Source organism: Hippichthys cyanospilos, chromosome 20, assembly GCF_059441005.1.
Source record: "Hippichthys cyanospilos isolate Australia breed blue-spotted pipefish chromosome 20, RoL_Hcya_1.0, whole genome shotgun sequence".
NCBI lineage: Eukaryota > Metazoa > Chordata > Actinopteri > Syngnathiformes > Syngnathidae > Hippichthys > Hippichthys cyanospilos.
In genome coordinates, this window is record NC_142388.1 from 3,562,344 (window position 1) to 3,694,890 (window position 132,547).

At 39.7% G+C, this 132,547-nt stretch overlaps 1 protein-coding gene across 2 annotated transcripts; it reads right to left on the minus strand.

Annotated features, from left to right (window-relative positions):
* Positions 1-10,823: 10,823 nt before the first annotated feature.
* Positions 10,824-101,450, minus strand: LOC148406983 (glutamate receptor ionotropic, kainate 2-like). Of its 2 annotated transcripts, none has more exons than XM_088402792.1 (16): positions 100,891-101,450; positions 72,019-72,186; positions 71,676-71,933; positions 65,787-65,968; positions 62,721-62,774; positions 60,165-60,338; positions 38,622-38,765; positions 37,875-37,982; positions 36,378-36,491; positions 36,086-36,292; positions 34,479-34,702; positions 26,611-26,729; positions 24,751-24,968; positions 23,384-23,609; positions 14,553-14,803; positions 10,824-11,778 (listed from the first exon to the last, which is right to left on the minus strand). In XM_088402792.1, the coding sequence occupies exons 1-16, from the start codon at positions 101,012-101,014 to the stop codon at positions 11,614-11,616; spliced, it is 2,736 nt and encodes a 911-aa protein (XP_088258918.1). In that variant the 5' UTR covers positions 101,015-101,450; the 3' UTR covers positions 10,824-11,613. The 2 variants fall into 2 exon arrangements, with proteins under 2 accessions (XP_088258918.1, XP_088258917.1); XM_088402791.1 differs by having other exon boundaries at positions 71,670-71,933.
* Between the last annotated feature and the right edge of the window lie 31,097 nt (positions 101,451-132,547).

A 132,547-nucleotide genomic window follows, 5' to 3' on the forward strand; every position in this document is an offset into this window, starting at 1 on the left:
ACATGCTTCCCCTTGCAGACGTCACATGTCCAAATTGAGGACACAACCCAACCTATTTATTCGTGTCCACTCTTGTGTCCCTTTTGTCTCAGCGAGACAGCAAAGTCCACTGCAAACACATGATATGTCCTCTAATCATCACACCAGGACTTAGTGGGTTAGCTCCAATGAGTCCAAAGATACAGACCAAAAACTAACGTCCAACACAGTGGACGCAAATGATTAGACTGGGTCTCGGGGCTACACGGAAAAAAATGGGATTAAAATATAAATTTATACATGATAAAGTAGTTTAAGTATCCGTTGTACATTTATGCTTAATATACCCTTGAGACGCAGCCTTTCATTTGTGTCCACTTTTATGTCCATTTCGTCTCAGAAAGACAGCAGTCAGTTGCATTTCAGCCAAACGCGAGACATCAATGGAAAGGCCAGGATGTCCTCCACCGAGGACACTAGGACTTAGGTGGATAGCTCCAGCGAGTCCAAAATTGTCCATGACAATGGACACAAATAAATAGGCTGGGTCTCGGTAGTTTTTGACTTTGCAAATATTTCACCCTGCAAATTCTCTATGCGTACGTCTTTAGGGGTCTGGGGATTGAATCTCGGGTTCTAATTTTGTTGAAATGTGCAAAATCCATTTCAACATTGAATGTGTCGAGTCAAATTGTCACATGGCAAGCGATAGCATAATACATTTGAGGAAATATGCTAATTGTAACTCAGAGTTTGGCTTATTTTGTGTCAAAGTTATGATTTGTCAAAAGGGCTTCTTAACCTTGCTCATTGAGGATTTTTTTTTTTTTTTTAATGTGCACCTTTCCTCTTGGAATGTAAAGTATCAATCAATGACCAAACCACGCAAAGAACAACAGCCTGTGCTCACGTGGCCGCAGTCCACATCTTTTTCAGTTTTTTTTGTTTTTTTTCAACACAGTGTTCCTCCCTCAGGATGATGCAATGTTCTCAGGGATTTAACCAAAAAGAAGTTTTATTCTTTTGGGGATCATCCACTAAACAGATAGTAGAGACATTCTGAACCGTTCGTTTTGTGTACTGATAGCATTATCTACCTCTTGAGTTTTTTTTTTTTTTTTTTTTCTGCTGACCTGTTGGATACTATTATATCGTGCCGGGAGAGGTTTCCCAAGGTCTTCCTTCTATTTTTTTTTTTGGTTCTGTCTGATTAGTTTACAGAAAGATACCTACCTCATATCGTCCAACTTTTTGATTTTATTTTTTTATGATAACTTGTGAGCTCTTTCATCTACCTCCTCCTTACGTTTGAAACACAGTAGCTAGCTTCGGCGCGCATTTTGGGAAGACGCAGTTTTAGCGCCACCAGCGCCTGTCTTTGACCAAATACAGTGTTCCCTCGTTTTTCAGATGGATTTGGCCCCTAACGTACATAAATAGAGTGTTTAAAATGTGTTTAAAATAAAACTTTGCCTAAATTTCTTTCACATGTCCATTGATCTCCTAAGGAGGCTAAACAAACATGTGTCTGTCTTTGGGCACAAACTTATTTTATTTTACAACAAACAACATTCGGTGCGCCAGAGTATGGCGAGAGCGGCCGCTAACTCCCCCAGAGTCTCCGCAGCCAATGAAATGTTCTCATAAAGTGCCAGGCTTATATTTGTTTTTTTCTTCCTGTTTACTTCCACTGACTTTAGTCGGGAGACACACGGACTTTCTCGCTCTAGGAATGAAGTTGCTTTCGGGGTAGCGGCCGTCGCGCGTCCACTAAACTGGAGTCTGAAATCACATCGAGCTGTTGCGGGAATTGTAGATTTGGCCCCGAATATATACATAATGCTCTGTCAAATTATACAATGACGAGCAGCGGTTTAGTTTGAAGCGAAAGTGCCTTCATTTGCAGCTGAACAAGATCGAGTATTAACAGGCTGTTAAGTTCAGTGGCAAAAATTGAAATGATAAGTGGCGAGGGAACACTGTAGTTGCGCCGTCGTTTGTACCGGATGCTTTTTTTTGTTTGTTTTTGTTTTGTTTTCGAAACAGCCGAGGATAATCAGCCTTTTCGTGTGGCGATTTCTTTTTCTTTGTTTTTGTACTAATGTTGACATTTAAATAGGTGGGGTCGAACAACAACTAACCGAGATTAATGAAGTCAACGGACGCGTTTGTGAAGGTTTTTCCAATCAATGTAACTACTGATTGAAATTTTTAAGCACATTCTTAAAACCCTGGCGGTCAATGCAGCTGAGTAATTATTGCGTTCCTGTTTTAAAAGGCTATTAAGGATACAAATGAGTTTGGGGTTTTTTTTTTTCTCCAAATTTAATTCTGCAAAGTCTCAAAGACTTTGAATGAAATGCTTTTTTTCAACCAACAAAACACAAGTGAAATGAACTTCAACGAATATACGTTTTTTTTGCCGGATAATATGATGAAATGTGTTGCTAACAAATGGTTCTCAAACGTTTTCATTCTTATGGTCATGCTCGGTTTAATTTGCATTTGGGGGGGGGGGTCTCTGGACCTAAAATGTTTGTTCTGGACCAGTGGTTTTTCAATTTTGGGTTACATGTACCCATGTGCCACTTCAGGGTGCGATTTGAATAGTATAATTACGAGTAATCATTTTTCTTTTCAAATTGAGAGCAAATCAATTGGAACAAGAATCAAATCATTGCAATGTTTTGTTACAGTGATTGCTTTGCAAAACGTAACGTGTGCGTTGTCATTTATGAGGCAATTTTTCGGCAGACAAACAAGAAATATAACGGGTAATGTGGCATGATTTAGCTTCTAGAGGCACTACTATAATGTAGTTTCAAAGTTGAATACAAGAGATGTGTCAAGTCATTTTTTTTCACAGGGGGTACACCGCAAAAAGTTGAAAACCACTTTTCTGGACAAAACGGCATTTTGGGTCTCTATGAAGCGTTCAGAGTGCAAATCTTTCAAATCAATCCATCAAAGCAAACATTTTTTCTAAACCAACCAAAAAGTTGTGATTAAAAAAGCTCAACAGCCTTCAAAAACTGCTGTTTTTTTTTTTTTTTTATTTGAAGTCTATAGCTGGTTTTATTTTCAAGACTTGTGTGACACAAAGTCCCCAAATTGTACTGAAACGGAATGTGTGCAGCTGATTTTTTTTTTTTTAATCGTTATGACCTTATTATGTCCTCATATATGAAATAATCCTGAAAGCTGGGCAGTATCCACCTCCTCATGATGACAAATGACCTCGAATTTTTTTAATTTTTTTTTTTAACGTGATATTGTTGCCAGAGAGTGCGACGTGCGCTCTGCCTTTTGGAGGACGTGAAAGCACTGATGGAAATGCAGATCACTTCTTATTTCAACCCTTAATCTAAGTGTACTGCCTTTTTTTTTTATTATTTCTGTAAATCTTAGATTGGATTTTTAAATGTTTTTAAATGTCTGAAATGTTTGACTTGATTGCAAAATAAACCTATTATTTTGGCATTAAAGTATGTATAATTTCCTACTACTAAAGTGTTGACATTTTTTATGCTGTTCTTGGGAGTACAAAAAAAATGGTGGTGGCTGACCGCTAGAGGGTGCAAGAGGAGCAAAAAATGTTTTAAGTGTTTCCTGTGGCTTTGCTCTACAAAAAAAACTTGCAACATTATATTTGAAACGAACTCTAAGTTCATAAATGATATTTACAGAGGAAAACAAACAATTGGTCCTAGTTTTTATTTTATAATGATAGTTTTTATTCCATCATTTTAAATTAGTTTATACTCGGCCTATGAAGTCATAAATGATCAAATAAAAAACGATGAAAACGAGGTAATTTTAGTTAATTTTATAAACATGTAGTTTTTGGTTTTTAAATTCAGTTCTTTTCATTTTGGATTTTTTTCTTTGCTTTTTGTCAACTACCCGTCACTCCTAAATTTTACATTTTTTGTTTATTATAATTATTATTTTAGTATTCTTTGTTTTTCCCAATATATGTAGGATTTGTCAAACATTTTTAGGTATATGTATTGTGAAATAAGTATGTATAATTGAAATAATCATTACAAAAGTATTAAAATGAAATAATAAATACCTTTTAATTAATAATCAATTCAAATAAGTATTAAACAAAGAATAAGTCGTGAAAAAATATGTCACTTTGTCTTGCGTAATAAGCTAAAATTCTCTATCAACCGACTTCACTCCGTCTGTTCAGCAATATTAGACATTTTTCCTTGACTTAGGTTTTATAAACGAAAGTTTTTTTTTTAGAGGGCTGAGGATAACAAAACCCTGTCGTTGTTCACTTCCTACTGTCAGTTTCCAGTCTGTCCACAAGAGGGCAGCATTATGCCACTTTCCCTTGTTGAGTCCACTGTCTTGCCTCCATCTTTTTTGTTGGACGTTTCCCACTGCGATCTTTCATAGATTGACTTTCCCACCCTTCAATCCTCCACCAAGTCTCCCATTTTTATCATGACTTTTTTTCTAGCTCCCTTTCTTACCTCCCGATAGATTTTTTCTTTCTTTCAAAAAACACATCTGGAGATTTTTGTCAAGGTCAGATGTTTTGTGTTGTGTTTTGTGTTCCACTTTTCCACCTCTTCCTTCTCCTCATTCCTAAACTGCACGGTGACCTTTGTTGTGCCGCCTGCAGGCTGTATGCTTTAACCTTTTCCACGGAGGCTTTGGGAATACAGGGCACCCCCCCCCCCCCCCCCCCCAAAAAAAAAAAAAAAAAAAAAAGAAAAAATATAGAGGTAAACATGCACGTGGCTGGCTCTCCATCAAAAAGCCACCGTGCTTGCAGGACTATTCCATCCACTGTTGCGCCTGAATTATTCATCCCTCATTAAAATGCACTACGAGTAATGACAGGCAAGAGTGTTTTTTGGGGGCCTTTTTTTCCCCCGAGCTGAAACGCAGAGGTCATTATGAGTCATTTTGTAGTCAATTTGCTGTGATCAAGCGTGCTCCCGAGTAAGACAAAAACAGGCCCATTTAGGAGTTCATGTATGAGAACATCAAAAGCCGCTCTCCCTTCTCGTCCATTTGGCCGCGCTGTAAAGAGGAGGCGCAAAATCACTTGGATGGAACAAAAAATATGACTTGGATGGAAGAAAAAAGGCGTGACGAAGCCGAGATGAAACGCGAGGACTGCGAGGGGGGAAAAGTGCCAGGGCTGCTTGACAGTGGTCGCCAAGCATGTGTGGGGGACCGTGGAGGAAAAATTATTTTACAAAAATACAAGTAAGCCTTACTGTCGTTTTTTCGCAAAAAAACGTCCGTCTATAGTATGGCTTTTTTTTGGAAAAAAACGACAGTCTATAGTATGGCTTTTTTTGCCAAAAAACGACAGTCTATAGTAAGGCTTTTTTTTGCAAAAAAACAACAGTCTATAGTAAGGTTTTTTAGCCAAAAACGACAGTCTATAGTATGTTTTTTTTTGCGAAAAAACGACAGTCTGTAGTACAGTCTATAGTAAGGATTTTTATTCTCGCAAAAAAACGTCAGTCTATAGTATGGCTTTTTTTCACAAAAAAACCACAGTCTATAGTAAGGCTTTTTTCTCAAAAAAACGATAGTATATAGTATGTTTTTTTTTTTTGCAAAAAAACGACAGTCTATAGTAAGGCTTTTTTTGCCAAAAAACGACAGTCTTTAGTAAGGCTTTTTTTTGCAAAAAAACGACAGTCTATAGTATGTTTTTTTTTTTGCGAAAAAAACGACAGTCTGTAGTAAGTTTTTTTTGCAAAAAAACGACAGTCTATAGTAAGGATTTTTATTCTCGCAAAAAAACGTCAGTCTATAGTATGGCTTTTTTTCACAAAAAAACGACAGTCTATAGTAAGGCTTTTTTCTCAAAAAAACGATAGTCTATAGTATGTTTTTTCTTGGAAAAAAACGACAGTCTATAGTAAGGCTTTTTTTTGCAAAAAACGACAGTCTTTAGTAAGGCTTTTTTTTTTTGTGCAAAAAAACGACAGTCTACAGAATGGCTTTTTTTGCCAAAAAACGACAGTCTATAGTAAGGCTTTTTTTTACCAAAAAACGACAGTCTATAGTAAGGCTTTTTTTGCAAAAAAACGACAGTCTATATATAGTAAGGCTTTTTTTTTGCAAAAAAACGACAGTCTATAGTATGGCTTTTTTTGCCAAAAAAACGACAGTCTATAGTAAGGCTTTTTTTTGCAAAAAAACGACAGTCTATAGTAAGGCTTTTTTTTTGCCAAAAAACGACAGTCTTTAGTAAGGCTTTTTTTTTTTGCAAAAAAACGACAGTCTATAGTATGGCTTTTACTGCCAAAAAACGACAGTCTATATATAGTAAGGCTTTTTTTTTTTGCAAAAAAACGACAGTCTATAGTATGGCTTTTTTTGCCAAAAAATGACAGTCTATAGTAAGGCTTTTTTTGCAAAAAACGACAGTCTATAGTAAGTCTTTTTTTGCCAAAAAACGACAGTCTATAGTAAGGCTTTTTTTGCCAAAAAACGACAGTCTTTAGTAAGGCTTTTTTTTTTTGCAAAAAAACGACAGTCTATAGTAAGGCTTTTTTTGCCAAAAAACGACAGTCTTTAGTAAGGCTTTTTTTTTTGCTAAAAAACGTCAGTCTATAGTATGGCTTTTTTTCACAAAAAAACTACAGTCTATAGTAAGACTTTTTTCTCAAAAAAACGAGTCTATAGTGTGTTTTTTTTTGCGAAAAAAACGACAGTCTGTAGTAAGGATTTTTATTCTCGCAAAAAAAACGTCAGTCTATAGTATGGCTTTTTTTCACAAAAAAACCACAGTCTATAGTAAGGCTTTTTTCTCAAAAAAACGATAGTCTATAGTATGTTTTTTCTTGCAAAAAAACGACAGTCTATAGTAAGGCTTTTTTTTGCAAAAAACGACAGTCTTTAGTAAGGCTTTTTTTTTTGTAAAAAAACGACAGTCTATAGTATGGCTTTTTTTGCCAAAAAACGACAGTCTATAGTAAGGCTTTTTTTGCAAAAAAACGACAGTCTATAGTAAGGCTTTTTTTGCAAAAAAACGACAGTCTATATATAGTAAGGCTTTTTTTTTTGCAAAAAAACGACAGTCTATAGTAAGGCTTTTTTTGCCAAAAAACGACAGTCTTTAGTAAGGCTTTTTTTTGCAAAAAAACGACAGTCTATAGTAAGGCTTTTTTTTGCAAAAAACGACAGTCTTTAGTAAGGCTTTTTTTGCAAAAAAACGACAGTCTATATATAGTAAGGCTTTTTTTTTGCAAAAAAACGACAGTCTATAGTATGGCTTTTTTTGCCAAAAAAACGACAGTCTATAGTAAGGCTTTTTTTTGCAAAAAAACGACAGTCTATAGTAAGGCTTTTTTTTTGCCAAAAAACGACAGTCTTTAGTAAGGCTTTTTTTTTTTGCAAAAAAACTATAGTATGGCTTTTATTGCCAAAAAACGACAGTCTATATATAGTAAGGCTTTTTTTTTTGCAACAAAACGACAGTCTATAGTATGGCTTTTTTTGCCAAAAAATGACAGTCTATAGTAAGGCTTTTTTTGCCAAAAAATGACAGTCTATAGTAAGGCTTTTTTTGCAAAAAACGACAGTCTATAGTAAGGCTTTTTTTGCCAAAAAACGACAGTCTATAGTAAGGCTTTTTTTGCCAAAAAACGACAGTCTTTAGTAAGGCTTTTTTTTTTTTTGCAAAAAAACGACAGTCTATAGTAAGGCTTTTTTTTGCCAAAAAACGACAGTCTTTAGTAAGGCTTTTTTTTTTTGCAAAAAAACGACAGTCTATAGTATGGCTTTTATTGCCAAAAAACGACAGTCTATATATAGTAAGGCTTTTTTTTTTTGCAAAAAAACGACAGTCTATAGTATGGCTTTTTTTGCCAAAAAATGACAGTCTATAGTAAGGCTTTTTTTGCAAAAAACGACAGTCTATAGTAAGGCTTTTTTGCCAAAAAACGACAGTCTATAGTAAGGCTTTTTTTGCCAAAAAACGACAGTCTTTAGTAAGGCTTTTTTTTTGCTAAAAAACGTCAGTCTATAGTATGGCTTTTTTTCACAAAAAAACTACAGTCTATAGTAAGACTTTTTTCTCAAAAAAACGAGTCTATAGTGTGGTTTTTTTTGCGAAAAAAACGACAGTCTGTAGTAAGTTTTTTTTGCAAAAAAACGACAGTCTATAGTAAGGATTTTTATTCTCGCAAAAAAAACGTCAGTCTATAGTATGGCTTTTTTTCACAAAAAAAACACAGTCTATAGTAAGGCTTTTTTCTCAAAAAAACGATAGTCTATAGTATGTTTTTTCTTGCAAAAAAACGACAGTCTTTAGTAAGGCTTTTTTTTTTTTTTTTGCAAAAAAACGACAGTCTATAGTATGGCTTTTTTTGCCAAAAAACGACAGTCTATAGTAAGGCTTTTTTTTGCAAAAAAACGACAGTCTATAGTATGGCTTTTTTTCACAAAAAAACGACAGTCTGTAGTAAGGCTTTTTTCTCAAAAAAACGATAGTCTATAGTATGTTTTTTTTGCAAAAAAACGACAGTCTATAGTATGTTTTTTTTTGCAAAAAAACGACAGTCTATAGTAAGGCTTTTTTTGCCAAAAAACGAGAGTCTTTAGTAAGGCTTTTTTTTGCAAAAAAACGACAGTCTATAGTATGTTTTTTTTTTGCGAAAAAAACGACAGTCTGTAGTAAGTTTTTTTTGCAAAAAAAAACGACAGTCTATAATAAGGATTTTTATTCTCGCAAAAAAACGTCAGTTTATAGTATGGCTTTTTTTCACAAAAAAAACAGTCTATAGTAAGGATTTTTTCTCAAAAAAACGATAGTCTATAGTATGGTTTTTTTTGCAAAAAAACGACAGTCTTTAGTAAGGCTTTTTTTTGCAAAAAAAACGACAGTCTATAGTATGTTTTTTTTTGCGAAAAAACGACAGTCTTTAGTAAGGCTTTTTTTTGCAAAAAAAACGACAGTCTATAGTATGTTTTTTTTTTGCGAAAAAACGACAGTCTGTAGTAATTTTTTTTTGCAAAAAAAACGACAGTCTATAGTAAGGATTTTTATTCTCGCAAAAAAACATCAGTTTATAGTATGGCTTTTTTCACAAAAAAACGACAGTCTATAGTAAGGATTTTTATTCTCGCAAAAAAAGGCTTTTCATCACAAAAAACGACAGTCTATAGTAAGGCTATTTTTTGGTAAAAAAAACGACAGTCAATAGTTATACTATAGACTATAGTAATATAGTAATATACTATAGACTGTCATTTTTTTGCGAAAAAAAAGCCTGTCGTTTTTTTGCGACAAAAAGCCTTGCTATAGACTGTCGTTTTTGTTGTGAAAAAAAAGCCTTACTACAGACTGTAGTTTTTATGCGAAACAAAGCCTTACTATAGACTTGTTTTTTTGCGAAAAAAAGCCTTACTACAGACTGTCGTGTTTTGCAAAAAAGCCTTACTATAGACTGTCGTTTTTTTTGCGATAAAAAGCCTTACTGTCGTATTTTTGTGAAAAAAGCCTTACTGTAGACTGACATTTTTTTGCAAAAAAAGCCTTACTCTATATAGACTGTCGTTTTTTTGCGAAAAAAAGCCTTACTCTAGACTGTCTTGTAAAAATCTCCCGTCAGGTTTGTGCGCCCAAAAATGTTTTTGCACGACAAAGCAAAGTCACATTCCCCAATTCATTTTTGCCCACACTAATTGCCTAATGAAGACGGCGCCATCCAAGGAGAGCGTTCCGAGAAGCACTTAAGGAAAAGCAGGAAGAGGACTTAATATGATGGAAATAAGTGTGACACGCTTAACGATCGGCTTGGGCCTGCTTTGACCTTTCGTGTCAACGTGGAGGGCGTCCATTACTGTGCTGCCAGCGCCTCTCATCGTGACCGCCCAAAACCTCGTCGCGGAAAGGCGGAGGCGTCTGGCCGCCTGTGAGGAGGGAGGGAGGGAGAGGGGGGGAATAAAAAAAACAAAACAAAATACACAAACCGGAACAGTGGCGAGCAACATTGATATTGTAGCTGAAAACCCTACTTTGAAACCGTAACCTGGGTTCGAAACTCAAATTTGAAAACCTGTGGTTTAAAACTCTACTTTTAAAGTCTAACTACTTTAAAAACCTCATTTGAAACCCGCATTTTTGTATAAAACCCTAATTTGAAACTTCACTAAAAGTTTGAAACCATAATTTTAAAAAACAACATATTTTTGTAGTGTAGGCTGGTTCTCATGAGGAATATTTACTTTAAGAAATTAGATCAAGATGAATATCTCAATTTATGAACAAATAACGGCGTGAGAACATTAAAATGATCGAAATAATGGTTTGCAAAAGTGTGCACACCCTCTTTTAACTTGATGTGGCTGTTTATTAGCGTTAGCATTAGCTTTGGGATTTCAAGCACCCAGATTGTTCTTAAAACCATTAGAGGAAAAAAGTCTTGAATTTGGTTTACTGTGCAAAAAAAATAAATAAATAAAAAGTTTTCTATGACAAATACAATTCTGAACCTAGTGGCAATTTGTATTTGTTTTAAAAATGACAAGTTGCCTTTATTGATTTTTTTTTGTCAGTTTTTGTAGCGTAAGCTGGGCGTCAAGAGGATACTGTAAGAAATTAGCTTTTTTTTTTTGCTTAAAACATGACAACTTACCTTTTTTTTTTGAACAATTATTTCTTGTGTTTTTGTCCGGCACTTTTTATAGCGTAGGTTGTGTCTCAGGAGGACACTGTAAGAAACGCGATCAAGATAAACATCAAAATGAAGAAAAACATTCGAGTGAGAGAGCGTAAAACGACCGACATAACGGTTTGCAAAAGTGTGCACACCCTCTGGTAACGACGCGCCATCCATCTTAAAAACCAAGCCCTCTGCGACTTCAAGCATAGCTTTATTACATAGCCATATTTTTCTCCAGACACGCAAACACACAAAGAATGAAAAGAGCGAAAGCGGCATAAAGCGAGCGGGATGAATCCTACAGAGCCAACGGGGGCTTCCTTTTACGTCCGCTACATGTCGTGTCCTCGGGAGGGGCTACCATGATACAAAGTCCTATAAAATGTCTTGATCTTGTACAAAAACAAACATTATTATAGATAGATTTTTTTGTAGAAATCCTGCATTAAAACAACAATTTTAGACATTAGAAGCGTGTTACATTGAGGCTTTTGAACCAAAAGCTTTGGCACGAGGAAAAAGACGGTACGATGACTCGGCAAAGATGATTCCCAAATATACACACCAGTTCATAGTAAAAGTGATTGGTGATGTCTACTCATCATCTTCTTCTGGATTTTTTTTTTTATTTTAACTCTTCAAATAATCCTAAAGAAACTAAGGGGAAAGGGGGTTTATTGTGGGGGGTCACACAGAGGTCGGACTCGAACGGAAAAACTACATCCTGTGTCACTACGTGCGCGTTGATCCGCCTTCAGCATTTCCAGTCCGCTTCGTGTCCAGCTGCCTTTCGCAAAGTGAGGTGACGCTCAGCTAGCTTGATTTCCACAGGAAACATCGCTCCACATTTACAAATCGACGGTCCGGAAAAAAAAAACAAGAAAAGACCGCCGACTTCAGACGGCGGCGATGTCATCTAGCTCCGCCCATTTGTCCCCGAAACACACCGAAGAGTTTTTTTTGTTTTGTTTTTGTTTTTTTTTCACGCCATGGTTTCCTTTCCCGGGAGTCTCCTGTCGTTGAAGGTGTGCATGTTGATGACTTCCTCGGTTTTAACCATGACGGGCGGCTGCGGCTTCTGCTTGAGACGACGCTGGCACTTGAGAGACACCCGGAGCTCGTCCATCATGGCGCTGCAGAAGGATCTCTGCGCGAGAGTGGGGGACGGGGAGCGGAAGAGTGTTTATGCCGCACCGCTCGCAACATTGATGAGGACGCTCGCGGGACGGCGCATTAGGCCGCCGGAGGACCGGACCCGATTCAAACTAAAAGGCCATGAGAGATCTGAGAGACGAGAGACTTTAGGGGACGTTCGTCAATGGCAGTGAATGACTTGTAAATGATTTGAAAATGGACGTCAAAACCCGTCAGCGGTAGTGAATGTGTAAAATAAGGGTGTCCAATCTATGGCATTTGAGGCCCGCCATCCATTTTTTTGTGCTTCAAAACATATGCTAACTAAATACCATTTGACGCAGCTCAGAATTTGATTTTTGTTGTCACAGTAACTTAAGACTTGCATGAAACTAAGTTTAAAACTTCATTCATTTATGATTTTTAACATACAGTGTATGTAAACACAGTTTTTTCGACCTAATCATTTAGTAGTTATTTAGTAGTTAATCACTAAACAATAATAATAATAAGTAAATAACTGGTAGGGGGTAAAATTATTTTGTACAATAAATACGTTTTTTAAAAAACCCTAACCCATATATATATATGTGTATATATATATATATATATATATATACGATATTGGCTGCCACGAAAAATTAATCTGATCCTCTGCGATATTAACCTTTAAGAAGCCTGTACATGCCAAATTAAGCACTTTGTCATCCTGCCACCAGGGGGCAATGTTTCCCCATGTTTGCATATCAAAAGCTTCTGCTTTTCTCGCCTTGATATATTATTTACCAGTGTGAAATGGCATTGAGTTTGTACCTGATTCCTAATATATATGGTGCTAGCTATCGATTGAGGCCCATTTTGAAAAATGAACGATGATTATTATTTGTAAGTATCAAGCCTTGAAGCCTTGTTTATATACTGCTTATTTAAAAATTATATGTATTTACATATAATTAAAAATCTATATATCTGGCGATGAAAATGAACATCTATTGATTTGACTTTTGACATGAAACAGCCCAAGCATCTTGCTTGAGTAATTGTTTTTTTATTCCGACGAGGAGCAAGTTTTAAAATGGAGACAACAGTCCGACATCCGAGCTCAGCCACGTCGACCGTCACGTTTTCATATCTGTCGGTTTGATTTCCCCGGCAAAGCAAACAAACATCGGCGAGCTTGAATATCTTCAAAATGGATGACACAGGTTATTTCATGCGCAAGACATGAAATCCCCCACATAACAACGTTATTATGTCCGCCGGGTCCGAATGCCTTGGAAATCACTTTTCAGATGATGCTGAATCCAATTTAGGTTGTGGGAGTGTGACACGTGGGCGGCTTGGACAACAGGCCATTTTCTTTCACTTATACGCACAATTTGAATGACATTTTGCGCCTTCCCCGAGCGGGGTGATTACCGAAGAAGAAAAGCAAACGGAAGTGTGTGGAGCAAAGAGGAAAGACGAGGCGGATTTAGGAAAAAAAAAAGAAAAAAAATCAGCGAAAAGCCATTGGTTTCGTGTGACAGGTAGAGCGAATAGAGCAGGTGGGAGGGAGGCGAGTAAATGAACAACAAAACCTCGCCAGCGTGGATGTTGTGGCATTTGAAATGATTCAAACACCCCGAGCCGGTATCTTGATTAATGATCGCTGAGATGTGCTCAGAACGTACGCGGCCGGCAACAAAAACACAAACTAATCAGCGGTGAGGTGGCAGGTGGGGAAAAACAAATGCATCCAGGCCGTTTTGAAAGGAACGCCGCACAAAGCCTGCCATGAAAACATCGCGGCGACCTCGATGGAGTCCCTAAAAAGTCAAATCAATGTCAACGCTGCCATGCCAAATTAGAATGTTTGAAAATGAGAACGGCGCTAACGAGGTTAAACTCGAGTGTTTGTTTGTCCGCTTTTTTTTTCCCCCATTTTGGGCCGTGGGCAACTCTTTTCATTAATTATTTTCTTCAATGATGTGCTGCTCATTTGGCTCATTTTTGGATCACGCATTGTATCATTTTGTTCCACATCATTCTGGCTGTACTTTAGCCGAGCGATGGCAGACACCTGGTTGTGTGATAACTAAATGTTCATGTTTTTTTGCACATTGACATGTTGTTATCATCTGGGTGAAATTTCAGCTCCCTAGTGTCTTTTTTCATTGTTTTCCCTCTGTGCAAACATCAGATGAATGGCCAAAATACTGTACAAGCATACACACACACACACACATATATATATATATATATATATATATATATATATATATATATATATATATATATATATATATATATATATATATATATGAACCTATAAAATACATATAATGTACATAAAACAAAACATACAATATAATATAATATAATACAATATAATAAAACTATAAAATACATATAATACAATATAATATAAAATAAAGTAATATAATAATAATATAATATAATAAACCTATAAAATACATCTAATGTACATAAAACAAAACATAATACAACATAATATAAAATAATATAAAATAATAAAATAATATAATTTAAAATAAAATAATATAATATAATATAATATAATATAATATAATATAATATAATATAATATAATATAATAAACCTATAAAATACATATAATGTACATAAAACAAAACATATAATACAATATAATACAAAATAATATAATATAATATAATATAATATAATATAATTTAAAATAAAATAAAATAAAATAAAATAAAATAAAATAAAATAAAATAATAAACCTATAAAAATCTATAAAATAGATATACGCAGGCACGGTACCTTCTCGAGTTGGGCATTCTGCTTGGATTTGTAGAGCACCTCCCCGACGGCCACAAATACAGACAGCACCAGTCCGGCGGCCAGCACGATGAAAATCCCGCCGATGTTCTGCACCCCCAGAGCGCTGGCCTCTTTGCTCTCTTCCTCGGGACAGCCGTTCCCCCTCCACCATTTCTCTTTCATCATGTGCAGCTTGCCCTCCTCCTGCAGCTGCAGAATTGCAATGGTGATCTTGTCCCTGTACGGAGAGCCTGCGGGAGACCACCACCGTGTCAGCGGCTGCTTTTGTCAGTCGGGAAAAACTACAGAGGTCCGTTAAAAAAAAAATCCCACTCAATCATGACTGTAAATGGGGTGCACACTATTTACATAATATGTTGTCGAAAGCACTTTACCAAGCTGTCAGTTTGAATTTTTGGACACAAATTTGTAGTGCTAGCATAGACACATCAACGGAACGGTTTCGATTTTTAATTCAAAATGACTTACTTTAAACCTCAGGACCACTCGCCGTGCTTTTAATAAAGTTTCAAATGAATCCGTGTCGACCGTGTTGTGCTACCGTGCTGTATCACCAGTGCTGTGCTAGCTAGGTGCTTTTTCGCTTTTAGTCAAGATTTAGATCAAACCGTGTCACCCATGTTGTGTTAGCTAGTAGCTTTTAGCTTTTAGTAAAGTTTTAAGCAAATCAGTATCACCAATGCTGTGCTAGCTAGGTGCTTTTTCACTTTTAGTCAAGTTTTAGATCAAACCGTGTCACCCATGTTGTGTTAGCTAGTAGCTTTTAGCTTTTAGTAATGTTTTCAGCAAATCAGTATTGCCAATGTTGTGCTCGCTAGGTGTTTTTTGGCTTTTAGTAAAGTTTTAAATCAGTCCGTGTTGCAAATTTTGTGATAGGTAGGTGCTTTTTCATTTTTTGTAAAGTCATAAATCAATTTGTGTCGCCCATGTTGTGCTCGCTAGGTGTTTTTTGGCTTTTAAGTTTTAAATTAATCTGTGTCACCCATTTTGCGCTAGCTAGGTAGGCTTTCGCTTTTAGTAAAGTCATTAATCAATTTGTGTCACCCATGTTGTGCTAGCTAGGTGGTTTTTGGCTTTTAAGTTTTAAATCAAATTGTGTCACCCATTTTGTGCTAGCTAGGTAGGCTTTTAGTAAAGATGTAAATCAATTTGTGTCTCCCGTGTTGTGCTAGCTAGTGCTAACCTAACAAATGAAGGTTTCTCCGGAACTACGTATGAATTTGCAAACTCTCTTTGTGCTAGCAAGGTGAGATTTGTTATTTCTGATTATGATTATTTATTAATATTTTATTAAATACATAAATTACTATTATTACTTATTTTGAGTTATTTCACCCATATGGAATAAAACGGAATTTTACGCTGCGAAAATGTGTTTCCAGTTGATATCAGAATGGGGCGTCCTAGCAAAAATTTTTAGTAAAAAAATTAAACAAGATTTCAACTTTGTGTTTTCTGCACATTGTTTCTTTATGTATCACACACAAAAAGCAGCGTAAAATATCAAAAATTCCATTCTAGTGGTTCCATTCTAAGAATGCATGCATGCAAAAAAAATGTTGTTTTTTTTGGAGTTGGCACCTGTTCCTGAGCTGTACAATTAACGCACCCCTGAGCGGGAAGGAGCCAATTTATGCCCGTGTCATCATATAAGCTAACACGTTACATATGGCTGCACACTGGGGGTCCTCCCTGAGCTCCCACTAATCCTGACATTCACGGAGCGACTCCATTCACACTCCACATTCCCATTACGGCGCAGGAAGTTGGCAACAAAGTATCAAACCAGCCGCTGTTTGCACACGCGCCTCAAAAGGCTACGCACACCCGGTAAACAGCGGCCCAGCTGGGTGGATATTACGGCGGCAGGATTATGTGTGTATATTGGGGATGGGGGTTTCATTACTTGTGCGCGCTCGAATAGCGGGATGCGCATGTGTGTGTACGGGGGTGGGGGGTGGGGTATTAGTGACGCAGTCGGAGCTACTGGGGTGATCAAAAGAAGAGTTATCATTGCAGAGGAGCGGAGCGGGGTTTCGTTTACACCGCTTCCACACATACACAGATGGAAATGCACCCATGCACGTGTTTTTTTTTTTTTAAATATCATAGTGGGGACATCCCATTGACATAATGCATTTCCTAGCCCCTAACCTTAATCATCACAACCTAACCCTCACTTGAACATCAACTAAAATCCAATTCGATCGTGTAGTCTAAATTTATGGCGTCCAAAATGGTCCTCACAGGTAAAAGAGTAGTCAGAATTTTGTCTCCACTATGCAGCAAAAACCAGGGGGGTGCGTACACACACACACATTCATTCATTCCCCCCACACACACGCAAGGGAGGTTTTCTCTCATAGTGGGGACATCCTGTTGACATAATGCATTTCCTAGCGCAAATGTTAACCATCACAGATTGCCAATTTGTAACCCTATTCCTAATCCTAACCCTAACATCAACTAAAACCCAATTCGGTCCTATACTCTAAAATCTGGTTCTGACTCTCAAAAAAAAGGTCTAAACTTGCGGGGTCCAAAATGGTCCCCACAAGTACAAGAGGTCCCCACAAAGATAGTAAAACTTGGAGTTAGGTTCCCACCATGTGATAAAAAAAAACACACACACACACACACACACACTTCCCAGGGTGAGATTAACGGAAGCTTGTTTCATTCATTAATCAACCATGTGATAAGCATGTTAAATCTATTTCTATTTCTGACATTAAAAAAAAAAGAAATCCTATCAATTTATGAAACGCATAGCGCACAAAAGCACCCTTTTTGAACTCATTTCCATTTAGATGCAATTTAAAAAATCACGCGCGTGGATCGCTGAAGCGGAAAATACCTGAAGTACAATTAAAAAAGTATATCGATCATTTGGCTGTAATGTAGCTAATAAATTCAAGTTGGAAGTTTTGGCAAAGCGTCGTAGTTATGTTTAATAGTCTCCCATCTGTTGTGGACTCACGACTGCAGGATCAGGTCTTTTTTATTTTGCGGTTTATTCTCAGTGTCATCCATCATCTTCTCTTATCATCCATCATCCTTTCATCGCGCAGACTCCATTTATTTGGACACACAAAGGGCAGAGCCAGACAATTACCTCGACATTTTTTTAGGAGCCTACACCAGGGTCTACAATTATAGAACACGAGTTTTTTTTTTTTTCGTAAAACGACGGTAGTTTTGTTTAGTAAATAAAAATAATTGATTCTCAACCCAACTTTATTCACGTGGCGCTTTTACAACCACATTTGCACACTAATTAATATCAATAATTGCGGATGTCAGATTGACAGATTGTGATCAAAGCGAGTTAGTTCAAGCGTTACTATTTTAAATCGTGTTAATCTCATTTTTTAATCTCTAACTTTATGCCTTTTGTGCAATGATTTGATCATTTTTGATCAGTTTTTGTGCATTTGGAAAAGGGAGGAAAACAAACATTGGCATATGGCAATTTCAGGACAGAAGGAAGACATGACCATGGACGAGCATGTGAGAGTTGTTGGTATGATAAATAGTAAATTTAACTAATTAAAACCCCTATAGCACCTTTGGTAAAGATAAAATGATATGCATTATTTAAATGAAAGCGTTTGCTTACCAATGAAGCAGCTCAAGTTTAGCTTACTACATCAATGCAAAGTATCCAAACTAAACTCAAAAACACAGTATGACAGGATGGATGATTTTTTATTTTTATGTTAATTTCCAACTAATTATTAAATAGCACTGTCGTGGATATGTGTTGCTATTCTATTCTATTCTATTCTATTCTATTCTATTCTATTCTTATAGGATGAACAACTAGATCCAATAGACCACAGTACCATTAGCAAGTGCCAATATTGGTATTGCTTTTCACTTGAGTCTGTGAGCTTTTCAAAGTTAAAGCATTCACTGCCATTGACGAGTATAGACGTCAAAGATCCATTTTTACTGGGCCGGCAGTGAATGAGTTAAATTAATTGCTCAAATGTATCTATTTTGAAGACACTTTTATTGAAAAAGCCTTTAAAGAAACTTGAGATGTATTTATGTTTGCAGACAAATATCAGAAACAGGAAAAACATGTTTTTATTATTATTCTGATTTATTTTTATTTATTTTCTTTATATAATTCATTATGTAGCCTAAAAAATCTATGGTTAAAACCCTAATATTAAACTCAATCCAACAAACCCAGTAAAAAACAAAAATGACGTCAATAGCCGTCATTGGTAGTGAATGAGAAAAAAAAAAATCACTCCATACTTAACTTATTCTCTACTGTTTCCGCCGTGAACTATTTTTAAATGAACTCATTCACTGCCATTGACAATATTTGCCATATAAGTCCAAATCCATTTCAACTAGGCTGGCAGGAAATGAGTTAATAACTCCAAGATTATCATTCACAACTGTAACGTCAGATCAGCCTTATGAGACGTTGAAGCTCGTACGCCGATATAAGAGATCACTAAAGGCAATCTGCGGTCGCCATGGCAATAAAAGCCTCGCTTTTCTCCTCGGTACGAGCCGGTTTGCAACCTCATTTTTAAGCAGTAGCTTGAATATAAAATGGAACGGAGCTCTAATATACGCCTTACGGCTTATATGAGCATTAAAGCATGTTTTAGTGCAGTACATATAAAGGTCTATAAAGAAGACGTTTAATGGCGCCCGGTGTACTATTAGCATGATGTTTAAGATGTTGTTTTAAGGCGGGGACGGAAGATAATATTGAATTAAAGTATTACGTGAGGACGCGCGCTAAAGTGCATATATGTGATGTCTCGTTTGCATGTGTTCAAGCATATGCTTCATTTGAAGACGGGAGATCTTTCAAGTATCACACACTCTTGATTGCCCCCCCCCCCCCAACACGAAGCCTTCCATCATATTTCAAATGATAAACGATGGCCTAACAAAGGAAGCCTTGGATAAATGCTAATAGGATGAGTCCTCAGAGACAAGCATAGAGAGGCGGCAAATGGAAAAGTGCGACGCTTGACGCCGCGTGCATCCCTAACTACCTTACAGATGTTAAAAAGCGGAAGGCATCCATCACTCCCACCAGCGCCGGCTACGCTAACGCCTTTGAGTCGATAGCTCTGCTTTTGGGGAAGGGGATTTTGCTTTTGTGGGGTGGGGGAAAACACTTAGAGACGAAACTGCTTTTCACGCCTATAGGTGTTTTTTTGTTTGTTTGTTTTTTTCTGATAGGTGTTTTTACACTTGGTTTGTTTCCCCTCCGGGGTTAACGAATTTTTTCATACGGTTAAAAGAAAAAATGCAAGAGAGGCATAATGCATCACCGCTAACTACCTGAGATCTTTTATTGATCAAAAAAATGTAAACAGGAAGAAGAAAACAAGATAACGTGGCGCAAAATTGCTACTAATATATAGGCGGCACGGTGGGGGAGTGGTTAGCAGGTCCGCCTCACAGTTCAGAGTGCTGAGTTCAATTCCCGCTCGTTTCTGTGTGGAGTTTGCATGTTCTCCCCGTGCCTGCAGGAATTCTCTCTGGCTTTCTTCCACATTCCAAAAACAAGCATGGTAGGTGTATTGGACTCTGTAAATTGTCCTCAGGTGTGATTGGGTGCATGAATGGTTGTTCCTCCCTCTGTGCCCTGTGATTGGCTGGCAACCAGTTCCGGGTTTACCCTGCCTACAGCCTACAGGCCGCTAAAATAGGCACCAGCAATCGAAAGCTATCGAAAATGAATGGCTAGAAAAATTTTAACACACAATATTTTTTTTAATCCCAGTATCTATCATAGTTATTGATTAGGGTATTGTTTAAATTCTGTGTTCAAAGGTTGATTAATTATGACTTGAAGCAATTGCTCAACCAATAGGGGCGTTGTGACAGACAACACAGTAGCTTTTAAGAGAACAGTTTCTATTTTTTTCAGCCAAGTACCCCCTCACGAGCAAAAAAAGGCTTACACTGCTTTGCAAAGGAGTCACTATAACACAAATTAGCAATAAATTGCTTCATGTTCCAATTAATTTGCCCTTAACTTGAAAATAATCTGTTGCTTTCATGGCATTAAAAGACATTGAATTAGATTTTGCTGATGCCTGCAGAAAATCTGGCAACGTCTTGCATAACGGCTAAAGTGCCTTGGCATGGCACTGAAAGAGTTAACAAAAGTATTCGTCCGGTCAGATGTATTTGATTATATATTGAAATGACTCTTACAACAACATAAAATTAGATGAACAATTTTAAAAGCAATGATAGTTCCTCTATCTTTCATGATATTAACAAGTAATTTCCTCAAATTCTGGGGGCCGGATTAAACAATTTAAGGGTCAGCATATGGCCCCCGGGCCGTAGTTTGCAGATGGCTAGAGAGGCAAATGATGAAGTAAAACGCCGGTTTATGATTGGTGCACGCAAATGCGAATCCACAGCGTTTAGCCGATCTCCACTTTCGCCGGAGTTTGAGACTTTTGGTTTTAATTAAAAAAAAAAAAAAACGCTGGGCACGAATAGCAGATAGCGCAAACCGGAGACATCTACCGCCCATTTGCAAGCAGCCCATACACGCGTAGACTATGTCTTAACGTCAAGGACGTCCAAAGTCGTAAAAAAAAAAAAAAAACTATTCTTTTGGGGGGCGGCCGCATTTAGTGATTAAAGGAGACATTTTCTATCACAGAAGGAAACATTTGAGGAGCGTAATCAGCTTTATTCTGAAACAGTGAGTCATGAACACTCTCGACGTGAGAGCGAAATGAATTAGTGGGAAGTAATAACTCTTGCGGCAGACGTCCTAATCAGTCGTTTTTACGCATTTATCAGTATAGCACTTATCAGGGAAATGAAGGATTTGAAATATAGCCGGTTACGTTTGATACGGGGAGACGTCGCGCCCGTGAAAAGGAAGCGGGAAGGTCTGATGTCCGTCTCAAGGACGTCCGTGTAAAGTCGGCGCCGCAGCGGGGCGATACATCACGGCGCCGCCTCGGCTTTGTTACAGCAGCGGCAATCATCGCATCTCTGCAGATCTATAACCGCGCCGCGCTCATCAGTACGAGGCAGCTCCAGATGTGGATGGCCGGAATTAATCATCCGTATTTTGATGGCCTTCATATCGCCCGTGATGGATGCCGCCATTAGCCCCCTCCCCTCCCCCCGCCCCTACCCGACGATTCGGTCGCAGTGCTCCCGTCGGCCTCGTGGCGACCACTTTAACCTTTACGGGCAACCGGGACAGAAATCGTCGGCGGCTTTTCGCTCGGGCGCCCCCGGGATACATTTATCCAGCCTGCCGGCCGGCCGCTTTGCGTACGGCGCGACGCGACGCCGCGCGGCGTGAGTGATGAGCGTCATATAAAAAGTTGGATACTTTTGAGAGCGTCTCGTTCTTTTTTTGACAGCCGCAAACGCAGATTAGAAAAAGGGACCGGACGGATTGTCGTCGGATTGTTTGCCGCAGAAGTGTTTCGTTGAGGCGCTTTAACGCTCGGCTGCGATTTGCGCGGCGGCGGGCGGGCGAGCGAGACGCGGGTTTGGAGGAGGGGTCGCGGTAAATTCACGTTTGAGATGCTTTGCACATTTCTTCCACTCGCGGTCGTCGCTCTTTGTGACATGAAAAATAAGATCACGCCATTAGGAGATAATCGCTAACATCAAGCCTTTGCTTCCCTACAATTGAGTAAATATGGAATGACATCTGTAGAAGACAATATTTCAGAGCCTGTCTGCATTTAACTTTGTACTTCCAATTTTTATATTTGACCCAGGAACACAATGTTTGAGTAATGTCAGGTAGATGTGTAAACTATTTTTTCTGGAGCGGATTATCTGGCACGACAACTGAGCTATAGGATAGCGAAAATCCAGTTGAAAATACTGACCTAGCGGGAGCTGCACACACCTCTCACGGAATCAGCAGGAAATCAGTTAAGCAGTAGATCAATGTTAAATAAAATTGCACGCAGGTGATTAACACATGTCATAGCTATAAGGTTTGATAAAAAAAAAAAGAATTTGTCAGGAAAATCCAGCATGAATCCTCTTAATTGCTAGCATGCTAGCATTCTGTTTGCAAATCTTGTACTAACCTAGTGGGAGCTGCACACACCTCTCACTTTTTTTTTTTAATCAAAAATGCTCATCCTTTATTCTCTAATTGTGTGTATATTTTCTTTTTCCTTCATGAAATTATAGTCAAATCATAACAGCAACAACATGACCCTAAAAAATATTTACTGCCTGCCTTACCCTCTACTTAAACTACCGTATTTTCCACACCATAAGGCGCACCCGATTATAAGGCGCACCTTCAATTAATGACTTATTTTAAAACCCTTTTCCATATATAGGGCGTACTGGATTATAAGGCGCACCCTCAATTAATGACATATTTCAAAACTTTTTCAATCACAATATAGTAATACTCAAAGTAATAACATAAATAACTCAAATAATAACTCTAAACTCTCAATAGCATAATAACTCAATGTCAATATGACCAATCTTGTTCAACTGTAAACACACAAAAGAAACAGGTAAAGCTTCCTTTATCACTTCATTTACCATCTACGAATCTCAGTATTGATCCATACATAAGGCGCACCTGATTATAAGGCGCACCAGCAGCGTATAAAAAAATTAAGGCTTTTAGGTGCAGTCGATAACAACCTTAAAGGTCGAACGAAAGGCTCGGTCGTCCGGGGAAGGGCTTCCAGTCGAGCCAGATGATGGGCCATCGCAAACCAATTGAATGGCCTCACCAAAGCTTACCTCATTCACTACCATTGACGGCTAAACGGCGAACGAGTGCAAGAGAAGCTCACCCATCGGCGTTCCCACTCCGTAGGCTTTGGAGTCGATGAGGCCTCCGATCTGCGTGAGGTTGCAGTTGCGCTGAGTGACAAACTCGATGGTGGTGGACTCCATGAGGAAAGCGTACTCGGAGGTGAGGGCGCGCTGGATGCCCTCCTCCACGTTTTTCACCATCACGGACTGCCTCCTGCTGTTCATGAACTCCCACATCTTGTCATAGGTGGAGATCTTGGTCTTCTGCGGGGGGGGGGGGGGGGGGGGGGGGGGGGGGCAGATTGAAAAGCAAATTAAGCAATCATTTCTGGCGTTATTTGACGGAAAAAAAAAATTGGGCTGCGATATAATTAAAGATAATAACATAATTACATACTCTATTTGATTGCTTAGTCCATTTTTAACCTTGACATGCGGAGGTTAGATCCAAAAGTGAGTGCCTGCTCCGTTTGCGTTCAAATTTGTGTTCTTTAAAGTGCCGTAACATCCAAATAGGTGCTAGTTTTTAGCGTATCTACTGTACGGTGTTGTTCATGATGTGTTAGCATAAGCTAGTGGAAGTAAAGGTGAAATTATGTGGCGGTTTTAAATCGTTTGTCATTTTCTTAAGTGCATGACCAAACTAGTACTATGGGAGCAGCATTAAACGGATTGCTAAATTACAGTTAGCATGCAGTTAGCAGGTCTTTAATGAAGGCCCTAAATGATTTCCTGAGTTTATTTGTCGTAGTTGGGTTTTATTTCCTTTTGACTTTTATTTCAAAATTCAGTTCGTGTAAATTGTTGAGCAGGTTTCATTTCATTCGAGTTGGTTTCATCTAATGTTTGGTAAATCCTTTGTTCTACTTCATTTTGAGTTTAGCTTTAGTATCAATTTTTGTTTTCTCATGTGCATATATATATATATATATATATATATATATATATATATATATATATATATATATATATATATATATATATATATATATATATATATGTGTGTGTGTGTGTGTGTGTGTGTGTGTGTGTAGTGTACAAATGAAAAAAATATGTATATATAATGTATAAAGTAGCCTACAAGTCACAAATGAATGTTTGACCTTTCTTCTTCTGTCTTCCAGTACAATAATAATAACAGTAATAACAACAACAACAACAATCATAATAATAATAATAAAAAGAAATAAAACATAAAATAAACTCCAAATGTGAAAAAAAATCATTTGAAAACAAAAATGACATTTCACTAAAATTGTAATGACCTTTTTTCAAAGTATTCTTTCATTTTGTTTGGGTCGCAAACGTATTGTTTTTAAGTTCAGTTATTTTTATGTTAAAAAAAACCCCAAAACGTATTGAATCTTTGCGAGACTTTGATTACAAACCGTGTCTATTTTTCTACCTTGAAAAAGGTCATGGTGGCCCCATCCTCTACCACGCCGTAGAGGATCTTGGTTTGCTTGGCCAGGTCGTCGGCCGAGTCGATGGGCGACTCCATCCTCTCCACGGTGAGGAAAGCGGCCAGGTTGGCAGTGTAGGAGGAAATGATGATCAGGGTGAAGAACCACCAGATGCCTCCCACGATTCGCGTCGACAGCGCCTTGGGCATGAGCTCGGAGCCTGAGGTGAGGGAGGCGGCGGGAGTTAAGCTGCCAAATATATTCATCCCCGCAGCCACTCATCTGGCATTCACTCTCCGAGCTCCATTTGCACCACGTAACAACACACAACAAGATAACGCCGCTTGCTCTAAAAACAGTCAAACAGTCAAGAACTCTCTTGGGCTCTTTCTTTTTTTTTCCCCTTCCCCTTCTTTCTATTCAGCCCGAGCGGATGCGCCGCTCTCTTCGAGATGAAATCGCTTGAAAAAAAAAAGCTCTCAGAAAAGATAATTGTTGGATTTCAAACACCCCTCTCCCAATAGCTGACACAAGTGAGCGCTTTTGAATAATGCAGGAGGGGGTAGCGCATGTCCCGCGGACAGGTTGGGTTCATGCGTCGAATGCGTTGGTGGAGAAGTGATGGGTGGGATGTTTGGACCAGAGAGTCATGTACCCAAGGTAACCTCACGTCCTGACTCCACACCTCACTGGTCTCTGGGTGCTGACGGGCCAAGCGCAGACAGAGAGAGGACACCGGCCGGCGTGGAACTCATGATACCGGGGCTGGATTGGTCGTCTGGCACACCGGGCGCTTGCCCGCCGGGCTATTCCCCCATCGAGCCGCAATTTAGAGGAAGTGGCCTATTGGGCTATTCGGAATATAGACAGTAGGAATGGGTAGGTAAAGCAGTAAAAATAACCGGTGTCAAACTCAAGGCTCGGGGGCCAGATCCGGCCCGCTGCATCATTTTATTTTATTTTAAAATACCAAACTTGCCAGTTGTCCTCAACTTTTAAATGTTTTTGAGAAAAAAACAAAACAATTTTTGTTCCTAATCTCTCTTTTGAACTGTTTTTACTGACCTCTGATTTCAAAACCAGTTAAGTGTGCGACAAACTCCAAATTTATTTGACTTTACAGTTATTAGTTTTGACAAGATGGCTCTCAAAACGTGATGTAAGTGCTCTTTTAGTGCTCTTTTAGGTGTTACAGGTGTTTACATTCAAAGTTATTTAGAAAATATGTCATCAATATTTTAGAGCAGGGGTGTCAAACGCCATTTTCAAGCTATAACTTTCCTCATTTGGCCGATATGAGAAGGAAACTAATCATCTTATAGTATTATTACCGTACACAACAAATTGATTGCTAAGAAGTTTTGAAATCAGAAGTAAAGCATAACAGTTTGTTGATTTATTGTTGATGTCATTAACAAAAAACAAACAAAATAATGCAAACTTTATTAAAATATTATACATGACGGTTAGTGATACGCTATCACTAGCGCTTGCAGAGTTGATTCAATAAGCTGCCTATAAAAATAATTACATGGCAATAAAAAAACAGTTTGTTTTTAATGAAATAAAAAGAAGAGTTGTATATTCAATACCGTGATACCGTGACATATTTTTTTGCTCAAGTTTATCATACCCTCAGAATCTGATATCAGCCCAGACAGTAAAAACTACGAGGTAGCTAGCAGAGGATTTTTTTTTTTTGTGCCAGTCCAGCCCGATACATGGGAATTTTTTTTTTTTGTTTTCTGGGGGGGAAAGAATGCCAGATGTCTATTTTCTGTCGCCGCCGGCTTGGATACAAATCAAAGCCCAACCCTGAGAGACAGTGGGATATCGAGAGTTCCACAGGCTGAGGCAACTACCTTGCTGCATGAGAGCCCCAACTCCAAACCAGAAACTATTGAGCAGCGTAAAATTGTTTTCCACCACATCCGAGTCGGGGTTGCATGGATGCGGGTTGTACCACTCGTACGGGCTAAATCTGGAAAGGACAGAGGACAGAAAAACACGTTAGGGCAATAGTTTAAAAAAAGAAAAACCTCACAGCTATAGTCACACAATATCAGAAATAAATCATAACAATAACCGGAGGATAAGGTTTTATGAGGAAAAAGTCTGAATTTTATGAGGATTAAGTCATAATTTTTCATGAGGAAAAGTCCAAACGTTATGGGAATAAAGTCCAAATTTAACAAGAACAGAGTGACTTTATGAAGGGAGAAAAGAGACGTGATGTTACAAGCACATAAAAGAAATATCAGATAAACATAGTTAAGACTATAGTTAAGAGGCACGTTTAAGAAAAAATTAAACGTAGCTGCTGGATGTATATTTACTTATTGAACATGGCCGGTGTATTACCAATCGAGTAATTAATGAATCAGGTACTTAAGTAATAGATTACTTCGGAAACTAAAAGTCCCGAATTAATCTATTACAGTGGACCCCCGGTTTACGACGTCCCTGCCTTATGTTTTTTTCGCATTACGACGTGGACCTCAACATTTTTTTTTGTCCCCTCTTTACACCATTTTTTTTCACCTTACGACACCTCAAACATGGCAGCTAGTGAGCGTGCATTAGTGAGCGTGCGTGACTCTGAACGTCACTCCCTGCTCATGTGTCTATACACGCGTCACTGCTTACGTCCCTAATATGCTGGTCTGCTATTGCTCGGCGTCACGGTCAAAAGTCTAAACACTGGCTCTCGTCTGAGTGCTTAAAATAATGTATTTATTGTGCATTTTAATGCTTAATTCAAAGATGAATGGGTTAGCCATGGCCCCCAAGTTTGCTACTGATGTTAAAGAGAAAAGTAAGAAGATTCTTAGTATGGTAACAAAGCTCTAGATAATCAAGAAATACAAACAAGGCTAAGCTAGCCTAGCCTAGGCTAGGCTACCCTCACTAAGGAATATGTCCATACTTTCTATACTTTTTTATTTAAGATGTTATTTAATTGTATACATGTATATTATACATAAGTAGCACTCACTATACTGTTTTGATACCAATTATTAATATGTGTATACAATTTTGATGTTTTTACTTGGGGTTTTGTATGCATTAGCAACTAACATAGGTTTGGATTGCCCACCATACGGCAAATTCGCCTTACGATCGCAACGGCGGAACGGATTAATAAATAAGATACAGTGAATCACCATTCCATAATGACTTTTTCTCATAAATTTACAATTCACATCTGATTACGTTGCAGCTTTCTTTACAGTGCGGACCTAGCACTCCTTTATAATTAACATATGTTTGTAGTGTGTGTGTGCGCCGCATGCAGCGTGCAGCCTGCGGGTCAGAACTTGCGGCGAGAGCAAATCATTCAGGCTTTCACCGAGATCAACTTATTGGCATTCTCAAATGCCTTCGCTTTATTGTGAGAATGGATCGATAATGTGGAATAACACTGTCACTGGTGATAATGTCCTGGTGCGTGATGATCTGAGGAGCTCATTTGGATTCCCTGACTCAGGAGCTGTTGCCTTCTCGACAGCCAGTCCGCTGGCTATTACTCACACACACACACACACTCGCGCGAGCACGAAATTTGACTTGCGCAGGGCTGCTGCGGCTGAGTGTCGTGTCTCGGGGTGAGCCCGAGACATCTCTTATTAATTAGCTTCAGTGAAAACGGCGTGGCATTAGTGGGAGGTGAATGGGTTAGGGTTAATCATCAAGGAGCTGATGGAGTTTGTGCTGAAGTGCTTGATACGCGGCTCATGCAAGGTTGACCAGCCCTTCAGGTGTTTCTCACCAACACAAAGTGAAGCACGCCATCCAACTGGCAACATTTTACTTGCGCTTAAAAGCTTCCTACTTAAATAGCATTCAAAGTTTTGGAAAATATGGCATCGCTATTTTGTATATGTATAAAAATATATATGTATGCATGCTGCGTATATATACAATTGTACCTCCACTTACGAACGACTCTCGTTATAAAAAATTCAGGTTACGATATGCCTCAGCAAAAATATATTGTCTCTATTCACAAGAGAAAATACAAAAGGTGACAGTTGGCCTACGAGACTTGAGATATCATCGCTTGCTCCAACAAGATTGTAATGTAATACGTTATCATAACCCGCAATGTCTACTGTATTTGTTGTAGTTTACGATGCTTTTTAAAAAATAATTTATTAATATGCTCTTGAGATTAGCTACAGCTGACATTGCACAGATTCAGATAAAAACACATATGTAACATCCTATGTCCGACGTTAGCATCGGTAGCACATCGTTAGCACTTTAGCAATGACATAACAAGGAAGCACTTCGCATGAACCCAAACTAATCTTATGTAAACATACATTCTCAAATTAATCCAAAAATAAATGGACTTCTGTGGACTTCTAAATGATTCCTAGATCACTGGAAATGTAAGATAAAAATGTAGAAATTAAATCTCTTACTCTGACTCTCTGCACTCATCACCAACACACCAGCACCATCTCAAGGCAAACAAGTGAACTGCATTTATTGTCAACGGCTACATTTAATATGATTCATTTAAAGGGTTTAGGTGCATTTAAAGTTTTGGCTCGATTATCTTTCAACAGTGCACAATATTCCTAATTTCCAAACACTTCGATTACATTTTTGTCTGGGAAATTAAAGTCGAGACCTTAAAGATGTGATTATTGTAGAAATCTCAAAATCGACATAAAAATGGCATTTTGTTATGAACTCAAAACTAATATATATGTATTTTCAGACTTCTAGTGGCCATGGTCACTGACACATAACAGACACACAATTTTTTAAAAAATTTCCATTTGGAATAGTCCTACAAACTCTACCCAACTACAATCTAAGACAAAGATGTCCGATTTATAGCCCGGGAGACATTGGCCCTCACTTATCCGTCAAGGTCGTCTCATTCTGGCTTCACAAGGTCTGGCTTATGTTAAGTGAAACGGTCATTGTTCAAACAAAACCAGCTGATCGGTGATCCACAAAATATTACACTAATACACCTTGGAAAAACTTGCTACGCGTGACGCGAACGTCCACTTGCGCCACCAACAGGAACGGAGTGGAGGCGTTTCATCGGCACACGATTCAGATGGACATGTTTAGTACGGTTCCGCCTTGACGAGATTGCTCCACGGTTGCGCAATTTCCTTCATGGTCCCCTTGAAAACAGCTCGGCGCTATTATTCTTCCTGTCACCGCCATCACAGCTGCTGATTTGCTCGAATGTCAATGAGCGCTGTCTCCTTGGAGGCGCACTTAGGGGAAACTACAAAATGGCGTACCGGCGTTAGACCGTACCGACTGCACGTACGTTTTGTCTTGTGCTAGAATCAACTAAATTCACCGCCGGGTGAATTGTCCTGTTTGCGGATCTGCGCGTAGACGTTATACTACGCAACGCCTGCAGCTTTCTCTAGATGAACACGTGAGCAAGCGGCTGCGCTTTGAGCCGCACGCAAGGTAGTGGGTGTAAATCTGCGCAACACGCGCTTGATTGGATCGGGTCGGTCCCGCTCGCTCGCTCGGCGTCTGTATGTAAGTGTCGGGCTCCACCGAATGACCTTTGCCTGAAGCGGGTCTATATTCCCGCAGGCTGCGTTGGCCAGGAAGAAACGGATGAGGAACACGCGGACATTAGGTCACCTCCACGCGGCGAGCACATGTCAAATTGCGAGCGGAATGCTAAAAGGATTCTCTCTCCCGCCTCCTCGGTTGTGCTCCCACAATAACACGGCGACGCTACTTTTAACTGTCCCCTGGATTCAATTACTCGGCCTGGCTTTATAGATCTGTTGACTCGCACTCAGGCCAAGTGAGGACTTAATGTTCAGGGCGTTAAATCGCCACTCAGTGGACATCAAAGCCGCACTAGTTGCAACTAAAGATGCCATTTAAATCATCCGCTCTCCTGGGCGGGATGACATTTTCTACCTTGAAAGGGACTTGTGATGTGAGAAAATATCATTTGTTGCTGTTAATAAAGAGAGAAATACGTTCAGGCGCAGACAGCTCCGGAAGGATCCGCTGGGAGAAGTGTGTTTGTCTCTCGCTTCAGATGGGATAACGCATTCAGGCAAGGAAAGAAAAAAAAATGATGTGTGTTTGTGTGTGTGGGAAGTGCTTCAAAGATGTGAATCCCCAGCAGGAGACTGAAGTGTTCTGTGTTTTATTGTGCGAGACCACAATTTCATGAACTCCAAACAGTTTATTTGCAAAGAACGAAAGGAGGGCCGAGGCCGCGCGGAGAAAGAAATGTTTGTAAGAATAAAGCCGTAGCGTTACGAGGGAAGAGTCGAAAGGTTTACCGGAATAAAGTCGTAAATTTGCAAGACAAAAGTCCAAAGTTCATCAGAAGTAAGTCAGGGAATATGTTGGCAAATCATCAGAATAAAGTCTGATCACAAGCTGTTAGGGTTGATAACATTATAGAGAAATTATGAACAGTACTACTAAAATAAAAAATGTAACCCCCCAAAAAAAATCAAGTCATAACGTTACCAGAATCCAAGCAAAATATTACCAGAATAAAGTCGTACATTTACAAAAAAAAAGTCTAAAGTTCACCAGAAGTAAGTCAGATTGCTAAAATAAAACAGTGGACCCCCGGGTTACGATGTCTCTGGCTTACGTTTTTTTCACGTTTTTCACGTCGGAATACGAATTTTGTTTTGTCCCCTCTTTACAGCATTTTCCCCTCTTTACGGCATCAACAACATTTACAAAATTCAAACTTAGCGGTTAGTGTGTTGTGCGGATCACTCTGCAAGTCGCACTTGCTAATTGCATCACTGTATGTCACTAAAAAACTGGTCTGCTATTGGTCGGCGTCACAGCATCACTAAGATGCCGGTTTGCTATTGGTCGGCGTCACTAAGATGCCAACATGCTAAAAGACTTGATCTCGTGTGAGCGCTTACAATATCATTTTTATTGTGCATTTTAGTGCTCAATTCTAGGTACTATGAAACAATGCCACCAACCGAAAGTCAAAATATTACGAAAAAGTAATGACTAAAGTTGAAAAAAGTAAAAAGAAAAAAAAATCCTATGTGTGCTAAAATACACATATGAAATTACAAAAAAATCTTTTAGTGACTGTGGTGGCCATTATAGTGAAAAGAAAAAAAACACAATAATACATGAAATTACTGTATTCATTCATTATTTGGTAAAGTTCTAAAATGACAAAGAAAGAAGTTGTGGGGTAACTTGATTAAAGTCACAATGTTATGAGAAAATGTTGTAATGTTCGAAGAATAAAAAGTCATAAAGTCATACTGGCATAAGAAAAAGTAATAACATGAGGCCAATAGTATAGTATAGTGTGTAAAATATAATAGAATAATTAATTGAAAAAAGCCAAATGAAGTCCTCAAAAGTCTGTTTTAGTAGATTTATATTTCAAAATATTATTTTCTTGTAAAAAATAAATTGAGTAGTTACATTATTATTTTTGTAAAATTCAGACTTTTTTTTCCCTCTCATAACATGATTACTCCAGCTTTTTCCTCACAAAATCAGATCTTTAATCTTGCTGCATATTTTTTTTCTTCATTTAAAAAAATCTCTTTACTGGTGAAATGGTTTTTTTAAAAAAAAAAAAAGTGTGTTCCTTTGGTGAGGTTGGGATACAACTATGAATTATCATTCCATTATACGAGCATTTATAAATTCAAAACATTGTACAAGTAAGAGTTCCATTTGATATTTTTTACCGCTGCTGTATGCAATTAAAATCCCGATGCATACACAATGAGATCACAGTAATTTCATGAGTGGAATATCAATATAATGACATGCTTGGCACTTACCCAGCAACCAATGCTACAAGTCTAATTTGCATATTCTGAACTAACTTAGGTGACAGTTGCTGCTTTTCCTCTTGTGTGATCATTTTGCCAGTAACATTTGGCAAAATGTGCGTCAAACCCCGATGCTCCATCCGGGGATTAACACGCATTTCTTTGCGTAAAGGTAAAGTTTGGGTGGGGGTAAAGGGGGGAGGTATTTTTTTTTTTTTTTTTGCAAGGATAACTTTGTTTTTCGGTACAATGTCAGCAATTTGTTTAGCGCCTTTCCAAATGCTTATGAAGTATTTTGCCTTGTTTTCACCCATTTGCTGCAGTGTGATCAGAGTCATCAGTTATTCATCTTGATTTTTACCTTCAAAGCGTCCCTGGCTCACCATTAAAATTGTGCTTACATCGGGACTTCTAACTTGTTCGCCGCCTGATGTTTTTGGAGCCGATATACGGATCTGTTTGTGTATTTGAAGGATTACACAAAAACTGCATTTTTTTTTTAATTACAGAAATGGTGGTGTTGAGGGTTAGAAAGGAAAAACTATTATATTGGCTTTGATCATCCAAGACAACACCTGAAACCATAACATTAGTGAGACGAGAGAATATTGAGACCGAGATAAGACCAAGAGTTTTGGGATCAAAACAAATCCAAGACTTTTGGAGGGCAAGGACCAGGAAAGACCAAGACTTTTGAAATCAAAGGCCGACAGAAGACGAAGACTTATGAAGGTTGAATCCAAGGCAAGACGAAGATTTTATGGAGGTTGAGATTAAGATAAGATTAAGACATTTTGGAGGTCAAGTCAAAGACTAGACCAAGACGTTTGAAGGTTGAGACAGTGACAAGACCAAAACATTTGGCGACGGAGACCATTCCAAAACCTGTGGTGCCAAGATTGAGGCAAGTCAAAGATTTTGTAAGTCAAGGCCAAAACAAGACAAAGACTTTTGAAAGTCAAGATCGAGACAAGACCAAGACATTTGGAGCCTGAGTCATAAACTGGACCTAGATTTTTTGAGGTCGAGACCAAGACATGACCAAGACCTTTGGAGATCAAGATCGAGACGAGACAAAAAGCTTTGGAGAATGAGGCCGAGACAATTCCGAAACTTTTGTAGCTCAAGATTGAGGCAAGACAAAGATTTTGTGGGTCAAGACAAGACGAGGACTTTTGGAAATCAAGACTGAGGCAAGAAGAAGACTTTTGGAGGTCGAGATTGACGCAAAACCAAAGACTTTTGGAGGTGGAGACCACGAGGAGACCAAGACTTTTGAAAGTCGAGATTGAGGCATATAAGTATTGGCTGAATCTGAGACTGGACCTAGACTTTTTGAGGTATAGGCCAAGACAAGCAAGACTTTTGGAGGTCGAGATCAAGATAAGACCTAGACTGTTGAAGGTCGACATTCAGGCAAAACCAAAGACTTTTTGTTAAGAGACCGAGACAAGATCAGGACTTTTCAAAGATGAAACCAAGACAAGACCAATACTTTTGGAAGTCCAGACCAAGATAAGACCAAAACTTAAGACCAAGCCACTTAGAGATTGAGACGGACATAAAGTTCTCATAAAATGCCAAATATCAGCCAATCACAATCAAGCCCATCAGATCTGTGTAGTCTATTGACCAACAAAAACACACAAAATTTGTTCAATCATTATTAAGCGGAAATGTTTTCAGTCTTCTGTATTTCTAATCGTTTTTCACCTCGCCAAAAAATGGAATTCTCCTTAGATTTTCCGAAAACAAAAACTCCTCGATAACTCAGCCCCGATACTATTATTTGCTAAATCGCTGTTTCATAATGACTATTGTGAAGAACTGAGCGCCGTTCACGTTTGAGGAACTGATGTAAAACAGTATCTGAAAAATCATTTGCAGGACGAAGGAAGCAGAGCGAGGTGAGAGGGACGGGAACGGTGTCATGTTACCTGGCTATGACAAACAGCACACAACTGACACCCAAGCAAGCCAGCAGAATATACATCCAGATATCAGGCGAGAGCGGGTTTAGGAAGGAGAAGACCCCTGGGTTGGTGCCGTTGGGCTTGCGGTACAGGATACTTATCCCCAGCGTCATGAAGGGCTTGGAGAAGTCGATGACCTTCTCTCGAACGTAGGTGATGGCCAGAGGAGCGATCGCCAAGTCGACTTTCTGCAGCGACACCACAAGAGCAAAGTGGATGAGGCCGCTTTGGTAGAGGGAAAAAAAAAAAACAGCAAAAAAAAAAACAGCAGAGTAGACAAATCAAATTAGCATTTGATTTCTGTCGACAGCCGGCAGGGGTCAACGTGTACGGGCGGAGGAGCCGGGACGGAAGAGGAAAAATAATCGGGGTCTTTAGTTCAGTTAGATTACCAAGGCTTCTATTTATTTTTAATGGAAATTACATCTACCGGTTGGTGTTTGAACTTTCCTAAATGGTGTCGAAGGTGAGTCAGAAAGGCAACAATCTTGGGATTAGATTTACCTGGCAGGAAGGAGAGCTTCTTCCACAGTGTGAGGAGATTAGAAAAAAAACCTAATTACACCAAGTCAGCCTTGATTGCGGAGTTAGCATTTCATTCTTCTAGACCAGGGGTGCCCAAGCCCGCTGCCGGAGAGCCCCTATCCAGCCCCTTTTCCATATAACCCTCATACGGTACACCCCATTCAAGCAACCACGATTGTCATCAGACTTTTGCAAAGCTTGCTTATTAGCTGAACAATCACCGGTACTTGAATCAGGTGTACCGCATGAGGGTTGTATAGAAAACAGGTTGGATAGGGGTTCTAGAGGACAGGACTTGGGCACCCCTGTTCGAGACTGATTAAATGAGTTCATATTTAAAAAAAATATTTTACTGTTTGACCGTATTTTCCTTACCATACTATGCACCGTATTGTCGTCGGAGTCTCGATTATGGAGCCTATTTCCGTACTTAACCCATATACAGAGCACATCGTATTAAAAGGTGCACGCTCAGATAGATAGATATACCCGTAGATAGATCTAACAGCCTGTTAATGCTCGATCTTGATAGATAGATAGATAGATAGATAGATAGATAGATAGATAGATAGATAGATAGATAGATAGATAGATAGATAGATAGATAGATAGATAGATAGATAGATAGATAGATAGATCTAACAGCCTGTTAATGCTCGATCTTGTGTTAATGCTCTATCTATCTAGCTAGCTAGCTAGATAGCTATAGCTAGCTAGCTAGCTAGCTAGCTAGATAGATAGATAGATAGATAGATAGATAGATAGATAGATAGATAGATAGATAGATAGATAGATAGATAGATAGATGGATCTAACAGCCTGTTAATGCTCGATCTTGTGTTAATGCTCTATCTAGCTAGCTAGCTAGCTAGATAGAGCATTAACACTAGATAGATAGATAGATAGATAGATAGATAGATAGATAGATAGATAGATAGATAGATAGATAGATAGATAGATAGATAGATAGATAGATAGATAGATAGATAGATAGATAGATAGATAGATAAAGCAAGAAAAAAAGAGGAAAGAAAGAGGAGACTCACGTGGTCCATGAGTTCGCGCACCATGCCATTCCACTGGCCCGTGCTCTCATCCAGGGCACCGTACTTGCCATCTTCAACCAGCCGGACTTCGTACTGGAAGCCCAAGATCCCAGAGAGCTCCCTCAGCAAGTCGATGCAGTAACCCTCGAAGCGGTCGTTCCCGTACAGAGGCTTGTCCGACTTTTTAAACATGACATATGGCTCCTCCTGTCCAGGGCGGGAATGCGAAGAAAAGGTCAGCTTGTGAAATTTTGTATGACTCTCACTGTTATTTATAGCCGGCTTTGTCTACCAGTATGGTAGATACGCGCAGAGATTTGTTCGCCAGTGAGTCAGTGATGTTGGACGTCTTGCTTTTGTGAGTCTCAGACATATTCAGACCGCTCGGAGGATCCCACGTTCCGATCTGCGGAGACAGCTCAGAATCACACTTTGTCTCTTCCAGTCAATGTACCCTCACAAAAATGCAGCGCTACAAAATGTTTGGACATCATAACGTCATGTGAGCATCACTGCGTTTGTGGGAAAATTGCATAACTGCAAAACAACATTGGACAAACGTCACCAGTCTAAAACCCCAAACATAAGCCCGACTCTAACCCGGTATTGTTCAAATTTCCACTTCAAAATAGTCCTGAAAACTTCAGTGCGCCCAATGCGGAAGCACGACACCAACTAAAAACAGCAACAGTAAGTGTAAGGAGACGCGTTTGATCCTAGAGGAGACGAGAACAAGAGAAAATGTGGAGACGCTGGAGCATGACTCTGCAGTGTTCAGAGCTAAGGCGCATTTATTTTCTCAATTCTAGCAATATATTCCTAAAGTTACAATATGGCTGCGACATTGAATCTGCTCGACCACCGACATCGGTTTACATCTGCCGTATGGATTCAAGGTCGGTACGGCGCGCTCGGAACGAGAGTTGGGTCATTAAGCAGAATTTAAATCATGAGTATGAATTTAGCTTATCGTCATTATGAAACATTATGATAATATTAATCAAAATAAATCAATGTGCTTTAAGTTCCAAGGTTATGAAAGTGATTGTAAAACTAAACACAAATAACTACACGCATTTTAAGAATACAGAACGATTGTGACTTTGAAAACATTACCAGTGCTAACACTGTCAAGTCAATGTAAAATACAATTGACTGGCTATTACAAAATTTAAGTTAAGTGATATTTTTTTAAATAGCACACAATCCTCCAAAATAATAATCACAAAAGCTGAAGCAACAATTAAAAACAGGATATGTTCTAATACGCATATATTCTTGGAAATGCGTTAAAAATCTCACAACTTTCCTCTTCTACTAAAACCAAGGCTGTATGCATGCACCACAGTGCCCCTAGAGGTCAAGTACAGTATTTAATTGACCTTGGTTTTCTTTGTTTATTATTTTAATGTTATTGTTATACTTAGTTTCTCATTTATTTTAGAGATGTTCTTTCAATCTTTAAATAACACTGAGTTTTTGAAGTCAAGGAATACTTGTGTTTGTAAACTCATTCACTGGCCTTCCGTTGGATCTTTGACGTTTATATCCGTCAACGGCAGTGAATGAGTTAATCAAGATTTAAATATGAAAATATTTGCATTATTTTTTTTCCATGATTGAACCTCTCCTGACCAGGCATAGTCCTTGATGTCTGTAGCTAATAGCTACCATGTTTTGCAACATCAGTCCCGGAACCTTTCTGACATACGTCATATAACGTGCACAAAGCTTCTACTTGGGTCTTTTGGGAAGAGTCGTTCTAGGGAGTCAAAGCGCATTAACGCACCTTTTCCAGGCCTTCCTCCTTGAGGCTGATGACATCCAGGTCGAAATCCGTCCTTAGTCCGTTGGTCTTGTTGAAGAGAACGCGGCCGGTCAGGCCGTCCCAGTGAGCCTATAAACATAATGTTGATAATGATAATGAAAATCCTCAGCCTCTGAGCGCAGCCGCTCCATCAAGCCCAACCGCCGTCGTTCCCCACAATATCAATCTAACCTCTAACCACCTCATTTTATTTCCGAATCATGCACTGCGCCCGGCTCTCCCCTCTCGCTGTCTGCCGCAGTAATTTAGCGCTAGACGGCCAAGCTGCTAAAAGGGAGGAAACAGTGACGAGTTCATCATGCGTGCGTGCCGCAACTTCCACTTTGAAGCAACCGACGGGCGCGGAGAGCCGCACGAGTACGGCGAGAGGATCGGTGCAGCGGGGGGGGGGGGGGGGTCTGCCGGTATTACTAACGGCGCATTGATGATCATGAAAATTACCTGCAATGATAACATCCCCGGAATGAAAGCGCAGAAAGAACAAAGCGAGCAATCTGCTGACCCGCACGGGAACCAAGACGCTTTGATATCGACATACGCATTGAAGAAAGAAAGGCTATAATGGAGATGTTTAAGAGGTATTCAACGGTTGTTTTAGGGAGAAAATGAGGGTTGAGAGAATCAGTGATTCCGCACGCTAGCCCGCGCTCATCAAAGTAACACGGCTCAGCGGCTAGCGGGTCAAAGGTGGATGAGGTGCTCTGGTACCTCTTTGATGAGGCCGATGAAGCGGCCCCCGAAGCGCCATGGCTTGTGGCGATTGCACTGCAGGGAGCTGACGGTGATCTGCTGCGACTGCTGGACTGCCACCGCCACCACGTGCACCGCATCGTACATTAGGGCCGCGTCCGTCTGTCGGAAAAAGGAGAAAATGTCTGGGGGCTGTGGCCAAATTAGCTCACAGAGTTTTTTTTTAACCAATCCAACTCGTGTTTTGAGCATTTTGGGTCATTTTCTTCCACATCATTCCCACGGTTATTTAGCCAAGGAATGGCGCACTCCTGGTAGTGTGGTCACAAAGTCGTCGTGTCATGTTGAACCTTGACATCTTGTCCCCACCTGAGTAAAATTTCAGCTCCCTATTGTCTTTTTTCAATGCTTTTGCTTCCGTGAAAAATGCCTTTGATTTATTGATCAAATAATTGAAAAAATACTGCACAACATGAGCTAATTCAGGTACAGTGCCTGTTTACATGTTATTACAAATCCTGAATATTGACATATTGATATGTTTACAAGGGAAGAGTTTTTGTATTAATTGAAAAACAATGTATGTGCATGTTTGTGTGGCGTTTTAGATTTAAAAAAAAATCACCCCTATAAGGCAGGTACTGCTAAAAACAAACTGTATAACACCCTATAATACGGTTTATAATACGGTTATCCAATTTTTTGATACCTTTTGCACTGTATGCTCTTTTTCTCATTTTAGTAAGCCATTATGTCATCAGAACAAGATCGTCGGTTCAGAAAATCCTGAGTTTTCCCCCGAATTTCCGATGGCCACCACATCCCTGTAAACGTGTATCGCATTTTGTGGGTAAATCAGTATGACTATGTTGCTATCTCTACTATGTGAGCCGAAAAATTATGTGTCACAAAAATTGTGCCGGGCAAGGACCAAGAAAATGAAGAAAAGTACTTAGACGTAAAATTAAATACCGTATGTATTTGTAATAATAAATCACATTATAGCTACTGAAAGCGAATTGGGTTCCTATTTGAAAACACAAATGGCTGCAACCTGAATTCTTTGCCTTTTTGGTAGACGCAGCTGAGGAATTGTGCAAAAAAGAAAAAAGTCATCTCAGTGTCTTATCATCTCAGTATAATTTCCAAACGACTGTTTGCGGCAACGAGAAAGCTGCAGCAGGCAGTCTGTGGCCTGTCGCCGTGGAAACTAATGACTCCTGATGGGTGTTCCCGTCCCCCAGAGAGACGGCAATGCGAGGCAGGCAACCGGTCCAGACGGAAGGGCTCTGGGTGGCAGAATCCATGCCACGTGCAAAGTACAGTTGCTTGCGTTACAGAGGCGGAAAAGCACTATTGATTACCATCCATAATACACCCTCAAACTACTTTGTCCATACACAAATAGCAAAACAAATAGAAAAAGAACACTTTATACTACCCTAATATTTCAATAAATACATACTTGCTCAGACGCCCAGTCATTTAGTTATTGGCTTTTCCGACAAAGGCATGCAACCGGGCATCAAACTCGGCGCTCGATATAATTGCGCTCATCGATCCGGCGCATCTATTACGGGACTGAGGATTCATTCAAAAATAGCACGGTACAAATGATGTAATTATAGCACTTCCAGGACACTTGATTAGGTACACTCGGCGCAATACAAAAGCTATATCCAGAAATCGGTCTCTATAAAGGGGCTACGGCATTAATGTAGCCCCTATTTTGACCAAATGTTAACTGAGTATCACAAGAATAGACGTAAAGGAACGCACACACACATGTTTATGGAAGATATAAACATAAAAAAACGTGTTGTGCAATCTGACTGAAGTAAAAAACAAAAGCATCCAACATTGGAAAATAGAAAGAAATTGCCAAATCTACAATAAGCATCAATTTCTTGAATAACGTCTTGCACTTTGCTTCATCCATCTTTCATCTTTATTACTTTTATCCTGTCTTCAAGTGTTTAAGCTTGACGACGTCCACAACTTCCGCGCGGCTCCACGCGTCAAAATGACAATTTCGCCAAGCACGCCACTCAGAGTCCAAGCGGGCCAGATTCTCTGCAGTGGAAAACATGGCGGACGAATGATTACTTATGAAAGTTCGCCGGTCCTAACACCTTTATGATTTTGACTGAAAAGGACTACCGTGACCTAAATACCATAAACAACTCCTGGCAAGCACAGCGTTGGAGTGATATGAGGAAGAATTTACATCATTGAATCTAGGATTCTCTACCTCTGTTGTATAGTAGTGTTGTTTATATGCTGCAGACTCCATTACTGCCACCTAGAGTATGGGAGAATATTGTTTGACTGCTAGACTTTTCCTGTAGGCTTGTTTTCGCCATAGTGAATTTCAGTGCAAGCAAATGGAGAACATTTTTTTCGTATCATGCAGCAGGGGAATTTTTTTCTTGTATGAGGAAGTAAAACAAGGAAAGGCTCCAATGCTTGGATTTTTTTTCCACCGGGGGGGAATTTTTGCACATGCAGGTTTCGTTGCAGAGGAAATTTACACTAAATATATACTGTATATATATATATATATATATATATATATATATATATATATATATATATATATATATATATATATAATCTTTCAAAAAAGTTGTAGAAATGTTCCCATTTGCGTGCGTTCTTTATACGCCACGTTTCTATAGAGGCACGGTTTGATTGGCAGACGCACACAAGTGCTGAAAGATGCGGCTCATTAAAGCAAATGCCTCAAAGGGACAAAAGGCAGGAATGTGTTCATCAGTCTTACTGCTCCCTGGCGACTCTTAGGCCATTGTCAATTATTTAAATCATCCCCCCGCTCGCCGGCGGACGCGAATTGCGGAATCTTGGCTCATTTTGAGAGAATACATATTTGTCATATTCCTGCCATTTTTCCTACACTTCACGCTCTTTGGAGAAGAGCAATTGCTCGACGCGTCGGCTCGCGATGGAAACGAGAGGCCCGTGGCAGCGAGCGAAAGAGGGACGGATCAAGGGAGCAAACATGTGAAATGATGGCTTACATCTCTGGCAGATTGCCTTCCATTTCAAAACAATCCAAGTGTGATCTGGATATTTGTTTCAGCGCCAAGCGAGGCTGCTGAGGGCTGTTTTAAGTGCTTTAAGTGAAAGCAATCTCCAGCCAATGGGGACACTCGGGCGCTCAGGGGAAAGGTTTCAAACAAGATGGCAGACTCTTCAGCTGGCTCACATATGTAATCAGAGGCTCCATCAAACTTAGTTGAAGTATTAGACGGGTTGTAAATTCAAATATTAACTCCATGGAGGAATAATCTTAAATAAGCTTGTAATAATGTGTTCTATGTGGAGTTAGGTGGCAAAATTCATTTTTAGTCATTTTGCTACTTCCTGTCGACTAAAAGAAAAAGACGTACGGCTCAAGTACCAAGCAATCAGGGTCATCGCATGACCAAATCGGTGAAGGGAAAGTGTTTGAAGAAGGGAGCTGAAATTTCACCCAGATGGTGACAACATAAAGAACTTGAGATGTCTAGAGGTGAAAAAAACGTAGAAATATGTCTATGAATGAATGAGTAAATGATCTTTGTAGCACTATATTTTAATCTTTTTTATAAACATAGCAACACCTTCTCAATTACGTAACATAATTATTCCATAAATTAGCACCTCTTACTAAAACACGTTTGGTTGATGTTTGTGTTTATGTTTTAAATCATAAATACATAAATAAATAAACCTCTGACGGAAGAATCCAAAATTGCAGATTTTTTCCTGGACTTGTATGTTTTCAAATTTGGGCAGTCTCAATTCTGCCTAGCAACAAGCCGTCAGGCAAATGCGACTCGCTGCATCGACCGGACGGTTAACACTTTATTCCCGTTATCAAGTTTTACCCATCCCGGATGATTTTGTTGAGCTGGTGAGTTCGAAAGTCCTTTTTAAACGGTAAACCGCAGCACTGTGGTTTCCCAGTCCTTAAGTGGCTCATCATTTTTCCTCTGAAAACACCAGCACATATGTGAGAAGCAAAACAAATCGTCGCCACATAAGAGGTGTGAATGCCTCATGCACACACATAGACTCAGCCACAAAATCCAAGTCCCTGGAGAGCCGCCTCATTTACCCAAGGTGCATCCGGCTCCCTCATTTGGAACAGGAGTGAAAATGCCGCTGTGTGAACATTTATACAAATATATTCCTTCCCTGCTGTATCAGTATTCACGCCACCCATCCACCTGTGCATAATTCCATAATTCCTCTGATAATGTAGCACTCTGAAAAATGACATCCCTCTTTCTCGTTTCACCTGCACGTACACAAAAACGTACACAAACACACACACACACACTGGCAGTCCGGTGATGGACGGCAAGTGCAGCTGCGGTAGTTTCTACATATCATATACATCTGATTAGCCTTAACGAGATTAAGCCTGACCTGTTATTCGCTATGCATCAGCGCTCTGCAGCTGCCAGGCACATAGCAACACACACACACACACATACATGTATGTGTACTCACTTTTGCAAAATGTCCTCACAGTGTTGGTAGAAAATGGTTCTCACAAGAATAGACATACAGGAACACACACACATACATATATCCTTGTGTATGTGCGTTCCTGTACGGCTATACTTGTGAGGACATCCATTGACACAATGCATTTTCTAGTCCCTAAACATACCAATCACAACAGATTGCCTAACCCTAACCCTTCTCTTAACTTCAAACCTAAACCAATTTAAACTTTATACTCCAAATGCATGTCTTCACCCTGAGAAAATGATCTGAAGTTATGTGGTCCGACCAAATTGTCCCCACGAGTGCAATCTAGCGCAGAATGCATCAGAAATGACTGCCCAACCCTAACGTGTACTCTAAAAGCAAATCTTGACCTCAAAAAGAGGTCTGAACAAGAGAGGACCGACCTAAATGTCCTCACTTCTCCAAAATGTCCCCACAATTCCAGTAGAAACTCAAAACAGTTCTCACAGGTATAGCTGTACAGGAACACACACACACACAAGGATTTTGCTACCATAGTGGTGACATCCCATTGACATAATGCATTTCTAGACCCTAACCATAACATCACTATCCCTAACCTCAACTGTAACCCAATTCAAACCTTTTATAATATAAAAGCAATTCTTGATCCTCAAAAAATGATCTGAACTTGTGGGGTCCACCCAAATGGTCCCCGTAAATGCTACAAGGACAAACACGCACACCTATACAGTACACAAGGGGTTTTTCCTATCATAGTGGGGCCATCCCATGAACGTAACACTTTTTATGTCCCTAACCATTCCCATTAAAACACATAAGCCGACGTTTACAAAAACCTCAAACCTAACCCAATCCAAACCTATGCTCTAAAAGCAACTCTTGACCCTCTGAACTTGCAGGGTCCACCATAAGTGCAAGAGGTCCCCCAAAGGTCAATAAACTCTGGGATTTGGTCCCTACCATGTAGCAAAAACCAAGGGCACAAGCACACACACACACACACAGAAACGGCAAGCATCAGCGTCACAGTCTGTCACCGAGAAGTAAGCTGGCTGTTTTCTCCGCGCCGCAGCCACTCTCGCTCCACAGACGGCCCCGTGGGACTCCATGATTTACTAGACGAGTGGGCTAATTATTCATTTCATTACCGAGTTCATATGCATGTGCGTCGCTCCACTAAGCACTGGATGCAGGCTTTTAATTCACAAACGCCGCTGCTGTCGTTTTTTTTTTTTTCAAAAGTATGACTTACAAGCGGCGTTTGTCAAGCCGAGTTTTCGGTGCGAAAAAGCGCAATGATTTATGCAGGAAAGTGTTAAGCAAGCTTTTGGACTTGTGGTTGCGTTGTTTACACGCTGGGAGATGTCTGCGCACAATTACAATTTGGCAAGAAGACTGACTCCTGCAGAGGAGCTAATCAGACTCCTGCACATGTGCTAAAGCGACTCCTTAGCAAATTTAATGACAGAATTAACAGGAGATTTAAATGTGCAAAATATCATACATTATTGCTTTTATTATTATTGCTATGAATGTTTTATACTGTGTTTTGGTCTAATTGAATGCACAATTATTTAACTACATTGGCTTATTTTCACTTTGTCTTAAACTTCCTGTTATGTTGAGGGTCAAAATGACCCATGTGAACGTGAAAGTAAAAACTTGCATTTTAGTACCTCTGCTTTGTTCACTTATAACCAACATAGGCATCAAAAATTGCATGTAATTTTGTTTCAATGCTTTTAGACTTTCTTTTCAAAAAAAAAAGCAAAACCCGGGTCAAAATGACCCGAGAATGTTGCGTTATTTTTCTGAGGGGGGAACAAAAGGAATCACAAGATTAGACACAAAACGTTTCGGAAGCTTTTGGATAGTTACGCATTACTCCGGGTCAAACTGACCCAGTGTTCCAGAGAAACATTCATCAAATCATACATTTCTTTTTACCAGTCTGTTCTGTTCTAAGCTAAGTTCCGATAAGTTTCAATTCGTTAGGATAATGAACTAATATCCACCACGCTAAGCTAAAATTTGGCTAGCCGCTTGTCAGGCTGTGTTTAAAAAAGACACTCAAAAATATTTGCAGTTGCGTAAACACAATTTCCAAGATCAAATGAACTTATGAAGCTAACTACTAGCATGTTTTATCAAGCTAGGTCTCAAAATAATCTTCTATACGTGTATATTTAATATTATTTCAACACCTTGTCTCAATCATTTTTTTTAACTTACTGTTCTCTTCGAAGCTAAGTTGCGATAAGTTTCGATTCGTTAGGATAGTGAACTAATATCCACCACGCTAAGCTAAAATTTGGTTAGCCGCTTATCAAGCTGTGTTTAAAAAAGACACTCAAAAATATTTGCAGTTGCGTAAACACAATTTCCAAGATCAAATGAACTTATGAAGCTAACTACTAGCATGTTTTGTCAAGCTAGGTCTCAAAATAATCTTCTATACGTGTATATTTAATATTATTTCTACACCTTGTCTCAATCATTTTTTTTTAATTTACTGTTCTTTTCGAAGCTAAGTTGCGATAAGTTTCGATTCGTTAAGATAATGAACTAATATCCACCACGCTAAGCTAAATTTTGGCTAGCCGCTTGTCAGGTTGTGCTTAAAAAAGACGCTCAGAAATATTAGCATTTGCCTAAACACAATTTCCAAGCCAAAATGAACTTACATCAGCGCAGATAAGCTAACCACTAGCCTGTATTTTGTCAAGCTTTGTAAAAAAAAACCCAAAAAACAACAACAAAAAATCTCTATGGTTTGTAGTTGTGTTAACATTATTTCTAACACCCAGTCTCATTGTTTGTTGTTTTTTGGCCGGGTTCCATTATCGATGTAGCCATTCAGCCATTGAGCCTGCTACTGCGTGACTCACATTCGCCTATAAAAGTGAGTTGCTGCATTGCAAGCTGTGCAAAGCAGTGATAGAATGCGTCGAAAAAGCTGAAATGTGAGAAAGAGAAGTGATTTATAAAGCATATTGTGCCTGTTTCAGGTTTCTAAGCGGGCACTTGTCAGATGATTAAGGTGAGTAATGCAGCATCATGCAGTTCCATCTCGCCTTTCCTCTTCTTTTCCGTCTCTCTGTCAATATCTTCTTTTATCCTCTTTATTTTCTCTTTAACGTTCTCCCATCCATCCTTCTCGCTCGCGCTTTCATTACATTATCAAAGTGAGGGGCGTTGCTATTATCGCCGCTGACATTTTGTCTTCCTTTGTGGCTTTTGTCTGCCGCTATCGCGTGTTGGAATTCCACGTTTTGCATTCAAAGCAGCCCGGCAGTCTTTTTATTTATTTATGCGTGTTGTTGTATTTTTTTGTCACGGGAAAATAAAACTTTTGCCACGGAGGAGCGCTGGGTAATAGATCTACTGATGGTGGTGAATTTATGTGAGAGCACATTCCCGCTTGCACTCGAGATGTAAGCACACTTGAAAGTGTTTAAAGTAGTGCGGAGTACTGCCGAGTTCTTGGTGCAAAGAGAGCCTCATGTGGTGGTAGGGCGACGAAAATATGGTTATTTTGTCGACATGCAATACACAAGTTGCTTCCTGACACTCTGACTTGCAATTTTTTGAAAATGGATTTTCACATCGTTTCGTAAACTTTGTGGCTTTCCTCGCTCCTACCCCATTCAATACCAAATACGTATTTTCACGTAGCTTTCAAGCGTTTCGGACGTTCGATTTCGGCAACCGTATTTTCCGCACTGCAAGGCGCAGCTAAAAGGCTTCAATTTTTTTCCAAAAGCTGACTGTGCGCCTTATAATCTGGTGTGCCTTTTATAATGTGTAAACTGCATGAACCTCTTTTACACAAAAAAAAAAAAAGAAACATAAATTAGTAACTTGCATTGAATGTCTGGTAGCAAAGACGTTTAAATACGTCTTCGGGATTGAATGAGGTAGACCTCTGAGTAACTTTTCTAAAATATCCCGTAACTCTCAAATTTGCTTTAGTCGTGAAAGTCCGCGGCGTTATGCTCGAAGATTATTCAAGTGACAGCTGGCTGCCCACTTTTCGCCAATTAGCAGCATGCCACCGCCTGGTATGTCTTATCAAAACACGATTTTAACACAAGGACCTTTTCTGTCAGCTTGCCTCCGGGCCGCTTTAGCTCGAAGGCAACTGAGATTCGAGGCTACCCTTGAAAACAAGCCAATTTGGTTATTTATGTTTTATGTGTTTCACTGTAGGTTGGAAGGAGATCAGGAGAAAACAAAAGACGACAAACGGTTCGCCGTAAAGCACCGTATACTTTATAATTGCCGACTTATTGCATTGCACTGGAGACAGTAGACTAAGTGGGTGGATCTAAATAAAATTTGTATAAGTCATAACTTCCAAGACCATAACGTTTAAAGTGCCTGCCTCATGCTAGGTAAATTTTTCACTTGCACAAGAGTAAATACAGGCCAACTATCCACATCTTTAGTTTCAGACGAGGAGGAGAAATTTTGCACCGAGTCGGCCAAATAAACACCAACATCTTACAACATTAACATGATGGCACCCACCGTGGCTGCCGTCTTCTGTCTAGTGAGGTGAACAGAGTGAGAATTTCACTGTCTGGTTTCATGCTATACATGTGACATTATTCTCTACAATCTAAAATCGCTAATGATTAGTTACAACTAGTTACGAGCTACAGCCAAGATGATGGATGGATGTTTTTGTTGCCAGAATTGAACGACGTCATGAAGGGGGCAAGGCAGCCACATGGTGAGAAGTACAGCTTCAGTAAACAAGACGTTTCACTTCCTGGTTCGAAATAGCGGTCCCATAAAACTTGACTTATATTAAAAGTTAATATATATATATATATATATATATATATATATATATATATATATATATATATATATATATATATATATTTTTTTTTTTTTTTTTTTTTTTTTTTTTTTTTCCTTATTCCAATTATTCAAGTTTCTTCCCAGAAATTGAACATTTTTCACCCCAAAATTGACCATTCAATCCCAATGAGGCAATTTTCTGTACAGGTTGTGAGTTATTCATTCCAATGACATTTTCTGCATTCCACATTTATATGAGTCCTACTTGAAATGTTAATTTTTCAGCTCATTAAGTTTACCTTGAGAACAATTTCCCATTTGCCCAAATTTCTAACCAACCGGAAATTCTATATTTTTAATCTTACATTAACAGAAACAACAACAAAAAAACCTCCACACATTCCTAGACATATTAGGAAAAAAAAAACAGGACGGATGACAGTTGAACCTTTAAAGTTTTTTCCCAACATCTGAGGCAGACACAGCAATTGGTTTCCTCCACTTGCTACAGTATCTCGTCCTTCCTTGTTCTTTGTGTGTGATGTTGGTGTTTTTATGTTTTCTTGTGATAATACTCCACATTGGGCACAGTATGACGTGTGTGCTTGTCTTTATGAGTTGGTGGGTGGGAGGGCCGGCTCCACCAGAGATGATGGCTTGTCACGACCACCCCCTCCTCCCCCAAGGCCAGGCAATATTCCTGAGCACTAGTGTGACCGTGACACGCATGCCCCCCTGCTGTCTCAACTCATGATGGCTGTGCAGCCTTCTAAGGTCCTCCCGTTTCGCAGCGCCGCTGCGGAACATCACTAACAACTTACGTCATATGTGGCCAGTATATTGCGCAACATCACTGTTGCATGAATGCAAATTTTTAACATCTCGAGAGATTATTTTTTTAAATGGAAGACGATCAGAAAAGAAATATGCAAGTGTGTCATTCTTATATGGCTGTTGTAGTGCCACGACTGACCTGTGAGAGGCAGTGTGGTGCCACAGGACGACCACGCAGCCAGAAAATAAGAAAGATTAGTAAGTAGAAAATGAAATCAAAGAAGCCTTCTTTCAGGCGCTGACTTTTTGGGTCATTCTCAGAGACACGCCATAACAAGCTTTCTAATTGTTGTTTACCGACACATGCTGATTTTTGTAAGGTTTAACACTAATAAGTAGCAACCCGATAACACAGAAGACACCTCACTATATTCACACAGATTTTTTAAGTGACATCACATCAAGCCTATTAGCAAGGAAAAGTAAAAATTAAACTTTCGTTTCAAATTACGTGAGATTATGCGTATGAGTGTATTCCTTAAATCTAGCGATTGAAAAACTGGTTTACCTTTTAAATATGATTAATTTAGAGTGGCAGTTCCAGGTGTGATTATGTTGGGGGGTATATAAAAGTGTTTTATGGGGTTTGCCATATTTTCACCGCATTTGTAATATCATATGCATGCATAATCGGAGCAGTAAAGTTTGCTTTTCAAATTAGGAGCAAATGAATTGGAACATGGTGACATTTTCATAATGTCTACCCTTATTGATCCAAGGCATATTTTATGGTAGAAAAAGGGCACAAAACAAAACAAAAATGACAAAATGTACTGTATACTGGTAATCAAATTTACCTGTATTACTATTCTGTGTGAACCATGGACCAATTTATGAATGACAACCTATATTTATATACATATATCAGGTTAACTGTACCTTCCGCAAGACCAATTAATTGTTCTGTCTGAGTCCAAGCCAAGACAAAAAAAATATATATTTATTTCCACAACCACAAAAGTTTGATGCCTGTTTGTTGGTTGTCAAAACCAAATTTTATAACTCTGCTGTTGGGTTAGGCTTACCGATGAGATAGCTATTCTGAACATTTTTGTTTGAATTCTGTTTTGAAGAAGGACGTACACAAAAAAGTTGCTAAACATATTTTGCGAAACCAATATCCGAGTTAGAAACAAGTTCGAGTCAAATCCGGAGTCTGAGTCAAGACCGAAGAGAACGAGTCATGTTGCGTACCACAGTCCTGTCTGTCATAACGTCATAAACACAATATTTGTATTAAAATCATTTTTTTTTGCAGCAAAACTTTTTTCTCATGATTTGAGCCCTGTGGCTGCAGTTTTTTTTTTTTTTGTCTAACTATCTTGGGATGAATTCCGTGAATTCTACTGAATCGAATCGAAACCAAAACGCACGCCGTCGCTAGCTTGCGATGCTAGTACGGCATCACGAGTTAGCACATGCAGCTAAGCGATTCTCTCGCTGCCCAAGAAGATTCCGTTCCATATCGCGGCTTTCAGATCCCGCCTATTATATAAGAGACGGGGACGCAAGGCGAAGATTGTGGACTGCGTCTTCCTGCCTCTTCTCCCCCACAAAAAGGCTTCTATTGGCCAAGGGAGCATTGGCGCTAATGATGTTGATGCTGTGCCAAGCCCAGCTGGTGGCGCCCGGCACAGGGCAGCGAGTGTCTGCGCTCCACAGTCGTGGTCTTTAAAAAGCTTCTCTCTCGCCTTGGCCCACTGGGAACAAAGTCCTGAACCGACCTTAACCTCCCAAAATTGAAGCTGCGCCGTTTTCTGTGCGGCTGCATAAAAAGACACTTTACAAACAGGAGTCTAACGGTAAATAAATATGAGCGGGATGTGTATTTACAGCTTTCCTTTTTTATTTATTTATTTATTTATTTATTTATTTTTTTGCAGAATGAGGCTTGCCATGCGGGGCAAAATGTGAGGAGCAAAAAGCAAGAAGAAACAATAAAAAAAATTTGACAAAAGCATAAAAACCTGCTAATGGGATAAGAATATTTTCAAGATGTATTTTTGAATGGTTTTATGAGGGAAAAATCAAGTCAGAAATTTTTAATTTAGGTAAATTGTAAATCAAACTCAAGAAAACAGTTCTCAATGTCAGGTTAATTTAAAAAAATATCTCAATTTTTTAAAATAAGTATTTTTTTGCCTCATTGAACCTATATATAAGCAACTGGTCCAAATATACTATAAAATGTAAGAATCTGTTTATTATTCATTTAAAAATTCAGGCCAGTTTTGGTAGACTCAAGCAAACTTTTCCTAGATGCTTTTCCTGAAATTTATCATAAATGAGAACATTTTCTTTAAATTATACCTATGCAAGTCTATAATTTTGCCCAAAAATGATGATTTTACGCATTAAAACAATGACTAGATTACAGTACATTCAAGTTAACAGACATTTTAATTAGTAATTTCTGTACGTCCGTCATTATAATATCATATATATATATATATATATATATATATATATATATATATATATATATATATATATATATATATATATGTAACATTACTAACACGATAAATAAATTAATAAAACAGTTACACTGTCTATATTGTGTAGCTACCTAAAACATATGTCAAAGCTCTCTTTTTAACATTCATAAAGCAAATTAGGATTTTTTTTCACTCTTAAAGCTGCCTATCATCATTTTATTTTTTAAATGGCATTGCTGGCCATGTCAAAAATGTTATTTTTAGTATATGGTGTCGGTCGCTAAAATGCGGCTGGCGGGCCACAAATGGCCCGCGGGCCGTACTTTGGACTGTCTTAAGATGAAAATCATTTCAACTGATCTTTTTTTTTGTGTTGTGAAAAAAATATAATCATAAAGAGCGAATAAATCTTAATAAGCAAACGCTATATCCAACATTCGGAAAAATGCATTCTTTTCTTCCTTTTCGGAGAAAAATAATACATTTCCTATTCTAAGCCTTTCTTACTTCTTAAAACTTAATTTTTGCTGCGCGCGACGTGTGCCGACTCGCTGACAGGGTGCAATATATGATAAGCTCATACGCAGAGTGATAACAGTGCTGAGCTGTCAGTCAAGCCAGGCCTCTTAATGGCAGGCGAACGATATTAGGTGCGGATGCTTCACGCAAGCATACCCAGCGCTGTGTAAAACTTAATTTAGGCCGCAAAGCTTTGAGCAAATAAAATAAATCCTCCCCAAATGCTCAATCTAATATCCAGTAAATCCTATTTGTGTATTGATTTATTTCAGGCAAAATTGCAGAATATGTCTTCTGACCGCGGGGGGGCGGAGGAGAAAGGGCTAACCGCCCACAGATGACCGTGATTCGCCGCAAACGTCGCGCGAATGGAGCCGCGGGGGAGTACGCGGTGTCGTTGTCGGATCCGAGCGGCGGCGCCACAAAATGGAATCAGACTTTGGAGCGAAAACAAAAACAAGGGGAGAATAGCGCTCAATTGGGCGCGGAGCTCGGCGCTTTCCTCCATCATCGGCGTGACAAGAACGAGGCGGCGCGCGGCAACAAATGTCTTCTGCTATGAACACAAAGCAACAGACAGGGGCTTGCTAAGAGCCAGTCCTTGGCGGGACATCAAATGGGGGGAGGGGTATCATTCTTATCCGGATATGCTTCAACACTAAATCTTTTGAAAATAAGTTACATTTTTTTTTTTATTTATTGTTTTTGGACAGTCGTTTTTCAATTCGTAAATGAATGAATGTTCAATTCAATTTCTATTCTGGGTGCACTTAACCTCCAAAACAGTCACAGTAAAATTTAAATAAATGCATATGGCTACTGTTACTACTAATAATAATAATAACAACAATAAAAATAAATGAATGAATGGCCAATAACAACTACTAATGCTAACAATGCTAGTATTACAATAATAACAATAACAATACAGTTACAATTAATTACATTTTGGACCAAACCAGTACCTAAATCATAACTTTTTTTTTTTTGCACATTTATTCTTAATTCATGTCCTGTTTTACATAGAAATGAAAATGAAAAATTGCCTAATTTATCGCCTGGTCAACAAAATAATTGACAGATTATTTGATTGTTAAAATAATCTGCAGCCCTAATTTCGAATAATATATTTTTATTTACCAGATAATTTCATCAATAATATGTCATAATTTTGAGTTCAAGTTTTAATCCACAATTTAGGACATTTTCAGATAATAAAAACACTGAAATGGAGGATGTTTTTTCCTATCAGTATTGTTTACGCTAGAAGAGTGGTGTCCAAACTCTATTTGCAGCCCATCGTCCTTTTGTAAGTGGCCCAAGGCATATTCTAAAAATAAAATGTGTTACGAACAAATTTGTTTTGTTACTTGTGAGGCACACGCTATAGATGTCAAATTTTGCCCATGTCTGGCTCGTTTACTGCCATTCAAATTTGGAAATATTGTCAATTTTGGACATATTGAAAACTCAATGTTTCATCATGCATTTTCCCCGATTTTTGCATTAATCATTTCAATGGCAACTCACAAACGGGACGCAATAGAAATTTTTGTGTCGACACCCCAAAACCACTGGGTGGCGCTAGCTGCTAAGTTACGACATTTGCAAGCCTTTCAATGACTTCATGATTGGCTTATCCTGGACTCCCATAATGCAATTGTGACTGCATAAATATTATTATTTCAATTTTACAAACCTATAAATGTATAGCGTAGTTACTTTTGTTATCACATTTTCGCAATTTTTGTACATAAAAGTATATCTGTATGGATAGTGCTGATACCACTGAACATTTTGAGGAATTGAAAGTAAATATATATTTATATTTGACAAAATCCCCCAATAAACACTGAGCCTGTTCCTAAACATCTAAATAACTTCTATGGCTAAAAAACAAAACAAAGCACAACAGCCACTGAGCCAAGACTCGTCATAAAGTCGACTTCATCCGCAGTTGTCACTCACATTATGCAAAAACGCATGCATCATAGCATAACATCTAGGGGCCTATTCTGACAAATTATTTTGCAAATAGTGATTACACGTGAAATGCAAACCATAGCGGTTTCAAGTCTTCAAAAAAAAAAAAAAAAATCATCTCCCTGCTAATTCCACATAAATCTGCATGCATCTCAAGCACGAGAGAAGCGAGTCTCCAATCGGGGGGGGGGAGGAAAAAAAAGAACGTATGTTGCAGACTTGGTGCAATGGGACATGACGAGCGCATGCATCATTTCCCCAGGATCCCTTGTAAGCAGGAAGCAATTTGTTTCCTATGGAGGCTGCACACGCAGCCTTTAACAACGGTGGAGGGAGGCAGTTGCATGACTACAAGAAGTGTGTTTACGCAAATCCTCTTGGCTGTAAACTGCCTGATTCGCTTGTATTACGTGCAAGCCGTGAGTGAAACTGCCGGATTTTGCATGTTTAGATATTTGACACTTTTAGCCTTGCCTATTATTGTGCATGAACTGGAAAAGTGTGGATTGATGCCACTTTTTTCCAGTACAGTATTCATTATACACAGTACCGATTGCTCTATTACCGTTTTTTTTGTTTTGTTTTATTGCCTACTTTATTATTTGCTCGATTGTGGAACGAAGTCTGCCCGGGGAAGGGAACAGAATAAGAATTTTATTGTGTGGTATTACTATGCATATGTCAATAAAACTCTTGAATATCTTGAAAGCTGCACAGCATCCGACTCATATACACTATATATAATAATGTGTGTCTGTATAATGTGTAAAAAAAAAAGAGTCAAACCTGTTTTTATCATTCATGAGGCAGACTAGCATAGCATTTCATCATATTTGTTGCTATTTTTTTAAATAGCATTGCAGGCCATGTCAAAAAATGTATTTTTACAAAATGGTGCAGGCCGTTAAAATGTGGATGGCGGGCTGCAAATGGCCCACAAGCCATACTTTAGACATCCCTGCTTAAAAGTCTACATATTTACTCATTTTCTGCACTGTAGGACTGAAATTATTTTTATTTTTTTCTGCAACTAATTTGATAAAAAAAAAATATCATGAGCAATTCTTACTTGTGAGAACACATTTTGCCAGCCATAAAAAGTGGTCAAGACACTGAACGCCCTCTTATAAAAAATGAATAAAATCGAAATTGAAAAATATCAGAAAAAAAAATATGATTGGACATGCAACGGATCCCTGCACTGTAAGTTAATTCGTAAAAAAAATAGTGCTTTTGCGTCTATAGCCGCCAATGGCAACGAATGAGTTAAAAATGGCTGCACGGAATGACATTGCGTTTGCTATTCTGTTTTATTTTGCTGATCCCATCCAGGGAGTCAAATCCGTAAAAACTCTAATATTTACAGCTGAAAATACCTGCCATAAAAAATGTTCTTATCGCATGCACTAGCGTTGCCGTTTCGGCGCTAATTTAGCAAGCGTGTTAAGGATCGGCACGATCAATCTACCAGCGTTCTAGTTTAACAGCGTCCCATAGGAAAAAGCCCCATCATGTCATATTTATTATTCAAATAACTGATCTCAATTAATGAGCCAGTCATTATAACGAGCTATTACACCAGAATTTCCTATTGTGCGGATGACACCGGAGAACGCCGAGCCCGACGGGTAATTATAGCTCAATGAAACCGACATAAGTGCAATGATGCAGATGAAGAAAATGGTCGGGCTTTAATCCTTGGCGAGGCGCACATCTGGGAATCTGGTTTTTTTTTCCCCCCAACTCTCTCCTTCAATTAAATTCAAGTACGTTCGGAGCTGAGTGAAAAGGGATTTAGAAGGATCCAAAAAGAATACCAATCTTATTAGCTACAGGCAACAATTATAAACGGGCGAGAAAATAATTATCAAGATAGAGCCATCGATATATATATATATATATATATATATATATATATATATATATATATATATATATATATATATATATGACACATGTTGACACATGACACACTCAATTGATACATAATCTTTTGTATTTTTCAAATACTATATTTTTAAAACTTCTTTCTTTCAATCTTTCTTTCAAGTTCCATAAAATGATCCAATATATATATATATATATATATATATATATATATATATATATATATATATATATATATATATATATATATATATATATATATATATATATGAGCCATATGAATTTGGATCACTTTATGGAACTTGAAAGAAAGATTGAAAGAAAGAAGTTTTAAAAATATAGTATTTGAAAAATACAAAAGATTATGTATCAATTCAGTGTGTCATGTGTCAACATGTGTCATATATACACACATGTATGTGTGTATAGATGCATATTATGTATGTATGTATGTATGTATGTATGTATGTATGTATGTATGTACTGTATGTATATGCATCAGTGTGTGTGTATATATATATATATATATATATATATATATATATATATATATATATATATATATATATATATATATATATATATATATATATATATATATATGCGCACACACACATTCGACAGTATATCAGTATATATGACTTATTTTGAGTTTATCTTCATTCTGACATCTAATGAGAGGAGCAAGACTCTTATTGTTTTTGTGATATCTATATATCAATATCTATATTAAAAAAACATGAGTAAACACAATACAAGGACTAGGCTTACATACATTTTATACTTATTCCTGCTTCCTTTTGAACATATAAACAGAACTGCAATATTTACTGACCATTTCTTTCATTTGCTTACTTCTTTTCTTCCTCTCAAATTTCATACAGAATATATATATATATATATATATATATATATATATATATATATATATATATATATATATATATATATATATATATATATATATATATATATATATATATATATATATATGTGTGTGTGTGTGTTTAATTCACCTTGTCTGACTTGGGGATACGCCTAAATAGAAATCCACAAATGAAGTGGACTAATCAGTATCTTAAGTCCAAAGCGACTTTAGCAGCATAGCTTGTTCATGGCCGCAGGGGTAAAGAAGGGCTTCTCATTATGCGCCCTTCCCTGAGACAACACTCGGCCTCACCCAAGGCGGAGAGCGTCACTGAGATTATACACCTCTCTGCATTAATGTCAGCGTAGTGGTGGGGGAGGAAAAAAAACAAACAAACAAAAAAAAAAATCACACTCCACGTGCCTCGCAACTCCCCCCTCTCAGTCAATCAATCCTGAAAAAAATTCACAAGGTGACACGACAGCGGTTGCCCCGGCAACCGCTGCTATACAACTGTTGCCGCCTCCCGCAGCCCGGCAAGGCTTTTTTTTTTTTTTTTTTTCCAACCGAGCAGAGAATAAAAACAAGGTGCGAGTGAGGAAATAAAAGGCAGGGCGGTAGGGGGTGGGGGGGTGGGAGGGACAAAGGTGAAAGGTTATACCGCCTCCCCATGGCTTTTAATTGAACAATCGCCTCCAAGCAGGCTTCCAGGCTCACAGCGCCGCAGGATACATGTAACAAATAAGAATACAAATCCACTAAATAAAAACGAAAAAAAAAACAGAATTATTACATGCCCCCCCCCTCCAAACTCACCCAGCCTCTGCATTTATTATACCATTAAAAGTAGCTTTTTATATTCAAGCTCTTATCTCTGTAGTCACTCATTATAAAGGGTGGAACACAAGAGTAAAATACATGAGAGCCAGGATTTAAAAATAGTCCGCGCTAATGAAATACTCCATCGTGAGCCTCTGGACTTATGATTATTTAAAAGAGCCCCACTGAGCCCATAGTCTTCAGAGATATGCCAATATGATTCAAGCAAATGCTAATTTTTCAGCTCAACACTCTCCGCTTACTCGTATAGACATTTCTTTCAAGGGGAATTATAAAATGTTCATGTCGTGTATATGCATATGAGTCCTGCTGCAACTGCGCCTACAGATTAGCAAAAACGTTCAAATGGCAAAAACAATGTGTCGAAATGAACTTTTTCCACTGCCGGTCCTGTTAAAATGGATTTTTGAAAACCATCCATAGAAATGAATGTGTGAAGAAGTACGACAGAAATTAATAATGTACGGGACGCGTATGAAAAATCAGGTTCGATCAGGTTTTTTTTTTTTTCTTTTCTAATCCAACACCTGATGCGGGGAAAGCAACTCGTGATGGTTGGTGGGCAAATTGTTCCAACACTCGGAATTACAATTGGAACGCTTCGTCGCCATGGCGACAAGTGCATGTTAATGTGACAGATTTCATGTTTATTGCTAATTAAATTCAACATTCTGGCATACGACAGTCATTTTCTTCAAAAGATTATAAAATGTTCGGTGTATTGTGTTTTATTGTATTATAATATTAAGCGATGATACTTTTTTCACAATAAGGCGCATTGGATCATTGACTAAGATGACTGTCAATTTTAATCAAATGAAAGCATTTTAAGTTCGCTTTTTAGTCCTGAATTTTGCCTACAAATTAGCATGAATATACAATTGCTGACAGAAGTATTTTGACAATTTTTGCATCAATTTCTCTCAAATAATTCTCGTAGTATCTTAGTGGTAGAGTGATAACTAATTGTTTGTGTCGTGTGAACTTTGACATCTTGTCACCATCTGGGTGAAATTTCAGCTCCCGGGTGTTTTCTTTCAATGCTCTCCCTTTAGTGTAAAATTCCTTGGATGTAAAGATCAAATGATTGGACAAAATAGGGGTTAAACAAAGGTTCGCAGATGATGAGGAATTTATAAGAATTGTTTTTAAATTTGTTAATTCTTTTTTCAGTTGACTTCCTGAAACATGAAGCAGCTTATTTGATGAAAAGATTCATATTACGAAATTACTTCGGGAATGAATGAATTTTCTAAGTAGAGGTACCCTTTGTATTTGAGAAGGGCTGAGATAAGGTAAGGTAAGATATTAGTCTTATATTAGTCCATCAGGGCGGGAAATGTTTCTCTTCTTATTGCTTTTGGACAGTTAAGGATACAGAAATGCTACGTCAATATTGCCCTCATAATTAATGCAGGTTTCATGAAGGGATGGATCCGTTCAATTCCCATTGCTGTTCCAGGGCCAAAAAAAAAAAACACATTTTGAAATCAGAGGTTTGACCTTTAAGGTTCCCTTTGGTTCAATCTCCAACGCCATGTAATTGCCGTATCTGCGATAGCGGATCTTAAATATGCCAAGATGAAGGCCGGACCTGTTGAAAGATGTGTTACGCTTTGAAGGCCCGGCCGAGTAAATCGACTGTTTCCAACAACAAACACCAAGAGGACCTTGATTGTTCCCCGCCAGCTCCGGATGGTCTTTCTCACTTTCAAATCACCTTATCCCGCACCCTCTTGGACGGCGTCCCAAAAAAACAAGGGCGTGATTTACATCCGATCCTCTACCCCGCTCGGTGCTAAAAGCCATCCCTTTTTCCACGCCACTCTCTCGCTCTTTGTGTCTCCGCATGAACATTGACAGATTGTCATATTTTGGCCACGCTCCCAGAGGAGAGATGAGAGAAGCAGGAGGGCAGATAAACGCCTATTACCATTCACACCGGCTCATTACTGAGCATTTAAAAGCCACGAGCACCAACACAAAGCTCCCTGCAGAGCGCCGCCATGCTTTCACCTCGACAACATAAACCGCAGATCCGAACATCAAACTTTGCAAAAATAGAAGCCGCAAACTTTTCAGAGATACGCTAATGAGTGTAAAAACCCAGGTAAAAACATCGACATATGTATACATATCAAAAAACACTAACAAAATAGTATAGTAAGTGCTACTTTTGTATAATATAGGAAAAATAAAGGAAAAATGAAATTTTATTTAGCTTTGGAATGCCATGACTTTAGCTACTGACGGCTATATTCGCTAGCAGATTAGCCTAGCATAGCATAGCTTAGAATTCTTCATATTTCTTGATTATCTCCAGCTTCGTTTCCATACTAATCATCGTCTTACTTCTCCTTTTAACATCACTAGCAATTTTGGGACCCATGGCTAACCAATTCAAGTTTGAATTAAGCACTAAAATGGACAATAAATACACGATATCGTAAGCGCTCACACGAGGATCAAATCTTTAGCATATCGGCATCTTAATGACACCACGACACCGACCAATAGCAGACTAGCATCATAATGACGCAATGCAGTGCAGGAAGTTTGACGCCACCAGTAAATATGGGCAATTACCTAGAAATGCCTGAAGAGGGAGGCAAAACAACATAAACACAGCCAAGCACAAAAAGTCAGGACAGTTGCTGATGTTGTAAAGCGGGAAAAACTTAGTATTCCACTTCCAAACTTGGAAAAAACGTAAGCCAGGGAAGCCGTAACCAGGGGTGGGGGTGGGGGGGGGGGGGGGGGGGTCCACTGTACCTTGATATGAAAAGCTCTCAATGTTTCTAACACACATCCCCCAGGCCTCATGTTATAAGCAGACTTTTCATGATCTGGATTTTTGGAGCTAGTTTTTGTTCCTACCGTCATGAATCCATCCAGTAGGCCTGAGTCCGGTTTGGGCGGAGCTTGTAGCCGTTCCATAGACCACTTTTCGATAATGGATGACACCTGAGAGTTTTCAGTGTTGAGGATGCGAAAACCCGTCATGTTCACTCCACTGAAACGGTAGGGCTCCATATCCAGGGCGAAAAGGTCCTGGAAGAGCAAAACTTTCATCAAATCTTTAAACATTTATGCCATAACGGCAAAAGTAAAGAACATGAAAGTACTGTTGAAGGTTTTTCTGTTATTACGTTACCTCTCATAGAGGCAGCGTTTTTTCTTTTTTGTTAATATTCTTTCAAGGTTACAGGTAGGCGTTTGGTGCGTCGCCATTTATCACACAACCGTAGAAGGACAACCCAATTGTCCTGCGTTCTGGCACTCCCGAGCGCTGTTGACAGAGCGTCCGGAAATGGAGTGCCACCGTCACTGTTTGCTGCCTGAACCTGAACGCAGCGTGCTAATTTGGCGGGCTCCCAACATACAGCAGTGTTTGGCCTTCAATCTGTGTGCCTGACGATAAAGTCACATGACAAGCAGCTTGCGGCTCAAGTCCAAGTACTGTACACATAACTTTCAGAAAGAAGAAAAAAGTATTGGGACGCTTAGGCCCCCACTTGGTACCCATATGGATTTTTTAACTCATTCAATCCCAAAGACGTATTTGTACGTCTTTATTGGGATTGGTCGCATTCTATTACTGTATTTAGCACCCATCTGGAATTGTTTAACTTATTCAATCCCAAAGACGTATTTATACGTCTTTACCGAGTCCAAATATAATAATCCCTCAAGCTAAGACCACAGGCATGCCAGCGTCACACGAGTCATGTGACGCCTTTAGCTTGTTGGCATCTTTGTGACGGCGTGATGCCGACCAATAGCAGAAATGCTGTGAAGAGGGGACAAAAATATGTAGTATTCCACTTTGTAACGTGGAAAAAAATACGTAAGCCAGGGACACTGAAACCACTGTATATGAAAACGGTTTTAAAATTGCCGTGGGGACGTAATGTGAAAAAAAAACCCTGTGTAAAACCCCATGTAAAAACATCAAAGTTGTCTATACATATTAAAAATTGTTATCAAAATAGTAGTGTAAGTGCTACTTATATATAATTTACATGTATACAATTAAATAACATCATAAAAAAAATATATATATAAAGGATTTATTTACCTTTGAGTGACGTTACGAGCTTGTTATGGCCCTAGTGAGCTACGCTAGGCTATCTCAGCCTTCAGCTTCGTTATCATACTAATAATCTTCTTACTTACTCTCTTTAACATCACGAGCAATCTTGGCACCCATGGCTAACCCATGCAAGTTTTAATTAAGCATTAAAATGCAAAAAAAATATGATATTGTAATCACTCACACGAGAAAAAGCTTTAAATTTCCGCCATTTTGAAATGAGTGACGCCGACCAATACCAGACCAGCATTGTAGTGACGTAAGCGGTGAAGCGCGTATGGACATATGAGCCCGGAGTGACTCGCAGAGTCACGCGCGCACATTGACCGCCATGTTTGAGGTGTCGTAAGGTGAAAAAAACGGTGTAAAAAGGGGACAAAAATCCGTGGGCCACATCGTGAGGTCAAAACAACGTAAGGCAGGGACGTCGTAAACCGGGGGTCCGCTGTAATCCGGTGCGCCTTATAGCGTGGAAAATACGGCTATGTGTTTTTACTATATTATGTTTTTGGAGCTTTAAATTAAAGACCAAAAAAAAAAAAAATCAACTGCGATAAACGGACAAAAACGAATCTGCTGGATGATATGGCGCGTGTCCCAAAACCTTCGTCCATTTAGTCCGGCGCTCTAATGAGCGATCACCTTCTCATACTAACGGTCGCGCTCCGTCACATGTCATTTGCAGGTCAGTCTTGTTCAACCTTGGTCTTTTAGTGCCCAGGTAACAGAGTGTCACATGTTTATTAGGGCCATAATGGAGCTAATAGCTGACAGAAGCATCTCGTCAGGGCTATTAGCCCAGCTCCGAGACCTCTCCTCCTCGCTCGGGTTCAGCCGAGATGCGCCCCGTTTCATCCCGGCCTCTCTTTGTAGAGACTTGATCAAACAGCGACGCTGTCAGAAGCGCGCGGAAATATTTCCAAACCCGCTTTTGTTTCCGCCTCTCGAGATTCTGGATGGCGAATTCGGGGTGCAAAAAGGTTAGCCGGGGATTGAGGAGGAGAAAAGAAAAAGGAAAAAAAAAAATCAATTGAAGTCGAATGCGCTGAAAATTCAAAAAAGGGTGTATTTATAGTCGCCGCCCGCGATGGGAAAAAGTTCAACCTTGTCAATCACAACAAAGTCAGGTGATGGTTTAAATAATGGGGGGGGCGGGGGGGGGGGGGGGGGGTGTTTTTGAACCGGCGCCGGGATGAGTTATTCTCAGAGACCAAAGACGCGGCAGGTAAACAGATGGAAATTGGACAAGCAATTCGACTAATGGAGCGCTGCAAAAATAACAACAACATTGAAGCATTGCAATTAAAAAAACAAAAAAAAAACGGGGGCAGTTGACTTACCAGAGTGGTAAAAATATAGTGGTAGTACTCCGTCATCATCCCCATGGCCAAAGCCTGCAAGTCAAAAAAAAAACAGGACAAATATTAATATCCTAATTCACAATGTGGATACATTTCATTCCGCAATTAAACTTATTCATACTTAAGAATAACATCACGTCTAACTCGCCGTTATTTCTCTATTTATTCATCCAAATTGACTTTTTATTCCTATGATATGACATTCAGAGTGAAGAAATGAAAAACAGATTCATACGAGAGAACGTAGACGATTTAATATTATAATTTTGTTTACTTCAGCCGCAGCACCTTTTGGGTTGACTATTTTTCAAACTGACATTTTCTTTCGGCTCATAAACATGTCTGACTTTTTCCATATTTTCATCAATCAAATTCTTTGGGTATGCCATCAAGGGGAAAATAAAGTCATGGTGAATTTCAGTACCTCAAGGCGCGATCTTAAGTACACTATCGTTGAAATTTCTGGTAATGGTGAATTACCAAACTTTTTTCAATGAAGATTTGCAACAGTAATTAAGTACAGATATGAGGCATTGTTTTTTTTTTTTTTCTTTTTACTTGCAAGCGTCAATTACAAATTAAAATGTTTCCATTTGTTTAAGATGTAAAAATTGAAGTGTGTATATGATCTGAAAACTAATTTATTAACATAAAAACATTAACATACAAAACTCAAATGACCCCCAAAATTTTCATGCCAAGAGGCAATTGGAAGTACCAAATCCTGTACATGCATTTGAAGATTAAAACCACACTTTTTTTTTTATGAGAAATGCAATCAATAAAGTAAAAAAAAAAAAAAAAAACAATTTAAAAATGAGATACATAAGATCAACATTTAACATAAAGGCATAAAACGTTTTGCAAAAGAGTTACTATAACAATTTGCAATAAAGTGCTTTGTGTTCTAATTAATTTACTCTCAATTTGAAAGGAAATCTGTACTGTTTCTGTAACTGCATTAAAAAGCACTAGATATGATGACATCCAACGTTTTGCAAAAGCTTCACTAAAACACATTTGACGATAATTAGCAAAAAGTTTCTTCATGTTACAATTATTTTGCTCTTAATCTGAAGGGAAAAGGGAAATATGTACTGTTCCAGTTGTGAAAAAAAACATTAAATTGAATTAAAACTTAAAAAAAAAGTCTTGCAAAGGAATCACTGTGAATTAGCGACACCTTTCTTCACGTTTCAATTAATTTGCTCTTAATTAGAAAAGAAAAAAGTAATTTTCCTGTCATGGCATTTAAAAGCATCAAAAGCATTCAAATAGATTAAAATTTAAAATAAGATGATACGGCATTTTGCAGAGGAGTCACCATGAATTTGCTGTAGGTTCCTTCATGTTCCAATTATTTTGCTCTTAATTTGACAAGAAAAAGGATCGCTCCCGTCACGGTCTCTTTTGAGTTACCGATACGATTTCTTTCCTCATTCTCTGACTTTTAACCAAATTAAAAATGTCTGCTAAGGCTTTCCTAACTGTCTTCAACCTCCGTCAACAGAAATCCGTTTTCTCCCGTCAATCGTCGTTTGCCACCCGATATCATCATTCGCAACTGTTGGGGGAGCCCCGGTGCAAAAATGCCTCGAACCGCTGCTTTAATTCTTCGATAAATAATCATTCTTGTTGTTTCCCGCCGAGACGCAGCTGTAAAGGCAATTCAGCCGACAATATGCTGCCGGGACGACGTCCATTCATTACCAAGCCCCGCGGTTCTCATAAAGAATGTGCCCCTATTAAACAAATTTAGCATGCATGTGAGTGAGATTAGATATTCTAATTAAAAGCCTCTATTGTGCAATGAAGACGGGTGGGTTCGCCGCTAAGATCTAATATTTTATAAAGCGATTACCAATGCATGGGGCAAGACGCTACGTTTTTTTTTTCAAGAGTCGTAACCGGAACTCGCAGGCCGATTCGGGATACGTATGCGTGATAATGAATTGATTAAAATGGGAAACTTGCCTCGCTGAGTTCTCTTTGTGATCGACAGCTAGACAATTCCACCAAAAAAAAAAAAAAACTGAAGTCTGTCGACTGTTGTGTTCAAATTAGGCTTTGCACTGATCGGATTGGCTAGACTGGATCCATTTTCTTTGCCAATACATTTCAGTAGCTGTCAATTATACAGAAAAGTTGGCTTGACATTTTGCAAAGAAGTCAGTTAATTTTCCAGTTCATTTGCTCTCAGTTTGAAATGAGAATAAGTCACTATATCACAAATTAACAATTGGTTGTTGCGTGTTCAAATTAATTTGCTCGTAATTTGAAAGGAAACCTGTACTGTTGCTGTCATACCAATAAAAAACATTAAATTACATTAAAACTTAAAATAAAGGCATACATTGAAAGGAGTCATAAGCAGTAGGTTGTTTCATGTTCCAATTAATTTGCTATAAATTTGAAGTTAAATGTTCTGTTTCTGTCGTAAATTAAAAAAACATTAGATTAAATTTTAAGGTTTGCATGAGTCAGTATAACACAAATGACATTGTATTCCAATGAATCTGCTCATAGTTTACAAAGAAAATGTTTGGTTCTTGTTGTGGCATTACAATTCATTTAATTAGATAAAAACTTTAATGAGATAAAAACTTAAAATTAAGGCAAACAATGAAGGGAGTCACAATAGCATAAATTAGGTGGTTTCATGTTCCAATCAATGTTGTCTTAATTTGAAAGGAAAAATGTTTGGTACCTATCAGGGCATTAAAAAATGTTAAATTAGATTCAAACTCAATTCAATGTTTTGCATAAGAGTCATCGCAACACAATTTAGCAATTGGTTGTTTCATGTTCCAATTAATTTGATCTTGATTTGAAAAGAAAAATGCACCGTTCCTGTCGGGAAACCAGCGATCATTCACACTGACATCACCACCCATGAAAAGCAGTTCTGACAAAAGAAAACAGATGACGACGACGTTCTATTTGGAGACATTATGTAAATTGCACGTTTAATGGGATTCAGAAATCAGCTGGATAAAATGGCTGCTTCTTCCCTACGGCTGGCGAATGTTAATGAAGCACTCATACCTGTTTTAATATCCAGGCAGCCATCTCGTGTCCGCAATCGAAGATGACGTGAAACTCTTTCGCTTTCTTCATCTCTTTGAGAAGCGGCTTGGCGTCCTTGGTCTCAGTGGGCAGCTGTCGGATCTTCAAACGAATGTTATATCGTGACGGCGCCTTGATCAGCTCCTGCAGTCGAATGAGTCCTGGAGACAAAGGAGACGCGACGACGCGGGAGCGCTTAAAAGATGCGTGCCAATTGTTTGATGTGCCGCCATTTTTGAAGTGATTGTGAAGATGCTGTAAAACAAAGAGGTTCTTGGGGCTCACGCCAACAATTCCTTAATCCGCGCGTTATTGATGCTCCCACTCGTACGTGGGGAGAAAAGATACCAATATGGCGCTATCAAGGAAATTTCATAAAGAGACGGTATGTTGCACAAGAGTCACAACAAAGACAGAAAAGTGTACCTTTGATTACTGTATTATGCAAAATGAGCCATAACTTTTTTCTCATGATTTGAGCCCTGCGGCTTATGGTCCAGTGCGGCTTAACTGTCTTTTTTTTTTTCCTTCCATCCACCAGCAGACAATCCACCGGTAAAGCAAACGTGTGCATCTGTTTAATGTGCCAATTTATGGATGAACTATGAAACTGAACTGAAACGATCAATGGCTGTGAGCAAAAAGGGTTTCAAAAATATATTATTAAAAATATAACAATGATTTATAAAATGAATAACAGCTTGTACAAAAGTTCTTAAGTAAGTAGCAAGTAACAAGAAAGTACCTTATTTTTCAGATTACACACTTCAACTTTTTTCTCATGATTTGAGCCCTGCGGCTTATCTACTTTTTTTTTGCCAGCCACCAGGAGACAATCGATTTCTGGAAGTCGGTCATTTTATGGAACAACTATGAAATAAAACTGAAAAGATATGAGGCTGACGTCACGACCTGCTTAGGCTTTGCTGCTGCGGCTTATAGTCCGAAAAAAAAGTGGTAGTCAGGTTTGTCCAGCTGTGCACCTTTGTCATCCGCACCTTTTCCAGTGTGGACCACACACTTGGCTGGAAAGCTCTCTGTGATGAGATCACAATGACCCCCCCCCCCCCCCGGTGAGAAGAACTCTAGAGTTCAGTGATGAAAGCGGCCGAATTGATGGGAGAGATGATTACTTGTCATGGTTATAAAAATGGATGGAGGGCCGAGGGTATTTTGAGAACTGGAGAAAGATAGGATTTTCTTCTTTTTTTTTTCTTTTTTATAGAACCACTTTAAGATAGCTGAGCCTATTTCTTATGTTGAAATGAACTGCTGTGTGAGCACTTTAATGGGGTCCCCGGGAGTGAGACTGGATCTCTGGATGGGGTGTGAAATGGGAACATGGATGTCTTGTTGTGAAAAATAAAAACCACCGTGAGGAAGGATGGTGAAACTCTCAAAAGCTCTCCCAGGGGAACTCTAATAAACGTCCATATGTTAGCGTAAGTCTTCCTTTTTGCACTGATTTCTTCCTGAGTGTTGAACACATTCCATCTTCTTGACTTCTCCTCTTATTGACAGTGAAAGGCCACACATTTCTGCAAAAACCTCCACATTTGTCTCGGCCTCAATGTCTTCAATGAGCGTTCCTGTACTTTTGATGGAGATGATCCCAGGGAAACTCCAACTCCACGAAGGAAGGCCATGCATCAGATTTGATAACCAAACCTGAGAAACTGAGAAGCTAGTGGCTTTTTTGATGTCGTAAGGCAGTTGTTGTCAACCTTTTTTCACTGATGTACCCCCTGGGAAATATGTTTTCAGGCAAGTACCCCTTAAGCAGTGGGGAAATAAAAAAATTAAAACATGCCATCAGTGTCTGATTTATTAAACTTTAGAACCTTTCAAACTTCATTTGTATCGGTCCACAAAAAAATAACCGCCATAAAATGGCCTCTTTTAATTATTAATAAATATTTATCCACAGAAAAATATGATCATAACACATTTTCTTTTGGGATTACAGTAGAGATCTGTTCACAAAACTAAATCATTAATTTAAATGTGAACAAATATTCGTCCACAAAAATAATCAACATAAAGTGTTATACATGTTCTCAAAAAGAAATAATGATGAATAAATAGTAATCATAATAATCTTAGCAGAGATGACAGGTAACGAGCAGTCGCACATGACAAGTTGGGTCAAACCATTCTAGTATGGGAGGGCAAGCTGGCTCTGACATTTAATAACCTAGCGACTGAAAAAATACATATTTTCCTGAAACATTTTAATAGTGCAAGAGTTTTGTGTTAGCTGAGGTTGTTACAGCATTATTTTCGATAAAAGAAGCGAGCAGACAGAACCAAGGTCCCAATCCATCCTTGTTCTCACAGAGGAATACTACTAAAACGGAGAGGATCGTGTAAAAGTTAAGATGTCTCCACCTGATTCAATTCAAGAGTGCACAGGTTGACTTTATTAATTGAGTCTATCGGCATATACACAAACAATCATAAACTTGATGGAAGACGAACGGTGCGCAACTTTGGGTATTTATGGCAAAATGAATTTAAGCAGCATTCGACGAGGCATTTGCTGACCGCTCACAATGTGGGAAATCTGACACACACTTAACCTGCAACAAATATATACTTTAAGGATATGAACACAAAAAGAACTGCTGAATTTACGAAGATGAGATTAATTCTGTTTTGCTGTAGTTTTTACATTGTCACCAAATTGTGTCCGAAAATTAAGGCGCGTTCTATATTTTGGGAATTATGATATTTGCACTCTGTGGGATAGCGGCTAGCGGATAGCAGATATGGCGGCTAAACGGTCAGAAAACAACTTTTGCGGATTACCCTGTATGGTTAAAATCTATACGGACAAAACCGCCGTATTGTTCATACTGTCACTCTGGGAGGTGTTAAAAAAAAAAAAAAAGTCTGTCAAGGGAGCCGAACGTTTGCGAAACACTGTCAGTGTAGATATTTGTGGGTTGTAGCTAATGCCTTCAGACATTCCCCCTGGATCTTCTAACGGCTGTGTGTGAATATTTTATCCCCTTCGATAGTCTTTCCCGCCAGCCGTCAGATAGGCTCCAAATCAGTAGCTAAGGGCCCCGGAGCATGAAGCTGTGTGATTTGTGAGCCCGGGGCCAGGTGGAGGTGCCGGTGGCGGCAGGGGTGTGGGGGAGGACAGCTGTCGCACTTTTCAGGGCGTCAGGTGCGTTCCGCGCAGGCCTAAATCCCCCCTTTGGAGGGGGTCTTAAACTGGGATGGCGGGAGCGAAATGTCACCTTTCAGCATCACACCGCGGCGATTTGCTGGAGACCACGCTGGGCTTCCAGGCAGGACGTGCGAGGAGGTCAAGGGGACTATCTAGATGAATGTGGCCATTGGGAGGGGATATCATCCGAGGTTAACCTGCAAAGGGCTGGCGTGCTGCGATGTGACATACAATCACCATGAGTTATCTCGTGTGAGCCGCTAATAAGTCATGTGACCGATACTGTATCCTGCCTCATCTGGAGGCAACTCCGATGGCGGTTTCATCTTTTTGCATTTAATAAGACGAAAATAAGCATCAATTCCGAACAAAAGCGGATTTTAATTATAAGCCTCCGTTTGCTTGCTGGGTTAGCGGGCTTCTTCCTGGTTCAATATTTGGGAATGGAGAGAAAGAGCATGCTGGGAAGGAAGGCTTCCATCCTCAAACGGAAATAAGAGAAAATAGGACCTCGTATGGCACCCCAGCATTTTGGAAATAGCTTTTTTTTTTTTGCAATTCTGCAGAGACTCGTTGATCAAAACCATACGTCTCACCATGGTGGAGGTATCTAGAGCGGCTCTCATTAGAAAACCCACTGGCAAGGCTGAGCAGTCCCAGACATCTCCATCTGACTTTGATTGGAAAATTCCGATATGCATCCTGATATTTTCCTCTCCCAACCCTGTGGACACTACTTTAACAGTAATTAAATGCCAACTACACTGTTATAGCCTAGATTATATATATATATATATATATATATATATATATATATATATATATATATATATATATATATATATATATATATATATATATATATATATATATATATTTTATATTTTTTTTATTTTTTTTTAAATCCTAATTTTCATAATTAAACAAAAATTAAACAAAATATAATTAAATATAATTAAACAAAATATTTTAAGTTATGATGTTTCGATCCAGCTTTGGCTTTTTGGTATGTCGCAATATTTAAATAATGTTTCACATTCGTCCCATGTATTGTGAACCAAGTAAGCGATTTCCATTTTGAATTTTTTCCCATGACGAAATGGAGTATTAATGTGCATGCATATACCCCAGAAATGATGTAACGATATTGTAGACATAATAGTAGCGCTTTATCATGCCATGACATTTACTTCTTGGAAATACAGTCGTAGTGTACCAACAACAGCTAACACGCTAACGTAGCTATGTGAAAGACTTTCATTTTGAATTTAAAATCACTTCCTGGCCAACGAAAAAGATCTGGGTGGTTTTTCACTTTTAATAAGTTTTAAATCCATCCTTGTGATACTTCAGAAGCTAGCTAACAGCACAGTTTGCGAACTCACTGTGTTAGCATGGCGTAAAGCGAAGCATGGACAAAGGTTTTGCTAGCCTACTGAGACCACCTCCACCGAGCGATTACTTAAGTTTAATTTTGTCGGCTTAATGGTGCATTAACATTTCATTCCTCTTGACAAGGTGCTATGCTATTTGACTCCAGAGGAAAAAAATCAGATTCAGCGTCACTTTCGACACTCCATTTCGTTACTTAAAATGATCCAGCACGGTATTACTTTCAAATATACATGAAAATACTCTACATTGGCAGTACCATGCGTCCATAAGTGGCGCTTTTAGAAATGAGAAAAAAAAAATACGGAGGAATCGAGTCTCGTATTAAACAGCATTCCATATTTTGTGAAATGGGTACGGGCCAATAGAATGGGACCACTTGGTGAAACTTTTGTTTTGTTTTTGTTTGTTGTCGATTTCACAGAAAACCTGAGGTCAAATTCCTGTTTTGGGGAAGGATATTCAGTTTTTTTTCTCTATTTCACATGTTAACATTGTGAAATTTGTAGCAAATAGCACGGAAAATAAACTGAAACTTCTTGGTGTGACCCGTGGCTCTGACCTTTTCTCACTCTGCTATAAAACCTACGGTGCCCACCTATCGTCCCATCCGCAAGCGGTGAAAATTGACAGGGCCCGAAAAAAAAAGGTGATTGTGTCATTTGTCAGTATTTCAAAGCTACTCATAACTTGCTCTATTTTCCTTGCATTAAGCTGCCATCTCCCCCAAAAGCTCGTAAATTGTGTACTATTTGAATGCCGTTACCTTCGGCGGGGCAATTACCTTTTCGCTCATAAAGACATCAAGCGGCTAAAATACAACTGCTCTCTTAAAAGGCACATTATGAGGCCCTTCAACAAAGCGTACGGAGAGACAAAATGGCTCATAGCCCCCCCTTAGAGATCAAGTGTCTGTGTGTTATTAATGGCGGCTGTCAGCGCAGACACGGCGCGGCGCGGCGCGGCGTTGCATTAATCCGAAGAGACGCTGGGTCATTCTGGGTAATGTGGTCCTCTGTGTTCTTTTTTTAAGCTTTTTGCTGCGCCGCCTTTCCAGGAAGACTGACACCAGCTGCACCTGGAGGACCCAGCCAGAACAGTAAGCTATTGATTTTTGAATTAGCTCGACAGCTTGCAAAGCACTGGCCCGACTCCGAGCGTCTCTTTCCTAGATTCCATCTGGTGCCTCTCGCGACCGAAGGCGAAAAGATTAGCGCTTTTAACCATCGTAAACAACAACCTCCTGCGGAAAGGGCTTTCGGGCTTAAGGAAGAAAACGGAGCGGCAGCCGTTACCTGTACCTGTGCTGTCGTCGTAGACCACGGTGACGGTTCTCCACTTGAAGAAGTGCACCAGGTCCAGGATGGCTCGGCTGAGGGAGGAGAAGTCCGGGTACAGGCTGACGTAGTAGGAATCCCTGTTGTCCGACACCTGATGCTTCCACTTGGTCTGGACGTGGGGCACTCCCAGCGCGTTGCAGATGGACTGGACCGCGTTGGCCGACGAGCTGTGCGACGGGCCGAAAATGGCGGCCACCCCGAGGGACAGCTGGTCGCATGCTGGGGACGGGGGACGGGAGAAAGCGGGACGTTCGAGACCGGCGCGTTCCGACGAGATCCGGCGGCCCGGACGCCGCCTACTGACCTTTGCGCGAGGCCTCGAAGCTGTCGAAGATGTTTATTCTCTGGATGTCATAGGTCAGCGTGGTGTTGGGGAGCAGCGTGCGGTTCCTGTTGATTGTGTTCAAGGCAAATTTGAAGGCGAGTTCCTCCGCTCCTGAGGGGCCGCTCTCGATGGACTCGAATATTCCGCCTGCGGGCGGGAAAACACATATGACCGGACTTATAAAAGTATACTAAAATCGCAAGTGAAACTCTAATCATTTGTCTCTCCTTCCTTGTCGACGCATAACCGGGACTATTTAAACTCGGATAATTCTCCCCTTTTATTTCTCAATTCACCCCGTTTATTTAAATAAAATCCGCATAGCTTGGTTTTACTCATTTACAAGCATGCCAAGCCACTAGATGGCAGTAGTTTCTGCGTCTGTCTGCGTCTTGGGCGGGAAATACAGTGATGACGAAAAACTTTAGTTTATGATTGCTACACCTCGCAAACGCGAGTCGGAAAAATTAGGCAAGTTTTACGGACGGGTTACACCCTTTCACGACCGTTTCTTTTATATTTTTCAAAAAAAAAAAAAAACTCATGGCATCTATTACCTGTTTATGAGTCTAGGATTCTTGGAAAATGTGTTTTAAAATTCCCACTTCCACATACTAGGCCTATAGTAGCATATTATGAATATACACAAAAACACCATTGGAACTGTATAGAATAGAATTTGATACTTGTCCAAAAAAAGTGTCATAGAAGTGGAAATTACTTTGTTGCCAAACACGAACAATCGCAGGTATAGGACTGTATATCCCATAGACCACCATACTTGTACAAAAAACATGCCAAAAAAGTGACAATTATCATCAAACGTCTACAATACCTTGTAATCATTTTAATCTATGGTAACACCCATTTATTGCACATATTATCAATCTTTCCATGTAAAATAATTTTTTTTTTAAATCACATTTTGCCCCTTGCTTTAAAACGGCCCCAGGACTCAGGGCTGATGCAACAACCAATCACAGTTCACCTTGCGATCGACACGTGACCAAACCTGAGCCTTAATGTGATGTCATTTTCAGTTGACAGTAAGCGGAAAAAATGTCCATTTTTGAAAGGTATCCATTGCACATGAAAAATAATTCAGTTACCAAATAATTAAGAACAAAATCATGACTTTTTACTGGTGAAAATTGATATATTCCATTATTTTAAGCCCATATTTTCCCATGTATATCCGTCAGTAAAATTGCACAGTACATACATATGATTCACTGATTTGTAGAACAGCAGGAGCCCCTTTTTATACAGTATTTATGGACCTTGAAACATGCGTTCAATATTCTTATAAAATTTTTATTGGATTACAAAGCCTGCTAAGTTTTCCAAATGGATTTCTATTACCCGAACTGATTCTCAAGTGACTGGAAAACGCCATGCTGCATAATTTAAAGCCTGCCTCAGATTTCAATGAATTTCTGCTTTTGCATGGTGGGTACGGGAAAGAAAGGTGTCCAAAAAACTTTATTGATCAAGTAAAATGAGGTCAGAAAAAAAATCTTAATGATGAATTTACACTGCAACCTGAATCAGATCCGGATTACGTTTGCATATTTTAGCTATCGCACACGACTCACGTTTTAAGATTCGAGAAACATTTGCAAGCATGTTTTTATGATTTTGGATTTCCATGATGTGTTTACATTGGTGTCATAAACACAATCTGGATTCAATCCGGATAGAACATCGATTGCAATTACAGCTTTTAACACCGCGCACAAGCTTTACTCCAGAAAACTTGCTAAGCTAGGTGGTCAGAGTTGGACTGGGGAAAAATTGATTTCAATCAATCAGCAAACCAGAAAAAGAAAAACAAAAAAAGCATGGGTATCAAGGAGGTAAACTTAGCATGCGATTTTAATACGAGCATCAATTGTCACTACGCGTTGACGTTCAGTTTCCCTCATTTGACGTCTAATCGCGGACGATGTAATGAGCGTTAATCGACAAAATGAGAACCCGGCACGACTATAAACAACGACCGATACACAGTGTTTTCGACTAAATGATCACCGCCGAGGTGAAGTTAATTTTAAAACGACTCCCCTCGGACGTGTTTATTATTTTGAGCTGAACCGAAGCCATAAAGCCCCAAACAGTCCCCTCAGTGCTGTTCGCATTGTTAAATAAAGGAAAGAAATGCCTGCATTGATTTTTCTCCGTTTTCTTTCGCTTTTTTTTTTTTTAAGAAGCATCAAATATCAACAAATAAATCAATTAAACTTTTAGTGCTTAATAACTTGGGGAAAAAAAACAAGAATATATGAAATGATATCTACTCTTATTTCAAGGTATTGATACTCTTGCGGTCATTTAACAATCTGCAACTAAAAATTAGAAATGAGAAAAATGGCCATTATTTTTGCGGTCTTTTAAGGAAAGATGTTATATTACGATTAACGGTGCTGTCTTCAAAATTATTTGAAATTTTTGGAGGAAATTTTATTTATCAAAACCACGCGTGGTATCAGTACTTGGTATCAGCGAATACCCGTACTATATCATGGCAAAAAAACAGTGCAATGGAGCAACTAATAACAACCGTTTCTATTTAATCACATACCACAAACAGCAAATTCATTCATAAAATAATCAACAACTATATTGAACAAGTACATATAATATATAGAGGTGCAACTAAATAAAGTCGCTGCTTTTTTCGCATGTTTTAAACCCTGCAATCTATATTCCAGTGTGGCTTATTTGCAGTGTTTTTACTATCCACTAGGAACACTCTCACAGTAAATGATCAGGAGTGATTTTTGAACTATGGATGAAATGAGAAGCCTACGTGACTGGACTAATAGCCACGGCTAATTAAGGTTAAATAACCGGTGGAGGGTTAGTCCAAATATGGTTAGATTCGCCGTCCTGTGATGTCTCGTCAATATAATGGTTTTGATCCATGTTGTCATGAAACCGAAAGGGTAATCTCCAATTGTAAACACAACGAGGCGTGTTACTGTTGTGTTGGTGCGGTATTCTATCCATTCATGTTGGAAATATGTTGGTGCTGCTCTTATTTCTTCACGTGAAGGCACGCTCAGTCTGGGTTGAAAAGTTTCGAACGAAAGTTGTCAATAAAACAGGTTTTGAATTGAAAAACAAAACTATCTTTCCGCGTAAATATTTTATGTTACCACCTGCACCTTATAGTTTATCGGCTTATATGTGATCGCAATAATTTTTCTGTTGTATTTTTGTTGGTGCAGCTCATACTCCAAATATTCACAAAGATTTTAAAACATGAGACAGGAAACAATTTCTCTCGGTGTAAAGCAACACTTTTAAACAAGCCCCCAAAAAAGTCTACATATCTTGTTTGATAAATACCAAGTCGGAATAATCAAAGAGAACGTGATTATTTCCACAAAGACCCGATTTCCTCACGAGACGGCGCACTTAATGTAAGTAATGAGGTTTCGTGGAGCTATTACTTTACATTACCTGTACATTTTCCCCTTAAGGGCAACTAGGAAGCCAAACGGGTTTAAACTAAGTGGAAATAGATGAAACGTGACAGAGTAGGAATTTGAACACATCACGTCACTAAAGAACAGCCTTTTTGTTATGCTGTCATGGAGTCAGCTGCTCTAATGGATTTTTTTTTTATCCGTCTTATTACACGTTCGTTTTAAGAAAAGGAAAAAAAACGGGCTGAAAGTTGCAATGCAAGATGATTGGAATCACGTCAATCCCGGCTAATAGACAATGATTACGCTTCTTGCCTCATGGCCTCTCGGGAGAAGATAGAGCTGGGCTCGCTTGCTGGATTCAAGCGGACTTCAAATGAGCGTTAGGGGTGACACGCTACCTACTTTTCCACATCCTGCGTGGCCTGGACATGGAAGGAGGATTGAAAATGGCTGGAAAATGAACAGCAAATCTTTGGGTTCACTTGGGCAAGTTTAGAATTTTTATTTTAATATTTAATATATATTTTTTTTAATTCTGATTACCCACTTTTACTGTGTATCGCTTATCCTCTTCAAGGTTGTGGGGAGTTGGAGTATTTCAACTGACTCAGGACTTTGTGGAACATACCTTGGTTGGACACGTCGCCAGTTGGACTTTCATTATATATATATATATATATATATATATATATATATATATATATATATATATATATATATATATATATATATATATATATATATAGGCAATATTTGGGCAATAAACATAAAAGAAACAACTGAAAAGCTAAAAATCTTTGTATCAATTGATGTTATTAATTTAAGCTTTGTGTGCTTTTATTTTTGTGTAAATCTAACCAATAAGGCCAAAACATTTATGTTTAATACGGTAAATATGACAATTTTTTTATTGTTTCTCAGCGAAGACTCACATTTGAGTGGATCTTGCTTGGCAGATTTTGTGGGGCATGATTATGTTGTGGGTTAAAAACCGGTGAAAGGACCAGTATATTTTTCTTTTCCAATTGATAGCAAATTATTTGGAACATGAAGCAACGTTGTAAATGGTTATTTTACTAAGCTTTATCCAGATGTGCATTCTCATTAGAGACACATTTTTCTAAAATAACATTTTGAAATGAAACAAATATTAAATAAAATATAAATAAAATACACCTACAAATGCAGTTCGGCTTGCACAGCACTGTTTTTTTTCCCCTTTTTTTTATTTAATCAATCCAAATGGTTCACTTTTCAATTTTCAAATTGAAAAAAGGTTGAGAACCACTGAGCTAAATAATAGAAAAAAGATACAAACTCACCAAACGGCTCACACTAAGACTATTAGGGTTCTAATTAAGAATAGCAATTTTGTTTAGAAGACTGAACCAGTACTATTTAAGAGAAAGACTCTCGGAGTGTGGAACAGCCTAATGCAAAATCGTTTACGCAAAATTCATTTAGGCATGTCCTGAGAGTCGAAAATTAAATTACCTGGCAAAATGATCAGATAATAACTTTCTAATTCAATTCGGAAAAAGAAAAAAAAAACCTCCTACATGTCGTGCGGCACCTTTCAAATAAACTGAAGCAGAATTGTTTTAATCTTATTCATTTATTTAGCGGAACCTTTATTTTATTTTGGGGCGTTTTTATTTTTTTGGGGGGGGTTCGGAAATGCATTATGTCAAATGGATGTCCTCACAAGTACAGCCGTACAGGAACACACATACACAAAACACCCTTACTGTATGTACTTGTGTGTGCGTTCATGTACGGCTATACTTGTGGGAACCGCTCTGAATTTTCTGCTGACATACTGAGGACATTTAGGCTCTTTTTGGGGTACAAGACTTGCCATTAGAGTATAGGTTTGAATTGGGTTAGGATAAGGGTTAGGCTAAAGTTAAAGTGAGGGACCAAGAAACGCATTATGTCAATATGGATGTCCTCACAAGTATGTGTGCACAAACGTGTTTATAAATGATCGAGCCACCATCAGAGGGACGGGTGTGAATTATGGTGCAAATGAAAGCCCGGCGTGAGTTATATGCGAGATAATCACCCTTGCGAGAAAACAGGCCTGCCGATTCGAGCGCCTCGCCGTGCGTGCGTATGAGCGCGCCCGTTTTCGAGAGCGAGTGCGCGCGCGCGCCTAAGAGTGAGAGGCGAGTGGAAATGAAAGTGCGGCGTGGGAGGGTGTTTTCATATGTGCGCTTTATTATGCGCAAACTGAGTGCCTTGATGTGTGGCGGAGGACAGTGTCTTTGTTTTTTTTTTTTTTTTGGGGGGGGGGGGGGGTTAACGCACAATTGTCTTAGTGAAGTTACGTATATTACTTTTGAATTGGACGACTATTGCGATGCGTGGACGGCGAGGGAAAGGTTACCCGGTACACAATGCATGAAAGTACAATTAGCTTTCTTTACTCAAGGATGCTGACGGAGATTGAGTCAGATATGTTGCCATGGCGACTGGCGCATCTACGCCACGGCTGAGAGGCAGCGGCAGTTTGCCAGCGCGAGCGGCTGATTGGTAGAGGAAGGACGTTAAGATAGTGCGGATGGCCTGTCTCCGCCTGCCTGTGTGACTAATGACCGGCGGTGGAGCTGCAGCATGGCGGCTCGGCCCGCGCTGCCATGGCAACCGGCGAGCTAAAGCGTCGTTAGGATAAGTGGCCCAGGTAAACGCGTGCAGACTCGCAGCCGGCCGTAAAAGCCCCTCGACCGACGCTTATTTCCATTCCGGCGGGGTCACCATCGGCGATGGGACCCCGGACGCGTAAATTCCCGGCGGGAACGCTCGCCGTATGTTTGGCGATAAATGCGAGGCGATGCATGAAAGCCACTCCCGCTCGTTAATCTGACGCTCCCATTGCGATGGGCTGACCTTCATACGCGACGCCGCAAGGGCCCGTTTCGCTTCCCGGAACGCCACCTGCGAGTGCGACCGGGGGACACCGCTTGCGTCGGCCAGTTCGGATTGCGGCCAGGGTTATGATGTCATACGTGTTTGAATGAATTTCCATTGGACAAGCCTTAATATTTCAAATCATTCAAAATCAAATCAAAAGTGATTTATGAGGCTTTGTTTTCCCATCACTTGTAAAAACTACAGCGTGATTTTGTGAAAATGCATCACAAATAATGTAACGGTAATGGTGTAATGGTAAAGTGAAGGTATAAAAAAAAACAAAAAAACAATGGAAACAAGTTTTCGTAAAGGTATCACGATGTAGAGTAAAAAAAAAAAATCTTGGAAAAAAGTAACAGTGGCACAAGCAATAAACTGCATTATAGAATTGCATTACAACAAGAGCACAACATAAAATAGTACCATAAAAGTCAAAGTATGTCCTAGAAAAAGGAAAATAAAAGAATTGGTCAAGTTACCACTGTAGACACCGATCAGTAATACACCAATCTGAATTGCATCCCACCCAAACACATGATACATCATTGCAAAAGTCAAGATGTCCACTACAGAGGTCACTAGGACTTAGTAGGGTAAATCCAGTGAGTCAAAAGATGTGGACCAAAAACGAATAGGCTGTTATAGACCCAACTCTGCAAAACAAAAGACATGGAAACAACAGTTCAGAACATTCAGATTATGTTCAAACTCAAATTTTCAGGGCAGATCAATTGCATTCCTATTATCGGCATCACAACAAAGTGCTAAAATATTCCTTTCAAGGCTTCGGTCCGGCGTTCTTATAAGTGAGCAGAACGGTTTGCGCGAGCGAGCGCGCGCGCAATCCCTCCTGTCAGTCGCGAGCGTTTTGACACCGAGCTCAACTGTCCCCTGACACTCGGGGCCGCTAAGCCTCCAGCTGACTCACACACTTGAAGTGACGCATGCGAGCACACACAATCACGCACGGGCGCCGTTGAGCCTAAACCGAGCTGTCAGCCACAAAACAAGTCCGTCTGGGGAAAAGGGGAGCGTTTCAAGCCCACACCTGTGGCGCTCCATTCAACTTACGCTAAGTTGAGTCTCCAAACGGCGCTTTGTAGTGTAGAAGGATCTAGATCATGATATCTTCACATCCCTTAGTTAAATACATGCACATAAACTACATTTGGCACATTGGAGATTTTTGATTTTGAATTCAACCACATTTTTTTTGTGGTACCGATATTTTGAACCAGGAAGTGAAACGTCTCGTTTACTGAAGCTGCACCTCTCAAAGTGTGGCAGCCGAGCCCTCATTAGGATGTCATTCAATAACACCAGTTTTTTTTCAATAAACAAATGTGTGGGTTTAAATAACCTTATTTTGTTCGATATTGAAATCACGGTTATTCATCATTTTTATATTATATATTATATTTTTATATTTATTGGCCTTCTTTTAAACAAGCAGTACTTTGCAAGGCTTCAAGGCTTGATACTTACAAATAATAAATAATAAACTAAAATATATCAAAAAGTAAACGTTAATTCACCCAAAAACTTACTTCTAAAACTCAATTGTTGCGTGCAAACTATTGACAAAAATTTGAACCCTGCTTACAACCAAGCACATTATTTATTTTAATGCAAATTTTAATCAATTAGCCATCAAAATGTCTTTTTCGGTCATTTGAAACCGAATGTATTCCAATTTTGGGTCTCCATTGACAGCTAGCACTGTATATATGAGGAATCCGGTGAGAAATTCAACACCACTTCACACTGGTAAATAATAAATTAGGGTGAGAAAAGCAGAGGCTTTGTCATGTGGGAAACATTGCCCCCTGGTGGTAGAATAACAAAGTGCTTGATTTGACATGTATAGCCACCTTTTTAAATGTTAATATCAGCACAACTCATAGTGGGAGACATTATCGTGATGAAAATTCGATTAATTTTGCAGCCCTATCAGCATGTACTTTGGGAAAAACCACTTTGGAGGTGTTTAGGGTGAGAAATCAACAATTTAGCACGGTTAAAAGCTCCAAAAAGTTGACTTTTGGTGACTGAGCTCCTTTAAGATAAATGGACTTTCATCCTTTCAGGTAGTCTCTTGCCTGGATTCTAACCCGGGGGGGTCGATATAACAAGTCAACTTGTTTTTTGCCAAACGACCCATCTCATCAATTTCCTATTAGGACTGTGTGCACACTTCAATTAGAAAAGCGCTGCCAAGCTGACCCGATTCCAAACGAGAGGCATCAGCCATCGTATAACATGTATTCAAGGGGAGCGCCGGCAACAGATGTGCTCATTTGCGCGCGTTCGCCCCGCTCTCAATAATGTGCCAGCTAACTCCGCTAAATACGTGCTAATTTGCAAGACCTCGCTGTGGCTGAGCTAAACTACCAGCTGACATTTTGTGTGCTAATTTGTCAAGGAGGGAGCCCTTTTGGTGCTAATTGTGCCAAATTGTGAGTACACTTCTATGGGCCCCCGAGTGCCAGGCTCTCAAATGACTTCTTGTCCGCATGCGAGCTTTTCTCTGCACTCAGATTACCAATGTCGCCGAATAATAAAACGGCAAAGACGACGAGGACGCACACGCGCGTGAATGCACAAATTTACACACACCTGCTCTTTACAGCTGAAAAACTCATTAGAAAAAAAAAACTACAAACACCGTTTATTTGTATCCGTTGGAGTACTTTATGTATCCACCTTCTCATTAAATTTAAAAATGCGCTGACGCTACAAAACATCTAGGTAGTAGCCATGATAAAAATAAAATACTAAAGTAATCCAGGTACAAACGTATTAAAGTTTATGCTTTACTCATGACATTTATTGACTTCTGTTTCAGAAGTTAGCACTTTAGTAACTGATGGCTTTCGTCCTTAATTCATTGAGTACCAACCATGTTTAGTCCCTCCTTTAGCCAAACACTTGAAAAATAAAATTGAGCAAAAAAATAAATAGGTACCATGAAATCCCTGGACTCCTAAAAACAAAAAAACAAACAAATAAATAAACAAACAAATAATCAGTCCATCTGTCTGTCTTATTGCTTATTCTTTTAGGTTTTGTTTTATTGCCTACCTTATTATTTGCTCGATTATGGAATGTAGTCTGCTCGAGGAAATGAACAGAATAAAAATTTCACTGTGTGGTATTACTATGCATATGTGTGGTATTACTATGCATGTGACTATGTGTAATCGTCATAATGCTGACAATATTCATTCTCACTATAGCATACAATAAATACTACTCTACATTACACTATACTATACGTACTGTGTCTGTTCGTATGCCTATCATAGTTTAATATAGTATAGTATACTACAGTACAGTGTAGTATAGTGTATGTGGTGTAGTGTAGTATTTATTGTATGCTATAGTAAATATATTTTGTGAGCAATATACAGCACCTATTACAGCAAGGGTATAATAATCAAAGCAACTTGGTTAAAGGCCTGTAAAACTATATCCAGAATTTTTTTTGTAAATTTGCCTTATTCCATGGAAGCTCAAGCTCAGAATATAAAAAAGAAGTCAAAATAAAACCCAAATCAAGGGCAGGACCCCATCGCCAAGGAAAGAAGGCAAAAGTGCAGTGGCGATTGAATATGGAGCAGGTGAGTGGACTTTGCAAAATTCGGCGTGAGAACGAGAAGGACCTGGGAGAGCTGAGCCGCATTGTGGAGTAGAACAGTCCATGTTTAAAAATGAGAAGTGCCAAAATTGTAGCCTCCAGGTTGTAAAGTTTAAGTACATATCCACATACAAATGCCAATGCGGGACATGACTAGAAGCTCCGAAACGCAGCTGTAGAGAAATAGAAAGCGACGTTAGCGTAACGTTCACACTTTTCCATTTCTTTAAAAGCCTGGAGTATGTCTTATCAAACGGTTGCATATGGTGGAAACGCACATGAAATATACACGCGTTGCGCCCCTGCGAATAGAGTATGTTTCCTGACGGCCTCTGCAGGTGACAGATGGCGACCTCACAGCACGGCTCGCGTTAAACTCGCTTTTAATCAAGAGCGATATGCTAATTATCCGCTGCATGCCGAGCGAGCAGGGAGTCAGTCCATCCTTGACAACATTGTTTTTATTTCTTTTTTAATGTCTATTTCGGTGGAGTTTATGATCGCTGTCCCAGCCGTTATGATGCCATCGGGGTACTGTGAAGTATTTATGGTGATGCGAGATGAGCTTCAGCATTCGGCGGATATAAACCTCAAACAACATCATACGTACAGATGGCGTGGTTGACTTGCAGCTAAGCTTCATGTTTGAAAACAAACCGAAAGTTAGGCAGCTGGATAACTGGATTTGGTGGGGATTGCCATGTTTTGCAGCAAGAAAGTGACCAGCATGAAAGTCTTTTGTGATGTATGTGGAAAAGTTTTGATGTGATTTGTGACTGATCTGCCCCATCTTGTTTGTCTTAACTCATTCCCCGAAAAGGATTGAGCTACGTGAAGGCAGTATAGAAAATGTGCAGGACAACGACAGTTTTGAATTCCACGGGCAAATAGCAATCATGAGGAGTCTGCTGGGTGAGGTATCAATAATAGCCAGCAGAACCCTGCTTGAATTACTCCCTTGCTACAAGAAAGCTCCTTACAATAAATAGAGAGTTCAACCCCGCGTCAAGCATCGTGAGGTTGTACACAAAGTGGTAAGAGGGACAGTGAGCATGGAGCACACAACAGGCCTCCAAACGACACCAAGATCTGGCTCACAGGGATGACCAGTTTAGTGGATACCTCAGACAACTGAGGCCCAGTAAGGAGAAGGAGCCAGATGGACAGTCATGCAAAGACAAGCCTCTCAGAAGAGAAAAAAAAAAAAGTCTACCACTTCAAACAGGATCTTAGGCATAGGCAGTACAAATAAACCCCCGAGATGTATATCACAGCAGGGTGTAAGATGCTGGCAGGCAAGGGGTACATGGACAAACATATAGCGTATATATACTAATGTATGTGTGTCTTTCTATATGCCTAGATTTTGAACCTTCCTTGACAATGTAGAAGAGGGTTAAAATATCCATTCATGCCACAATTAAGTGACCCTCTTATCATCTCTCGCTTCTTTCCTTTATTCTAATTCTCAATGTTCCCCTGCTCATCAAACCGTCCATGTTCCGCTCTCCTCCGCATTGTAAAACGAACAAAATGGCTGTAAAATTACACTTTCTTTCTTGTCGAGAGGCAGATGTTATCTACCAGCAGAGCCAAGAGGTCACAAATTAATTCAGAAGGAAGCTCTTTAATGCTCACAGCTGGTTTGGGCAAAAAGGGAGGGTGGAAATAATGTATATTTTACACTTCCTCCTTATGCTTAAATCACCTTATTAAAATATGGATAGTAATATCTATGGAGATACACTTTTACAAGGAACAGCTCTGATTGACACTCTCCCGTGACAAATTTCTCAATATTTTGCTGAGTCGTTTATTTGAAGCAAAACAAGGTATGGGAAACAACCGTCAGTCTGATCCGGCGCTACCAATTGCACACTAAGGGACACAAAGTAATGGCAGCGAGTACAAAGACGTGGAGCCGAGACAAAGAAGGCAAACAGACAAAGGACAGTGAAGGACAAAGACGAAAAAAAACAAAACAATGGAGATGCAGCTAAGACCTTGGCGGAAAGATAACAGACAAGTACAGTATATTGCAGGAAGTTATCTTGTAACGCTTTAAAGTGAAAGAACGGAGGAATGGAAAAACATCAATAGATGGACTTCAGGGGCGCATACAGTATTGACTTTCAATGTGAGGAAAGTAAACTTGCAAGTTTGCAAACAATGAAGACAATCTCGGATTGCAAAAACGCTACGGGGAGCTCATATCTCAAGGTATAACTGTATTTGCCAATTCCAAGATTCAAAACTGTGGCGCAGACATGCAAAGACACTAGGGAGCTGAAATTTCACCCGGATGGTGCCAATATGTCATAGTTCAGCATGGCACAACCACTAAGTTATCATACTAGCAGGAGGATGCCATACCTTGGCCAAAATATAATGAGAGTGATGTGGAAGAAGAAAATGATGAAAAAATGTTCAAAATACTGCACAAACGTTAGCATGTGCGTGCCCAGTGTTATACGGGAAAAGAACACCGAACAAACATAATATTAAAGCCATAAAAATGACTACTGAACAATGTTTACTTAATTTTTGAGTGTATTTGTATCATATCGGTCAAATGTTTATTCATTTTACTTCCTTATTTTTTAGCATTTAGTCTACAAGCATGTTTGAACATTTGCAAGTATGTTCAAATTTGAACATATTTGTCATGATGTTACATTTAGCAAATACGTCCCAAAATATTTGAATGCGTTCATGCTTTGCATGATTTATTCAAGCGTGATATAACATGTGATTATTTTTTTTAAAGTTCTCTTTCCATATGTGCAACATTAGCATGTGGTACTATGGAAAACAAAAAGGTTGAATTTAGCATTTAGCATAAGAGTACATTCAAAAGTATTTGCAAGTACATTTGAAAGTATTTACAAGTATGTTGCAAACAGCAAATATGTGCAAACAAATTTAACCTTTGCGTGTTATTTTGTCCAATCCTTTGATATTTTCTTCAAAGGCACATTAGATTAAAGAAAAAACATTGATGCTAGGGAGCTGAAATTTCACCCAGCTGGTGATAACATATCAACGTTCAACATGTCGCGACTACTTCTCATGTTTATTTATTTTATTGCTAAGTCAAAGCTGATTAAAATTGTAATGGTCTTGATTAGAATGACTGTTTTTTTTTTTTTTTAGGCCTAGGCCTAACTTCAAATGTACTCTGATTTAACTTGAACTTCTTTTCCATAAACTTTCAAGCCATTCACTATTAGATCTCTAACCCCCTCTCTAAATAACCTCACATACAAAAAAGCTTTTGATACCCCAAAGTTTCAACACGCCTGTCCAAAGTGTTGCGATTTCAGGGAAAAAAAAAAAAAAAAAACGTGCTTTCTTTGTGTCAACAGTTTGACAGCCAAAGTATGTGTATGCTGTCAGAAGAAATAACCAGCAACCCCCCCCCCGACAAAAAAGGAAAAAAACAGTTCAACGGAGAGGCAGAAGCAAGAAAATAAACGGATGAGATAGCTTGTTAAAAAAAACGCAACTATAGACACAAATGGGTCACGGAGGTCAGATTAAAGACAATTAAAAGATCGACCGGAGTTGAACAAACACCGACACTCATGCGCACATACACACAGTCGCACACTCCTTCCTACTTCTTTCAGCCCGAGGGCAGGAAATTGTGAGTTCCTTCTCGCCGTGGTTATCAGGCCACACGCTAGAGCCGACAAACTCAACTCCAGGTACAAGTCGATAAGCCGCACTTTGCTGCAAAGGTGTGTCCATTTCTCATTCTTCGCAGCAACAAAAGGCCAATTGCGGCAATCTGCGGCAGCGAGGCCCAACACAAATGAAAGCGTCACAGGCGCTGATTTAATAGAGGGAAATAAGCCAGAGGCGAAGGGATCCGAAAAGGAAAAGGAAGATAAACCAAAACGGTGAAATTGCTGGAAAATTAAAGATTTTTTAAGCTCGCGTGTCTCACGTCGGTTATCACCCCGCTGAGTGGGGAAATGTAGAGTTTTTTTGTCTTTAAAAAAAAAAGAGAAGAAGAAAGGAGTTGACGGTTCAGCCGTTTGGGTTGCTTAAATTCTTCGTGTTCTCTCAGGGTTCCAAAACAGATCACGCAAGACGGGAAAATCAAATCAAGAGCGCGCCTGACATGAAACTGCATGCGTGCTGATGGGGGGATGACATTAGCATACTGAATTAAAAAAAAAAAAAAAAAAAACGTTTTGAGGAAATTTTCCAGCATCAGACAGTAGAAAATTTTATGTATGTTAGGAAAACCTTTATATATATATATATATATATATATATATATATATATATATATATATATATATATATATATATATATATATATATGAAGGAGGGTCTGAAAACTGGCTGGTGAATTAAAAAGAATTAAATAATTAATTTGGTACAAAAGTAATCTATTATTGTAGCAGTTTAAAGTACTAAATTATTGGATTCATGTTGGTGCTGACGTACTGCAGTAATGAATTCCATCGGATTACTTCCATGTACAAACTAATTGATTACTTGATTAATTGATTGATTTTAGACACTACTTTTGCCAGACACTTGCAAAAAATAAAATAAAATAAAAAAACAGTATGAATAAGTACTGGAGGAGCAATAGTGGAATAGCAATAATGGAATAGTGACTATTGGTCCTTCTGCTAAAATCGCATTGAACGTCTCCTCCTCCCCATTTTGTCCAGGTTGTTTGGAAACACTGTTAATCGGCAATCGATTTCACTCAAAAGAAGAAATTCATCACAATTACTACGTATATTAAACCGCTACGTCAAAGAACAGCCCAAGAGAACGGACATCCTACTTGACATTGAATTGCGAATGTTGGACAAAAGGCAGCGAGCGATATTGATTGAATGAAGATGACGTAAGTGAATCCGTCTGAATGCTTGCTCCTCCCGTGTCCTTGCTTCGCTATTCAAACAGGTAGCGCAGTCAAATTCGCATTTCCTTCCTTCATTCTGATGCTGGCAAAAGAATGAAGGTGAAACGTGCTCTTAGCTAGCGTCATAGCAACAGAGCGCGCGAGCGGGCTTTTTAGCCAATCAGTTGACCTCCGCGGCTTCCGCGCTTTCATTTATGAGACCTTTTGTTGTTTTCTTGACAGCCACATAATGGCCTCCGTGTGCGGGGGCCGTACGGGGGGCGTGCTGCGGCGGCGCCTATGAGAGTCAATCAATGTCACTTCTTAGGTGCATTCATCAAAAAGCAAGAGCGAGGCAAACATTTAGCCTGGTGGCCAATTAGCGCTATTGGCGCTGTTCACAATGAACCGTTGTTAAGTCATGTTTGTTTTCCCGTCCTCGAGCAGTCGCCGTATACGTTTAATTGCCGCGGAGGAGCTGCGAGTCTTTGTGTGAAAATCACACCCATGAAAAAAAGGAACAATGGTGAGCGTTAGCTGGCTATCAGAAACACTGACGTTCCAATGTCTTTTCCATAAAATTGTTTTTATTCACTCCCGTCAGCTTCTTTTTTTTTACTCTTAGCTGCATAAATATTAGCTTTAATATATGACGTTACTTGGTAAATATCGATTCAGAAAAGCTTCAGACGATGTACTTGAGAAGATTGTGTGTCGTTATATTAAATATTTGTAAAGCATTGATATCGTTAGGCAAGCTAGCTACTTAGAAAATGTTGAGAGCGAAGCTACGCGCAAATCCGGATTCATACGTAGCAAGCTAAGTCAAGGTAACATGACAAAAGTAGCTAAATTACATCACATCTACTAGTTTAAGTTAGAATTAAAAAACGGTCATTGTATAAGTTTAATTACCGCGGAGGAGCTACATGTCTCGTGTGGAAACCGCAGCCATGAAAACCTAACGGCGTTCTTCTTCTCTGGCTATCACAAACACTGAACTACACTTACAACCAAAGTTCCAATATTTTTTCCATAAATGTTTTTATTTACTTCCAATGAGTCACTTTTTTTCTCTTAGCTGTACATAAATATTAGCTTGGTACAATTGTGTGTTGTTACATGACATAATTGTAAATTATTGATAGCGATAGCCAAGCTAGCAACTGAGGAAATGTAGCGAGCTAAGCTACGCGCTTGCCCACATTTAAACGTAATACAAAAGTAGCTAAATTACATCACATCTACTATTTTAAGTTCTACTTATTGCATAAGTTAGTATACGTAGCTAAATTACATCGCATGTAAATCAAATCAAGTTTATTTGTATAGCCCTGAATCAACAGTCTCAAAGGGCTTCACTTCTACTAGTTTAAGTTCTACTTAGAAAACAGTTCTTGTATAAGTTTAATTACATCGGAGGGGGAGAGTCCCTTGTGTTCGCTCCTCAAATCACAGCCATGAAATCTAACAGTGGTGGGCGTTCTTCTCGACAGGCAATCAGAAATGCTTAGCTGCATTTACAACCGAAATTCAATTAAATATTGATTCACAACAACTTCAGATGATATACTTGTCACAAGTGCGTGTGCTGTCATAATATTTATTTTTATAAAAGGGCAATTTGGCAAGTTCTGGGAACAATAATCGTTACAGGTGACCTGAGTATGTGGAGGTGTATGGGGAGTGGGGGTTGGATTGTATGCCGGTGTACGGAGAGAAATGGTGTGCATGTGTTTAAGCGCCATGTAAAATAAAACTAAAAAATATGAACTCTGCCTCCTTCAAGTCCCGCCCCCCGGCTATAAGCTCCACTTTGGTGGACATGAGATGGCCGCTACCCCGAGTGCAACTTAATATCTGGAGGGAGAAACCCCTGTCTCCCGAATAAAGTCGGAAATTATGTACTAACAAAGTCCGTCTGGGGGCAAATCCTACTTTGTGGAATTGGCTTATTGCGAGGGTTGTAACGATGAAAAACAAGGGACCGCTATATTAGCCGTGATGCCTTGTAAATATAATCTGCTTAAGGTTTATAATTTTGTCATTTTAATAGATAAATATTGATTCACAACAACTTCAGATGATGTATTTGGCACAAGTATGCGCTCGTATATGATTTATTTGTAAAGTATTGACATTGTTCTGCATGCTAGCAACTTGAAAAACGTTGAGCTAAACTACAAGTTAGTCCACATTGAAACACTAAGCCATTGTAAAATGTTAAAAGTAGCTAACTAATGGCAGAGGTGCTAGTTTATGTGGTACTTACAAAGCAATCATTATGTATGCATTGACATTGTTATGGAGGCAAGCTACACGCAAAATGTTACGAGCCAAGCTACAAGCTAGTTCGCATTTAAACATAAAATGACAAAAATAACCAAACTACATTACCGCTACTAGTTGAAGTTCTCATTACAAATAAAATTGCTTAAATGCCAAATTCTTTCATATTAATTTGCATGGACATTATAATTAAAAAGTATTTACAGCGTATTACCTTCCTGTCAAATTTCCCTCAGTTCCCTGTTAATTGACATAAATAACATTTATGCTTCACTTGTCATGGAAAATTACTGCAATATTTTGATCCCTATACAATCCTAGTATTGATGGTTACCAAAATGGTGAGCGTGGCAATATTAAAAGGTGGATTAAATCCCGAGTGAAGGCCCACATACCAAGCGCAGGGTATAAACGGTGCAAACGCACCTGATATCAAATTAGTAATAATTACTTGGTCCAAATGAATTTTGGGGCTCCTTCATAGAACCATGATGTCAAATCAGAACCCAAAGTTGCTGCCGCTCGCGGCAAGCTACTAAACCCGCTCAGTTTTTAATTCAATCCCTCACGCGTACGCCTTCTTCAACGCGTTTGCGTTTTCACAGATGGTAACCTGTGATAGATGCACACAAGCGGCGCCATCCGGGACTTGGCGCCGTTAACTCGCCGCGGCTGCCAGTTTTTTTTTCCCCATTAATTCCTCTTAGCAATACAAACATTGATTTTTTTTTTTCTTCTTCCGATTCCTAATGTCTCACAGTTGAGTGGAAGTGGAGACAGCCAAAAGTGCCATGATTCAATATAGAGAAGCATGTGGGAGGATGAAAAAATAAAAATGTGGGATTTAGCGAGTTTAGTCGCTTGTGTTTTGTTTTTTTTCCCCGAGTATTTCCTTCCCTTATACACTCTAAAAACAGTTGGGTTAAAAACAGGGTCAAAAATGACTGACCCAATATTTGCATAAATTTGACCCAACCTTCTGGTTTGTTTTACCCAAAATAAATCCTCAAAACGGGTTGTTTGGTACAACACAACTTATGAACTTTCACTTATATTTCGCTTTTCTACCTTAGGTACTCAAAGCGCTTTACACTAAGTAGTCATTTACCAACTGATGTTGCAGCATCAAGAGCAATTGGGGGTTCAGTGTCTTGCTCAAGGACACTTAGACATGGTCTTGATGGTCGGGGGGAATCGAACCCACGGCCTTTCGGCTGAGGGACGACCACTCGACCACCGAGCCGTGTCTTCCACTGAGCAAAGTCGTACTTAGTTGGGTAGCTTCAACGAATCGAAAGAAATAGACCAAAAACAAATGTCCATTACCGTGGACACAAATTAATCGGCTTGGTCGCATTTAGTAAACGGACTGTCTGCCGCGTTATTTTTTTTTCATGGTCATTATTATCCAGCACCCGGTTCTGCACTTTGGTTGTATTTTTCCGTCTCATAACACAGCAAATCCCCCTTCGCTTTCTTCTTTCTTTTTTCGAATCTGCTCCCACTGACTACGCTCTCATCTGGCTTCCTTTTTCCTTTCAGCCCAGCGTGACATCAAATTTGCCTCCTCATCCTCATCTTCCCCGGCTAGGACGGGGGAGCCGCCGGACAGATCCACGTGTCCTCCCTTTCCTTCCATGTGAGCGATCCGGGCTTTGACCTTCAGTGGTGGGCTAGCCGGACGGGCGAGGGAGCGAGAAATGCGAGCGGGGGCGCCTCTCCAGGGGCGCTCTCTCCGAACAATCACACACATAACCCCTCGCCCCGCCGTTATCCGGGGAAACGCTTGAGTCGCGACCACCTCCGGCGAAAGGTTGGGAAAAACCAAGGTCTTTGGGGGCCCTTCCGATTGGATTAGAACGTTGAAAGTCAGCCCCCGACGTCGACGGCGAATATAAAAATACCCCTCGTAACGATTCCCATTTGGAAGTCCGTACCACGAATCTGTCATCAATGCACCTTTTCAGGCAAGACCTTCAAAGACGGTAAACACATTTTCGAAATCCATCCAGATAATATCCGCCGCTTCAGGTCCATGTGTGCTGCTGCATGCTAATGTCAGCGCAATCTCCTCTTTGTTCTTGAAACCCACATAGATATTTTTAAACCGTGCAAATCATTTGCCAGCAGAGACGAGATGGTTTCATATTTCTATAAGCTACGCCACGCAGGGCCAAGTGACACATGAATATTCTAAGCAGCTTTGTGCCTCTTTAAATGTATTTGCGCTGAATGTGCTGGCAGTGGGCCGGGGCCGAGGCCGGGGCGCCGGGTGTTATCTCTAATTCTTGCAATCCTAAACTAAACTCCGCCGTGGTGATAATTCAGCGTGGCGCGGAGGGGGGGAAAAAAAAGCGGAGTTAATTAACTACAAATACTCCCCTCGCATTTGCTTCTTCTTGGCTTTGCGTGTCCTCGGAACACACTTGATTTCACACGGAGGCCCCCTTTTCAACCGGACGCGGTTGTGTTTGTGGTGAACGCGTTTACACTGCCCCAAAACAGACAAAGCTAGCATGGGGTAGAAAGTTATGTTTTTATTTCTGTCATTTTTTGGGCTGTCCCCATTCGGAATGAACATAAAAAAACACATGAATTAATAAATGAAACATTCGCCGTAAATTTTCGTCTATAAGTTGTAACTTTTTTCTCATGGTTTGAGCCCTGCGGCTTATGGTCCAGCATGGCTTATCTGAAGTTTTTTTTTTTTTTTTTTTTTAACAGGCCTCCATGGGACAATCCATCAGTAAAGCAGATGTGTGTATCTGTTCAAGGTTTTAATTTGTGGAACAACTATGAAATAGAACTGAAAATATATGAATCAATGGGTGACCTCAAAAAGAGTTTGAAAAACATAGTATTAAAAACATAAAAATTATGTATAAATTGAAAAAGATCTTGCCGTATTCTGTCGGTGTAGTGCTAAACAAGAAAAACAATAAACCTCCGTACATCATCTTTCTGTGTAATATATGATGTTACAAGCTGCGGCTTATCCGTGAGAAAATTTTTGCGGTTGGGAATTTACGGTAATTCTTATTTCACAACCACAGTAATAATAAGATGTCATATTTAGACCAGGGGAGAACATAGAACATTATGACAAAGAATTGTTTTGACTTGATTTCCACTTAAATGGTAAATGACAATACTAATGTTACATGCTAGCAAAAGTGCCAAAACTAGCTCATCAGCAAAGTAAATCGAAAACGGTTTGGTTGACTGAATAAAAGTAGACTTTTTTTTCATTTAGAATTTAAATCTTCTAAGGTTGAACGTGGGTTGAAGCGAGCGGATGTAACTACTTATTATCTTCTGTACAAATGACTTTTTAGACAACGTTAAAATTTGCTCGTACTCGTACCAAACAATCATGGCTAGCATTAGTGCACAAACGATTACCATTTAAGGTTACTAAACGCTAAATAGTATTCAGTCATACATAATATTACACAAGTAATAGTGTCTTTAAAGTCACTTACTATGAGGTCAATCACTTCCTGTTTTTCTTCTTCTTCTGTTTTATGCTTGAATGTCCCCTATTGTTTGAAATTTGGACACCTAAAACTAATGTCAGTGTTGTCTTTGAATAAATGCACTTATAAAATCGGATTCAATTTATTAAAAACAAAAGAGAGTAATTAAAAAAATTGAAGCACTATACAGCCATGATCTCAACAAAGTCCACTGCGCTGCACGTTACCTATCATCAACATGCTAAAAATAAAAAAAAAAGGACCATTGTATAAAATCCTCATTGAAGTGTGTGTAGCCACTATACCGCTATTAGTTAATGCTGACACAATTGGAGCAAAACACATTTCGCCTCAGGATTTCATTTTTGGTCTGGCTATCACCTCTGTTAACATTAGCTTGGTTGCTATGCTAGCGCGGACACTCCGAGTGATCCTTTTGCACTACCTTCAAACAACAAACCCTAATCAAAAACATTTGCTCTGTTTATTCAACATGGACAAATGTTTTTGAATATATGAATTAAACTAAATGAACTAAATCCCAATTTTGGAGGGTTTAATATAACAATTCCGTCACAATGTAGCGCACAAGGTGGAAAACATAAACATAGGCAGGGAATAAGCTGTGAAAATATGCTTGGACCAGTGTTTGAGGATGATGCTATCAGTCTAGCTTCCGGCCCCGCGCTTCCTTCCCTCTTTGGAATAAAACGAAACATCTCATCTCAATGTTGACTTTCCGTCTTTTTCTCATCTTCCAGAGGCATTTTATGAATAACAAGTCTGCATGACCCTAAAGTGAAATTAGATCACATCTTCCACTGTGACTCATTTGCTTATGTGAATGAATAAATGAGCTCCTTTCTTTTTTTTTTTTTTTTTGCCTACCAGTAAGTTGCGGCATGACGCCGCTCGTTGCTGCATTCTGCCTCATTTCACTCATGCGAGTCCCAAAACAACCAATGGTCTTGACAGCGCGAGGCATGGACAGATAATTGGTAAACGATAACTGATAAAATGGTTTACAGCGGTGTTAAAATGGCTTGCTTCCATTAAGCGCTAATGGCGTATATCACCAGTAATGAGCGCTTTACTTTTTTTTGCTTCTTTAGCATCATGTTGGAGGGCGTGACACTTTGCCAATCTAAACCGATAAATATGCTGAATTTTGATGATGTCACCATTTCTGGGAGACGACTGGGTCATACTTCTCCAAAAAAAAATCAAGTCATTACTCTTTAGTATGCCCTCTTTGTGTGTTTTTTCGATCTTACAAGGTGGCTCTCATAATGGTAATTTAAAGAGGCAAATAGTGTATTCTATTGAAGCAAACTCCTTGTATGATTGTGTTACAATATTCAAAGTTATTTTAGAGTCCCTCACAATAGACATTTGTGGAAGCGTGGTCCAGTTCGACAAAAATAGAACTAGTGATACGGTATCACTAATGCTTGCAGAGTTGCCTCAACAAGCCGCCTATTTGAAAAGAATTACATTGGCATTGCTGATTTTTTTTTTGTTTACCCTCTTGGCATTCGTTCAAAACAAGGTGGTCTGTTTTAAAAAAAGCTTAACTGTGATTTGCTAGGAACAATTAAAAAGAAAAATGATTATGTATTTATGGTATACATATCTTCATGTACCAAATACTCAATACAGTAATCCCTCGTTTTTCGCGGTTAATGAGGACCGAAACCCTCTCGCGATAAGTGAAAAAACGCAAAATGTGATCGACTCCGTGATGACAAAAGAAAGTAGTGCCGTTCTCACCCTACTGGCCAATCAATCTGTCAATCAGTTCAAGGGGCAGGACTACAAGATGCGGGCACCAATGAGGAATGGATTTCAACTTCTGGGGTTACAACTTCTGCCATCACTGGTCAACGGTCGCGCCGAGAAACAATCACGTGTCTTGTCCAAGTGCCCGCGTCTTGTAGGAGGGCCCCTAGAGATGATTGATTGATTTCGCTCATGGTCATCGCCGCAGCACAATCCAAAGTCAACCCATGCATGGAGAGCGCCTGCTAATTTCAACGATTTGAGGCGTATTCAAACTGGATGCTTTCCAGTTCCTACCTCCTGGGTGGGAAGCGGCAAAATATTTACTCAGAGACGTCCTTGCCGTATCCATGACTACAACATCCGCTTAAGTGCCCTCCGTAGACACGAGCCAGCAGGAAATAAAGGCACAAGTGTGTTTTATTACGGCGTGTAAAAAAAAAAAGCTGCAGCAGATCCTATAAAAACGCATGTATCTTCAGCTGATGACTATAAAAGCTCGTCAAGCATTTTGCGCGACAAGGTGAGGCCGGCGCTACAAGGAGCCAGACAAAAGGCCACTGTTTTGTTTCGTGTTCCAACACGCCGGCGTGGGTTCGGGACGACGGCCGTCTGACAGCGGAACAATACTACGGGCGCCGTGCGCGCCGCCTGTCTTGGCAGAACACAAGCGGGCACCGGAAGGAAACAGACAGACCCACGGGAGCTGACCTCCTCATTTCGGACGCCTTTCTGCAGGAGCAGCTGGGATGATCTGATGACTCAGCACATCCCGCAGGACAGGACATGTGCTGGAAAAAGACCAATGATGCTCTAGAGGCTCTTGGTACATTTTCCTTTGTGATGACCCCCCCCACCGGAGTTGTCATCTATTTTAGTCTGGAGGGAAGCACCTTATGCTAAATATTGTTTTTGTCCTTCCTGGATAACACGTGGGGCAGAAATCTTTGACTGTCTCAACATACGAATCCGAATTTTTGGGTCTAGGATTGGATTTCAAAGCGATTTGGGATTCTAAAAGATTTTTGTTCAATTGAAATTACTTCTGCTTTAACCAATAGATGCGCAAGGATCATCATGATACTACTCCAGACAGAATGACAAACTAAAAAAAAAAAAAAAAATCACATTGAACTTTGACAATTTGGCACCATCTGGGTGAAATTTCAGCTTCCTAGTGACTTCTTTCAAAGCTTTGTCTTTGCTGTTAAATTCCTTTGATATACAGATCAAAGTATACGACAAAATACAACACAAGGGTTAAAGTATCGTTTGATTACATATGTTAACTCTTTCAGTACCATGGACGCAAATTCTCATCCTTTAAAATAGTATATAAATAAATGAAAAAATTCTCGTCAAACACGTTTTTTATGGAGGGCAGCTGACACCCTTGACAAGTGCTTATTTAATACTGAGCCATTTGAGTAATGAGTATTGAATACTAAACATGCATTTAAGTAATCAATCACTTTAAGTAATTAAGAACTCGTGTAATAGATTATTTTACAAAATTATGCATTATAGTAATTGACTACTTTAAGTCATTAAGTGCCAAAGTAATTGAGCATTTTATTTAGGTACTAAACATGTATTTTAAGTAATTAAAATCTAAAGTAAACAATTATTTAGGCATTACAGCCCTAAGAAACTGATTACTTGAGGTAATAAATAATTGAAGTAACTGAATAATTAAAGTAACCTGAGGTAATTGAATACTTATGTATCTGTGATACTAAATTACTTTAGCACTTCATGACCTACAGTAATCAAGTATTTAATACCCAATTAATTTAGTACTGTCAATGTTAGACCCTCTTTTAATATATGTATTTTGGATTTAATGTACTTTGAATTGTACTTTTGTACCTGGGGTACTTAAGTACTTTTTGTTTACTTTAAGTAATAAAGTATTTGAATGCTTTAGCACATGCGGGTACTTAATCAATTGATTTCTTTGGTCCTTTGAAACCCGACCATAAAATATGTATTTTGGTTTGAATGAGTTAATTTTGGTTGTACTATGATAAAACGTTTTATTGCATTATTGTCTTATTATTATAATGATTGCAATTATTGCAAATGCCTGGTATTGAGCGTCTTGACTCTTAAACGTAAAAGTATGTCTTGGGATTGAAATAGAGAAGCAACGAATCAATTATTTTAGGTATTTATTTAAGGTAATCCATTACTTATGTAAACGATTACTCTGGCACTTAAGTAAATAAAGTAATGGATTTGTAACTAAAAATGAACTCCAGCTTGCTCAAATAATACGCGGCATCTTAATTCAAATTGTTTTGAAATCCAATATGCTGTTCAGAAATGAGTCATGGCAGTGTAAGCGAGGGGAACATGCGTGTAATTGGATATCCTCAGATCCGTATCAGGACTTGATTACACATTTTCTAAACTGCTTATTCTGCTTGAGGTCGCGCGGGGCTGGAGTCTGCCTCAGCGTATTTCAGATCTGACAATGCGGATCTAGCCAAAATCGGGTTCCGGCTTTTTTGGGGACACTTCTTCCAAAATATAAATAAGAATCAACAAGGGTTGCTGAGAAGAAAGTGAGAAAAGAAGAACAATGTATAATAGAAATGTGCAAACACTTGTTGGCAGAGAGAGATTGTTTTGTTTGTCTTGTATTTTCCACATATTTAACAGTTATTTTCTTTTTACACTTGGGTGATAGTTGAGTAACTAAAAATGGAAAACTGGAGACCACAAGACAAATTATCATTGCATTATTCGAACTTTTGATGATAACAATGGGTAGCTCCTTTATATAGTTGCACAACAGTCGATATTTTTTGAGATATGCTATCATCCGGTGTAAAATTTCCAGGCAACAATATGTCATTTTTCACAGAAGATATGCCAGTGAGTATTTTCATTTTTTCTGTCTGCATTTGTTGCTGCACCATTGGTGTTTCAAAATATATTTCTGAAAGTATTACAATGCTATTATAAGGGAATTTTTTTAAACTGTCAATGATGCTTTATATTGCGTTCGCTTTTAAAAAGATAGCTGAATGATAAGTTATGCTGTTGTTGATTTATTCTTTGTTTGAAAAAAAGGAGAAGTTTTGTTTACTTTGACTTTTAATTTCAGCCAGGTGTGTCACAGATCATCTCCAAAATGATCAATTATTTCCCCCAAATGTTCCGATATTGATTATTTTTAACCCTTGTGCACACACTGGCCTCTACCGCTACCATTTGTCTTGAGGTGAAACACGAGTCAACAAAGAAATTTTCTGTTTGTTGTGATAGTTTGACCGCCGCTCAAAAAATAAAAAAAGCCATATCAATAGATACCTGGCATTAAATGTCTGGAATCCTGAAAAATGTTTAAAAAAAAAGTCTGAGAGAGAATTAAGGGGCAGGGCTTAACTGATATCTTTCAATACCAAGAATCCACTTTAATAATTACATTGTATTTTCTGTTAAGAGGCTTGAAAAGTTGGAAATATTCAAAGTATTTCCAAGAGTTTCTTATGACCAATTAAAACTGGCAGAATGGAATAGAAATGTGCAGCCCAGCAAATAGAAACGTTCTCCAGCAGCTTCCTGCCCTGCTGCCAAAAAGCAGAGTCTCTGTCCAGGGTGCTGGAAAAAAAAAAAAAAGTGTCTCCCGGGTGTCAGACTGACATTTTTTTTTTTTTTTTTTAGCGGGTTTTACGGTCTGGCACCAGAAGAGGGCCGTGGAGGAAAACGATTATCAGATTTATCCTGCAGCAAAATGTCTTGGTGACACGAATCACCTCTTATCTGCCGTGAATATTGACTGTGATGCCTGTCTGATGCAGCCTGCGCGCCGCGCACATGCTAACTAATCAAAATGCACAAGGCCACAAAATCCACAGTGGATCTTATCTTGTGTAATTACGCACATCGGCCTCAACATTAGGTACACCTGCATGCTCTAATAAAGCCATTACTTCTAAAAATGGTTTTGATTGTCAGAGATTGTAATTGTAAATTGTGTTAGTTTTCTTAAACAAGACAGATGCACATCCCTAATATATATATATATATATATATATATATATATATATATATATATATATATATATATATGTATTAGGGGTGAGAATCTTTACCTATCATGATTGATACTGATTCTCCAATTCGAGTTAGAATCAATTTCCAGTTCAAAACATTTAGATTCAATTCAATCAACTCATTCAATGCCATGGATTTATTTTCACATTTTTTTTTAAGAGTCCAGACATTAAATCCCAGATACTTAAGCATTAAATCAATACATACGTACATTAATTTCCAGATACTCAAGTACATCAATACTTAAATATCTGGGATTGAATTTCTGGACTCTTAGAAAATGTGAAATATAGATGTGATTTTTTTTTTTTTTGCATTTTTCAAGTTACTATTCAAGGTGGAACAGTGGAAGACTGGTTCAATTTCTCATTCATACATATATACATATATATATGTAAAAATCTGGTATTTGCGATGCTATATCCAGAAATTCCAAAGTTTAAGAAACCGCTGTCATGTAGATATCCTCCGGATATTTAGGACTCAGCAGACACCGTGACCTCCGTCCTCGCAAGACTCGGGAGCGCCTCGTCAGGCCCAAGATGCACCAGCGGGACAAACCCAGCTCGTTGTCATAGCGGCGCCTGGCGCAGACGTCGCCTGACTTTCAAATAGGGCCCCCGGGGTGAAGGGGGATTGCAAGGACGCGCTGTCAACACTCGCCGACACCGACTGTCACCCCGTCACTCCGGAAAAGCGCTCTGTCCACGCCACCAAGAAACCGACTGGAGACGGAGACACGCTGAAGATGCCGCGAGAGACTAAATAACCCGACTGCTGCTCTGCATTAGTTATATAACTCTTGCATATAGATGCGCCATGTGATTACTTTTGAGTGTGGCACTTTTACAACACCTTCCAATTTAGCCAATTAGCAAGAAAGGGACGTCGATGCCAATAACATTAAGAAGTAGAAAAAGGAGGGGGTCGGGGATGGGGGGGGGTCAGTGCGTGCCAAGCCAATTGATTGTGTAGCGGTGCACCTGGGCTTCTTGTTTACACACAAACATTTACTGCAGAGGACGTCTTGGCATGTCGGAGTGAGGAAATGACCAATTAACGTTTGGAAAAAAAAAAAATGCCAGTGATGACTGCTTTGGCTTGTAGTTTCAAATGTTTAGACATTTTTCAATGACGTGCACTCTGTGAGATATTTGGGAGTGAAAAAACACTTTGAACAGGGTGCTTTGACTTTCATGTGTTATTTAAAAACATTTGATACTTTTTGAAACATTTGATGCTTGTTGTTCCAATCAATCTGCTCTTAATTTGAAAATAAAACCAATCTCCCTTCATGGAATTAAAAATGTATTAAAATAGATCAGCTGATACCTGCAGAAACCTTGTTCCCATACCCCCAGGGGTACTCATTCCCCCGTTTAAACCACTAGTTTAATTAGCGACACAGTGACTAATTTAAAAGGTACAGCCATCCATTTTCTCATTTGTCTTCTTATCCTAGCTGACTTGAGCTGAAAGGCAGACTGCCCTTAGGCATGGTCACCAGTCAATTGCAAAACCATGTTTTGCTTTATATTTACATTCATACATGCGGTTAAAAAAGAAAAACATAAGCACATAAAAAATACACAGACTTGACCTCAATACCGCAGAACTCGCCATGGCGCCATTTTGAATGTAATACTTGTAATACACATTTAGACATTCAATACAAAAAGTATTCAAATAATCTTGAATCAAAAAACTGCTGCGAAATGTGACCATTTGTTTGATTTCTATTTAATCAATGCTTTTGTGTTGTTCATGCAGAGGTATAAAAAGTATTCAGTCATATACTCTTTGTCCTCTGTGAGGAGCTGAGCCTTAGTCCATTCAACTGATGTGAAATGTGACAATCTTTTGATCTCTAGTCAAGTTTTGTAATGTGTTGGCATATTTTTGAACACATTTTTAAAATCTGCTATACATGAATCATTTATTATTAATATATTATCATAATATAATAATATAACCACCTCACACTGTCTCAAATTTGCTTCCATCTCTTTTTTATATGTATAAATGTACATTTTAAGCCTTTAGCCGGCACACATTTCGACATTCAACATGAAAAGCGTTCAGTCATACATTCTTTATCCTCCGAGAGAAGCGAAGACTAGTGTATTCGACTGACAACGCGATAACGAATTTCTTTTGATTTCTATTTCGTCAATGTGCGTATCACACACACTCACAGGCAGTGTAGCGTTGCTATAGAAAGTACGGCAGCAGCAACAGGGCTTTGCCAACTCTGGGCGGGATGAGAAAAGAGTCTCAACAAATCCCTTTCACCCCCTCAATGTCATTTCAATGTGGATGACCGCACACACTCTCACACAAGGCGACACGGGTTGTTTACGAGGCAAGTGTAAAGAAGTGCCAGCTTACCGAATCTTAGGACGTGCGGCATCCCGCGAGAGTGACCGAGAAAGAGCAGCAGAAGCTGAATGAGGCTGAGCTTGGACCTGAAAACGACACCGCTTATCATCAGCGGACGGGACGTAATCTTCATGTTGTTTGCGGGAATCAAAAACAAATGCGCCGTGGTGTTTGAATCCCGCCGGCGCGTGGCTTTGAGCCCCCCTTTCCCTTTTCCGACGCCGCTGTTTGATTCTTATTTTTAGAGATGGCCGCGCGAAGATCACGGCATGGTCACTCGCGCTCTCCCGAAATCCATTAGCAGTCCCGGCATGGTCCTTCCTTTCCCCCCGGTCTCGCTCACTGCACCAACGCGCGACGATCCTTCGGCTGGAGGGGTGACGGGACATCCATGTCGAGGGGGGGGGTTGCCTTAGAAGCGCCGGCGGGGGAGAGGGAGCCCGAGCGCGGGCTGCCGGAGGTGAGCGATGCGGGAGCGGGGGATGACGAGCGCCAAGCAGAGGACACGGCAGCGATGTGCAGCCCCCCCTCTCCTCCTATGAGCCGCTGTGGCTTGCATGCGCTCCCCTTCTACTGCACTGCTGCACAGCCGGTGACGTGGTGCCAAGGTTAGTCGAGGGAGGGAGAGAGAGAGGAGATGGGAGCGCGAGATGGCGAGCGATACCAATGAACGGTGCGGGGAAATTGGCACGTCCCGTCCCCCTTGAAGATTGAGGCTCAAAGTTAGTCGGATCTGGGCTCGGGTCTTACCCGTCTGGAATTTGTAAAACGTGCAACTTATGGTCATGGAACTCGAACGACAAGTCCAGATGTGCTCAAAATGTCAAACTGTCCAGAAGAGTCGGTGCAGGGTTAACATTTTTGACTGTCGTACTCTTCCAGCTGCTAATACGTTCAAACGTACAGTCGTATGAAATTCATTCGAAGTCGGGTCAAAACGGGAATTTTTCAATAGTAGGGAAGCTATTTACATGTAAACAGCGTAATTCAATTCAAGACAACAAAAATGCTCAAAAAAATAAGTGGTGTCAATTATACGGCCCGCCATCAGATATAAAACCATGAGATATTGGAATGTAAATGGGCTAATTGTTTTGAATAAATAAAAAACCTGAAATTTTTTACGATTAATAGTATTCTTAATGTTTAATAGTGATGTTGTACTGGTACTATTTTGGACAGTATTAAGAAGGAATACAGTGGACCCCTGGGTTACGACGTCCCTGGCTTACGTTTTATTTCATGTTACGAAGCGGAACACGAAATATTTTCGTCCCCTCTTTACGGCATTTTTCCCGCTTTACGGCATCAACAACAAATCCAAAATTCAAACCCAGTGTTCGTGCGTCCGAATCTGCGAGATGCACCACGCTCATACATCACTACATGCATGACTGTATACGTCACTAAGATGCTGGTCTGCTATTGGTCGCTGTCACGGCACCCCTAAAATGACGGTCTGCTATTGGCCGGCGACAATATCGTATTTATTGTGTATTGTAGTACTTAATTCAAACTTGAATTGGTTAGCCATGGTTAGCCTCGCAAGTCAATAATGAATTTCTACCCATGCGTTATCTTTATTCCTTTACAATAAGAATAACATCCTGAGTCGATTTGACCCACGGTCACATTTATTGAACTAAATGTTTAAGAAACTTTTTTTTTGTGTGTGTAACCCTGTTAACTTAAAACCTGGATCACTTTGAAATCTGTGATTTTTCCGCTATTTTTACACAGATGCAGAAATCTCGGACCCCTTGATACTCTCCCCCATTTTTAAATATGCCTTCAAAGACAGCAACGCTTTCTTCCGTACAGGAGCGACAGATAGCCAAGTTAAAAATGTCCATTCATTCATTCCACAGGGAGGAAAACAATATTTGACTTATGCAAATAAAAGCCTCGCAGAAGGTACTGTTTTTATATATGAGACATTGTTTACGTTTCAGGAAACAAAAGCGGCATCCAAGGAGGTGGCGAGTCGGCTTATCGCTCTGATTAACGACTTGAAACGGGCCGTATCCAGCGGATATGTCGGCCCAAGATGCATATCTGCAGTTCTAGCATGGGCCTACATGTTATTGATTTAACACTACCCGCACCTTATCAGCACACACCCCCATGAACATCTCCCAGTGGGTCGATGGACCACCGTGTGAGATATGTGCGGGAGCCCCGCTACCGAAGATTGGGGTTGTATTTTACCCCAATAAATAAGTGAAAGATGCTCTTTGATCAACTGAGTGAAATGAGGAGCGAAGGGCCGGCGTAAATTAACGTTTCAATCATAGGGACTTAAAATCTATGATAGGATATCACATAAAAGTTTTTAGAAGTATCACAATAATAATAATAATATTTGACAAGGTTACCATATATTATGTACAGTCTGAAATGGCTACACTAACATATTTGATGTCACGTACATGGCCGCAAAATGTCCTTCGGCGGGCCGCAAATGGCCCCCGTGCTGCAGGTTTGAGACCCCTCCAGCAACTGCGTTTATGGTCAATTTAACATTAAGAGCTACTTTTTGGTTAGTGATGAATGCAATAGGCAACAAGTTCGATACACATTACTTGAAATAAATCCGCTTCATTAACCTGAATTACAAGCTATTATTAATAGTTAATGATTACATCTATGTAAAGACACGAATGATGATTTCTCACAATAAATAGCAGTTATGGATATGAAACGCTATTTCTAGACATCTTCTTGCTTGTCACATGTGGTCATGTGTGTGGTCAAGTGGATTACACGTGCAGAGAATATTGTAGCAATTATAATATCTGGAAATATGTGCCTTTAGAGTAGCACTGTTTAAAGCTAGGATGTGTGAGAGTCCGGGTGTGAGCTGTGGTTGACAGCAGCTTCATATGTATGTTTGTTTATATCCACAGTTACCAGACATTTATTTTTAATTTTCCATCTTACAATAAGCATTTGCAAGCTGAAAATAAAACAAATGCTAATTTAGGATAATGTTGTGAATTTTTCCTCTCTCATCACGAGAGGACACGCAGATGACTAAGTGTCAATAAGGACATCATGCTGACGCCCACTTATATTTTTTCTAGAAAGGATGCATGACCGCAAAAAAAAAAAAAAAAAAAAAGCATTTTTAGTAGTCGTAGTAATGCTGGTGGCGCATATGGAAATGAGATTCCCTCGCACCGGGATCACAAATGCGGCGTGAACATTGACTTTGAGCGAGTGTCACTTTGCGTGGGTCTGCGCGGCGGCCATCTGCAGCGACGGAAAAAAATCAAAAGAGAATGGAAGCCATCGTGTCGCCATCTGGGCCATTTGCATAATTACGCAGAAGTTGAGGATTTAGGCACAAGTCGGCGGAGCCTCACAAAGCATGAAAGGAATGCTCATTGCGTGCCGGCAGAAGAAGTCGTCCTCTTAAAGACGCAGCAACCTCCAGTCCGAGGGTCTCCATCCTTTTTGAAAACTGAGAGCCGCTACTTGGGTACTGACTCCAAATATCTTGAAATCAATAAATGAAAGTCTTGACTAAGTATGCAGGGATAGAGTAGCGATACCTGTGGGATTTTGCCACATCTAAACGTTGAAAACTGCTTGACCTATATTCTCTTCCAAGTCAAGCCATTGAAAACCACACTTTACTTCAATACTCTTCTAAATCTAAGACTTGAACTAATAATTTATATAACAACTAATAAGTTGCACACGGTTGAAAACCGTACGGGACTTATACACCCTTATATGCCCACCAGTTTAAAATTTACCTGACATATACGGTATTTTTCGCACTATAAGGCGCACCAAAAAACCTTAATTTTATTAAAAAGCTGATGGTGCGCCTTATAATCAGGTGCGGCTTATATGTGGATCGATATTGAGCTTGGGATTGGTAGATGGGGAATGAAGCGATAAAGTATGCTTTACCTGTTTCTTTTGTGTGTTTACAGTTGAACAAGGTTGTGAGTTATTATGCTATTGAGAGTTTAGAGTTATTATTTGAGTTATTATTGCTATTACTTTGATTATTACTATATTGTGATTGAAAAAGTTTTAATATGTCGTAATAAAAATAGTATATAAATATATATAGTAGTATAGTATAGTATAATTATAGTATTTGACTTACTGTGTAAATGCTTAAATGTCTTGAATGTCTACTCATTGAAAACCTTTTTGGACTTTTGTATTCTTCCACGTCTACCCGTTGAAAACCAGATTTGACTTATATGCACTTCTACTTTTTCTTGTTGAAAACCGTATTTGCATCATGCAACCCTATCTATTTAAAACCAAAATTGACTGATATATTCTTCCATGGCCACCCGTTGAAAACCGCACTTGATTGAGATGCTCTTCCACATCTCCCCGTTGCAAACCGTATTTGACTTCCTGTATAAACCTTTCCATGTCTAACCGTTGAAAACCGTATTCGATTCATATATTCGTCCAAAACTATCTATTGAAAACTGTATTTGACTAATGTACTCTTCCATGCCTATTTGTTGAAAACCGTACTGGACTCATTTCTTCTTCCACATCTACCTGCTGAAAACCACATTTGCCTTATACAACTTTCACTTTTTACCTCCCGAAAACCTCATTTGATATTCTTCACACCAACCTGCCGAAAGCCATACTCGACTTATCCTGTATACTTGCCTTATAAACTTTTTATGGCAGTCGACTGTCAGAATCCAGTTCGCACAAATGAACATCCACAGCAGTAAACGAGCTAATAATTATTATTCATAATTAAATGAGCGCTATTTGAATACAGGTCTGGATCTGATCAGATTGTGCAGACTGGAGTACCTAATGTTGTGAGCAACACGGGTACATTAGTTAACAGCCGGGCCAAATTCTTTATCATCCTTGAGTGAATCTCAACACCGGGCTTTCAGATTGTCTCGTCGAGTAAACAGATGGCGACCGGAGACGCTTTATGAATACGCAGATTCCACCGGCTTTGCATCTCCCGGAGTTGGCTGGCACCGGAGTGGAGCCACTTATCTCAAATAGGAACGGTTGAAGCCGGCGTCTCGGTGAAACTTAGCGAGGAAAACTCGCGTATTTCACAAAAGCGCCTCGCGTAGCCGAGGGAGGCTCGCGTCTTTGGGCTCAGCTCGCGCGAGTCTAAGGATGATAGATGAGCCAAAGTGTTGTGTACTCAGGTGGGGACGGCATAATACGCCCGCATTTCTCAGCTCGTTATGCCGCGGTCGTTATACGGATGCGGCGTGTTTGGGAGGTGGTCAGCGGAGGAGTAACGCAAGCTACACGGGACGACGCTCACCCACCGCCAAGTGGCTCAGCGGAATCAATTATTTTTGCATGGGAGTCGGTGAAAATATAGACGGACAATAAAAGAACAACTGTACGGGCAACATTTTCGGCATTATTATACTTTGATAAAAGTTTAAAGGTGGCAGCTACTCTCAAAGGGACCATTGACTTTGAAGACAAATGACAAAGGCGGAATCTGTTAATTTTCTGAAAGCAATAAAAAAAAAAAAAAAACTGGCAATATTATGGGTTTTTTTTTGCATTGTGTGACTTTCAAAGCATATTTTCTCACCAAAATTGGTTGATATTGGTGTCATCCGCACCCCCCCCCCAACCCGGCATCACCTCGTGCCCACCCCCACCCCGGGAAGGCTCGCCCCACTATTCGAGAAGCACTACACTATCGGAAGTGAACTGTAAAACTAAGACGCGAAAACTTGATGTGCTAGCGGTTGTTTACACGGCACCGGCTTACGCGGTGATACGATTCCCGCTGATTGACTTGCTTCCATTGATCGGCGCTCTGCGAGACGCTCGTGACTCGCCGGGAAGCTCTCCCGCGCCGTTGGAGAGGCTGTATCCCATTTGCATCCCTGATCAAACCCAGTCATTTTTGAAGGAGACTGCAAATGAGTCGACGCCAATTGTATACGCTCGCCAGTTAGCCGCGGCGTCTTCCCCAAAAGCGCCGGCGAATGCAAAGGGGGACTTTATGCAAAGGCGAGATAACCGCCACTAAAAGCCTCGACTCCGCTAAAAGCCTCGACTCTCTCACTCTTTCCACCCCCCCTCCGTCATCCCTCCATCCTCCCTCGCCGACTTGGTGGAAACGTAGCGCTGGCGCACGCAGAAAGCAGGGTGCCATGGAAACGGGAAGCTGATGCGCTTTGAATGGCGAGCCCCGGCAGAAAGGGACTTTCATTCACTTCAATTGCACCCGCGCTAACGGACGCTGCATTATTCAGTATGTCACAATTGCGTTTGAAGGCGACAAGGTCCGCGAAAAGCTAACAAGCGTCTTGCTCACCTGCCTGTTACGCGGGGACGGCCGCGGCTAAAGATGGCCGCGTTTTTTTGCCACGAGCCGAAGAAGCGCAAAACACAAAAGGTGTCAGTGGATATACACGCTAACGGGTTTTGGGATTTGATTTAGTTGTATTTGTTTAATGGTAGGGGTTAGCAACTACTGCATTCGCTCTCTGTATCACGGTTCATCATTTGTGCCCATGCTATGACCTTTTGAACTCATTCACTGCCATTGACGCTTAAACATGTCAAAAATCCATTTTTAGTGAGCAAGTTAAAACTGAGAGCTACTTTTGGAATACAGTTGTTACAGCGTCCCTGGCTTACTTTTTGTGGAATACAAGTGTGGAATACAAGTGTGGAATACAAAGTTTTTCGTCCCCTCTTTACGTCATTTTTCCCGCTTTACGGCATCAACAACTGTCATGACTGATGACCTTACTGAAAAATAATGAGAGCAATACTTCAATTGTTCCTTAAACCCTTGTGCGTGGTTTTTTCGATCCTTTGATCTTGACATCAAAGGCATCAGAAGCATTGGAATAGGCCGCAGGGAGCTGAAATTTCACCCAAATGCTGACAAAATATCAAAGTTCAAACAGGCAGGACCACTTAGTTAGCATTCTACCAGGACTGTGCCATCCACGGGCTAAAATATTGCGAGAATGATATGGAAGCAAATGACCCGAGAACGATCAAAATACTGCAAACGGGACCAAATTGAATCTTCTTAACCTAAACGATTCCATTTCCGTTTTGAACGCAAACTGTTTACTATTCCTTCTGGCAAAATGAAACATCCAAAGAAAATCTCCCAATGATATCTCAAGGACCTCTGCGGGAATACATTCCTCAGGAACGACAATTAGTCAAGTGAGACCGTTATTAGGACCTCTCTGCAAACTGTCACTTCCTGTTAGCGCTGACAAATGGCTGGAAGCCGTCACCCACTCACCCGCTCACCCCCCCAGCTCACTGCAACCAACTACACCACACTAGCCTCTAGCAGTCATGCAAACTTACAAACGGAGTTGCATCATCTCTTTGGGATGTGACTGCCATTGGAAACTTTCGAGATTGCAAGAGGGATTATGTAGAGGGCCGCTCAAAAGTGTGGAAACACACAGTGGTTCTGTTTTTTCCTTGTATTTATTATTTAGCGAGCTCCTGACCGGTACGTTAAGAATTAAATATTGAAATGATGATGGAATTTTTTGATTACTGGAAAAAAAAAGTTAAACAAAACAGAATGTTTTATAATTCAGAGTCTTTACAATAGGCATCAGAACTGCGTTGCATATATTGTTTTGTTTTGTTTTTTTTCATCCCCCTGCGATATGGTTGATGCTTTCTGATCTGAGGCGGCATTTTTTGGGAGTCATTAGCAAACTGAAAAAAAAAAGGTTGTTGAATTTACTCAATTTTATTTCGCCAAGCGGTCGCATTAAATAAAATCAACGAAGGTGGAGATAATCAAGAAATATGAAGAAATATGTATCGTTAGCCTCGCCGGGAGAATATGGTCGTATATAGCTCAAGTCACGTCACACCAAAGATAAATAAAATTTAAATTTTCCTTTATATATTTTTATTTATGATGTTATTTAATTATATACATGATTTCACCTTACGTTCCCAACTGATGAATTTTGTAAGGCACACCTTGTGAGGGATGTGGACCCCAAAACGAAGCATTTGGGAAATGACATCCGTTTGAAAACTATTCTCTTTAAGAGTGATGTTAGAGAAAATATTGCGGTAAAAAAAAAAAAAAAAAAAAAAAAATCTAGCAATGCGCCGATAGCGGCTGTTAATAGACACGTTAGTAAGAAGCCGGTGGTATGATTTTCCTCGGAGGCGTGGTGTTGATACGGGTCAAACCGAGTCCCGTTTTGTTTGAACACATTCAGACAGCTGTTAAACGGGAGTCGTTTATTCATAACGAGCATATAGCATCCATGGCGTCCTGACGGACGTCTTGATCGCCGCCCGGTCGGTGTGTCTGTTTTGCTGAGTGGTATCGCAATCGATATTTGCAATTACCTTGGCATTTCCAAAGCCTTTAAGCTTACGCGGCCGCTATAAAGCGAAACGCATAAAGCGCAGGCAACCAATTAAAACGATAGCATTTCATTTATGGATGACAATTGCGCATCCTTGAATGCAATTAGATCCAAAAGCAAATAAATATCCAAATGATGCCTTCATAACTAATGCATGTAAATATTCCACTGGGATTATTGTTGGAAACGTATCGGACGGTTCCAGGAAAAAGATTCGGTTTGATGGCTCAATTTTCAGGAGGAAGTTTGAATATTAATATTTGCCTGTGTTCTTGTCAACTCATCTTTTCTCAGCCTTTGCGGTTTCTGATCTTGGGTAAACATGCGCACACACACACACACAAACACACACACTCAGCAGAAAAACAGTTTGATTCGGTGGAGGATGGCCGGTGTTGGAATGTTGCAGAGCATCCAGCCGGTCTGGTCTGCAGGATAAGGATGTCCTTACAAGGCAAGTCTCGCTGTGAATAATGAGGAAACTTGGGTGCGTTGTTGTGTGTGTGTGTGTGTGTGTGTGTGTGTGTGTGTGGGAGAGAGAGTGCGATAACGATAAAGAAAGTCTGAAATTGAGCCAGACGTAAAGTGTAAAGTATATGGGCCCATTCAGCCGTCGGCTAATATATTTGGGTCCCGAAATGGAAACTTTAATTGATCAATTAATCAATCAGGATTAAGTTACGTTTTTAATTTGAAGCATTCTTGAGGACGATAGCGTTTTGTGTTTTTTTTTTTTTTTTTTAACGTTCTTATCTAAATAAATCCCAGTCTGATTAAATATGTCTTCCCAAAACATTTCCAATATAAATAAAACTATAGTTGACGTCAATTGACGCCTATGGCACTCCTCGATGGGGTTCCTATTGACAATCGTTCACATCAACGCTGCTCACAGTGTTAATTGTAACTGATTTCCAGCCTCAGTTTTTAACACACAAAATCAAATACTTTTTTTAAATTTGAGTTTAGTTTTACATTTATTTTATTTGCTCATAGGTTGTTCACTACTCAGTAGTAGTGGGCCTCATTGTAATAATAGTTTCTGTCAGAGGGCTGGGACAAATCTAAAAATAGTCTAAAAAAAACATCCTTAAGTCATTGCTTAAATTTTAACGAACCCCCGAATTTCTCTAAAATCCTGAAAATGTAGCACTTAAAAGTAAAAAAAAGTGTCTAATAAACGCCGTTTTCGCTTTTTTACATCCCTACCTAGTTTTGAAATCAGAGGCCGATACAAACTGTTCAAGATAGATTTGGAACAGAAAGGTTTTTTGTTTGTTGTTTTTAAAGACAACCTGCAAGTTTCGCTAGAAACTGGAAATCAAATCAGCATTTGTCGGGCCACATAAAATGATGTGGCGGGCCGGTTCTGGCCCCCGGGCCTTGAGTTTGACACCGGCGCACTACTGTATGTGCTTGTGCTTTGCACCCCTTGGCCTCCTAGGGGGCAGTGTAGTGCACGTAAGAAGACAATATCAACATCTGATGAAAGATTTTTAAAACAAATGCGGTAAAGATGAAGTAATATAACAGAGTAGCAATTATAGCACCACAAACTGCAACATCAATGCTCTTTGTGAACGCTCATTAGCATTAGCGTTCTTTTCTAACAAACATTTTCAAGCTCAAGCTTTACCGAATATACAACCTGCAATTTTATGTCCATTTTAAAGAAATGAAGTCAAATGGCCGGATATCAAAAAAAAAAATGACGCAAAACTCCCGAAAACTACTCTTGACACGATACCGGGTAAATAGTTGCCCCCTCTGTGTTGACAGTTGCCTCGCTCAAGTCACTTATTAATCTGCACGGGAAAGCAGAGAGATTTGCCAACCAGATGGGTTTGAATATTAATGCGTCCAAAACGCAAGCGATGTGCATAAATCCAACAGCACACGCACTACGTGGATGCCTATTGATGTGTTTACGAGCATATTGGCCACGTCCGAAAATAACCTCGTTTGAGCGCGTCATCACAAGTGGAGAAACTTTTAGCACAGATTTAGATGAGATGGAAGAAGCGTCCTTCAAAAGAAATACTTTCACTTTAATTTAACTTCACCTATTCGCGGGAAAGTTGACATTCTTAGATGGTTTGTCAAAAGGTTTCCAAGTGCCTGAATAAAATGGATAAAGGATTTTTCGCATCGAAAATACACACATAAATGAATGTCCGTGAATATCCGCGCAAATATTCTTCGGAATATTCACGCGAATAGTCACATTTTGGAGGACAATTTTGTTAGATAGATAGAGAGAGAGAGATGCATTCTAAAATGTATTTTTTTTATTGTATTTTTCACAACGCTTTCAAGATTTTACGCAAACAAATATTTGATGAAAATGTTTTCTTTTACAATTCATTTACAAATTATGTTACGAGCATTAAAAAAAAATTAAGGCTTCATTAACTGTTGAAAAATCTGGTCATAAATAATTATGCAGAATTTTGCAAGTTAAAAAAATGATCATATATCTGTACAGACACATTAAATCCAATCATTCCCTGTTTGCATCAGCTCGTCTTTAACCCTTTCAATGCAAATTCTTTCACTGCAAATTCTTTTATTTCACTCATTTCTTTTTTTTTTTTAATAAAACGTATGGAATTTATCGCTTATTTATCATTCTAGGATACTTGGAAATTTGTTTGAAAAAATCCCACTTCCATAAATTAGGTTAAATTTGGTATTTTATAATAATAATAATAATAATAATATAAACATACCAGAGAAATGAAAATGATCACCAAATGGCTAAAATACGTAGGAATCAGTGTAATCTATGGTAAAACACACACACACATACACACACACATATATATATATATATATATATATATATATATATATATATATATACCTACTGCCATTTTTTTAAAGCTATAGGATGCATTGTCCCCAACGGGAGTGAAAGGGTTAAATTGTCTCCCAATCAAGGTATGAAAAAGCATATCAAATAAGTCTGCGTCTCCCTCTGTCGACTCATCAAAAATGTCCATAAACAACTGATTAACCGATTGAAGAAAAGCAAAGCGCACGCAATCCAAGAATTGTCTGCGTACGGTCACGGCTTTTGAATGCAGACAAACGACGGTTGGAGGCCGAAGTGAATAATAATCACCTTGAAGCAGAACAACAGGCAGTAAACACAGGCTTGCCGGGTAACGTGCCGATGTGCTTAATTGCTAAATTTGCCGTTTTCCGTTCGTCAAACCCACCGGCGGTCTTCGAGTCCGGCCGGGACTGTCAACCGACCAAAGTCCCGGTGAGCGCTCGATTATTGACAACGGCGCTGATTGCGATTTAGGAGGGGTGGGGGGGGGGCGGGAGGGGACAAAAACAAAACAACGGGCTCATCACACTCAGGCTAAAAGGATTGCGGGTAACAAAACCGCATTCACAAACAGATGTGACCTTGATGGATGGATCTGTCCACACAAGCCACCGAATCACTAAATTAGCCTTCAGAAGGTGTTTTGAACCCAAGTTTATCACGGGGTACACAATTTAATCGACCCAGCCAGGTACGGCTTTACGGTAGTCCAGAAAATGGACGGGTGGAGGCTTTAAAACCAACAAATATTATTTAGAGTTGTGAGTAAGCATGTAATGATGTCACCTGTCGTCACACCGGCGCTGCTTTGGAGAGGCGAGCCCGTGTCCCACATAAGTCCCCCATTCATCATCCGAGTGCCTCATCCATCTCCAGGGCCTGTCGCAAAGGGCTCACCTGTCCCCGCGGTCGCTCGGCGGCTAACCCTCTCACTTCTGACACCGTTCGAGCGAGAACCGCAATCCAAACGTTGGCTCGGGGCCAAATCGCACCGGCGGTTGCGGGGTCCGACTTCGGGAAGCCGATAAAAACAACCAATCGGAGACCCGTGACCGGAGAATTAATAGGACCGCTCAGACGCAACAGTCCGCAAAGATTAGAGGTTGATATTAAAAAAAAGGGACGAAAACTGACTTGTCGCTAAAACTTTCGTGTTTGGGAAAGTAACGAGCGCTTGGAAGTACGTGTCAACTTGCAAACAAATGAGGGACGGAGAAGACACGTCTACCACTGAAGAATGAACAAATAGCTGAATGCGTTCGTACTAGGGAATACATTCGAACGTAGTCGGAGGCTAGATGCTAAAAATGTAGCATTTTCATAGGTATGTCACTAGGTATTGATTTGTTGATTGTTCTCTCGTGAATTTGACAATTTTAACTTCAATGTATACATTTTTCCCCATAATGTCGCGGGGTATTGACTTTGTATTTGTTTGAAGGAAGGAAGGAAGGAAAGAAAAGGTGACAACTTGTAAATTTGGTATTTAATCCAGAAACTTGAAGTCAAATCAGCAATTGGCGGGCCACATAGCAGGATGTGATGGGCCAGATATGGCCCCCGGGCCTTGAGTTTGACACCAGTGCCCTATGGCATTAAAAAGAGAAAAAAAAAGGCTGATTTTAGCCTTTAATGTACAAAAACGCTTTTGCATCTCCATTTGCATCTACACACTTGCAAATACATCCTAACATACAGTAACTACTTGACTCCACATTGACGTTCCCGTCTTTCCAGGCGCAAAGGTGCAAAACTAAAAAAAAAATTTGAAATCGTTTACTGCATTTGATGTTCATAAGCACATATATAGGAGCAACCAGAGTAGTTTATTCTTTTCATTCACATTTCCGACTTCATTAAATTTCTCGGCCTAATCCCGACTCTATACATTTCCGAATAATTGGATTTCCTGTCAAATCACATTTTCCGTCTTTTAATGAGTTGATTACCGTCAGCCCCGACGTGGCAGAAGTGGTTCTTTCCAATTCCGCGCCACGCCCCATTCTAAACACGTCAACGTGTCTTCCTGACATGCTTGAAAACCCTCCGTGTTGACGTCAAAACAAAACCGCCTGACCTGCGTTGGAGATCTTCTCCTCCTTATATCCCCGATGCATTCCTGCATTTTTCTGCATCCTAAAAATAGAGCCGTGTTACACAAGGTTTTGTGTTGCAGCTTCCACCTTCCTCCTGCGAACCGCCGGCCTACCTCGCAGCAGCGTTGTTCCCGTAATGATCGGGAGGGCCCAGCAGTGGGTCCACATTCAACTTGTACAGATTACATCCAGCATGTTTCCATGGAAGAGGTCAGCTATTGTGACCGCGCTTATTATATTTGCAGGCAGCTGGAGAGGCTCGGAGAAAGAAAGCCGCTCCGACTAATATGACTTATCGGTGTGAAAAAGAGTCTTCCATTGTTCTCGTACGCTTTAATGGTTCGGGCGGAATATCTCAGGGGTTCTGCTCTTTAAGCTCCTCAGCCTTATATTTCCGAGAGATGAGCAACAAGAGGGCGAGCGCACGATTCGGTAGGAATCGCGCCGGTAAATGCGATACTTTTGGATTGAATTATGGAACGTCGCTTGTTTTGAATACATATCGGATTGATCCAATTTGCTAATGTGCATTTATTTCACTCGTTCCCTGCCGATGACGGCGATTGACGTCAAAGATTCATTTTTACTGGCATGGTAGTGAATAAGAATAAGAATCTCTGTGTACAATGTAGCCACGTTGCGGTTCGCTTTTTGCGCTTTTTCGTATCGCAATAACACTCCTTAACATGTCTGAAGCATTCTAACAGCCTATTAAGCCTCGATCTTTTTCAGCCACAAATTAAGGCACTTGCTTAATACCAAACCACGGCTAATCTTGTGCGTTTGTGGCTGTGAGTGATAGAGCTGTGCGGAGCCGTACATGCAATGGAGAGTGTCAGGTGTGAATAACGAATGACAGGCTGAGTCTGGCCCTTTAAGAAAACGTGCAATACGTTGTGGGGACGTGCACGGAGAATGGGGGCAATCAATGGGCGTACGAAAGAAAAGTAGGGAAGCTTTTCGGAAACACAGTAAACAATAAACTTAATTTATATACATACAGCATCCAGGCGGAAACAGTTGAACTTATTTGTATCGGAATTTATTCTCTTTTTCTGGTTTCATGAAAAATGAGGGAACACTGTACAACAACAATTAACATTAGCCCTACAATATCAATGTAAAAAAAAAAAAGGGCCATTGGTTTCAAAGGGCCAGACTAATAATTATGATCTGTAGTAAAATGATGATTTGTAGTAACAATGCCTTTCAAGTTTTATTTAAAATGTCCTGTTATGTACTAAGATGCGTTTTATACTATGTATTCTTGCTGACTTATGTAAATTTCAATATGAGCTCATTGAATTATTTTTTTTAATGGAATGGAAGGTTTCCAAAAAATGTTTTAACACATTTCTGGTTCAGACTGCATGAAATTGCTACATTTTTCCATTAACGATATCAAGACTGTGACTTGCAATTATTAGTAATTTTAATGACATACTTTGTTTGGAACCTGCAATCCAATTTTGAGCATTCTGACTATAGTTGTTGTATAATGTTTTTTCCCCACACACTTTTTCTCCCAAAAAGTTTTATGTTAGGAAATTTTAAAAAAATACACCAGACATCAATTGACAAAGATGGTCCTGCTTGGTGAAGACTGCGCTGACGTCTTTTCGCGTCGACGGCACTCAACGTGTTAACTATTAAGAGGTGTTCAGATGAGGGTTTCATGAGACCGATTTTGATATGATGATCCATGGATTATTTGCACACATTTAAATCCACAAAAATTTGCATGGCACCACTAGAAAATTCTCATGAAAACAGAATATATATATATATATATATATATATATATATATATATATATATATATATATATATATATATTGGAATACCTATTGGAACGCGAAGAAACAATTGCCCGCATTCATTAGACATAAAGAAGCAGCCGCATAAACACTTTCCGCCAAAACCGGTCGTTGGAGCACATTTATTGTCTTCTTAATTAGTTTCTACGGCATCCTGCATTCTAAGTCCTCCAGGAAAATGGAGCCACCGAAGCGTCCTTTAAAACAACCCAGAAATATCTGAGGGTTCATTTATTGGACTCCACTCCTCTCCCATTAATCATCAGCATACGCATGGAAATGAGCTTAGTCCCTTTTTCCTCGGTGCTGCTCTACATCCACTCAAGGACGACTTGCAGGGGAAGTGGAAGCAGGATCGCGCCTCATATTTTCTTCCTCTTTGTCCGCTAATAGGTACCCTTCAAGCTTATGTCGATGCTGGGGGAGCGATAACAATTAGCGTTTGCAAAAAGTGTCGGGGAAAAAGTGGGAAGAAAATAAAATAAACGCCAGGCGGTGGGGGGGGGGCAGAAACAAAAATGGAGAATGTAAAGAAAGGGAGCAAAAGAATCAAATGAGCTTGGGTCCCTTTGTGGCACTTGCGCGTCTCCACTTAATCATCCCCTGGCCTATAAATAGGCCATCACTGCTGTGGAATATTGGAGGAGATTAATGGATGAGAGTGGAATGCCATAATGCACTCACGCTGCCGTACTTTACGGGAGAAGAATTCAGATAAAGTCACTTCACTTACTTCACTGATTGTTCTGTTTTAGCTGAATGGATTTTGCGCAATTGCACTTACTGTAACGTCCCGTGAATAACCCGTTTCATCGTTTCTCAAAAATGTGAAAGGGTATCATAAGGGGGTCTTATTAAGAAACAAAAAATTACGTTGCGCAGCTTCGGTCAACCAAGGTTGTACCGCATTGTTTTCACGAAAAGAAGCAAGCAGACCGAACCAATGTCCGAATCCATCCGTGTTCCCAAACGCGGGCATGAAGATGAGATTTATTCAGTTAACAATTCATCAAGCGCTCCAGTTTGTATTGTTTGCTTACCTGTGTTATCTTATTTTGGAATATCTGCTTTTGCCGTGCTGTATTTCCTGTTTACGTTCACTGTTGGTCGTTTAGCATTAGCAACCTAAAAACTAGCTGACTGACCCGACGTTTGAGTCCACCCTCGTTCAAAATGGCCGCCCCATGAGATTATTGCCGTTTATTTCATATTCTACTGACACAAATATTCAGAATCTTTTCATTAGTCTAGTGGGGAGCACATGAACATTTTATCATATACACAATATTTGAGTTTTGAGGGTGATTTTTGGGTTACGTAATAAATGTATGATTCTGTGGTAATTTCTTCTCCTCTGACCAAGCAAGGTGAAAATGATCTTGTGCCACTTTCTCCTTCCTTCTTCAACATGCTCCTCAATATTGTATTTAGGCTGAGGCTGTATGACACCTACAGAAAGCGTACGAGGGCAGAGACACTGATGTAAGTCCGCAAGCTCTTCCCGAAGCGCAGAGTGGAAAAAGTTTTCTTTCCTCGCACTTTATTCTGTGTGAGGCGCCGCGCATTTTGCGTTCGGCTCGATAACGCTCACTTGCTGGGAACATGGAGATGAGTTGGAGGAGGGGAGCGAGGTTGAAGCAGAGGTCCTCACAATTCACTCAAAGTCCGATGGCACGGGCAATAATCACCGAGCAAAGGTGCATTGAAACCATTTGTTTTTTTTAACTCAAACTTATGATGACTGGAAGAAAAAAAATAGTACTTTTTCAAAATCGTGTTGTTTTTTTTTTCCCCAACAGCCGACCATTTGTCAACTCCAACAATTAGTGTATGTTTTGTAGGATGTAAAATCATGAATTTTCATAAGTTTACATATACATATATATACACATACATATATATATACACATACATACACATTATATATATATATATATAGTTGAAGAGTAGTAGTTGAATCCTGTCCAGAAATTCTGAAATCCAATAAACTGTTCTAAGGTTGTGATTACGGATTTATAGCAATAGCGGCAGCTTTCTGGAGTACATTTCTTTACAGAGGTCCTCATTCGACCGGATTTTTCTCATTATGCGTTGCGACACAGAGCAGAATACAACAGTTAGTTTAATAGTGTCTACCCTGCACAGTGCTCGCGCGAGCCTAGCGCACATGAATTAATTGCCCTTTGAGAAGAATTGCTCGCTCCCTCATGTCTCTTCATACATCAGCATTAAACTTTTGTCATCGGGAATGGCTCGTGTAATATTTTACACTAAATTGTGCCTTTGACTTGATGCCAAAGTACAACTGACAGAAGCGTATAGACTCATTTATCATCGGCGAGCAACATGCGTCTTCTTGTCTTCCATCCCCTTGTGGTGTGTGTGACTCTTGTCATTCTTTTAACCTCTGCTCGTATTCACATGCAGACAAGACACCGAAACGCGCTTTTAAGTTCCTTGCACGCGACCTCATGTCATATTCTTTTTTTTTTTCATTTCCATCGCTTCCCTTTCAAAAAAGTGATGCGCCACGGTGTTTAATACGTGAGAAAAAACAAACAAACAATACGGTGTAAAAAGAAGAATAAAAGGACTATGCTATGCTAACTGTTAGCGTATCTGGTGCAGGTGCGATGACTCCTTGTTTTTATTGTTAATTCAGAGTTACTTGTAATGATATGGAAACATAAACAACAGTTGCTCCTCCTGACTGGCCATCAAATTTGATTTTTACTATGTGTATCATGCGTTACCGTACTTTTAATTCTGCTACTCACTGACGCCGTCTCTAAGAACATCTTAGCTTCTGCTATTGTCACCTAATCACGCCTTAAAATTAAACCGCTTCAGCTTATCTTTTTCGACTTAACATAAAATTAACCTGACTTAACACCACCCAACCTAAAACTTACTTTACCTTAAACATGTTAGCTAGCTAGCTAACAGGGTAGATAGATAGATAGATAGATAGATAGATAGATAGATAGATAGATAGATAGATAGATAGATAGATAGATAGATAGATAGATAGATAGATAGATAGATAGATAGATAGATAGATAGATAGATAGATAGATAGATAGATAGATAGATAGATAGATAGATAGAAATCTTTATACAAAGATAATAGCCGCACCCTTGTGAAAATGCAACCTTTGTTATAAAAAAAATAAATCATCAAGTCTGACATTTCTTCGGCAGAAGGGCGTTGATAATATTGTGTGCGCTGTCCCGCCAAGCAAAAACAAACATTTAAAGTGAACACACGGGTGACCTTCCAATACTCTCCGTGCGCCGTGATGAAGCGATCTGTACTGGGAGTCATAAACGAAGCAATAACATTAGTGAATCACTCCAGAAAGTGTTTCTCCCACTCACTTTACTGATATTACATTTTATTTGAGATGATTATTGGATTGTTGTGATTATTCTGTTCTCCCATGAGGAGGTTCCGATGTAAGGCGTCAAGCTTTAATGGTAGCCTGTTGGTGGTTAAAAAACACATCTAAGTGGAAGCAGTAACATTATATTGAACCAATATTAAACCCCGCCCACGTGACGTGACGGCCACTGTGTCCAGCCTTTGACATTGTTTTACATCGATTTTTTTTCAGGCTTGGGCTTTGCACTTGTTTGGGGCATGGCTGAAGACTTTTTTTTTTTTTTTTTAAACGTAAGGCATTTCACTACTAATGAATTACTTTTACGTTACTCTGGAAATATGGATTTGGCATTTTTAATGTATCTCATTACGCTCGTTACACGACCTAAAACTAAGTAAACCAACTCGTACATGCTCAAAATGATCCCAAAATAAATATTATTGCTCCCTTTGACTTGTAAATGAATGATCGCTGGAAAAGTAAATTAAAAACATACAAATAAAACTACCTAAACAAAGTTGCACAGCAACAATACACCAGCGCCATCTCAAGGCAACCAAATGTACTGCATTCATGTAACTGCTTCAATTAATATTATAATTTAAAGGGTTTAGGAGCATTTTTTGGGGCTATATATTATGATGCATTGTAACATGCATGACTGTCTTTTGCACCAATAAAAAATTAACATATTTTTGTGTGTAACTGCCTGACAGAAAAAAAGTAATGCATTACAGTAATTACATTACTTTTGTCATGCATTACTCCCAATACTGCATGCAAACATAAATATATTATATCTAATGCAATTAACACCACAATGTACCACTTCTACGTCGCTATATCTGATGCGATGAATGCCATAATGTACCGCAAAGTGCACGGAGTCAGATTTTTGATTATCGCCCAAGCGCAGTCTTTTTTCTTCCGTTTGAGAGTGAGTTTGTCTTCAGGATCCAGCTGTGACTACCCTATAGAGCAGAAAGTCGGCCTGAGGCTAATTATGTAAAGTAGAAGTATATGAAAATGCGGTGAGGGCTTAATTATCACAAGAATTGAACTGGCGGGGAGGACAAAGAGCACTTAAGAGACAGATTTGGCATAATCTGACATTTAAATGCGTCGCTGGCTGCCTGGCTTTTCTTAAGGTTGCGTCAAAGGTTTGAACATGGTTGTTGCTTACATATGATATATGCATTATTAATGAACGCGTATACGAGACGTTGGGAAGAAAGCGCAGGATAATTGAAGCCATTTGACAGGACGGCAGACTTTTCCAAGCGGTATTAGTGAACCTTTGCACCGTTTTGTCAACAGGTTGCATTGTGTGAAAATGAAAATATTACTACAGCGAAGTTCTTATTTATGTATGCGGTGATTGTAAGAAAAGACGGCATATTAATCAATTAGAACCTGTTTTTAGGGTGTATTGTGGTTTTTCTTAATTCAAACGTATAATGTTTTTATGTCAGGCAATTTAAACATCCTTTTGGGTGGTACAATAAATCAGTATTTATCTCTGGTGGTACATTTTGAATGCATGCTTATCAGATTTTGATACTGTCACTATCTGATGCACTTAATTATGTGAGCACTTTGATTTTTTTTAAGGCTGTTTCTGAACTCCCTATTTCAGTTATATGAACATTGTGATGTATTGTTGATATCGCTCTTCCAATATACCGATCGTTGCATAATTGATGCAATGAAAAATTTGCAGATATTTGACACGGTAGCATGACAGAAAACATGGCAATATTGATATTTTCTTCCACACTTGAAGATTTGGTGTTCTTAATAGCTCCCGTGTGTGTGTCTGTCGGTGTGTCGCGCCATACGTCATCATTTGTCTTGCATCCTGACAACAGTTCAATCAAATGCCAAGCCCCGTGGGATTCAACTGGAACTCCTTTTCCAGTGGGACACTTGTTGCCATGGCAACTGTGCAAGGTATGCGACCCACCAATAAGCGGTGATGTGTTGTTTTCTACCTTTTTGTTTGTTGTTGTTGTTGTTATTGAAGTTAAAGAACACACATGTTCCAGTATATATATATATATATATATATATATATATATATATATATATATATATATATATATATATATATATATATATATATATATAGTGTGGTGAATGAACTGGCAGGGGGGCGTGTACAGAAATGGGATTTGATTTTGCGCTGTGTAGTGTAATTGCACATCTCCGGCACCAGGTGGTGCAGTAGTGCTCTTCTTGTCAAAGTGTGCAGGAGTTTTAAACTTTTTCAATCGCTGTCAAGATTTTGTTTTTTTAATTCCTAAGTCAAGTTAATGATTAATATGGTTTTAAAAAACATCAGTACAATGTTTGTTTTTTTCCTTCGGGTTAAAATATTAAAGAAATCCGTGTTAATGTTCGAGATCAATTTTTTTCAAAAGGAAACGGTTCAGTTGGTCAAAAATGTTTATAGTTTTTATGACGCTCATCCTTTTTTTGTTTTCATTTCAGGCACTTTTATGCACTTCAAGCTATTTTTTTTTCAGATTTAAATAAGCTGGGGGCTCAAAATGTATGCAAATTACATTGTCAATCATAAAACGGAATTACAAAAGCTATTAATTTCAAGGGAAATACCTGGCACAAACCAAAATGCGAATGAGCTAAACGCATACAGGGCAGCACTATATAACATGATGAAGATAACCAATATTAGCTGGCATGTTATCCACAGTCACAAGTTGTTGGGTCAACAAACAAACAAACTAATTTTGGCCATATTATCATACATCAACATTCCACCAACGAAAGTACAACTTACAGACAGTCGTGGGCCAGATTTCACAGAAACAAAACCGACTGACTGCTCTCAAAACCACACCATCCTTCTCACTATAAAATGTAATATCAACAGCGGCCAGAGGCGGCGCCAAAAACAAAGATCAAGCCAAACAAAGCACAAATGAATGAACTATTAATCAGTTCCAAAACATTATTTTGGGTGCGGCCCACGTTAACACTTTTAAGTATACAATTTTGATTGATAATGATCTAAATTATAGCCACCACAGTTATAAGCCATTGAGAGGGGGCTTTTCAAAAAAAAAAAAAAATTGAGAAGCACTAGTTATAAGCTATAATTTTTCTGCCATCATCGTACGGCTTGGAAAATCTTCCTTGTGGTTTTCCGACATGGCCGCATGGAAGGTTGGCGTAAGCCGTGATGATAAATCGAGGCAAATATATCAAAACAAGCCCGGGTGTGTGTTTTCCAAAATTAGATATTTGCGTGTTTGTGTGTGTGTTTTTTTTTTCTGGTTCCGGCCTCTACTGTAATTATACTCTCAAAGTTGCGAGACGGGCTGGTGTGATGGATTGCATGCGCGCGGAATTATTTCCAGAAAGTCGGCTGGCCCACAGCAGCAATCACCCGGCCGGCGCTACTTGCGAGGAAGGAGCCTACTTGCTATTTTTACTTGACATCCTCTTTTTCTCGGCGAGTAATTAAAGGGAGCGTTTGGGCATAGGCAATGACAGGAGGTCCGCTGAGATAGCCAGTGGTCTAATTAGCAGCGTATATCCTCCATTCTTCTCTATGAAAACATTAGTCACTATGGTGCTTTTACACCAGCTGTGATTTAAGTATCCTGCTGCGGGATTTGTCTTTATTGGGCGCCGCAAGAGTTTCTTGCCGCTTGCAAACTGCAAACAAGACATCACTCAGGAGAATTAAGGTGTTTTTTTTTTTTGTTTTTTACACTTCAGCGTTATTTTCCAAAATGATGATGAATTGCCGGCGAGGAGAGAAAACAAGCTAAGCGTCACATCGGCAGCAAACGCGCCCTAGCATATGGTCAGCGCCCGAACGGATGCCGGTTCATCACATTGCGGCGTTTTCACCGAGACGCGGGGAAAACCGATGAAATATTAACCGGGGGAGGATAATTATGCATGCGTTTTCATTTATACCCAACAGGCTTCTGTTGTCAAGGAAGTGCCATGAACTGATTCATTACGCCGGAGGACGCTGTTTACTCGGCTTAGCCGGGGTTGTTATTTCTCACTCGCGGCCCCGGCGGCGTCGAAGCTCGCTCGCCTTGAACGACGACGCCTCCCGCTGCCAATCTAAAACCCGGCGGAGTCCAAGGAGACTCTTTAGAAGGACTTAGGAAGACAGCCTTGTGGTAGAGCGGCTCACTTTTCACCAACAATCGTCGCGCGGTGAAAAAGTGAGCGACGTGGAAGCGCGACGAGACGACGGCGTCGCGACGCCGCTACGCGCTCTGACCTCGTGACTGAGCCGTCATGCAAATTGATCTGCTCGGGGTTTTAACCTGTAAGCAATTTAAAAGGCTTGCGCCGAGATTGATTTTATACTTGGCTGGTTAATTATTCAGGTCAAAACTGTTGAGTCTGGTTGGAATTCAAAGGGTGTACTAAAGTGCAAAGGATCAAACATAACCTTGATGTTTGATACTTAGTGGAATAAACTCAGACCTGAAAAGGATGCGTGCAGATTGCATACATTTGCTTAAATCACATCAGAAAGGACATCCTGGGGTGTCAAACGTATGGTCTGCGGGCCAGATCCGGCCCGGGGGGAGATCTAACCCTTACGCACACATTTTGCAAACTATAAACTATTTTGCAAATGCGTTTAAAGGCCTAATAATTCAAGTTATTTATGAATTATGTTAGTTATGTTAGTTGTGTTATAAACAATAAGTCTTGTATTTCTTGTCAAGTGTACTTAACTTACAGCTCAGCCGTTAGCACATAACACTTCCGTATTGGGTAGGACATCAAAACTTTTTAACGTCTTCTGCCATCATTTTAATCTGCTTTTTTTTTCTTTGCACTTCACTGCACTGCTTGAAAAGAAGTTGAAGCACATATTTTGATCGGAGCAATTTCCTTCCACCGGGTATTTGTGTTTGTATTCATTCATGGACATTATAATTTATTAACACACTGGTGTTAATTAAGTATGACCTTGTTTCATTGTGAAAACAGAGTTTTTGACATTTTGGGAAAATTAAACATGCCTCCGAGTCAGATTGACTCAGCGACATTATTGCCGTTTCTGAGAAAGGAACATAAACCACTGATTAAAATGAAATACTGGACATTTTGAACACATTTGGGTGACAAATACACCCGATTCAAAGTGAACCTGGGATATTTTTGTTGTTCCTAGCAAATTAGCATAACTGTTGTGTTAAATACTTTATTTTTTCCATCTGGTTAAACTATAGTAATGGCAACGTAAGCTTCTGACCTTAGACCCAAAAATGGAAATTGTGCGGTACAAAAACGTCTACGCTCGCTGCTCAGCATAATACGGCAAAAGCAACACTAATGAGGAGAACAGAATGTACGCTGAAAATTCAACACGGAGAAATGTGCAAATTCCTCACTGGAAGGCCTGACCTTCGACGCCGAGCCGGCGCCCCGCGACTGTGAAGGAGACGCACCGGAGTCGGACGTACGAGCACCAAAAACGGCTTCCCAAAGTCACCCAAAGTTAACCTCTCCCTCTGAGAATCAAGTGTCAGGAGAAAAGTATTTCACCAATAATTTTTGGAGACAGTTCTTTTTTGGTGCTCGCGTATGGCACAACCCGCAGCAAGGACTCCCAGTAGCGCGCGTTCACCTTAATAAGGCTGCTCCGCTCTCGCACTGCACACTAACAATCGCTTGACTGTAAACATCCGGCGGTAGCGCTCCCAAATTCAGACAAGTTTGAGCGCTGAAAAGCATAGCCTGTCCCGGAAAAGCAAATACGCTCGTAATAACGGCGCAGTCGATGTTTTATGATGGCGCTCTTTGTGGTTTGAGCACATATGTGCACAGGGACACTCGCTTAGGTTTTAGTACCTTTCCTGGCTCGTGTTTCAGCGGCGTGACAGGACGAATGTCTCACTCCGGGGATGCAGAATTGCATTGTCAGAGCCGTGTGATAGATATTAATGTCATGGAGGAGCGTGATGGATGGAATTCCTGTGTGATGCTGCGTTCTATCTCCGGCTCTGTCTCTCACGGCTCGGCATGACTCCGACAGCGCTTTAATGAGCTCTGGAAGCATCCGTATCCGCTGACAGCCTTTCCCTTAACGGGCCGCTTTGGCGAAAAGCGCTCCAGTGGGTACTGACACCCTGGGAGGTGGAGCGGGTGGGGTGGGATAGGGTCAGGGAGGGGGTACAAGGTTATACACTTGGTTGGAGTCAACCACTGATTCGCGGTAGCGGGGTTGCTCTATCTAGTGGCGCAGTAGGCATGTGACGTTGTACTATGAATTCGATGCGGCTAATTTTGAGATCCCAAAATTTGTGTGTTGGGTGATTTCAGAGTGCTAATAGCATTACTACTTCCTGTTTGGCCACTAAGCAACCCGCTACTATATATAGGCAAGCGCCGTGGTCACTGTCAATCAAGCCACGCCCCTTAAAGGCACACATCCAACACGGACACTACAGATGATTTTGAGAGCGCGAATATTCTCCAGTGAGTAACCTAACAGATTTTTTTTTGTGTGTGTTTTGTTTGTTTTGTAAATCGGAGTTCAGCTCTTCAGAAAGGGCTTGGCGGACTGATTTTAGAGTGCTAATAGCATTACTACTTCCTGTTTGGCCACTAAGCAACCCGCTACCATATGAGGAAGCAACAAGGTCCCTGTGTTGCTCAATAAGCCACGCCCCTTAAAGGCACACATCCAACATGGATCCTGCAGATGATTTTGAGAGCTCAAATATTCTCCATGAGTGACCAAACGGAATTCTCTTTTGTGTTGCATTTCAAAATCTGAGTTTCAAGTTTTATTATTTTTTATACAGTACAGTACTATTTTGATTTGTAGGTACATTACATTTATTAAAAAAAAAAATTCAAACCCGAAAAAGATCATGTTGAGTGCTCGAATATTGAATTGTGAGAACTGCCTGTTTTCGTGTTATACAGAATTTTTGTGGTAAATACTGAAAATGGGTTTAAATATCACCCCCCCCACCACCAAAAAAAAAAAAGAAAAACACTCTTAACACCCCCAGAACAACGCAGCATCATCTCTGGATAATTTCTGACTCATCTCAAAAATCTGCGTTTTGCTGAGATTGATTGAAAGCAAATAATAAAAACGCTCAAATTTGTATAATTATGGGATGCCAAATCCTCCGAAACGCCTTTCAGACAATGAACGCACGGATGGACAGCTGTATGTAGGGATAGCCGACAGCTGGCTGGATGGACAGATAGATAATCACGTGACAGACTACATCTCATTATGCTGATCATGATTGCGCACCTAATGATGACAGGGATATATGAGAGTTAATTAAATGAGATGAGAATAGACTGATGAATAGCGTTATGTTAATACCAATCTAGGCCTCTGACTGTCTCGTTACGATTATGAATACGTCTAAATCTCCACTACGAGTTGATGGAATCAGCAGGACCGCACTAAACGCTAACAAGTCGGGTCCATTGACTTTCCATAAGTGCGGTGGGTGTCCCAATACTTTTGCTCACAGCGTGTACATATAAAACCCCCGTCCCTTTTGTCTCACCATCAGCAATGATTTTGTAATCTAGCAAACCGCTCCTCATCATTTCCCGTCTCTTCTTGATATTCATGTCAAATAGTCCTCTCCTCGCCTCTTCTCTCCTCTCCTCATTCAGCCCGCAACTATTGTCTGCTCTTGTCGCCCATCTTGACGGATGAGCTTTCCCAAATGAAATTCAGCACTGGGATCCTTGTAAATAACTTTGATGAGAGCGTTTCCCCCACCCCAATCTGCTTCCTTATTGTATTCGAGAGTGTTTGATGGTCTGGGCTGCCAAATGCTGGCTCATAATGAAAATAATTTTCAAATGTGTTGTTGTTTTTTTCTTTGTAATTTTCTCGGTTGACAGCAGTGAAAATCATATCCCACACAAAAAAAAAACCTGTTCTTTCAACTCAAAATTTATTGTAGGAAGATCACTTATCGGTACACTTTCAAATGTTTGTCATCAATTCGTGTTATGACGCAGCCAACGTGATAAAGATGTGGCGGCTTCCAGAGTGCATTTTGTGGACCTGTGATGACATCTAGTGGTCAACGTGCTTAACTGCATGCAACAATAATTCAGTTTGATGCGAATAAATGACTTTGCTGGGAAATGTTATACTGATTAAATGTGTATGTTGTAAGAATAAAAAAAAAACTAATTATAAAAAAACATAATGTTAAATCAATGCCAGTGTGAAATGGCAAATATGTGTAATTTGAAGGAAAAAATGTTTATAAAAATGTTTCTAATACACAAGTTTGGTATCGGGCCCTATTCGCGTCGGTGAACTAAACATTGTCCCTCGTTTGTTTATTTGTAATGTTGCGTTTTGAAAGGACAAAATTAGGTTATTTGGGAATTATAGGACCAGTGCATATTCCCTTTCAAATCAAGGACAAATTATTTGGAACACGGAGAAACATTGCATTGTGTCATAGTGACTCCGCAAAATGTTGAATGTTTATTTTAAGTTTACATTTAATACATGTTAATGTCAGTTGTAATGCAATTGTATAACAATGACCAAACTTATGAAATATATTAGTTTGGCGATATTTTGGTGGACTCTGGTGACCTTTTGGCAACCTTGAATGAACCCTGAAGAGATCAAAAGAAGCACTGCCTTCTCAGACAATTGCCAACTTCGTCCTTCAGTGGGATCGGAGATAAATAATTAAATAATTATTTTTTTTAAAAAAGTGCGATACTTCTATTAAAGGCTTAGTATGGAGACGTGATTCAGGACACAAGAGGGCGCCATTGCACAAGTGTGGTTTCACGTTAAGCAGCAACAGCTGAGTCCGTAGAAAAAGAAGGTAACTTCTTTGGTTGCTCAACTCCTGTATATTTTTTTATGTCATATCTGCTCCTTTCGAACTGGCGGAGCGAAGAATTCAAAAGCCAACTTTGAGGATAGCCCCTTCCCGGTTGGAGGTCAGCAAAGCGCGCGTCTATTTCCTTTCCGGCAGGATATCAACGCATGCAAGTGTGAAATCCTCCACTTCCTGCGAGTGCCCTCACACGCCGCTTTATTGTTCATCTGCGATGTGCGGCGGCGTGCATCCAAAGTCGTCTCTGCTTTGGGCCTGACCCGACAGTCAAACATGTGCATATTTACAGCGGGCTGCTTTCCATTCGGATTATGGGTGTGCTTAATGACGGCATTGGAGGGATGGGGAGATCTGTTGATTTGGATGTGATCGCATCACGAATAATGTACTGCGGACCGGCAGCTCATGTTGGTATGATAGTTAAATTGCTTCGTTTCAAGAGCGAACGCAAGCTGCAGCCATCATTGTAGTTCCGGCGGAGAGATTCGACTACAAATAATCAAACGCCTATCCCAGTCAGTGTAATTTTATCTGTTAGTTGGTAATGGGGCTAATTTGTTTAATAAGTCATGACAGGCTAGGGTGAGTGAAGATCCAGAGCCACTTTCAAGCATTTGTAATATTCTCCTGAGAATCAGCCTATTCAATTTGGTGTCGACTATTTTGAATGCGTTTTGAATGCGACATTACTGGAAAGGCCAGGATGTCCTCAAATGAGCACACTGGGACTTAGTCCAAGTAGTCAAAGGACATAGCCCAAAAATAAATGTCCACTACAGTGGACACAAACAAATAGGCTCATCTGTCATGTAAAAAATCCATCCATCACGTACACACATTTGAGTTCATGAAGTGAAAATGTTTTAATTCTCTCTATAAATCCTCACTTTTTCTTATGTCTCGTGTACAAATCCTGTCCTCAATCCTTACTTGCCATTGGCTGAGCAATATAAGGGGCGGGAACGCTTATGAGGAATGGGTTAATTAATCATTACTCACTAGTTACACATTCCTGTTGAGTCAAAAGGAACCAACCTAAGTTTGAGTTCGTTTTGGGTCAGTTTTTTTAAAATATTTATGCGCCTACACTAAAAATTGTAGGTTCAAAAATGACCAAATAGAAATGAAAACATTAAAAATTTCGCTAAAAGTTTGCTTAATTTCATTCTGACCCAAAAGTTTGACCCAAAATTTTTTTGACCCAATCAGTTGGGGCAGACTGTATAACCAACACAAAAATACCTAATAAGGGTTGCTTAGCGGGTTGTTTATTTTTATCCCAATTTTCTTGACCCGGGAACCATTTTCACTCCAAAATTTGACCCAAAAAGAATTTTGACTCCAACAGTTGCGTCAAAAATGAATAACCCACAAAAGTACCCAATTTCAGGTTGCTTTTTTTTTTTGATGCAAGTCGATCGCTTCCTCTCCTCGGAACCAAAGGAGGTTCTACCCTGACGGAAACGGGGGGACTCCAGGTGCTGGAAGCAAGAGGGGTAAATATTTGTTTTGTAGTTCCTCCTCTGTAAGAAAAGTGTCTCCCACACCAGAAGCGGGAAAAACAAACAACGGCGCATCGCCCGTCTGTCTCGCTACCGAACCCGAATGGGTTTTGTTTGTTCAGACAGCCGCCACGACAGAGGCGAGGAACGCTGAGAAGGCAGAAGACTGATGAAGGGCATAGAGGGAAGGAGTTGAAGACCAGGAGGAGGGTGGGGGGCTCTTTCATGAGATAGAGGATGGATGGAGGACTCCACCTCACAGATGGTACGCTTGTCCAATTCCCAAAGCTTGGCTGTGCGCAGACACGGGTCAAACAGTATTTAAAGCTAATCTGTAGCACATGTCGTAACCCGCTTCACAAACAAAATGCAACGTGTGGGAGGGGGATCGCGCCATTCACGCCTTGACGGGACATTTGAAGAATTACGATCTGGGGGACCGAGAAGTGCTACCTTGGTTTTGTTGGACTCCGCAAAAACAAAACTGTCCGTTTTTGTAATATCTTCTTAGTAGGTATAAGGTGGATGTTATGTTTATAAATATATATATATATATATATATATATGATGAAAATGGAGTATTGTATTCTAATTCTGCAAGAAAATGAAAAAAAATGTCCATATTACCTCATGCATAGCAATAGCTCAAAAATTCATGGTTACAGCAATTTGAATGTTAAGTTGAAATCCCTAGTTTTGAAAAAAAAAACAAAGTGTTTGCCATTTTGCCACGTTCACCTTGTAAATGTTAGGAGCAGCCAGAGCCTTAGGAAAAAGATATTTACCCAAAACTTTAGCCCAGGGAAAAGGCTTTGTTTTTTTCATATGAAGTGTAATTGCAATAAAGCAAAAATTTCATCTCTCTCTCTCTTTTTTTTTTTTATTTTTAGTTTTAGGCACTTTTGATGCATACGGCTATTTTTTTCAGTTTTAGACTAAGCTGTAACCCGTATAATTGCTGTAAAAAAGGATACAATTTCGCTATACTTTTTTTGGGGGGTAACACTGCATGCAATACAGTCATTTCTCCCTATTCTTATGAAATTACGATTATCGTCTTTACGCGACTCTTCTTTAGTAAAATGCTAAAAAACTGCTGTCATGAAAACATTCTTCCAAAAAAAAGACTTTCAGCTCACTTTAAGTGATGATCCACCCCTGAAAATACAACTCAACGTGTTCTTCTCTATTTCATCATTTTTGCGATTACAATTGAAAATATGTGCGTCTTCCCGAAAATGAAAACCAACCCCAACCCCTCCCCTTGACTCGTAATGACATAAGTATTCCATACAGCTCCATCTAATTCTTTCTCTTCAACCTCCATGGATCTACGACTTCTTTTTTACTTCGGGCTTTGTCTTCCCACCGAAAATATTTTCAATCTAATACAAGAAGCGAGCATTGATTTGTCATCCTGGCATCTGCACAGGTTTGCGTGTCGGGCGTGTGCGTAGCAGAGGGTCTTGAAGGAGCCCATCTAAGTATGCTGAAGAGGCCGGCTGAGCACCGGGGTAAGATTAAGCTCGCTCGCAGAGAAATCAAACTGACCTGGGAGGCATGCCATCAGAAGGACAGATGGATAAGAACTATTGACCCGCTGACCCGCGTCACATTCTCACCGGCTCATGCTAATTCTCATGCAAATGGCTACAAATACCCACTTTGACTTTTTCTCTCGGTCCACCCGAGGACCATTTCGGCCGCGGGTTATATTCCAGGCAAATCGGCCGCGGCGAGCGGGCAACGGCGTAAACACGCTTGGTGGCGTGCCCTCATGGTGGTCGGTCGCACTTGTAAAAGCTTAATCTGCGGGTCCCGCCTCCCTGGTTAGGGGAACAAAGGCCCCTCTCCCCTGACACAAAGGCCGCTCGCGCACACACACGTCCAGACGGACCACCCATCCTTGAAGACCACTGAGTCACATCACGCGACGGGGCGCGTATCAACGACAAGGCGGGCCGGCCGCATTAAAATCTCCTTTCCACATTATCCGGTTCACACAGTCTTTGAGAAGGGGGGGGCGTTTTTTTGTTCCTGCGGTCGGAGGGGGCGCCATGTTGGCAGGCTTTGATCCGAGGCTTCTCTCGAGATCAGATTATCACGCCGGGCGCATTCATCGTAATGAAAAGCGACAGAGAAGCAATTTGCCGGGAACACTTCAGGTCAGCGCCGACTTTCGGACCGTGTCGCGTCGCAAAGTTTGCATTTTGCGGCCGTTCGCCGCGCTAATCCGAAGCGCGCCCCGGATTCGGCGCTGGGCTAGCGACGCCGCATGCTAAGTAGCGACGACGTTATATACGGTCCAAGTTGTGGGAAGGCGGCGGTTTAGTTGGTTTAATTGTCATTCAAGCTGGGCGCGGCGGCCCCGCCCACTCGGCGCTATGTTAACTGCTGGAGCGATTTATTGGCCCATTAAAAGGACATTATCAGTCCACATCTGCTGTATACATTTGAAGGAGGATTCCTCTTCTCTATTCCCTAAACAGCCCCTGAACTGTAAATTTTTATTGAACACCCCATAAACAGGTTGCAACCATTCACCATAATTATTTCAACGTTAGCAGGTTTTTTGTGTTTGTATTTTTACGATGCACTATATCAAAAAACATATTATTACTTTTGTTGTGATGTATTGAGAAAACGTTCAGTTGCAATTATCGTATAACTTACATTTACCGTACATGGGGTATACATTCATAACTGAAAATTAGAAGAATAGAAACATTTCGTGCTGTTATAAGGAAAATTTCAGGGTTGGGATACGTACCGATGGTCCATCTTACAAATGGTTGTTAATTT

Bases quoted from the DNA above. Each gene is read 5' to 3' on its own strand.
- LOC148406983 (XM_088402791.1), bottom strand. From the start codon at position 101,014: ATGAAGATTACGTCCCGTCCGCTGATGATAAGCGGTGTCGTTTTCAGG. The intron at 38,766-60,164 runs GTAGGAACAAAA...TTTTTCCGACAG, and splicing joins TACTGGATGGATTCATGACG to ACGGACGCGGCCCTAATGTA. The intron at 34,703-36,085 runs GTGAGTCTCCTC...GTGTCGCTGCAG, and splicing joins TGCGCGAACTCATGGACCAC to AAAGTCGACTTGGCGATCGC.